At 40.1% G+C, this 144,179-nt stretch overlaps 3 protein-coding genes across 4 annotated transcripts; 1 reads left to right on the forward strand and 2 right to left on the reverse strand.

Moving 5' to 3' along the window:
• Nucleotides 1-6,958: 6,958 nt before the first annotated feature.
• VTA1 (vesicle trafficking 1) lies at nucleotides 6,959-55,062 on the reverse strand. Of its 2 annotated transcripts, none has more exons than XM_075413923.1 (8): nucleotides 54,851-55,062; nucleotides 39,532-39,626; nucleotides 36,182-36,309; nucleotides 35,434-35,509; nucleotides 30,126-30,237; nucleotides 21,066-21,239; nucleotides 19,171-19,251; nucleotides 6,959-10,619 (listed from the first exon to the last, which is right to left on the reverse strand). In XM_075413923.1, exons 1-8 carry the CDS (start codon nucleotides 54,957-54,959, stop codon nucleotides 10,474-10,476), a joined length of 921 nt encoding a protein of 306 aa, XP_075270038.1. In that variant the 5' UTR covers nucleotides 54,960-55,062; the 3' UTR covers nucleotides 6,959-10,473. The 2 variants fall into 2 exon arrangements, with proteins under 2 accessions (XP_075270038.1, XP_075270037.1); XM_075413922.1 differs by having other exon boundaries at nucleotides 21,066-21,242.
• Nucleotides 55,063-58,356: 3,294 nt separating this feature from the next.
• On the reverse strand, nucleotides 58,357-61,117 carry GJE1 (gap junction protein epsilon 1). The gene is made up of 3 exons (XM_075446504.1): nucleotides 61,079-61,117; nucleotides 60,307-60,489; nucleotides 58,357-59,917 (listed from the first exon to the last, which is right to left on the reverse strand). The coding sequence occupies exons 1-3, from the start codon at nucleotides 61,115-61,117 to the stop codon at nucleotides 59,522-59,524; spliced, it is 618 nt and encodes a 205-aa protein (XP_075302619.1). The 3' UTR covers nucleotides 58,357-59,521.
• Nucleotides 61,118-68,345: 7,228 nt separating this feature from the next.
• On the forward strand, nucleotides 68,346-86,891 carry NMBR (neuromedin B receptor). Its single transcript, XM_009942980.2, has 3 exons — nucleotides 68,346-68,970; nucleotides 80,117-80,465; nucleotides 82,830-86,891. Exons 1-3 carry the CDS (start codon nucleotides 68,555-68,557, stop codon nucleotides 83,229-83,231), a joined length of 1,167 nt encoding a protein of 388 aa, XP_009941282.2. The 5' UTR covers nucleotides 68,346-68,554; the 3' UTR covers nucleotides 83,232-86,891.
• The last annotated feature ends 57,288 nt before the right edge of the window (nucleotides 86,892-144,179 follow it).

Here is a 144,179-nt window from a genome sequence, read left to right on the forward strand (position 1 = left end):
CATAAACAAGGCCACTCGGTTTTTGTTTGTTCACTCCTTTTAAAGGCTGCAGTAGACATGATGGCTACTGCGTTTGGTCACATGAACAAAACAAGCCTCTTCGCAGTCTTTTGTACTTTTTGTCATAGTTCCTACGTATTTGAGTATCATGTCAACTATTTTGAACTTACTGACCCAGTGAGTGCCAGTCAGCAAGACCTTTGTTTTGGAGTGATGAGGGAGGTAGCTACCAAGATGTAGACTGATTCAACACATTACCCTCGCAAAGCTACTTCTGCCAGTTGCTTACCAAAATCTCAAGAAACTACTTTAAATCAAAGTCTTAATAGAAAAACAGTTTCAGAGAAATGGCTTGATAATTTCAGGTCTTCTCTAGAGTGCCCCACAAAGGGAAAGTCTCTTCAGTCTCTAAAAACATGATGTCTGCAAATTCAATGTTCCCAGCCTGTGTTTTGTATTTCCCTTTTCCAAAGGCTTGAATACGAAAGAGCTTTTAAATTGGGAGGCATAAACAGATGTTTTCTCCTGGGAGCTCTTGAGTCCTTACATTTTGCACAGCTGAGGACTAAAAAGACAAGGAAGTTGACTGAAGATCAAGAAATCTATAGACAGGAGACTAACAGAACACTAGTTAATGAGAGCAAATGCTTGTAGAAAGTAATCTTATTTTTAATCTAACACTGGACCTGTGTGAACCACGGGGCAAAAAAAGTGGGCTGTTCTGAGGCTTGTCTTGAGGATTTGCGGAGTGCACAGATGCCTGTAGCAGCATTTGTGTCTACAGTGATGGGAAAGTCCGATCTAAGAAGTCAAAAGAGGCAAGATGATCTCTGGGAAGATGAACTGTGACAGAGGAATTAGGACTTAGATTTCAGTAGAGTGTCATCTTCCATGACCTCCATGACCGCCTGCAGCATACATGGCAGAGCCTGCACTGTGGGGCTTGTACACATTCCTGCAGGTGTTGCAGAGAATAAAAATTTCTTAGCTAATAGGAGCAGCTGTGTTTAGATATATCTGTACCATAAGACATAGTTACAGAGCCTTCAAAGGTGTACTGTCCTTTTCTGCAAGTCTAGTGCAGTGAGGTTCAATAAGATTTATCATTATCATTTTATATAAAGTACAAATAAAACCTCAGCATTTCCCAAGAGAAAACATAAATGGAAAAACAGTCAAGACTTCTGTCTTAAAATCTGTCAGTATATAGATTATGAGATTAGAACCCCCACACTGGAGAACTAGCAGCACACCACACTTGGATCCATTAAAGCCATTGCCATTGTTCTAGCTATATTTTACTGAACAACAAGCAAAGCTTTATACCCGAACACAGCAAACACTTATGTACATGAGTGCTCTTATTGCCTCAGTAGGACCATTCACATGGGTGAAGTTACTCAGGCAAGTTAAGTGTAGGATAAAAGCCACATGTGTGTAAAGCTTCTATTATCATCAAAGCGCTGCTGAGCTGAAGTGCAGCAGCCATGAGTACCTGCATGCTTGTTTTACAAACACAGATTTAACATTTACGCTGAATAAAGTATTTTTCCCAAGACCATGCTGATACACTTGACTACCTTTTGCAAAAAAAAAAAAAGAAAAAAAAAATTGCTGTTTTTTATAACAGCTTATAGGGATTTCAGTATGGGCTAGTTCCTGCAAAGCTGTATTCACACCAACAGATATGGCCTCTATTTTGAGCAGTGCCATATCTTTACAATATGCTGTACATCTGAATGTTTGATAAGCTTTTCATACTGCAAGTTTAAAAGGTGGCTGCATTCAGAAACATGCGGACTGTGGATATGCTTCCAGTCACAAGCAAACATACACTAGGTATTGAAATCACACAACGCATAAAAATATCTTCATTCTGCCCCACGCTCACTATTCTTCACAAAATGCTTACAATGCATCATAACAAACATTAGAACTCATGAAGGCAAAATGATGCATGACTGGAAGACACTGGGAGAAACAGTCATGTCTCAGGTCCCGCGATATCCTTTTTTACAGTAATATTTCCAGGTATTTTGGGAGATGGACCATTACCCAATGTTGATCAGAAGCTCGAAAAAACTTCCCAAAAGCTCAGTGACTGACAAACTGAAATTTTAACTCTAGAACTACTTCAGTCTTGCAATCCAATCCATAAATTTATCAAGATCTTAAAATAAATGCTTTTTCCTTAATGCCTTAAGAAAGCCATTCCACAACCAATCTATCCACTCAGGCCACTTGGGAAGAATACAGGAATGTGGTCAGAGCATGCAGGGATGCTACGAGGAAGGCCAAAGCCCACCTGGAATTGAAGCTGGCAAGGGATATCAAAAACAACAAGAAGGGCTTCTTCAACTACATCAGCAGCAAAAGGAAGGTTAGGGACAATGTGGGGCCGCTGCTGAAAGAGGCGGGTGTCCTGGTGACGGAGGATGCGGAGAAGGCAGAGCTACTGAATGCCTTCTTTGCTTCAGTCTTCAGTGCCAAGGCAGGCCCTCAGGAATCCCAGGTCCTGGAGGTAAGAGAGGAGGCCCACAGAGAGGATGACTTTCCCTTGGTCGAGGAGGACTGTGTGAGGGATCGCTTAAACGATCTGGACGTCCACAAATCCATGGGCCCCGATGGAATGCACCCACGAGTGCTGAGGGAGCTGGCGGATGTCATTGCTGAGCCACTCTCCATCATCTTTGAGAGGTCCTGGAGGACAGGAGAGGTGCCCGAGGACTGGAGAAAGGCCAGTGTCACTCCAATCTTCAAAAAGGGCAAGAAAGAGGACCCAGGGAACTACAGGCTGGTCAGCCTCACCTCCATCCCGGGAAAGGTGATGGAGCAGCTTATCCTGGAGGTCATGAACAAGCAAGTGGGGGAAAAGAAGGTTATCAGGAGTAGTCAGCATGGATTCACCAAGGGGAAATCATGCCTGACCAATCTGATAGCTTTCTAAGATGACATGACTGGCTGGGTAGATGACGGGAGAGCCGTGGATGTTGTCTACCTAGACTTCAGCAAGGCTTTCGACACGGTCTCCCATAATATCCTCCTAGGGTAGCTCAGGAAGTGTGGGCTGGATGAGTGGTCGGTGAAGTGGATAGAGAACTGGCTGAAAGGCAGAACTCAGAGGGTTGTCATCAGCGGCGCTGAGTCTAGTTGGAGGCCGGTAACTAGTGGTGTCCCCCAGGGGTCAGTACTGAGCCCAGTCTTGTTCAACTTCTTCATCAGCGACCTTGATTAAGAGTTAGAGTGTACCCTCAGCAAGTTTGCTGATGACACAAAACTGGGAGGAGTGGTGGATACACCAGAAGGCTTTGCTGCCATTCAGTGTGACCTGGACAGGCTGGAAAGTTGGGCAGAGAGGAACCTGATGAGGTTCAACAAGGGCAAGTGCAGGGTCCTGCACCTGGGGAGGAACAACCCCATGCATCAGTACAGGCTTGGGGCAGACCTGCTACAGAGCAGCTCTGTGGAGAGGGACCTGGGTGTCCTGGTGGACGACAAGTTGACCATGAGCCAGCAGTGTGCCCTGGCTGCCAAGAAGGCCAATGGGATCCTGGGGTGCATTAAGAGGAGTGTGGCCAGCAGGTCGAGGGAGGTTCTCCTTCCCCTCTACACTGCCCTAGTGAGGCCCCATCTGGAGTACTGTGTCCAGTTCTGGGCTCCCCAGTTCAAGAAAGATGAGGAGCTACTGGAGAGAGTCCAGCGGAGGGCTACGAGGATGATGAAGGGACTGGAGCATCTGTCCTAAGAGGAGAGGCTGAGGGAGCTGGGCTTGTTCAGCCTGGAGAAGGTGCGAGGGGACCTAATAAATGTTTATAAATATCTCCAGGGTGGGTGTCAGGAGGATGGGGCCAGACTCTTTTCAGTGGTGCCCAGTGACAGGACAAGGGGCAATGGGCACAAACTGAAGCATAGAAGTTCCATCTGAACATGAGCAAGAACTTCTTCCCTCTGAGGGTGATGGAGCACTGGAACAGGCTGCCCAGGGAGGTTGTGGAGTCTCCTTCTCTGGAGATATTCAAGACCCGCCTGGACAAGGTCCTGTGCAGCCTGCTGTAGGTGACCCTGCTTCGGCAGGAGGGTTGGACTAGATGACCCCCAGAGGTCCCTTCCAACCCCTACCATTCTGCGAAATTCTGTGAAATTCTATTTTCAACAGATAAGACTTTCATCGTCTCCGTAGCCCATCATTGTATCTCTTCCTAGTAAATAATTTTCATCAACAATGATCAAATCAAAGCCAGTACTGAATCAAACCCCGTACTGTGACAGTTTACTTACTCTCTGTATTGAAACAATCTCATCCAATGCATCCTAAATTTGCACTAGCCTGCTGAACTAGGTGAGGCTGATCAGAATTACTTCAGCTTCCAGGATCCTAATTTTCATTTTAAAATATTCTTGTTAGAGGTCAAGTGAGTGACCTTGTATTTTGTGATCTCAGTTTCACTCCATTCTAGTCCTTCAAAGTCACAGACTTTTTCCCAGTTCTTTGCAGTACTGGCAATACCTCCCAAATTCAGCTCATCCACAAATTACATGTGACTTAGATGGTGACCTCAAACTAAGTCACTGATACATGAAACAGGATGTGTCAAGCATTACTTCATTTTAAATAAATTAAATTCATTGCATTAATTTCCCCAAAATCTAGTGTCCCTAACCACCTGGGGCAGGGGCCAGAATGAAAGGGCTAGGAGAAAACATACTATGTGCCATCATACCCATGTTTGAACTTCAGGTCTTTTGTTCACAATCTGAACTTAAGCTTTTTCTTCATCTTGTGGTTAAACCAACAGGTGTGAAGCTGATATTTTTTTTTTTACTACAATTGCTTTATTTGCTGTTCTTCTGCTGCAAAATACTAAACTCTGAACTTACAGAGCCATTAAAAGTTGTCATTACTGGATTTATACAGCATAGTAGAATGGACGTTAAGTTAGCCCTCTGATAAATCCAACATATTAAGATTTGCATTAGATACTACTACTCTATCTGAATTAATGCCCGTGACTTACAGCTACACTGCCTCTGTATCTCAGATCTCCTCATTCCTGCCCACTGTCCCTTAAATTATCCTACGAAGTTTCTTTCCATTTCTTCCATTCTTATTATACATGTTCTCATTACATATTAATACCCTCTCTGCTTCTCCGAAAAACATTATTTATTTTGGGAACTTGTTAGCATAATTAACCCTTGTCTTGTCATTACTTGTCAGGACTACAAAAATCCTGACCATATTAAGAAGCGTTAAATCTAAAGTGGTCCATTTTACAGATATATTAATTGAGACAAGGAAAAGTAGACAATTTCACCAACCGCTTAGCTTTACGTCTCCGAACTCTTAGGGATTAATTTGTTGGGCTCTGATTGGGAATATGGCTCTGAGTAGAGTACATTTCCACATATCCTTCTTTAAGTATTGTAGTAATACTACTGCCAAGGAGTTTCTGAAGTTTGTGAGGGAAGCACAATTTCTACATTTTTTTCCATAGCACACACCAGGTAAAACCCAGACCTGTTAATCTTCCCTAACTACCTGAGAATGTCTAAACATGTGGGCTATCACTCATACTTATCATTGTATTCAAGCACAGCAACCTCCCCTCTAGCTACAGGAACACCACAGAATAAATAGAGAGAGTGAAAAAGGGGAGGCAAATCAAAACAAGAAGGAAATGAGAAAATCAGGAGATAGCACTTTAAGGAGAAACATGGATCTCTGTAGTCCTCTGCAGATACCATGCAGTTCTTTATGCAGTCTCTTTAAATTTTCCAAAAGGTCCACATGAAATAAATTTTAATTACTTAATAAAACAAAAATAGGTTTTTTTGTCATTCTAGTGCTCCTCCCCACCTCTCCTATCTTCCTGTGATCTTTTGCCTTCTCATCTCTTTCAAGGTTCTAAATAAATCACCAGCAACTCTAACCTCATTCCAGTCATTGCCATGCTCCCCTCCCATGTGTAATTCTTAGTATTTCTTCAATTTTCTTCTGAAATTGCTTTTGTGCTCCCTCCCACTCTGTGGAGAGCGTGATTTCTTTTTCTCCCCTAGCATGTCTCCACTCTCTTTCAAGTTTGTTTTCAATGTTCTTCTACACAAAATTCCTATTCTGAGATCATTTAGGGCACTACATTCAGAACCATCTCTATGATCAGACTGTTCCAATAGTTTTATAAGGCAAAAATTGCTCTGCTGGCAACATAATATTCTTTTTTTGCTGAAGTGAAATATCTAATGCAAATTCATGTTCTCTCCAATTCTCCTGTTACTACAGCTGCGCACTGAAAGGTGTCGATGCAATAAAAAACACTGCTCCCTTTCCCACCAAACTTGGTTAGAATTCCAATATTTAAAAATATGAACTCAGAGGTGACTGTGAAGAACAACTGTTGTGAGTATCGGGATGCACTGGGGCTTTAGAAACTTAGCATCAAACTTTAGATTTTTCTCATCCAGGCTCAGGCTCCAATTCCATAAACTGCACAACAAACGACATTATAAAAGGAAGCAAGACTTGTACTTTATGAGCAAGGATACTTTCCAATCTCGTTCAGAACATTACCACAAAGACTTTAGAACAAACAGAAACGATCTTTGACCTTTAGCAAATCTAACTTCCTCTAAATTTGTGTTCTCATTCTTCTTGTACCAGGCTCCTATTTCACTGTTGACATGAAAAAGGAGAAAATCAAAGATTGCTCATTTGGAATACTGCGCAATTAAAAGTTAACTTTTGGCACTATACTAGTACTTATAAAGTTTAGCATTAAGAACAACATTTGTCAGCAGTGTCTATATATTTGCATCTGACATGTTTGCAATACCTGTAAACAAGGTACTAATTATGTTTTTTGGAAGGCATTCTTATAGCCCACCACTGAATTTACGTGCATTGTGTTACAAATCCACAGACACGTGTCCGCCCTCATCCCCCCCACCACCCCGCTCCCCAATCCTACTTCAGACAGTAAGTTCCTCTGTTGTTAATTTCTTGTAGGTATTACATAGCATCAAATACTACAACTACAATCACATCCTGGAATATGATCATACTTTAGTCTGTGCTTCTGAAACTTCACTTACAAAGGACGTCATTAAAAATTCCACCTGAAATGACTGCAACAGTTGGAAAAGAACACCTCCAGTTTTAGTAAATCCAGTTGGTGCACATATGGAAAAAACATTTCATAAACAATGACTTGCTTCACAAGACCCTTTTCAAAGACTTTTGTAGGAATCCTGAAGTATAATATGGGAACTTTCCCTGCAGAGAGGTGAAAGTATAAAGAACTGCAAAAACATTAAGTAACACCAAAAGCTTTTTAAGTAACAAACGCTGAACAGATTTACTAAAATTCTAGCTTACATTAAGTAGCAAAGCTGAACATGGAACATCTGACAGAAAATGCTTCTTTCTCCTTTCTTAAGCAAGACTGAGAAGACTAGGAACCCACGATCTTAAGGAGAAAGGCCGACAAGCATGTAGGTGGCAAGCATAGTGAAGAAGAGAGAGCTGTCGGCTGTAGCCTGCAACAGGAACAGCTCTCTCCTTTATTTAACACTGTACTCGTATGTATTGGGAATCGGTTTAAGAGAAGCTATGGGTTGATACTTGATCATTCAGCGTGGCTGTAAAATGCATCAGTCAACACTTAACGCTCACACAATATTTAACAATGGGGCCATAAATTCCAGTGCCTACCAGAAATTCCATTTTGGAATAATTACAGGCTATCTACCTACATTCTCCTGACATTTTCAAATATGTACACTTTTTGAAGTGTTCTGCAAGATTGGTTTGTACTTTTGGGCTATCTGCCACATTTAAAGCTGTCCCAGAGGCAATACTTAATGGAATGGAAACATTTTGCTGTAATTTACTTTAGGCATCAGTTTGGATAATAAATACTCAAGAGTCTATTGCATCAAATGTTAGCAGCTTAAAGATGTGGCTTCAAACATGGTTTGATGGGCTGTTATAAAACTTCTAAATTAAAAAATAAATGATCAAAGCAAAATAATTTTATGCAAAATAAAACAGTATACTAAGTAAGGTATTGTGGTCTGAAGGTTGGTATTAGGGTATGTTTAATTTTACAGAATACATGATAATTTTATACAGTAAATCTTCTAAACATTTATTTATTTTCAGAAAGAATGTCCTGATAGTTTCTCTAATAAATTATTAAACTTTTGTATTAGCATTTTCATCTCCATTCCCCTCAGAGACACTTCTTTGAATATCTTTCTAAGCAGAAGACGGTAAAACATTTGTAAATGATCACTTAAAAATGGCTTATGGCTTTTTCATTGCTTATTGCTTTTTCATGGATGATTTCCTGGTTTCCTAGAGGAAACTAGAAGTTCAACATAAACATGGCCAACAGACAATCTTTCATACACTTTAAAAAATACTTAAATTTTTTTCCAACCTTCTTACTTATGTATTTCCACATCATATAATTCACTCACAAAAAAAATTAATAGTATCAATTTTAATTGAAAAGCCTTAAATTAATACAATATTATATCATAGCTTGATTATTTTTCCATGTAATACAAAAGCCATGAAGTTCTTCTAATTCTTTTGTAAAAAGAAACAGGAAAACTGACTTTCCTCCTTCAAGTACTGGGACTGAAGCTGGTATTAGTAAATACTGGTATGATGGTCAAACGAAAGCAATTTCTGATTCTTTCTTAGCAACACAGTACATATATTTCTACTTGGATCAAAGTTCTGCATCCTTCTTTCAACTGAAAAGTAGCTTTTCCAATCACAGTGTAACACCACAATAATATACATGGAATAATTTACAGTAACTCAGTTTGATACTGAAATAAGGGATCTATCTTGCATGAAGCACTGTACAAAACACAGGCTTATTGCCCAGGTCCATACAGCATTAGTATCAAAAGTTTTGGAATGATTTATTCTAAATTTCCCAAAACAATTAGAAGCTAATCCAAATCACTGTCCAGATTAACATGCCATCCCATCTCAGAAAGTAACACAAACAATATCAAACATTTTACCTACTATATCTCAGTCAACTAAAACGCTTAAGCATACATTTCCAAGTTTCATACTACCCTTTTCAAACCTGCTGTCAAAGACTCTACATTCTTAGAAGGATACGACGAGCTAAACTTGAATGCATGCTTATGTTTCATTTTCTTTTCCTAACCTTTTTGCTTTGAATATCAGACTTATTTTAGTGACTGCAAAATAGTGCAGCTATAAAGAACAGGTGGGTTTGATCGCCCGCTTAGAAAGACAGACAGATCAGATAATATGTCTCTAAAATTATTACATAAATCAGACATGCTTTACAATGTACTCAATTGTTATGTCTCGCCAGTTAAAAGACTACTTATCCTTTCCTTTAAACAGCATGGATAGATTTTTAACAATCAAGAGCTCTACAATCGCAAAGGCAGACCTCATAAAGACTCAAAATTCAGTTTCCAAGATATTTTAATTAAATCCGAAGTCCAAAAAGTCTCCACAACAAACCAGACAGGAAGAATATTAGCTGGAAATACAAAGCTCTATGACACTAATACCAGAGATGAACCTATACTGCTTTAATGGCTGAAGAACAGGCCTTTTTCTTCAGCCTCTTAAAAAGATGGAACAGTTATGAAGGAAATCTCCCTAAAAGTTCATGTTGTTTAGAATCTCTGCCTCCAGTTTCAGGATCATTTCTGATAAATATTAGTACTTTCTCTTAATTACCCATACATATACAAAATTGTAAGTGTTCACACAAAAGGAGCAAGAACCAATAATCAAGAAAAAAGTATCAGTTCGTACAGTTGTGGGGTATTGGGTTGGAACACCATCAAAATTACTCTTTCTGAAGTATCAGGAGATGTTTTTTTCCAGCATGTTTTAAAACAAAACATAAATGTCTTCAAGTCTCCCTCAACTTTGACTTATGTCTCGGACAATAGCCAAATAATTTATGTATAGAAAAAAAAGTCCTTTTCATTGTGGATCTGTCCGCCTTCTCAAACGCTCTCATTTCAGGAGGAAGGCGCAAATCTTAGTTACCATTTTAAAGCTATTATACTTCTTAAATGGTTGTCTGAAATAATAAAATCAGAGTAAGAATTTTAACGGAACATTCTCATGCTCAAGTATTTTACAGATTCAGCACTTCCCCATTCCAATAATCTAAATATTGCAAGATGAATTCTAACTCGAGCAGTGCTGACAGTATTTTCTTCAGTATTTTGCTTACATCAAGCCACTGCATTCATATGTTTCTAGCTCCACTGTTTGTGTGTAAAATGAAAACAGAGATTCCTACAGTACCATTAATTGCTAGTCTGACACTGAAACAGCAATTTCATTGTCATGGGTGATGGGATTGAGAAATTCTGTATAACTCCACTCCCTTAACAGGTACAGTAATAAGCTGTCAGTTCATTAGGCAAAGGACACGAATCTGTTGGATAAAGGCTTCATTCTCTGCCTGTAATCAGTAACTTGAGGGCCTTCTGTAGATTCTGCACAGCAGTGCTCACATCTTCATATTGCAAAGCACTGCCAGCATATTTGCAGTATTTTTGAGCTCTGGCAAAGTCCTCTGGAGTCAAACGGACTTCCCCTGCAAAAACATAAGTATTACAACATTACTAAAAAAGAAATCTGACTGAGGCTTCCTTTCACATGATTTCTGTGTTTTAGTTATATTTGCAGTAATATTATGAAAACCAGGCTAATCTTTGTGGTAATATTACAAAGACCAAGCTACAGTGTTTCGTCTGTTCATTTTTATTTCCATTCATATAATGCTTAATTTCTTTGCTGCTGGCATTTGAAAAATATAAGAGGATCTTTCTAAACACTGTTATTTGTATGACCCAGTGCCTTTCAAAAGTAGAGTCAATACCTTTGAGAAAGATCTGCTCTTCATCTAAGGCAGCAAAAGAGAGCTTTTTAATGACAGCAAGCTAGCTGTAATCACATTACAGCCTGCAAGAAACAAGTACAGGGGGTTTTGTGTTTACGGTATAATTACTTGCTCTCTTCCTCAGGAATAATACATCGTTAGAAACTGTTCATAGAATCACAGAATGGTAGGGGTTGGAAGGGACCTCTGGGGGTCATCTAGTCCAACCCTCCTGCCGAAGCAGGGTCACCCAGAGCAGGCTGCACAGGACCTTGTCCAGGCGGGTCTTGAGTATCTCCAGAGAAGGAGACTCCACCACCTCCCTGGGCAGCCTGTTCCAGTGCTCCATCACCCTCAGAGGGAAGAAGTTCTTGCTCATGTTCAGATGGAACTTCCTGTGCTTCAGTTTGTGCCCATTGCCCCTTGTCCTGTCACTGGGCACCACTGAAAAGAGTCTGGCCCCATCCTCTTGACACCCACCCTGGAGATATTAGTAAGCATTTATTAGGTCCCCTCGCAGCCTTCTCTTCTTCAGGCTGAACAAGCCCAGCTCCCTCAGCCTCTCCTCATAGGACAGATGCTCCAGTCCCCTCACCATCCTCGTAGCCCTCCGCTGGACTCTCTCCAGTAGCTCCTCATCTTTCTTGAACTGGGGAGCCCAGAACTGGACACAGTACTCCAGATGGGGCCTCACTAGGGCAGTGTAGAGGGGAAGGAGAACCTCCCTCGACCTGCTGGCCACACTCCTCTTAATGTACCCCAGGATCCCATTGGCCTTCTTGGCAGCCAGGGCACACTGCTGGCTCATGGTCAACTTGTCGTCCACCAGGACACCCAGGTCCCTCTCCACAGAGCTGCTCTGTAGCAGGTCTGCCCCAAGCCTGTACTGATGCATGGGGTTGTTCCTCCCCAGGTGCAGGACCCTGCACTTGCCCTTGTTGAACCTCATCAGGTTCCTCTCTGCCCAACTTTCCAGCCTGTCCAGGTCACACTGAATGGCAGCAAAGCCTTCTGGTGTATCCACCACTCCTCCCAGTTTTGTGTCATCAGCAAACTTGCTGAGGGTACACTCTAACTCTTAATCAAGGTCGCTGATGAAGAAGTTGAACAAGACTGGGCTCAGTACTGACCCCTGGGGGACACCACTAGTTACCGGCCTCCAACTAGACTCAGCGCCGCTGATGACAACCCTCTGAGTTCTGCCTTTCAGCCAGTTCTCAATCCATCTCACTGACCACTCATCCAGCCCACACTTCCTGGGCTTCCCTAGGAGGATGTTAAGGGAAACCGTGTCGAAAGCCTTGCTGAAGTCTAGGTAGACAACATCCACGGCTCTCCCGTCATCTACCCAGCCAGTCATGTCATCGTAGAAAGCTACCAGATTGGTCAGGCATGATTTCCCCTTGGTGAATCCATGCTGACTACTCTTGATAACCTTTTCCTCCACTTGCTTGATGATGAACTCTAGAATAAGACGCTCCATCACCTTTCCCGGGATGGAGGTGAGGCTGACCAGCCTGTAGTTCCCTGGGTCCTCTTTCTTGCCCTTTTTGAAGATTGGAGTGACACTGGCCTTTCTCCAGTCCTCGGGCACCTCTCCTGTCCTCCAGGACCTCTCAAAGATGATGGAGAGTGGCTCAGCAATGACATCCGCCAGCTCCCTCAGCACTCGTGGGTGCATTCCATCGGCCCCATGTTCCTTCTCAACTGGAATAGCTTTTCAAAACGTAATTTTTCTCTGGCGTGTCACTGGAGAACACCAGCAAAAAATATTCTCATAATATAGTATAAAACAATTAACTTCTTAATCAGAATATTTTCTTGACATAACTTAAAACATTGGGAATTCTGTAATGCTCACATTACATGCCTTCAGTCTTCCAGAAAGCATAGCAGGGACTTCTGCCCTAGCTGGCTGAGGATATATGAAGATATAATATGGCAATAGCATCACTGCTGTGTGCATAAAATAAAGCACAGTTATGTTACTGTCCCTCCTTCCACCCACAAATTCACTGGGAGCTTTAAAGGTTATCCCATGCCACTCCAATAATCTATGGATATATTATAAAACCTTTGCTCATGTTCTTTCAGAACATCTTAACTTGTAAAAGACTGATTTTTATGGACACAGATAAATAGTTATATATAATACTACAGAATTATGTTTCTATTTAATAGGTTTCCCACACAGCATTTTACAAGCAATGAACAAATTTCACAGATTAAGAAAAAAATAATTTTAAAAAGCACCATACATTTTATACAAAAATTGGTTACACAAAGATTTTGCTCCCTAAGTACAGCTTTCTAATTTTAAGTAGAGACAAGAATATATTTAAATCCATTTTTTATGGTACACTTTTGGTTAGCTGGATCCCTTTCTTTCAAAAGAAAACTGTTGTTAGCAATACTGTGAGAACGTTTACTAAGGAATCTCAGTTCTTATCAGAAAATGTCTATTATATTTGCTTTTCCTTTCCCCAATCTTATTATTTGAGAACAGCTTTTGAACAAATAAAACGGAAAACCTGGGAATATTAAAAAATAGATTGGTCTCCTCCTTTTCAAAACAACCCTACCCCAATAAAAAGCACAAGAGTAAGTGCTCTTAAGATTCATTTTACCAATTTTTAAAATATACTCTCGAAGTCTACTAATTTTCCTTTCGATAAGTAAATATAACCACAAATTAAGTGTTGAATATTGAGGCCCATGACAACTTGGTGGGCTCACTATCATTGCAATGTATATTAGTTCACTGCTGAATAAGTGAAGGCACATTAAATTTCTTAAAATACACACATCTGAGTAAATATGCATGAGGAGTGCATAAACACAGACACACACTTAGGTTATTTTGTAACCTAAATAAGTCATAGACTAAAAGCAGCTGGGGTCAATCTGCGACCACATTACCGAACATCTTTAAGAAATTAAAAAGACCAAGTTCCCCTCAAAGTGGCTTTATGCTATGATGCCAAAAGAAACTACAAAATCATTCTTTAGAAACTGGCCAAGGCATCAGTCCAGTATTCATCTAATTTATTGGAAAGAAGCCTAAATTCACCAGTCTAATCTTATTTTTACAGTATGAGCTCTATTAATGTTTTGCTGGCATAAAGCCTTATTTATTATGAAATATACTTCAGATGCTATTATGACATAACTTGAGGGAAAAAAGTTAACAATTTTACATTCATAAACCAAAGTTTACACAGTAAGGGTGTTGATCTTTTGATGTGCTCAGTGGCCTCAGCTCCTATTGAGGTCAGCACCTCACAACGGACAGGCAGAATAGAAATAAAACAGCTCTGTGTTTTTAAGTTTTCAAAATAACGTGAAAATCAACTATAATGTCTGTACTTACAGCAAAGGTAGAACCACAAAGGTTAGTAACTGACTTCAACTTACATATGCTAAGGGTTAAGCAGCTTTGCAGAAAAGGACCTGGGGGTCCTGGTGGACATCAAATGAGCCAACAATCTGCCCTCGTGGCAAAGAGGGCTAATGGCATCTGGGGCTGCATTAGGAGAGGTGCTGCCAAGCAGGTGGAGGCAGGTGATCCTTCTCCTTTATTCAGCACCACTGAGGCCACACCTGGAGTGGAGGCCAGTGTCTGGGCTCCTCAGCACAAGAGAGAGACTGACATCCTGGACAGAGTCCAGTGAAGGACCACAAAGGTGATTAAGGAACCGGAGCACCTCTCCTATGAGCTGGGACTGTTCAGCCTGGAGCAGAGAAGGCCCAGGGGGAATCTCATCAATGTATATAAATACCCGAAGGGAGGGTGCATAGAGGATGGACCCAGGCTCTTTTCAGTGGTGCCCAATGACAGGACCAGAGGTGGTGGATGCAAACTGAAACATGGGAGGGTCCTGTCTGAACATCGGGAAACACTCTTTACTGTGAGGGTGACCAAGCACTGGCTTAGGTTGCCCAGAGAGGTTGTGGACTCTCCATCCTTGGAAAGATTCAAAAGCTGTCTTTTGAATTAACAGTGACATTTCTTCTAAAACTTCTTCCTTCAGTGCTGCAAATTAAACCACAGGGACAGTGCAGGGGCAGGGGAGACACAAAGGACATGGTCCCAAGCAACTCGTCATGCAGGACCCTTGCTTGTGCAGAGGGGTTGGACCAGATGACCCTCAGAGGTCCCTTCCAATCTCAACCATCCTGTAATTTTAAGCTCGAAAAGAGCCCAACAACATTGAGATGGGACAAGTATGCTCTATTTATCCTGAACCAAACCTGCTTCTGTGTTAATCTGAAATTATTAGCACAGTAGTTATATTTATTACTGAAACATGACAGACATGGAATCCATGACTAATGTCAACAAGCACAATTCTTTTAGTTTAACAGGAAGACAAAGTGAAAACCAAAAGGTGATTTGACTGGAGATGCTGAAAATCATGTTAGGAAAAAAAGCAGTTTTAGAATTAAAATAATGTGTATTTTACATGACGCATCTGCTTCTCCCTGGTATTCTTTCCTATGAGTCTGATCTTTTTCCTTTTTTTGAAGTTGCCCAAATGCAAGGTAGCTGATTGAAGAATATAATTCAACTCGGTGTATAAAAACAGTGATGGCAAACATAACTGAAATTATTTTTGAAACAAGATACTCTTTTTTTCACATTAAAGCACTTTAGATACTCGAAATACAAATCCTCAAAGATTTCTTCTCATGAAAACATGTAAAATGTCAAATTATTACTTCTACTTTGTATGTAGAAAATTAAACATTGTTATACAGGCAACTAGAATGGACAAATGGTTACTCAATACTATGCCACCTGTGGAAGGAAGCGTATGGTAATGTAAGAAGATTTTATAAAACTCTGTAGCACAACCATGAATGCATTTAGTGTTAGCAAAATCTAGGGGTAATAAATTTTTTGAGCAAGCTAGACCAGAGAAGTGCATTATATAAAGTTGCTATGTAGCTCTACGTTCTGTTGTCAGAGACATTAACCAATGCATAATTGCATAAGTTTTGACATTTTCAAAAGTCAATGTTAAACTCTGAAACCTGTTCCCACACAATAGAACAATTATTGAAGGATACACACTAACTAAATTCAAAGGAATACTGTAACTTTAACTTAATTTTCTTCTGATAAAATATTCCACTCTTCTCCACCAAAAGCTTCTCTCCCATCATAGCATGTTATGGGAAGGAAAGTAAATACATAATTTATTTTAAAAATACACATTTCATCTTACTACCAGAAAGAGTCTTGAAGAAAGATGTGGAATATCCTGTTTGGCTATGCCTATACTAGTACATTCAACAGTGCCAGGGAATGCGTCTCAGCACTCAGACTTGACTGTCTACACTGTCAAACTTCTGGAACAGACTCCAGTATGGTTTTGGCCCATGCAAACCAGCACTTTCCCAAACAATTCCTCAGCATGACTTGTGGTTAGAACAGGCTAGAGACCATTCAATACTGGCAGCCTTCACAAACTACCTTGTTTAGAAGGTTTAAAAGTTTAATAGTATGGATGTGAGTGGTTCTGTACCAGCTGTTCTCCATGTCAAATATTTACAGGCATGTTTAATTTATTAGTATAGACACAGACATCATGTCTAAGTCATGGAGTGAGTGTACTTTGCACTGTGCTAGCTCTATGGATCTGCTGGAGGGCAACACTGACCCCTCCTTCTCATCCACAGGAAACTTCAGTTCCATAGGAATGGTGCATACCAAAGTCCATACACAGCCAGGATCTAGCCTGAATACATATACTGCAGCTCAGGAACTGGGAAGGGCTTCTGGGTCCCACAGTTTAGTATGTCCATTATGAGATGCAGGCATTTCTAAATCTACTTACGAGTCAGGGAACACGGCTACTGTGGAACAGAGTACTGTTGGCATAAAAAGGACACCTCAGTAGCAGAAGGAGCAGAATGGTATCTGCCATTACTCTTACACGTATAGCTGAAGGGAGGATGCTTTGGGTAATGACCAGGCATGCATGACAGGATGGTGACAGGCAAAGACAAACACTATCCATTGCTGTCAAGCTTCTTAACTCTACGCATGCAAACAAAACTTACTGTATCTCTGCTGCCTGACATAGCCCTTACACCCTTACTCTCAAACTCCTGCATAACTGCTGCGTGTTTTCCAAGCTTTCAGAACTGACGATCTGTGTGAGCTGCATCACTTGTTAGGATGCACTTTAGCAAAACTCCCTCATAAGAACATAACACTTTAAGCCGTTACAAGAGCCAAACTTGTAGTGACACAACAGATGTGCAGAGGAGGAATGCAGGAATGCAAATACTCTGGTTAGATCAAGTTAGAGATTGATCACTGTGCTTAAGCAAGGGTCTTAATCTCTTAATCACAGGACAGTAGTATTTATGAATTCTCACAAACACAGGGTATCTGAATTCATTCAATTCCTTTTTATTTATATTTATGTACTTATTTAATCAGGTTATCACAGGTAAGTGACTAGAGGGAGCAATGCATTGATACTATCCAGATACTAAATAACAAAACTTCTCATACTTCCTGAAGAATTAAAGTTTAAATCAAAATTATGACATTTCTGACAACTAAAATTAAAACATTTAAACAAAGAAACAGTGATAAATAAAATTTTCAGAGTAATTAACCAAAAACCTGCTAGAATGACTGTCTAGAGCAATCATGATAAGCTGGTTAAATATTAAAGCTTTGCTGCCAAACAACACAAGATTTGCTTTCCAACTAGCAGTTACTACAGTAAAGCTTTCAGCTGTTTAGCTTAAGGAGCTACCGAGACCCCCACAACAGCCCCCAAAACTCAAAAGCTATCACCACGTTTAAATGGTTCAGCTACAGGTCTGAGGTATTGTTTTCAATAAAATGAATTAACTGTCACATGAGACATGACAGTAACATGCCAGACAAATAATGGGATGTGCCTTTTGTTCTTCAAGAGAATTCTAAAGGTTAATGTGTCTCTAACAAAGGTAAATTTTGTTATTTTTATCTTTTTAAGATATCTTCTAAAAAAATGGCTTCCTATTATATTAAAGATGGACACAGCCTCAAGCATTCTTATCACAGCAGACTAAAGTCAAGCTAAACACTCAATTCCTATTATAGCATTCAATTGAATCAAAAATGCTTTTTCAGTAAAGCTGCTATCTCAACAGAGAAACCGTCTTCAACAACATAATGAACTATCTAACTAAATATTTTTAAGTTAAAATGTACAATAATATACCTATCTAAACTGGGTAGTCATAGCAGGCAACATTTGACTGTATCTAGTACTGGAACTTAACAACTTCAATTACATATACTATCAGCTTTCCCTGATGAGGACAAACGGTAGGGTAGAATGTGGACAGATTTCATAACCAGGACTTCTAGGCTTCCTCCTCACTCAATATCCACGTAACATTGCCAACAAAAATCTGATTATTACAAACCGGTGTAACTTATCTTTTTATTATCTCCATTCCACTGACAGAAAATCTCCTAGAAAACAGTTAATAATTTGTCCAAATGCACATCAGTGTTCGAACTGGAATCTAGGATGATTCCAGCTTTACTGTCAGTCACTACTCTTTCACATGCTATGGTTTCCCTAAGGTTCGCATTTATGTGTGCACTTCAAAGCATGATATATGCAAGCAGACACAAAATACACGTAATATAGGTTATCAGTGATTTTAACATCAAAGATGGCATTTTAAAAGATGAAAGCCTTGATTAAATGCTACATCAAAACAGTATCATTAGCAGTACTTTATAAATTGTTTCTTTTAATACAGGTACTACTTCTAATCAACAAGCACACACAACCATTATGCTGCAACAGAAAACACCGCTGGAATGTCGTGATTATGTAATGAAGTGAATAAATAACTTACACACTGACCATGTAGAAGAAATTATAAGTAAACGGAATGTGTATTAATTACCAAAAGTGTAAGTTAGCAAGGCTGTCAGGAATATAGGCTTTGCTAAGTATATCAGAACATCTCAGAAGCAACAACCTATATAATAAAAAGCCTAACACAATGCTAGCTCATTGGTTTGAAAAACTCAGATAGACAACACTACTCATACACTGTAGCAAAGCTTTCAGAAACTCTTAGCAACGCAATGTTTAGATGATGTCCATTCTTTTCAAAATTTCTAAATTAGTAGCATTCATATAATGACATTATTTCTCAAACTTTTTCCTTCAGTGCAGGGGAGACACAGAGAGGACAGCACGTCTGTGTACAGACAGTACAAATGCCACCACCTTACCTGCAGACTGAGCACTGTAGAGGGAAGGATCAACTAGAGGAATATTTTGAGGAGCAGGCTGAATGGTGTTACTTGTCACTGCTGCAAATCAACACAAAAAATTGGACTTGGGTTATTTTTATTTATAGACTTTAAAAGTAAGCAGACAAAATAAGAAAATAGAACAGGAAAGCCTAATGACTCAGTGATTTTTAAATGAAGCAGCTGATAGCTTCCCAATTCTGAAAGTTTGCAATAAGCAATTTTAAAACCTTCACTTCAGACTATGAATGTTTTATAAAATAATATGGAAGAATTTACAGGCTGTCATTTATTTTATCAGTACAGTACTTCACAGAAATTTAATTTCAAGCATTAAAAAACCCAAGAAAATACAGTCCAAAAGACACTGGTTATGCTACAGTATTGAGGAAAACCTGCTAAAGAAGAGTAGGAGTAAACTTTTACATATGAAGTCTAAATTCTGGCTTTTAATATCAGAGAGTCTCCATTACTGTATTTTTAAAGCCCCATGCCTGCCATCTCACAATTGCAAACTATCTTCTTCCTAATTCCTTCGAAAACAATTGGTAAGAATAAAAAAGCTAGCTAGATTTAAAAGGACAATGGTGATACTAGAAGCAGCAGCAGCACTTTATGCTGTGAAGCATTCTTGTATGTGTGTTCACACTTCAGACACTCTTATTTGCATTAAGCCAAAACTATATTTTTGCAGTTTGTCCAGAACATACCAGATTAACATAAAGTTATGTCTACATCATCTGTTTTGTAGGAAGATGGTATAATTACTTATCTAAATGATCTGTTATTTCATGGAATGATTTATGGTGATAAAACTATGTAATGCAAAGAATTCATGTATTCCATCAAGGTACATATTCCACAATTTTTGGATCTGGTAAAACCAGAGAGCTAAACACTTATTCAGGCTGAATGTAAAAACACTCTCCCCCTCCCAGAGCCAAAAAACCCCACCTATCTGTAGGATTTCCCTTTGACAAAGCTGGAAAAAAGAGCACCCTGAACTTTTCATAGAGTGATGCTTTTTTAAAATAAGAAAGTAAAAGGAGGAGCTGTGTGACAAAAACATCTGAACAATCAAATGATCATCAGAATTCAAGAGCTTTTAATTTTTTAGTCTTATTAAACATCATTATAAAAAGGCAACATCAGGTGAAAAAGTTGTATTTACAAATCATGTAATACAACTTCTTTTTTTTTTTTTTTTTAAATATAGCAACTGTTGGAAGAACTCTGGGTTTTTAAGAACTTGGTTTTGGTCCAAAAATGACAAAGCATAAGAAGAAGGCTGTCGGACCCAATATGTTTAGCAGTAGGGACAAGATTTCCATTAATAATACTGTTTGAGGTCAATCACATGAAAGTACTTGCATGAGAAAAGGATCATAAACAAAATAGAAGAAAAGTATGAATGGCACATCAGGCATGACTGTTATAGTGCTGCTGTAACAGTTTCAACACTATGATGGATATGTTCCCACATAAAGAACAGAGGTCAATCTGCACAGGGAAAGCTAAATATGAAATGAAATAATAAAATTTCACCTATCAAGAGAAGGATTCAAATGTTGCTATAGAGTATAGATGTTGCAATGCATGATTCTAGAGAAGAAAAAAAAACATTCTGTCTGTAGGAATAGTTACGCTTTCAGTCCATATATCTCTTCTGGAAAAGTGATCCAAAATATGAACTACATATTTTTTATGTTTTTATAGTTTTAAAAATATTTCTGATAGCATTTTAATGATGTTAATTTATGAAGTTGCTTCTGCCACAGAATACCTACATTATTTTACTTTACATGTAATGGAAAGAAGGCTAGAATTTGCCTCTCAATAAAGGCATGAGTTTTTCAGGTGTGATTCAGACATACCTGTGTTATGCGGTACTTCAGCTGGAGTGTTGGCTGGTGCATGGGCACCTGGTGGTATATGTATGCCAGTATAATTACTAGTTGGTATGTTGTTAGCTTCATACGTAGATGATGATGTTGGTTGAGTTGTTCCACTATGGAGAGAAGATGACCCTGCTTCTTCCCTTTCAGCATCTGCTAAGATGACACAGAACAGGAATTACTGCAACTCTTCTCTACAAACGCTTGAGAATTTAGGCTTTCTTTTAAAATCTCCTTTCAAATGTGTGTTAGTAGAAAAATTGCCACTAAAGTGGCAATAAAACATTTGTCAACTCAAACCACCTACGGCTGATCTGACAAAGTGAAAAGCAACGTAACATAGGACAAAGATCTAGAAACTCACATACTTTCAAAGATCTCTTCTATTTAAATTGAAGGACCATCTCTTTACCGGTCTGACTATAAGCAATTTGTCTCATTAGTACAATCCTTTCTAGTTTCATGTACTTCATCCACAGTAGTTGAACAAGATACCACAAATATGCAGTAATCTGTATTTTAATAAATACATGAACCAGAATATAGAAAACTGTATTTGCCTTACAAATTCTGTAAAAGAAAAGCAGTGCCAATCCTTCCACCCAATATAAATTAAAAAAACCTACAAATAAATTAAAAAAAAAGGGGAACTTTGGGAAGTAATACCAAACAAGAAAATGAAGTGTAGCTTAGCTAAGCCATAACTGTATCTAGAACAGTTAGAGTACATAATGCACTATAAGAATAATGATGTTCAATATATTTCATAGCATGTACAAAGAACATATACGTTATTTTTCAATCTAGTCAACGTTCTTAAGGTTCTGGTCTAGTTTATTCAATGTTGCTTTGAAGGCTAATGGTCCAATTTTATTATGCTAATGACACAGTTAATTTATAATATAGTTGCCTTCTGCTCCTTAATTTGAATTCAGTTCATTTTAAAAAAGCTGATTTTCTTTTACTGTGTATGTGCTCGTCTGTATTAATAATGTCAGGCGGAACAAGCACAGTTTTGGGAAAGGCTTTGATAAAAAACAGTTCTTGAAAGGGACCAAAACAAATATGGGAGCACAAAACTTGTATGTGTCCAGAGTTGGCAAAAGACACGTTTTATCTTTATGAAATCCATACTGATCTTCAACTATACAGGATTATGTGTTATGCAAACATCTCTACTGTTTGATAATTAAACAGTCTACTATTACAAATACCAGATTTTTTTTCCCATGTAAGGTCCTCTTCCTCTCAGAAAAAGTTCAGGTATTACCTTTACTAAAAATAACTAAACACCTTCTAATTCACAATACTATTTACTACAATAAAAGGCTCTAATGCGGAGTAAAATCAGTAGTATTGTCATTAGGACATTTTTACTGGATTTTAATAAATACTCAGAGAATATATTTTTGTCTTATATTGCAAAGTTGCAGTAGTTTAATTTCATTCAGAACATCCAAATACTAATAAACAAAATCACAAATCCCTCAAATTCACAGTCTAATAATAAGAATCTTTATTTAAAGTCATTAAAAAGCAAAGAAACCTAGAAGCAAAGTTCTGTCAGGAGCGTCAAGCATTGCTAGCAAAATGTAATATAAAAAGACAGAACATGCTAAAATTTTTGTACGTTACTCTTGAGAAAATTACTTTCACTTGCTGCAACCAGTAATTCAGGCTGTGGTTTTATGAAGCTATTTGTGACAAATGCAAACAAACAGTTGTTTCCAAGATCTCTGCAAGGCAAAGGATATCTCATGGTACCAGTTTTTCCTTTGCTGTATTTCTTGCTAGGAACTCATATTGCAATATCACGTGGCTAACATGCATGGAAATAAAATTAAATGTGTTAAAACTGGCAAAAAAAGGAGGTGAGATTCAAAAGTAAGCAACGAATATGCTACCTTTTAAATAATAATGTAATGACAGGAATAAGCCACTGGTTGAATGCTGTATTTATCAGTGTTTTTGGTGTTAACTAAAAAAATTATTTTAAAACTGTTGCAGAAAATAAAATTTAACAAAATCCCAGAGACTGTACATAAGAGTAATGAAATAGTTACGCACAACACTCATCACGCTGCCTGAAAATAAGGCTGCTCAAGTTTACTTGTAACCCTGTTATCAATGTTTTATAGCTTGGTCAAATTGTAGCCATAAAGTTGGATTTTCTATGTTGGGTGTCTGCCTGAAGCTAGTAATTTGGGAAAGCTGTTGTAAAAATTACTAAGCCACTTTTGAGAACGAGGGTGTGGGAGAAAACTTGCTTTCACTGTACTTAGTATTTCATTTAAGAGAAACTACCTGTAAGTTCTTGCCCAAACTTAAACCATTAATACATTTATTCATTTTTTCTGTCCACTCCCCCTTTCTGTTGCTCTTACCTGGCTATTCAGTTCCTTTCTGATTTCTCTTTCTCTGCACCAGGACTTCACATCCCATATCTACAACCCCATGCCCCATAATTGTGTCTGTCCTGCACCACCTCCCAATCCTCTCTCCAAGACATTCTCTGTTTCAGCTTCAAACTTCCTTGCAGTTCATGGTCTCTACTCACTCCTATAAAAGTACAATGTTGTAGGCGACACTGCCCATGAGAGATATGAACCCAAATGGCTAAAGTCTGGCAATGTTATTAACAAAAAAAGCAACAAAAACAAGCATGCTAAAAGTGCTGACCACCCTTAATAACAGTGCCTATACGAGGCAAATTCACAAAAGGGTGATATATTTTTTAATCAGGCATATGTATCAAGAGATCAAGCTCAACTGTTTGATTTACTCATTATGTGATTGGCAAATGTTAAACTGTATTAAACATAAAAGTAGCTTTGTTTAAATTCTCTTCGGTGTTTAAAGTGCCCACATGTCATCAAAGCATTGCAGCTACTCTTTCTGCAAAGTAAACATTTAAAATACTCTTTATCAAAGACTAAAATGGTTCTAATACTTTGAGATACGCGCTTGCAAGTATTCGTGAACAGTTTTAAATATTTAGTATTAAATACAAAGATTTCAGGCTGCTGGAAAAGAACATTTTGGTCAACAAACTGTTTTTAAGTTCTGTGGTTAGAACATCAACAACATTATTGAAAAACAAATCTTTTCCAGGGAACGGGAATGAACACTAGGAAAATCAGAAAATTAATTTCTCAGAAAACAGCAATAACCCCCCCCAACATCAAGAAATGGACTAAAAAATCCATGAACTCTTCACACACTGTTCTTTCGACTAGCTGGGACTATACAGGTTTCTTGGAATTCTGCAATATATATGTAAACTACATATTATATACTGCAATGAAAGTGGTGACATTTAATGTATTTGACTACAGCCATACTGTGACCATTTAGGAACTTTTTCCTATTTGAAATCACATTTTTAGTTTTTTTCCACTAGTATAAAATCTTGTTGGATGACCTAGGACTACTGCTAAGTGACCTTTAAGTGTACTCTAGGACTCATATTCCAATTGCATTAATAAACCAAGCATGTAATTTTAAGGTTTCCATGGTGGCATCCTGACAAAAGCATCCATAAATCCAACAGCAGAACTGCATAAAGCATGCCTATGTTACTGTAAAAACATCTCCAAGAGTTACAGTATGGTTTTCAAGAATCACAAAGAAAATAACACTTCGGAAAAAAATGGTAATTTGTCAAGCTACAGAGACCTAGTTTCACTCTGTTTAAACAGACTTTTTCCACTTGCAAGGGGAGGAAGAAAATGAGCAAGCAGAAAGGAATGGGGAAGGTCCAGTCATACATTCAAACAATGCTGCTTTTCTTCTTATGATGCACAAAGCAAGAATTGAGACTTTTTTTTACCAATTCTTCTAATAAAAATTAATTTGCATAAAATTTTTGTCTTGATTGTGTAAAGCATTATAGACACCTACACTATTGGAGGTAATTTCCAAAAATAAATGTCAAAAAGTATTTTTCATTTCATTGCTCAGAAAATAAATGGGTGTGAGAAATTCTCTTACTACATGAAATACAATTCAATAAATAATTACAATTACACATATTGCAAGCTCCCTATGAATAAGAATGTTAAAATTCTGGCTCACTCAGCGTTAGTATCCCTTTTAACTTGCATGTAGACACAACTCGTTAACAAAAGCAAGTCTCCACCTATTCACACTACCGCTTGTAATGACCTGCAATGAATAGTAAGGATTTGAGTAAATTTTGTATGCTACTTTCCCTCCTACAACAGATTCTTTTGCAGCCTTGAACAAGTCAGTTACCTTTGCCTCCACATTAATAAAATGAAGAAAGAGTCTATTTGTTGCTGCTGAGGAACAATTATTGTTTCTACACAAGCCGCATACACAGACTCTTAGCAAAAGGTCTGTAATCTTTGCTTAGTAATTCTGGTTTTACAATTGTTCAGAATTCATAATTAATTTCACATAATCAGGTGAGCTTTGTAAACATTACCACACTATGATTCAGACCACTAAAGAGCACTCATTTAAAGCTAGAAATATTTAATTGGGCTATTCATTACACTCACTGTAACAAAAGCTTTTTCCCACGTTGCCTTCTCCACTAAATTATCAAACTGGTGCAATTTGACTTACGAAGACGTGGAAATGTTTGCAGCTGGAGTTGCATCATAAGTCTCTCTTGCTACAGCTGCACCAGGAGTTAAGAAAACTGCCTTGAAAAAGATTGTATGTTGAAAAAGAAATTAAGTTTGCTAATGCTTCGCTTTAAATATAGCTGTACCTAGATTGGAGCATATTTCAGTGGGTAAGACAGTTACTCCAGTGTTTAGTTTTGTAGGGCGTCTTTAGGTAAGGAAAGCATAATAACAAGAATAAACAGGTAGCTCTGAAATCAAATTGTATCATACTCATTATTTATTCACAAATATTTGAATTTACTTATGTTGTAGTGTTTCTAGAGTATTAATAACCAAACAATATTTTATCACGAAACTGCAAAGAAACTATAATTAGCACTCAGGCTTTTAGATACTTTTGTTTACTTTTAACAAAATAAAGGCTAACAATAAAAAGGGGTAGATGTTTGGCACACATTCTCATTAAAAAAAATAGTGATGATTTATTTTATAATTTTTCTTTTTTTTTTTTTTTTTTCAACTGTAATGGTGCCCACAAGATACAATTTATAAGAGAATTCACTGTGGAGAGCCACTTTTCACACTTTTTTGCCTAAAATTGAACCTCAGCAGCACTCTTACCTGGCCCTCTCCCCTTTCCACCCGTTGATTCTCTTTCCCATATACAATCAAATGATTTTTTTTAAGAATCATAAAAAGGCTGAAGGATCCCTTGCATGTTACCTGATCCAGTTCCTCATTCATAGCAGCACCAACAGAGATCATGCTGCTCTGGGCACAGAATGGCTGAGGTTGGAAGGGACCTCTTGAGATTATCTAGTCCAATTATCTGTTCAAGCAGGTTCAGCTACAGCCAATTGCCCAGGACTGCGTCCAGCTGGGTTTTGAATATTTCCAAGGATGGAGATTCCATAACCTCTCTTGGACTCTCTTTTCAATTTCTGACCACATTCATGGTGAGTATCTTTTTCCTAATAATTAATCCACATTTTCCGTGTTGCAACCTGTGTCCATTGCCTTTGTCCTATCACTATGCATTTCCAAGCAGATTCTGGCTTAGATCTTCTCTGCACTCTCCCATTAGGTACAGTTTAAAACAGCAGTAAGAACTCTCTTTAGGCCTACTTAACTTCACCTTGTATGCCATATGCTCCAGTTCCCATTTGGAATACAACAGAAAACTCTCATACTTTAAGCAATATACTACTTTCTAACAAACATGGGCTTGGAAGGAGCGAGTAAGACTGCCTGTCTTCTACTTCCTTATACTCTGCCCAATGTCTGACAAAGGTGGCATGCTAGACAGCTTTTATTCATGCTACTTTGTCATTTTCTATCTTCTGCTGTACATTTGTTTTCTGCTAAAGAATCAGCTAGCGGCTGCCAAGTGGAATAGGATGGTATACCTTACTGTAAGGGCCATCAGTTTAATCTTTCTATAAACAGTAGGTCATGCCCATGTTCCTCTTTCTTCACAGATGAACAGGAAGAAAGCTTCAAAATATGAGACTGCATGATGAAAAGATTGAGAACCAGAAGAGAAGCCAGTTTTCTGATGTTTTGATATGCTTAAAATAAAAACAACGTGCAGAAAATTACAAGCCTATTCATAACATATTTGAAATTACAGGTTCAGACTTCAAAATTTCCACTGAACAGACCCCAAACATAAATGAATGGAAACAAACAAATAATTACGTGTGTGTGTGTATGTGTGTGTGCACACATGTGCAAATATATGGATCATATGTATTAACACATAAGATCACAAAACTTTATGTAGCAAGGACGGCTTTATGTAGCCAGTCCCGTCCAAGGACGGGATGCCATCCAGAGGGACCTGGACAGGTTGGAGAGGTGGGCCTGTGTGAACCTCATGAGGTTCAACAAGGCCAAGCGCAAGGTCCTACACCTGGGTCGGGGTAGTCCCCGGTATCAATACAGGCTGGGGCATGAAAGGATCGAGAGCAGCCCTGCTGAGAGGGACTTGGGGGTACTGATAGACGAAAGGCTGGACATGAGCCAGCCATGTGCGCTGGCAGCCCAGAGGGCCAACCGTGTCCTGGACTGCATCAAGAGAAGCATGGCCAGCAGGCTGAGGGAGGTGATTCTGCCCCTCTACTCTGCTCTGGTGAGACCTCACCTGGAGTACTGCGTTCAGCTCTGGAGCCCTCAGCACAAGAAGGACATGGAACTGTTGGAGCAGGTCCAAAGGGGGGCTACAAAAATGATCCGAGGGCTGGAGCACCTCTCCTATGAGGACAGGCTGAGAGAGTTGGGCTTGTTCAGCCTGGAGAAGAGAAGGCTGCGGGGAGACCTGATTGCAGCCTTTCAGTACTTAAAGGGAGCCTATAGGAAAGATGGGGACAATCTTTTTAGTAGAGACAGCAGTGACAGGACGAGGGGTAATGGTTTTAAACTAAAACAGGGTAGGTTTAGGTTAGATATAAGGAAGAAATTCTTTACAATGAGGGTTGTGAAACACTGGAACGGGTTGCCCAGAGAGGTAGTGGAGGCCCCATCCCTGGAAACATTCAAGACCAGGTTGGACAGGGCTCTGAGCAACCTGATCTAGTTAGTGGTGTCCCTGCTCGCTGTGGGGGGGTTGGACTAGATGACCTCTAGGGGTCCCTTCTGACCCAAAACTTTCTATGATTCTATGATTCTAGCTCTACAACTAAACTACCAAGTTAGATTTATCTCTTTTGTATTGTAGATTTGTTTATTGATTCTTCTTGGAAAAATTTGTTTCATTAAATTCAAGCTTAAGTTAAGAGATACACGAGCATCAGCTGAAGTGACATTTATTCAAGCCACAAAGTCTCATATACTAGCTCAGAGGAAAGTTTCAAATCATTTAATGATCTTAGTTGTTTCATTACGTGTGAAGGATTATCCATAGTGGTTACTGTCATTGTGCAGAATTAGTCTGATTTAATTTGCATAATGAAAATACCCGTTCCAAAGACATTCTATTTCCATAAGAGATTCACAATTAAAACTTGTATTTCAAGCTTTTGTACTGACTGGAGAGGAAAACGAAGAGACCCCTTATTAATGAAATCGATTGCTATCAAAAGCAACCGGTGATATACAAAAAGAATTAAACATTCATAAAGCATTAAGCATAGCAACCCAGTGAACAATGGAAAAGTAAACAGGTGAAAATATTTTGAAAGTTAATTTCACAATTACATGCCGTTTTGATTTTGATATATTTCACAAATGCATAATTTTTTGCATGTATTTCACTTTTATCAATAACTATAAAAGCGTGGTCAGTTTATACAAAGAACAGTAATACTACTATCTGCTTCAGCAGTTTAACATAAAAAGTTCTGTAAGTGATTTTATTCTTGTGTGTTATCTGTGAAGCCTCTGGAACTATACTTTAGAAATAGGTTGACATTATAAAGTTTAGAAATATGTCAGCTCTGTTGGGACTGTTTAGTTATTTTTAGTAAAAATACACACAATGTCATAAGAGAATGGAGCTGTCTTTCTCAGAATAGGTTAGGATGCGATCAGTGTGCTCTTGTAAGAGTCTGTTTAGCACATGTTCTGTTACTTCATGGAGAGGCTAGCTTGCATGCTCACAGTGGTGCTGTCTCTCTTAAAAAAACCTCTAAATTACAAGGTTTGGATACCCCTAACATTTATTACTAAAGAGCTCAGACTTATAAATAAGCAGCAGAATTTAGACAGGTCTGAATGCATTAAATAGAAGAAAGTAAAAGTTACAGTTTAGGAGGTTTTAAACAATTTGTTCTGATAAACATTCATTCTGGTAAGTGGGTGTCCTTGGAAATCAGCACTTTTTATCTGTTAAGGAGGCAACTTCAAGGAATCCTGTACTGGAAAGTCAGGTAGCCAGAAGAACACTGGGGGGTAACTAAAAACATGAGGAAAAGAGGGATGAGTGAGAAAGCAGCAGGAAAGCCAATCTAAAAAGAGTAGACCATAAACCTGTTTTTAAAAACCACATTATTATATGGTGAGGAAGGGGCTGTCTCACAATCAGGTGTTTGCTTTAAAGTTGAATTCACCTATGACCAATCCATTTTCAACTCCTATTTAACTTCCGAGAGAGGATGAACTAAGAAAGGGATCATAACTTTACAGAACAGATATAAAAGAAGGACTGTGGGTAGCCTTAAAGAGATGCATGGTTCTGGCCCAAAAGGTGACAATGCCTTCTTAGAGAGTAGCTGTATTCAAACTAATAATCTTCAGCACAGAGGAAAAAAAAAAATCATTAAATAAGTCAATCCAATAGTAAGGTCCAATAAAAATGACAGTAGGAGAAGCAGAGAAGAAAAAGCAGAAGGCGGCCTATCGTGAACGGAAACAGGGAAGCAGTGCCTCCTGTGGGGTACTGTGCGTACCACCATTTTGGTCTTGGCCCAGCCCTCTGCTCTTTTAAAAAGAAAAGGGAAACACATACCAAAGCTCTCTCCTTCCATTCCAATAGGCCCAGGCTGAGGAATCTCTCCGTTCTTCAAGCAGTTATGGATGTACGCTGCCTTCCACCTGGCATACTTCCTGTGCTGGGCGTTCTGGGGAAGGGAAATGGGCAGCCATTTTAACCAGTCACTTCTGTCAATTAATGCATTCAAAACAGAAATATAAGCAGGTTTTCCACCGTGAGAAGAGATTATAAAACGAAAGTGCGTTCTCTGCTATGATTTGACACTACTTTAAAGATAAACAACACGCGAAATTAATTGGTGAATTTAAAAAATATTAAAAAGAACAGCTCTAATAGGATCTCAGCATGGAAGGAAAATGTGGAGATCTTCAATTAGTGCAGCATGTCAGGAAAAGGAAACAAAGTATACCAGGACCATCTAGGTCCTAGAAAGCACTGTGTAGTAATTACTGATGTGAAATAACAGAGAAAACTTTCTATCTCCAGAAACGTAGATGATTATTTACTTTCGATTTAAATATCTGAAATTTAAAATACTACTCCTGGTGATCAATAATATAACATCTTTTCTAATTATATTATTTTACATCTCAAAAATATGTTTAAAATCATGACTACAGCAAGACTGCTGTAGCTGCAGATTAATGCACTGTGTGTGGGATCCATATATTTTGATTTAGTATCTTCATAACATAGCTAAAAATCAGATGAAGGATTTTAGTAATAACAATTGTAAACTACCTGCAAAGCAAGGTGATATGATAATAACAACTTTAAATAAACTGTTAACGACAGCTTTAATAGTTCAATTATTAATAAAAATAATCATACTTCTCAAAAAAATTACTATGTTGACAGTCAATACAATTATTTGCCAACTCTCATCTTCGGAAATGGTGTCAATACGAAGCAATAACAGTGGGAAGTGAATCTGCTGCTTGCCTTTCTGATTACATTTCCATTTCTACAGTGACAGTTTGAAACTGAAAAAATGTGGTAGTAACTTCAGTATTAAAAAAAAACACAACGTAATTTTTCACTATTTTCAGGTTCTGGAAAAAAGGAATTGGGAATTGAGGAAATGCATTTCACTTGGGTTTTCACAGATTCTTCTTTTCACAAAACATCAGTGTTGAAATAAATCACTCTATTTTGAGATTTTCCATGTAATTTTTTAAAGTTGTACCTACGAACAGTAAAGTATATTTCAGTACGTCAAAACATGAAATCAAGATTGACCACTTTATATGTCCTGGGACTTCTACAGTAGTGTTTTTTCAATCCAGGAAGAGTTCTCAATTGTTACAAGAAATCCTAAACTGATTAGGTAAATCAACTACTTTGTCAAAAGTTTTAAGAGAAACTGTCCTGAAAAGTCCTGAAAGTTATGAGGTAATATTTCAAGGAACAAGGCTGAATATAAACAGAGATGAGAAATGTGGAAGTATGAATGCAATAATTTGGCCAAGTGAACAATGCAGGTTGATAGTGTGTTTCACTTCAACATCATTACCTGCAAGGAACTGGTGAACGCAAATTTCCACAGGTAACGCAGTTCAGAAACTGAGGTAGAGAGAATAATCTCTCAAAGTCCTGACTGAAATTACATCCAGTTTTTGAGAATTAATAAAATGAAATTCAAAATTGTACTTCACAAAGTCTATTGCACCGTCATCTAGAACAGGGTAGAGTGACAGTATAATGGGTATCTCCAGCAGGCTCCCTTACTGATATTTAATACATTGTTATCCACCAGGACGCTCAGTGCAGCCCAGGAGAAAGAGATGGTCCTCCTTTTCGCAAATAAAATGTTCTCCAGAAAAAAGCCTATCCTGATTGCAGATTTATAAAAATGCATTCACTGTATCTCAGAAAGGAAAAGTACAATTGGAAAACTGGGCTTTCTATTAAATACTTTCTTTTAATCATCTTTCCTGGCCAGGTAGTGTTAAAGATGAATTCTTTTATCACTCATAGATACACCAGAAGCCACAAAATGCAGAAATACACATCCAGAGTATGGTACCTTTACAAAACAATATTATGCTAGATTTAACAGCCCTTACATCTCCCTCTGTTCTAATACTGCAGTTATTTCTTTGATAAAGCGTGAAGATGCTGTTGTGTCGGGTGTCCGTGTCCAGTGCTGGCAACGGTGGGTGGCCAGGGCAGCGGGGCCTGTGCGGAGAGGCCCCAGGGCTGCCCTCTGCCAGACATGGGCAGCTCCAGCGGACCCGCTGCAGGACATGGCTGAGCCCCACAGCCAGGCTGCTGGCGCCTCTGGGAAAGCATATTTAAGAATGGCCCAAAAAAACCCCCACCAAAACGCTGGACCGAGGGAGGAAAAGGGAACAGAGTGTATGATGTGTGTCATTACGCATCCCTGCAGCAAAGCTTATCATTCCAGAACTGAGAATCTAAATTTTGTTGCTTTCAGATTGTTTGTAGTATGCACTGCTGTCCCTTTTAGGAAGGGTGCCCTACTGTATGAACGTTACTACCAAAGTAAATGAAAGTAACACTACTATCACACAGCTTCTTACTGATCTGACATAGGCTATGTCTTGAAAAATACATCTTCCAGCAAATCCTTTTGCCTAGTTCTAATATTGAGATATGGAACATCCACTGTTTCCTGTGACACAATCCATTCACACTACCCAATGATCAATGACTCTCCAATTAAAAATACACTTATTGTTTACAATACCCATTTTCTAACCATCCAGTATCTTCCTTCTGCTGTTCAGTTAAAAGCCTTTTAATAGTTGATATTCCATACCTATGAAGGCAATTACATACTGAAGACACATGAATGGTCTGAATAATGGGAATGGATAGAAAATTCAGATGTCTTACTATATAACCAGGTGTCAAACTGAGCTTCCTTCAGGCTAACAAAAGCTTCTGCAAAAGTCTAAGACAGTCACATGTCATACTTGTCCCATCATTCTTCCATGTGACCCTGGATAAGCAAACTGTTGAAATGTAATGATGCTAGCCAGAAGTGCAAACTTGTTACTGTATTTCTTGTACACTCTCTTTTAACATCTTCTCCGATTAAACAGTCAAAATTATATAATTCTGCTTCTTTCCAATTACAAAGCACTTCTATCCTTTCAGCATCAACAAAAAAACCCCCACCTTCAGTAGTAAACACCACTGCTAGCATTCCACATTGACACGTATGTTGGGGTTGATGTAGCTTGAGAATTAGCACGACTAGGCTGCTTAAGCAAAACAGCATGATTTAACAGGCTTGCTAGAAAAGACAGCTAAGAATAGCCATTGATAGCAAAAACAAGATGTGTTCAAGGACGTGGAGGCGGTCTGTTGCTATTGGCGTTAGTGCATAGTTATCAATCATAAGGGAATGTAGAGCATGTGAACAGTGTGTGATTTATGTCTGTAGCCTATCCGATGTAAGCGTAATCGTGTGTACAGATATGGCAAATGTATATAACCGCAGAAGCGGGGGAATAAAAGTATCCGACTGTGCATCTTACCAATGCGTGTGAGGATCGTTCCCGTCCCTTCAAGGATGTTGAGACCTGGCACACGTATAACAATTTTTTCCAACCACAAGAAGGATTGCTTCCAGATCTCTGAGGAGTCACTGCATCAGTGCACTGTGTTGTGCACCGAATTCTTACTAAGGTGATTGTCTTTTCAGTCCAGTCCAATACGCATTCACTCTCTGGCTCTAGAACCATTCTTATTTGATATTGTAAAGGATGTCAGGGGGCATAGCAGCCAGTTTTAAGAGAACGCATGAGAAAGCAACCTTATTTGTGCCTCTTGATAGATGAAAACTGTAGATTGGTATAGTCCGAGTCTATGGAAGGTGTAGAATCTTGCAAGAACACTTGCCAAGTGAGTGTTCTTCTTGGACAAGACCTATCTTCAATAGCTACACTTACATTCCTCTGTGTCGTAGTATACAAGAAGCGCACCACTATCAAAATAATTCTTTTACCTTCCTTCCAATATTTACAAATGAAAGCAGACAGAGCAAATGCATTTTAAACTGAACAAATATGCCTGCATGTTAGGCACGCTTATCAGATCGACAATTTACATACAGGATGTCAAGTCTGTGAATTCCAAGCAGAGCATGGAATAGTTTGAGACCAATACAACAACAGGCTTGTTACAGGCCTGCAAAGCAGCAGAACTTTTCGTTTCTAAGGCATATTTACTAGCATAAGCGTGGAAGCCTGTAACACTCAAGCATGCGAGAAAAAAAAAATGTTTGTAGACCACCTGTGTGGATTTAGGAGTCCTGAGACATATTCAGCACTTCCATGATCAGCACTTGCTGATTTTGTCTCAGATTGTTTAGCATCGTTGTTGTTTCTTATTTATTTGTTAATCTTTGAAACTTGTCTTCATGAGTCAGTAGCAGCTTTCTCTAATGTTTTTTTCTTTTCTGGAAGTTATCAACTATACCACGACATTTTCAAAATGAGCTTGTCATTCAGGTAATTTAGGAAATCTCATTTCTAATTTTCAGAGCCAGGAACACTTTTTATTAAGAGTATCTTCTCCTCTATATCTGAGATTAATTCTTCTGAGAGGCACGAATAACAGACAGCAGCTGACTATGCATCTAATAGGAAAGTTTGCTTTAAAACAGACCAAGAGATTATTCTGGTGCGCCTTAATAAAAGTAATCATGGTCTTTGTTCAGCTTGTTTGATTTAAAAATTACCTGCCATAAACAGCAGTGTGTTAGTTACTTTCGCAGATAACTTCTTGAATTAAAACATTCATGTCCTATTGGCCAGACAGCATGCCATTTTTTATTAAGTAAATTCAAATTCTTCCAACTTAACATATCACCTTTTAAAAGCGGGGTTTATTGCAAACCCAAAAATACCTGTTCTAACTAAAACTGTGCACAATTCCACCTCAGTTACTTCCACGGAAGGTCTTGCTTGCAAGGTGAAAAAAGTGAAGATGGAAAAAGCCAGGAACTTCGCATCATTTTTCCCTATAATCATTCCTGCTTGCTCAATGTAATGCTATGTGTCTCACAGTAACAATCAGACTTTGCATTTCTAACTGATACTCAAGTCATGAGGCATCTTCTAAGAGGCTACAGTTATCTAGTATTTCATATACAATCTATTTGAAATTTTACCACAATTACTTATGACTTACTTATGATTTACTAACATGTATTTGACTACACAATTAGAACCTATGTTCTTTGAAGTTCATATTCACAATTTATAAAAACAACTTTACACAACTAAAACAGTAATTTGCACCTGTGCTAGGAATAGCAATCAGATAATAGACTGATATCCCTAACACTTACCTCTTCAGAGAGCTCCCCAAACACTGTTAGAACGTCTATCAGGAGACTTGCAGTATAAAAGGACTTTATCATGTTTCTGTAAAAAATAAAACATTTTACTAACTCGGTAATGTTAGTCTCTCAGGATCACATTTTTGAAGTTGGCATTTTTGATGATGCTGACTTATTTCCAGCTAATCAGAACTCACTCACTTTTTTCCTTTTCATCTGTTATTACAGAACTTACTTCACAATGATTAAATTTAGCAACAAATTAGCTAGTCTCCTGACTACTATGCAGAAAGTTTTGAGTATTTTTTTAAAGCTGGTCATCTGTTCTGCACTTAGTTTCTAGTTTGGAATGTTCAAGATGGACATAGGACATGCTATATTATCTTAGAAAAAGCCCAGCAAAGTCATTAACACGCTGTAGTAATTGCTGTAAATCAAACCACATAATGTGTAATCAAAACTATTTTAATGTTATTGGACAGTAAAAACTATAACAAGCTTGATGCCAAGCTCAATATTAGCCTGGGGTTTTATAAGGCTTGCCAGTAGGTGAGTAACCTCCTAAAGAACAGAAGCAGCATACCAGTTAATGTGTGAAGTTAAGAGACTTAGAAGTAGTAACAAATCACTTTTTCTGAAAAAGAAATGAATGCGTTAAAGCATAATTCTTTCTTCCAGTCAAATTAAAGAGTTTAGATATTCAACTATTTTGACCAATATCATAATTCAGGTAACAAACCCAAAGACTTTCACCTACTTATGAAACTGCCCAGCTCTGTCTTCATTGTCTGCATACAAAAACATTTTCAAGGCATAATTCTCCACATGAGCAGAACCAACAATTTCCTGAGTAATTGCTTCATTTTCACCAAATTGCTTTTTCATCTGAAAAAAGTTGAAAAAAACACATCCATTACCTTATTAGACCCTAGCAATTCTGCAATCTAATTCAAACACAAGAAGCTGCTGATATAGACAAAGCCAAGTACAATTTAAAAGAAAAAAGCAAAACACACCAAACATGCACTTTAATTATTTTACAAATTTCCAGATTCTAACATAACAAACGCTAAAAGTAGCACGCTGAAGAGAAAGCACGTTCTTTTGGAGGGACAAATAATATGAATAAGTAGTTCTGAATACCATCTTCAATCACAAAATACTTTAAAAAGCCCAAACCAAACAAAAAAAAAACCACGTTAAAAATAAACACAACTACAGTATTGTGAAGGAATAGCTACAGATATTTTTCATCTTAGTATCCGGAAAACCAAGCACTCTGAAGCCTGTGTCAGGATTCATCACAGCTGAACTGATAAAGTAATGCACGCTTTATAAAGGTACTATAGGTCAGAGTGATCGCATATCTTCTCTCTCGTAAGGTTATTTCACTGCAGTTCATTACATCTTTCAAAGCCTCTGTGCCCTACTTTGGTCTAGTGATCTATGGATTTACTGGAATTTTCAGTGTAAGCAGTGTACTGCTATTCAAAGACCTCTTTTCGAAGACGCTAGAGTACAAGAATCCTCAGGTTTCCTAATAAAAATCAGTAAAGCAAATAACCCTCTAACAGTTACAACAGGTGGATTTACAACTTCTGAATAGGCTTACTGTTTTCACATAAGGAAATCTCAGGTTATCCTTAGAGAACAAAAACAGGAACACTGCACGATACTAACCTGCAGCCCTTATTTTGCCAAAAGATTTAAAAACAATCTCTGAATGGCAGTTATTTTTCACTGTGCGTGTGAAGAAAACTTAATCATGCAGACTGCATTTCCATATTTTTTAGCTTGCTGCCAACCTTCTACTACATAGAGTGTTGCCAGAAAAGTTCCTTGATTTAAGTAGTGAAATATGAACTTTCCAAACAGAACTTCAAATTCGAAGACTTTCGTCAAACACATACTCTACATAGTTTTCAAAAAGTATTTGTTTTACAAAGTGTAAATGTTTTTCTTGTGAGTATACCACAATTTGTAAGTTGCAAGATACGTTAACTGAGATAAAACACTGAAGTTAATTGAGGAAGAAAATTATGCTTTATATATATATTTAACCAGTCTATATATATACGTCTTACACTCAGAAAGTAACTTATTATTCTAGTTGATCTGATGTTAAATGGAGAGGATTTCAAACGCACAAATGACACTAAGTTAGATACACTTCCGAAAATACTGAGGTTAGCCAACTTGTTTACTTTCGAAATTACCGTTCACACAAACTGTGATTCAGCACAGCAGTACTGATGTTTTAAATGATGACTCATAATTTGAACCTAAATTTAAGCAAATTTGGTTTAATTTCACTAAAAACATTTAAATGAAACAGTTACCTACTGGAAAAGCAAAACAACACAATCTTATGTAAAAGTGTTTCTGACAGAAATACTTGTTTTGAATCCAAAATCACTGTATTTAATTAATTCATATATTTGGAGTATTATGAAGTTTCTCACAAAGAACATATCTGGTAATTTCCAGATATATCTACAATGTTTTGTTCTTTGCTACTACAAAGTTCAGGATTGTTTGTAAGCTTCTGTCTTAACCTCTAAAATAATCAATTGTGTCAACACACAGAAAGCTGTGAGAAACATTTAGCACACAGCTGCAGTACCCCTTTGTGCCCTCCACTGGTTAAGGGCAGACTGAAAAGGGCTGCTACTGAATTACTGCAGAGGTCCAATTTCCCAATACACCCATACTTGCTAGCCCCAAAAATTCTGTATTAGATCTGCTTAGAAGTGCTCTCTCCATCCTTCCACCACTTGGCTACGTAGAAGGAACTTCAATACCTGAGCATCATTTGTCACTTAGACAATCTTACCAGCAACCGAAAGATGAAACCATGGGGTTTTGCTCCATCTTTCCAAATTTGAAACAAAAGGAGTAACTGAACACTGCAGACAGATTAGTTGCTGCAGTACCACAAGGGATACAACAAATTTTAACAATCCTTGGGAAATGAAGAGCAAAATCTTTTGGAGTTTTAATCTCATCTCTCCTGCCACCTCTCTTCTCTTTTGAACACGGACTCATTAAAGATGTCAAAATTTGAGGAAAAAACACACCAAGAAGTCTCTGTACACTGGATTTGCCGTTGCTAAAAATTAGAGATAAAACACAGACAGAAGAACAAGGTATGAAAAAGAGAAAAATGGTTCACGTTTCATTTTTTTCCTGAAGGCTACTGCACCAGTTTCACACAAACTCTTAAGGCATCGCTATGGCTAGATTTTGGATGGAATCAATACCGAACACAAGGACAACTGCTGCTTCATTTTTCAGTACTACTTTCTGCTTCCAAATGAGCACTTAAACCTTAAAATCCACACACTACTTCCATTGAGGCTATTGAAAATTACAGCATATGAACATAAACAGCCCTTGGAACTTAATCTGACCATCTGTACAATGACTTTACCTTTCTTTGTTTAATTCTGGTCTATTTCAAGTTCTTTGCTTTTTAATACTATCAGGTCCACTCAAAAGAGTGTGGCATAGCTATCTCATACCCACACAGATAAGACTGCTTACAAAAATTCATACTGTAAGATCCTCAATCTCTAACAGAGGGTACAATCAATAGTATCTTTCTCTTGTAGAGAATGTTTTAAAAAACTCCCTGGGTACAACAGTTTAGGGCAGAAAATTCAAAAGCACCCAAGGATAAGGCTAGCGAGTCCTGCAACAGTGAAAATAACCCTCACAGACTTCACGGAATCAAAGACAAATCAATTTTATAAGTCTTTTAGAACTCCTGAATTTATTTTGTAATGAATTATGACTTCTCATGAGAATATGTATCGTAATTTATGTTGTCTAAACAAAATCTTATGGCAAATATCTGCTGTATAAAATTTCAGTTATGCTTGTGCATGTATACACACACATAAAAATACATACACACATATAGCTTTACCTCCATTCAATCCTTCTGCCAATTTATTACATAGAACTCAAATTCCTACAGTATGTCTACATACAGAACAGTTGCATCAATGACTGATGACAGAGAAAAGATAGTATTCGCAGAAGCTTAAGTAAAATTTAAAGTAGCACCATGAATCATTTTAGAGGAGAGCAATAAATTCTACTTACAGCTTCCAACTGATCCATAAGTTTGGACAAAAATTTACGGCATTCTGGGCTTTTACTATCAATCTTCATCCCTGTTTGCATCGCATACAAACGACCTTTAAAGAACACAAAACACAACAAAACCACAGAAGTGATTATCTAAAGCAAAACCCATAAGCAAACAAAGCAATGTCTCCTCCCACCACCTGAAAGACAAACTCATCTTGTGCTTTAACAATGTTCTACTGCAGTACTAGTGAGCAATGACAGTGAAATCTAGATATGTTCAGTCCTACAAAAATACTAGGAGATATCTTTCTAAGATTTATGCTTTATTTTTCTCAGTTAGTATTGCTGCTGATTTCAGATCGATGCTTGTATCACTATTATGCAATATTAAGTGCTTTTATTTACAAAATCACTAGCCTTGTTTCTAACTCTCTCAAATAGGAACTTCAAGTCAATTTTTATCTCTAATTATACATCAATCATTTTCATATGACTTATACATATAGAGTGTATATGTATCTGTCTCAAAAATGGCACTTCATGTAGCAGGAACCACTTAGCTTTAAAACTCCACTTTAACAAACGGAATCAAACATCTATTATCTCCATGTATATGCACACATAGCATCAAAAGACACAAGACACAAACCTGATCTTTAGATCAGACAAGACAGACTTTATTAAATGTTCCCTGCAAGTAAAATTACCAGTTTTTCATATGATCTTGAAAATGAATGATTAACATCTTCTGATTAAAAACTTTTTACTACCAAAACTCTATGAATTTTAGATATGCACATGGCAGAACTTTATATGCTTCAGGAAACTGTGGGTAAAATCAAACAACTATTATTTACTAGGATTAACACATACACAGAGAGAAGGAAAAATGCATAGAAACATCCAGGAACCAAATGCAGAACATTTTTCACAAAAAAGCCATTCCATCAACTCTCACTCCTGACTCTCAAGGGAGTCCTACAAAACACTTTCAAATGCAGGGCTTAAGAATGGAAAGATGCAACTCTACCAAATTTTATCACGAGTTAGTTATTACGGCATACCCCAATGTCCTCCTTCATACAGGACAGAGGTCTGAAAGTAATCCTTACTTGCTTCACAGCTTTACCATCTCTCTCCTCCCAAGCATCTCTTCATATACTAGAGATAGCCTGTTTCCTTCAAATTATCTCAGCAAACACAAATATAACACAGTTGTTTTCAAACTGTACTTATCCTGATGTTTGCTGTAGAAGAAAGCATTATATGCTCAGAAGTTTATCTGCCTTTTCTATCTATAACCAGTTTGTCTAATAAAACTAGATCTCTCTCTACAAAACTTACCTAGGTTCTTCTGTTAAGCATCATAATTTAACTCATTTTTCTGGATTTTAAAAGTAGTATTTCATGTTTCATATACAATTGATTATTCAAACCAGACAAAGTGTATATTCCTCATCTGGGATGGCAAAGCTGATGAATTTTTGAATGTTAAAGCTGTTGGGCTGTCCAGTCATTCTGAGACCCCAAAAAATAATCAATAAAGTGCTTGTGCCCTCCAATGCTTCTCTACTTCTACACTTACAATTTATAAAACAACTTAGCAGCTTTGCATTCAAGTTTTCGGTAAATATCCACCAAGTAAAAGTTTACTCTGAGCAAAACTTCAGGAGTGAATAAACGCTATGAACAATTACAACAACTGACCATGACAAATAAAAGACAGCAATTTTAACAAGAATTGCTACGTAGGTTCTATGCTATGTAGGTTTCACCAAGTGACTACACTAATATTAAGCTAGTTACTGATATGTACTCTTAAGCCCACCTTACTTATCTCCAGGATGCTAACTTGTTAGTATCACAAATTATGAAACCAGCACATGTAAAGTTCAAATTACATTTCAAAGAAATCCACACACAGAAAGATAGAGATTTGTATTGAAGGCACTCAAATTAATTTGTCTACTGCCAATTAAAATACCATAATCACATGATGAGGCATTAATGATTACAGTCTTCAGTTAAACTGATTTTTACGTATATACTTGATTGTAAACTTCCCTGAACACATTTCATGGTATGATTTAATAATGTAAAACTTAGGAATTTACATAATGGATGCTAGACCTACAGGCCATCTAGATCAGTTATTTCTCTTTGACAGATGCAAATATCATTTATTTCCAGAGGAAAGTAAATTAGTTTTAGACTGATATGAGTTAGGGTGACAAATTCAGAATACGCTTGGTCATTACTGGATATAGATCTATGTTACTTGCTGAAGTATGCATCTTTGAATCTCTTCCATAATTCATTTATATAAAAAGAACTCTATTTCCATATAAATGGAAATCTTGCAAATGTCTTCAGTCTTGAAGATCAGTTTAATCATTGAAAGATCTGCTTATTTGTAACTGTTACTATTCTGTTACCTGTATGTGGGTTTTTTTCACATTCATTGCAAATACATCCATTTAAATAGTGAAAGCAAGATAATTTTTTTCCTTAATAATATCCAAAGGGGTGTATTTACAGGACTGTGACATCTATATGCTTTGCAGGCAGCCCTAAAAAGCCAGCCCTTTCCCCTCTTACGATTTTGAAGACTGAGAAAAACTCCAAGACTCCTTCAGGCACTCCCATGAACAAATGCAGAAGAGTGAGTCGTGAACACACAGCAAACACAGGTCAAAGAACAAGAGTTACAGATAAGAAACACGTTTTTCTTGTCTATATATAAATGTACACTGTGGGTGACATCGAGCAATGTTCCATACCAACACCACTTTCCTGCTAAGAAAAGACTCTGGGATCAAGCTGCCTGAGAGTCCTCAGGTCATTCAAGATCGAAGGACTATTGTCCAAAGCGTACATAGATTGTCAAGAAAACATCAAGGTGCTCTAGCAGAGCAGATCTACAGATATTAAGAACATTCTACATACAGACTATTAATGTCACCAGAGCTAAGATCAAATGTATTCCACCTGTCACAGCAATTACATCTTTGTACCACACAATTGACTATAATAGACAGTTACCACATCTATCCATCAAACCCCAATTTGTATCAACATCTATATAAATTGGAAAGATGTCCTTCAAGATCTTATTAACTAGTAAAAGGTCAAAGCACACTTAAGCTACCTTAACAAGAGAGTCTACTGCAATCTTTCAGAACCTTCAAAATTCAGAATTCTTGCATACTCACTTCTTCACATACAGCAGTATGTTCAAATGGAGTACTGCATAACAAAACCTGCCCAGAGACAGGCCTCTGACGAGGCCATCATTGAGGTGAGGGCAAAAGCTATTCCTTCTTTCTCAAATAAGAGGAAATCAAGAAAGAGTACGATATTTCTGAAAACTACATCATAGCATTCGGCACTGAAAGGGAGTCTTCACTCAAATACCGTTGACAAAACCACCTGATTGTAATGAGGTACAAGGTACGCTGCAGGTCAGAAAACACAAACCACACCCTACCAGTCAAAACCTCCTGGAACATCAGTTTCAATTGAAGATACAGAAGGAAGATATACTCTCTTCAGTTTGAAACTCACCAGTGCAAACAAAATGTTGTTGAGGATGTTTAGGCACACTTACTGTCTTACTCAGAGCTGCTCTAGTCAAAAGTGGGGCCTGGGGGTTGAAAACCTCTATCAACAATCATGAAACTCGTCAAGCGGACAGCAAGCGAAACAGCTGAAAAACTGAAAGAACTAGGGATTTCTCTGACAGAAACAGAACAGAAAGAAGAGGAAATAATTTGGTATTTGTCTCTACAGACACCATTGAAATAAAAATAATATTCTTTTAAAGTTTTGAAATTTTGCTTTTGAAATTATCTCTATGAAGAGCAATATGTTAGTGAATCTGAAAGTACTAAGTAATCCCTTGCATTATAACAGACAACATGAAAAAGTGCCTACTAGTTCTACTCTTTGCACTTTCGTGTATTATTATTACATCTTCTTCCTAAGGCAAAGAATTTTATGTCCAAAATGTTTTCCATGTCTGCATCTTTTGTCACCCTTCTCTGCTCTAAATTTGAAATGTCCCAAGTATTCTACATGAAGGCTATCTGTAAGACTATGATGGTTTCTGTTGGTTTTGATACCACTACTGTTGCCAATTAAGTCTCCTACATACCTCTTACTTTTGTGTGCAGTTTATCACACAAATATTACTTATGGTCAGGATACATGATAGTAAGTGAAAGATACGCTTTGATCTAGTGAAGGATATTTATCATGTCCTTTTCCTGCCTAACTTGCAGCAAACAGGCAAATTCACTTTCATTATTGAATTTTCAGCAGCAGTGAGTGAAACATGATTTTCCTGTGTTAATATCATGAGTGAAACTTTAAAGTAGCAATAAATGGTCAAAGAACTGTCCTCCGTGTTTATGCTGACAGGTAATCTCAGGAGCAAAGAACTCATAAGCAAGAGGCCAAAAGTTTACCGTCCCCAACATCTCTGCTGAGAAAGCCAAATGTAACATGAGTTCAGTTTCCCCTCCCCTCAATATATGAAAGAAAACAGAGTAATTATTTACACTCCTTTAAACACAGCTGTTCTGGTTTCTATAATATTGCAAAAGCAGTGGAATGTATTATTACTGTGCTTGCTCAGTCACGGACATTTTGCTTTAATGCAAGCGGTTCAATTTCTAATAGCTAGAAGTTAATCTCCTGAATGATATGGACACCACAGAAAGAAATCCTCTTTGTGTTCTGTATTACAATTGTATTATTTCACTTCTAAAAATACCACACTTGAGAGGCCATTTTACATCAAAATTATTTCAGAGTTTTCTCATCAGAACGTCTCCCTACACATTGAAAAAATGTTTAAAGTGCATGTCCCTAATGATCACAGTAATACACTGTAAAACTAAACAATGAGACTTGCAGGAGCCACCTGCTCAGTAACTTTTGATAAAAAATTTCCTCTGTGAAAAGCCAAGCTGCTGAAAATTCTGATATAAGAAGACAACTGAAACCATATATTGTAGCTGCAAAAGTTTTCAAGTTTTTAAAGCCTAAATGAAGTATTTGAAGAACGTAGACAATCTTGGAAATGTGACCTGTAACTCTCATCTCTCTTCACTATTTGTGATGAAGATCTGGAACACCTGGAAACAAATAAACGAATGCAAGTATTGGTTCTTTTTAAGCTTGTTTTATGCATTTGGCTTCAGAACAGATACAACCTATATTTTTTGCTCCATTTATCCAAAACGAGTAACAAAAAATATTTTTGTGTGGCCAACAACAGTAGTATATGCATAGAGTAAAGCACTAAGGAGGTAATGGAGGCTAATATATAAATATTAAATATTATAAGTAAAGTTACTTGTAATCTTTTTGCACACACAGAGAACTGTTTTGCCAATTATTAACTAAAAGAGAGTTTGCTCTCAGTTTGCAGACAGGACATTTATCTTCAAATTCATAAAGACTTGGCAAGTAATCATACCCAGAAAAATGTTTTGCCAAGACAACTACAAAATTTATGTCTTGATTTGTTGCCCTTAATCTTTGTTCAGCAAATACTAAGTATGGGTGTGCTGGATGGAATTATACAGAGAGCTTTACAGAAACTTCTCTGCCTTTATTTATGTCACGTAATACCACATTATTTTTCCTTTGCTAATACACAGCAGAATTTCAGAGCGAGTATTTTGTCTCTAGTATGTGCCAGGCATTCATTCCTAATACGCAGTAAGTTATTCCAGATTTATGTTTGGATAACAACTGAAACTCCCCTCACTCCCATTTTAAACTAACTCTGTGCCAAGTAAAAATACTGGAGAACAAAAGCTCCAGCCAGCAAGCATGCACAATAGATTGATTCTATCTTCTAAATTCTGTCCTACTATCCATCTTTCTTCTTCCTGGCCTAGCAGGATCGAAAGATTACAGTTGTTCTTCCCCACACATTTAATTCTCTAGTACAGAACAAAATTATTAGGAACTGGAATATCTTTCACATTTGATAGTAACGAATTTATATTAAATAGTGACAAAAAACATTGCCACACACTTTAGTCATATTTTGATTCTGATTAACAGTTGAAAGCTTTTTCAGGGCATAATTTATTACTCATTCTACACCTTCCCCTTCCCTTTCTCAAACCACTGACAGAAAAATGTTAACTGCTTGGTACAGGAAGACAACAGCTGGAATACAAATGTGGGAAGCAAGGGACACGAAAACATTAAATGGACTGTACTCAAACTACTTCAAATGTATTTTCATAAGGAATACATCTGCAAAGAAAAATAAAAATTAATTATTCTGGCTTCCATGAACATTAACATATCATACTTCATTCATGTAATTTCTGCATGCAGATCATAAATATAGGATATTTCCACATGGCTAAGTCCAAGGTGTCTGAATTCAAGACTTTTAAAAATAGATTTAATAGCACTGACAAACTTCAAAGGGCCTTAAACCTCCTCTTTATTACATGACGCTGAAGGAAACTGGCAAAAGACAAGGTAAGTACTAGGCTGGCAGCACCAATTCAAAATCTGAAACACTCCAGAGAAAACAAATTACTTTTTAATATTTATTTTCAAGTAAAATAAGTTTAAGGAGATATGCAAGGAAAAAAAAATCTCATGCAAAAGTGGGGGGAAGGAAGACTATACACAAATTAAATTAAGAAACTCAAAACAAGAAAAGGGTAGTATCATGACCCCCTCTTGCCCTCAGATTCTTTTACAGTATTCTAAATCCGACAGAGGAAAATAGATCGATAACAGTATATTTCAAGGTTATCTTACATGCTAGGCAAAGTTTGTCAAGTCAAAACTATGTCAAGTAAAATGTCTCTTACTTAGAATTACTGAAACTTGTAGAAAATTACATTAGCATTCACTGTTATTTGAAGAATAGCAACTTGTAAACAAACTAGATGGGTGAAACAAAATTTGCAATTACAAACAAGAGTGGTAATTATTAAGGATAGATGACTAGTAATTTAATAACATCTATGAATCCTAGGAAGTGACTCCATATTCTACACTGCCATTCTTCAGTGTGGTTTAAGGACCAATTTCGGTGTTGTAAAATTTGAGTAAGAGATCTGTATGTGGAATTCACAGGTTTCTACACTTTTGCACAATATTTAAACTACTAGTATTTTTCAAAGCTTGTCTCTATAATCTAATAAATAAAAGTAAATATTAAAATATTTTCTTATATTAAAATGTTAAATATTTAAATATTAAAACAGAATAACTACACTAACTGTAGGATTTCTAGTAATTGAGATTTCAAGAAGGCAAAAGAAGGTGACCATAACTAATTTAGAGTAGCTGTCAAATCATACGGCTAAAACAGCTTGTAGTGATTGGAGCACAGTTCTGAGGCATTCCTGTGGAACACCCTCCAGTTTAGTTTAAACTGGAAACCTGTTTCATGCTTTCGAATTACTCTGTGAGGTGAACCAAAGCACCCTAGATGGGCATGACCATGAGATAAGTTTCTGAAGTGCACTCCTGGCCTTAATCTCTAACAGCATTCAGGGCTGCATTAGAAGAAGCATTGCCAGCAGCTTAAGGGAGGTGATCTTTTCCTTCTACCTGGCACTGGTGTGATGCACCAGGAGTACTGAGTCCAGTTCTGGGCGTTCAGTATGAGAGACATGGGAAGGGCCACAAAGCTGATGATGGGATAGGAATGTCTGTCATACTGAGAGAGGCAGAGAGCTGTGATTGTTTAGTCTTGGAAAGAGAGGGCTCAGAGAGTCTTACCGAAGTGCATAAATACCTCACAGCATCATAGACTGGAAAAGACCTCTAAGATCATCGAGTCCAACCACCCACCCAACGCCACCATGCCTACCAAACCATATCCTGAAGTGCCACATCCACACGTTTTTTGAACGCCTCCAGGGATGGTGACTCAACCACTTCCCCTAGGCAGCCTGTTCCAATGCCTGACCACTCTTTCAGTACAGAAATTTTTCCCAATATCTAATCAAAACCTCCCCTGATGCAACTTGAGGCCATTGCCTCTCGCCCTATCGCTAGTTACTTGGGAGAAGAGACCAACACCTGCTTCACTACAACCTCCTTTCAGGTAGTTGTAGAGAGCAATAAGGTCTCCCCTCAGCCTCCTCTTCTCCAAACTAAACAACCCCAGTTCCCTCAGCTGCTCCTCATAAGACTTGTTCTCTAGACCCCTCACCAGCCTCGCTGCCCTTCTCTGGACATGCTCCAGCACCTCAATATCCTTCTTGTAGTGAGGGGCCCAAAACTGAACATAGTGCTCCAGGTGGGGCCTCACCAGTGCCGAGTACAGGGGCACGATCACCTCCCTACTCCTACTGGCCACACCATTCCTGATACAAGCCAGGATGTCGTTGGCCTTCTTGGCCACCTGGGCACACTGCTGGCTCATGTTCAGCCGGCTGCTGATCAGGACCCCAAGATCTTTTTCCACCGGGCAGCTTTCCAGCCACTCCTCCCCAAGCCTGTAGCGTTGCGTGGGGTTGTTGTGACGTAAGTGCAGCACCCGGACTTTGGCCTTGTTGAAACTCATACAGCTGGCCCATCGATTCAGTCTGTCCAGATCCTTCTGCAGAGCCTTCCTACCCTCAAGCAGATCGACACTCCCACCCAACTTGGTGTCATCTGCAGACTTACTGAGAGAGCACTCAATCCCCTCATCCAGATCATTGATAAAGAGGTTAAACAAGACCAGATCCAAAACTGAGCCCTGGGGAACCACTTGTGACCAGCCACCAGTTGGATTTAACTCCATTCACCACCACTCTCTGTGCTCGGCCATTCACCCAGTTCTTTATCCAGCAGAGAGTACACTCATTCAAAGCATGGGCTGCTAGTTTCTCCAGGAGGATGCTGTGGGGAACAGTGTCAAAGGCCTTACTAAAGTCGAGGTAGAGAACATCCAGGCAGACAACATCCACAGCCAGGCACACAACATCCACATCCTCATGTGGGGAAGGAGGCAGGGGGGAGTGAAGACAAAGCCAGACCATTCTCAGTGGCGCCCAGTGACAGGACAAGAGGCAACAGGCGTCACATGAAATACAGGAAATTCCATTTAGACATAAGAAAAATCTTCTACTGTGAGGATAACTGCACACTGGAAGAGGTTGCTCCCAGCAGCTGTGGAGTCTCCATCCTTGGTGATAGTGAAAACCTGTCTGGACACAGTCCTGACCAGCCTGCACTAGTAATCATGCTTCGAGCCGCGGACTGGACTAGGTGATGTACAAAGTTCCCTTCAACCTCAACAATTCTGTGATTCTGCAAATCTGAATGCTGATGCTGATGCATCCCTTCTTCAGAAGCAGCAGCAAACCTCAGGCAGGAAAAGGCAGTTCTTAATTCTACTTCCAGAGGTTCAAACTGAACAAAGATCCACTAAAAAAATGTTAATTATATGGTGGAAAAATGTGTGTAAGTATATTTACACTATACAACAATTGAACTTTAGGAGTTTTACAATAATATGCATACCTCAAATAAAGTTTCAGTCTCTGAAGTACACTTTTCCTATTTTTGTTCTCATTTGTATCTCTGTCAGAACAGATTATTTTTAAATATTATCTATGTAATCAAAGCACGTATCAAAAATACTACACAATAGTTAAAATCATCTTTAATTTTCGCTTCTACCCACAGTTTGCTTTGAGGACTGTGGGAGTTATGTATTTATCCTTGTTATTCCAATCACTTCTCACTGTCTTCCTGTCTCCAGAGACAAACTGGAGTTTTAGGAGCACTGTTTTCCCACTTACAAATCTTTGAAACAAATCAGAGCAAACAAGCTAAGATTGAAGAAAAAAAAAATAGAAAGCACAGGGAAAAAAAAGAAATTCAGAAATATTTTTACTATATACTCCTAGCACAATCAAAACCAGTCTCGCAGTACACTATGAAATGGATATCCACTTCTTAAATATTTGCCATTTCAACTAATTTATCCCAAGTAAAGAACAGATTAAATCTATTGTTCAGGATGTAATGTCTAATACTAAGCTTTATATAATTTGTAGTATTAGTAACACACAACACAGTTTTCTGCCACCAGCAATATCACAGTATGGAAAATGTACTTTTATAAACAGATTATATAAACTAGTACAAAAAATGAATATTCAAACTGGAAAGCCCAGGAATTTGATCTTATTAGATAAGGAATGTTATAAGAACATTATTTTATGCATTTCAATCCTGCAAAGTTAAAGTCAGTATGTACAGAACCTCTGCAGTGAAATAGAGCAAATGTTACTTTTCTTTCCATTAATACTTCTGAATTACATGCACCTTCTAAATTAGTCATTCAAATTGCATCAACCTACAATAAAAGGTTGAATAAATTCAAAGCTCAATTAAAATACTTGTCTGTTATTAGCCCTCTGCTTTGAGAAAGGATCAGTAAAAAAAAAAAAAAAAAACCAACAGTTTTTTAGTTGTAATATTACACAGTAACCCTATTTCCCAAGTTCTGAGTCAGGTCACGAACTTTATTTTTTGTCTCTTTTTTTGATTAAAAAAAAAAAAAGTCTTCTAATCAGTATGTAGTGAGAACCTTGTCTCTCGGATGTCCGACTAAACTTGAAAGTAAAAAGCCAGTCACATTTGACAGATGGGTATTTCTGTTAAAATCTGCATGACTTTTGATTCAGGAGGTTGTGAGCTACTTGTGGAAAACAAATTGTGTCTTTTGCTTTTCTCTCCTGTTTGATCCCACAAAACCAGAAATGTCAACACAATAGTAAGGGCCTTCAGAAGGAATTCTCTAGTGCTTTTTGATCTCAAGAATTTAAGAACTGTGTAAGATTTTCTTCATACATTTTTAAACAGATCAAGTCTACTGATCTCACATGAACGTTTATGATGTTTAGCAGATTGTAAAGCAAACACCATCATAGACCTGCTTTTCAGAAGTTACTAAAATCATAATTTTTCGTGTTGCATTCACTGGATAACCAAACACTGTTGTGTGTTAGGATGTTATATATCATGAAACTTCAACACTTTTCTGGCAACTCACTGGCATTCTCTCAGAGCTTTTGAATTAGAACATCAGTGGCCAGTAAGTACAGAAGTATAAAATAAACTACCAATCATCTTTGAAAAGAGCTTAACAACAGTACTGAAAGGCTGAAACAACAGCTATTAAGGAATATTTTGCTTTAAACACCAAAACAGAAGTTTTTGGAAGACAGGACTACCTCTCAAACCTTGCAATTTTTCACATAATAACTTCTGAGTTAAACTGCCTATGGCACAGTTAAAGATATAATTTCTTTAGTTATTACACAGGTCAGAGATTTTTTTTATCAAAGCCTGCCTCCTTGTGTTTGCAGAATAACATCTCCAAGTAGTGAAGCTGTCACACTCACATAAGTTTTTACAATAGTAAAGTTATTTTATTGACCACCAATCACTTATTTTCCCTTTGCTAAGCAATCAATGTAGCATCCTTTACTGGTATTCCCTTATACCTATTGAATCAGCTGACCTTTTACTGAACCTGAAATAGCTACATACCTAATGACAATGATTAACAAAAAAATATAAAATGTGAGGAAAACTATATGGGGAGGTACACATTTTAAAAGAAGGTGGTAGATTACTGCAGTGCTGAACACTTACATTAACCACAAAGTGTCTGATGGCTTTAAAAGGAGAAATATTTTGTGAGATCTTGTCCTGTAAAACTTAAAAAAATAAACTTGGTTTTTTTATTTTTCTACAGTCTATGTTCTAAGTAGAACAAATTTTACAACCATTTACAGTACATACTGTCAGGAATCAAATATGTTTTTATTGCTTCAATCATTTATGTCCATCTACTAACAATGGCTAGGGCTAAATAAAGTAACAGTTTACAAACATGTAAAGCTACTGATCATATGCTGCTTTGAATTTGAATACCTAAAAATGGAGTTAAGCATGAATGCTTTGCAAGGAATACACAGGACTACTAGAAATAAAACCAATTTTTAATTGTTGCAGTGTTTCTACAAAGTACCACAACAAAAAGCATCTGTGATGTGTTATGGTGCACAAGAGCACAAATGGTGTTCTTCAGTGCTTTATTTTTCATGTGGAAAATTCTGTGGGATTTGAAAAATAGAAATCATCCCTGGTGTAGGTACTCATACTGTGTATAAGAAAGACTAATGTTCATCAAATTACAGTGTCTTTAAATCAACATATGCCAGCAATATCAAAAAGCCAGGAGTCCTGTCTTTGCTCCAAGCCACTGTGTCTAGTTCCTTGTTTTTGCCCGTGTGGGAGCACAGCTGTTTAAGAGGTAGTGAATTGGCCTGGCTGAAAAATAGCTTATTGTTGGTTTTCATCACACAATTACATCAATGTTTACTTCTGAAGCCCATTAGGGTTAGGAATGAGACGACAGAGGAGGACTACCATTCTGTGATTCCGTGACTGCAGTATCTTCTTTAGGAGGCAGTTCTTGTTTATGCTGGTTTAAAGCTTCAAATGAACCACACCCAAAAACATAACAGAAAAAAAAAAATTAAATGCAGTATGCAAATAAAATATGTGACTGCTATTCAAATTCCCAGCTTTGAGAGCACATCTCTCGCACCACTGGATGCTGATGAGAGACAAAAATACTAACGTTAGCAGTAAGTAGTTCCTTCTGACAATTTTATTGCTAAGCTATAGAAAGTGATATTTTTGGTTGCAAGCACATCTTACCATAGTTCACTTCCTTCTGGTATTCAAATTGCTTCGTGTTGCAGCTCTTATTATCAGAAATATACAAGGAATTGAACTCAAATGCACATAAATCAAAACCTAGCAAACATATGCCCATACTGAAAACTACTGTGCCATGGAAACATTAATATTAGGACCAAAGCTTTTTTCTGAGGACGAACCACTTCTGGCAACATTCCAAAGCTATAGACAACTTACTCTTTTCTTTGGACTGATAGCTACATCCATCACACGACCGAAATTCACATGTTCCCCCTCGCGCAGTGGCTGCGCAAGCAGCGCTGTGACGGAACATGCAGCACTGTCCCAGCACAGGACCTTTCACTGCAGGTCCCCTCGGCTGGCTGCTGCACCAGACCACTCTCCCGGGCCCACTGCCCGCGCCGTGCCAGGCACTCGCCCGCAGACGAGTGCAGAGGACACCACACGCTCCAGCAAATGCAAAGCTTCCCTCACGCTGTTCCTTCCACACAGTACATTATAGCAAATGTATAGGGCTCCTCTGAAACACATTCCAAAGAGTTCAGGGTTTTTTTTTCAGTGAAGTATCTAACGAGAAACACTGCTTTAACTCCACACAAAATCTGTGCTGCTTTCAAAATGTTACCTGAAAAGTATCCTGAAAACTTTTTGTATACCCAGACTTACACTTTAAAAACCCAACTTTTTAGGAAAGCTTTTATTATTCATAGTATGCTAGAATTATATACAGTACATTTTTTTGACAATAGCAGTATTAATAATTAATACTTTGGGATTTCACAATTGTTCCAAACCCACAGTGTTCAAAATTAACGGTTCATAAACATTTTTCCTTCAAAGCCAGAATAACAAAAAAATTTCCTATGAAACAAGAAATCTGCATTTTAGACAGTCCTGACAAACTCATCCACCATGGGAGGAAATAAGTATCATCAGTGGAACACTGCTGAAAATTAATTCTTCTCCTTCGTGTATTTAAAGGAATAAATGATCCAAGCAAGACTTGTCTTGAAAAAGAGGTGCCACTGCTTTTTACTACACGTAATAATGTAATGAGAAAGATATCTCTATAATATAGTCTTCACTATACTCAGTAATGAATCAGATGTGCTGAAGTACTCAAACAAAAAAAATGTGCAAATTTTCAAGCTACTTAGGACAGACAATGCATAGGACTTTCCAGAAAATGCTACACAGTTACTTTTTTTTCCTGTACACTAACATTAAGCTTCAGCATGGAAAGGACATTAAGAAAAATAGAGATCAGCCACCAAAACATTTGCATTTTAAAATAAAAATAATTTGTATTTTGTTATCTACGCTAAATGCTAGTGTAGTGTTTTATTGTATAGCCAACAGGGTGCTACATCTGATAAAAAACCCCACAGAAATAAAGAAAACCAAAAAAACGAGTGCAACTTGACCTAGCTGGTGCTGCCTGCCACACAAAGTATGATTTGTCCTATGTTTTTCCAGTCAAAAAGAACAGGGACTATCGAGAACATCCAGTGTTCTAATATGTGGCTATCTTGCTTCTCTGGTGATACTTTTCCACATTAGCAAGAGTATTCCTGCACAACTCTTAAAAATTAAAATTACTCTTCTGACACTAAGCTACCAATTTTTCAGAGCTTTCTGAAGCCTGAATTTCATGCATTCATCCTTCTAAAGATTGCCTTACAAATGAAAGTACCAGTTCTATCTCTATTTTTTCACTCTTTTCAAAGACAAGTTATTGCCAAGTAAGCTCCCCAAATGATCTCCTTACATCTCAAAAAAAGAAAAAAAACAATCAACATAAACACAAATTTCTGATGACCTGCTGGTCTTAGAAATTTTCCAGGTGTGGTGATTAACTGTGACAAGAATTTATGACTACTAACCACAGGCTAGCATTTCTTAATTTAACTCTGGAAAGCCTTTCAGAAAGGCTCACAGACCACCCTGACGACCATTAGTTTAGAAGCCACAAGTTAGCTTGAAAAATTTACAGATTAATTTGAAAAACTGACACTAAGATTATTTTTGCGTTCGCTTCAATGAAACAAACAAAAAACAGCCATTCACTCTGCCCCTAGAGAAGTCTGAAGAAGTGACAAAGCCTCACAGAAAATAGAATGAACGCTATTAAAAGAATTAAAGACTCTCAAGCCCAGACTGCTTACTCGGATACAGGACAGAAAGGAGGAGGTCTTTTCAGCAGGTGAGGAACTCCGAAAAGACTCTCCAGTGTTAGTTCTTTTGCGAGACTTGCTAGGACTATCCCAACACAGGCGGAAGACCTGACTGCCTACACGCGCGCACAAGCACGTATTTAGGCTGCGGCTGCATCCCCTAGGACTGCAAAGTGGCTTAACCCTACAAAAACAGAGCACACGGAAGACGGCTTGGGGCCTGCAGCTGAAGCGGCTGACACAAGGACGCCCGTGAACGCCCCGTCCCGCCCGGCCCCGAGAGGTGGGGCTTCCCCCCGGCCCCCGCTCCTCCGTAAGGGGACGGGACTCCGCGCGGCCCAGCCGGGCAGCGGGAGAGGGGCGGCGGCGGCCCCGGCGAGCGGCGGGGCGGGCCGGGCCCGGCGGGGCGGGGCTGCGGCCGCCTCACTCACAGTAGTACGCCACCACCGGCTCACGCTTGTCCAGCTCCTGCGCGGTCCGCAGATGGTGCTGGATGCTCTTGAACTGCGGCGGCAGCGGGGGAAGCGCCGTGGCCGCCATCGCGCGGGCGGCGGCGCGAAGCGGCAACAGCGGACTGCGGACGGCAGCTCTCGCTACCGAGCCCGGTGCCGGCCACTTCCGCTTCCGGCCATGGGACGCCGGGGCGCGTGCGCCCTGGGCGGGCTGCCGCCCGTTGGCGGTGCGCCCTGGAAGAGCGCCCCCTGTTGAGCGGGAGGGTGGCGGGCGGCGGGGCGACTTCCCCGGCCCTCGGTCCGCTGCAGCCGGGCAAACCGGGCCCCCCCGTCCGTGCGTCCGTCCGTCCGTGTGTCCGTCCGGCCTCACGCGTCTCCTGTGTGCCTCGTTAGCGTCCGAAACGCGTCCCGCAGCCGCCGTGCGGAGTGCCCTGGAGACCCCGGGGCGGCCAGGGCTTCCCCGGGCCCTGCGGGAGGAACGGCGGCCTGGCCCCGGCTCTCCGAGGCCGAGCGGCGACACGACACCCTCCGCAGCCCTTCTCTCTCCCTTCTCAGCCCCAAGAGCCGTGCAGAGCTTCCCCCCGGAGGTAGAGCTGCGAGGAAAATCTCTGCTGAGGTTGAAGAACCTTCCTGTTGGCTGCCCCGAGGCTAAGCAGCGGCCCCGGAGGGCCTCGGGCACTGAACCGCACCCCTGCTCCCGGGCCTCTGCCCTTCGTCCCGCCGCCGCTGGCGCCACCGGTGGCCCGGCTCACGGCGCTTCGCCAGACCGGGCTGTTGGCAGGGCCGCCAGCCCTGGAAAGCGCATCTCACAGAATCGCCGCTTCCCAGACAACCCTTTCTCAGAGTAACTTCCAGGGGTTTCTCTTTTTGCTGAGGGGGGATCAGAACAGCGAAATAAATGGGAACTGTTGAAGCAAAGTGGCCTCACAGACTGCTGTATAAATTTTTTTAGTGTCTGCCGTCTTCTCATTCTGACAGAATAGTTAAATATTTTTTGAATTTCTCTTAAATGGCCCCCTTGCCAGACTTCCCCGTGGTCTCAAAATGGCTGTCTGCAAGGCAAGAAAATGTCAATGCTCCAGGGCATAAAGAAAGATGCGTGTTGGAGGGAGGCACGGGGTAGGAGAGGTGGCTGCATTGTGTCATTGCTGTCATGGGAGAGTGCTGAAAAGACAACAGAAGGCTGAACAGAAGAAAGGAAACCAAACGAGGAACAACAGAACAAGGAGTGGTTATAGGACTGGGATGTTGTGGCAGTGTACTAGAAGTTGGCTGGCCCAGAGCAACTATACCTTTGATGTAAAGGCAATTGCGTCACTGGGTGTATTTCGCTTGTTTCATTGAAGACAATGGAGGGAGCAATTACGGCTCTTTGTTAAGTGAGAACTGAAATGGGCATGATGTCTGGCTAGAGACAAAACTGACTGCAAATGCATGAGCTGGGGATTGCTTTGAGTGCTGTCTGTGAAAATGAGGCGGCTAGAGTATGGTGGAAAACAATGAAAAAGTCAAAGAAGCACTTTTAATATGACCCTGATGTAAGCAACAAAAATACTTTCTGCTGTGTTCTGGGAGACAGGACTTCATGTTCGCTGTGTAAAGAAATAGAACTGAATCAAAGAATCACCAAGTGTATTCTACAATTCCTTTCATAATGGCAACAAAAGCCTTCAGGATCATCTCAAATATGTGCTAAGCATTTGAGCTAAAATCAGTGCAATACTGAGAAATGCATGCAGGCATGTTATAAATCTCAGAGTGGAAGGAAGCTGATAGAAAGCAATGTAAATGAAGATAAAAGTGGTGGGAGTTTAGAAGACTAGGAGAATGAGAAGTTTAGAGACACATGAGAGTACAATGAGTGCCAAGAAAACAAATGGCAAATGTAGGAAAGAGAAGTGTTGACAACCATGGGGAAATGGTTTCTTTACGTGGACATAATATCTCTATCAACGTGTTCCAGAAACTAATGATGGAATCAGTCACAGGAAAACATTTGCACTAAAAGGCAACAATGCACATTTTGTTTTTAAATGAAAAACTGAAACGGGGGAATTTGACAATTTTAATTTCTCAGAGAATGCAGGGAAAAAATCTATGTTGTATCTGATTTGGAAGAAGAACGCGTTTTAATATGTTCCAGATTTTGACCACCAAGAGAAAGGGCATGGTGGTGGCTAATCCAGCTCCTAGAGCCTCCCCAGGGATCCTCAGGCAGTCCTGTGCCAATCCTGGCTCTGCAAGGCTCTTGACGGTAACAGGGACATCCCCTGAGGGGCTGGGGGTTTTGGCACTCCTCTGACCTTTCTGAAGTGCTTTGAAATCTACAGAAGAAGAACAACAAACAACGGAAATATTAAGCACCAGGGATAATGCTGACAAGGTTGTGATGAAGTTATTTTATTATTATACAAACATCTGATTGTGTGATTTGAGTACAGTTGGTCACGACTGTACCTAGCACATGGACGTAAACTCTTCTTTTTAGTAGTAATATAGATATATTGTATTTTATTTATGAATAAAAAGATTTTTTTACCTGAGATCATAAGTTTAAATTGCAGAGAGTAATTGCAGATGCATACCTATGTATACAACAAAAAAATTAGGCATGTATCGACCAAGGCACATGGCATATTATACAAATGAGAAGTTAGCACAATGATTCTTACTCCACTTGTCATGCTTGCAAATATCAGATAACTAGTTTAATATTGTACAAATCTGATAGTGGTGACTGGACATATATTTAAGACAACATATAGCTTATTTCTATAGGGAAAAAAATAACACGACATTAACACATTAATACAGTGAATGTATTGAAATTTAGCATCTTGTTCTTGATCAGAATATTAAAAAATCACACCTCTAGTTGTGACCCATTTTGATTTAAATGGCCCAGAATCAGTCAAATCCAAGACACCTAAATCATGCAACTCCATTTATGTAATGAGGACTACTTTTGTGGATGAGCACCACAAGGCTCTTACAACGCAACCTTGTTTGGGACTGCTTAAGTAACAGTTGGTCCTAAAAGATTTTGCAGTAATTTTTCCAGAATTTTCCCAATATTCCTGAAAGGACCCAAATGCTGTCACTGGGACCCTAACTTTTTATGCTTTTATGCTGAATGGTTTTTCACGTAAGTTAAACTTAATTCAAGACACAAAGATGTTCTTCCCTTCAGTGTTACAGGCCTTAAATTGTGTCCAAAGATGCTGAGGGATTCCTTTTGACTTTGCTGGTTCCTGGATCACTGTTCAGTAGTGATGAGTCCGAGTCTCTTATTTCACTGAGATTCAGAACAGAAACTGTTCAATTTAGTAGCTGTAGAAAATGATGAAAGAGGAAGAGGAATAAACCTGTTTTTTGTTTTGTTTTGTTTTGTTTTCCCAGAAATTGAGGATATTTGAAAAACAAATGGAAAATACCTAATAGTTATGATTGCTATTGGTACATATTTTATACAGGAAACTACCTCCTCCTTTCTTTCCAGTTCTGAAATCTGTTGGGTTTTTTTTTCCATTAACTCACTTCAACATAATGAATGAATTCACTTCCAAGTTTAATCATTCATTTCCAAGTTTAAGATGCCTGTTAATTCTTAAGAAGAAACTATTGCACACGAAAACATCTGATACCTATATAAAGTTCAAGACCTAACCTATCCAAGTACACTTACTACATGGAATAATTTTATTATGCAGACTTCTTTTTAACTGTTATTCTAGCAACTGTAGTCAGAGCAATAAGAAATTAGATGTGACACATGTAGCAAAAAATTCTGTGGGCCCAATTCTGCAGTCACACACAAGCAAAACTCCCACTGAAATCAAGTTATAGCTGGACCCAGAAAAGGCTTGTCTCTGAGATTTTATTTTGACACTTTTAAGCCTCTGATGCAAAACTAAATCATAAAGCCCCCTTACTCCTTCTAAATGTGATCAGATGAAATTGGTAAGAATCTTCTATATTGTAAGCCAGAACATAATGAGGGTAAGGCATTCCGGTCAGCACAAAGAATATCATGCTAGCCTTTCACTTTTAAAAGGAGGTTCACAGCTAGCAGATGACCCTAGCTGGGCTGCTGCAAAGTAAGCTGGTGTCGATGGATATGTTGTCACCACAGCCTAGCCAGGAGCTTCTGCCCCCGGGCTCCGAGATGCAGGTTGCAACAGTGGCCCTGCTTTTTGGTACCCAGAGATTATCCACTGTTACTGCTTCACTCTCAAGCCATAAGAACATGTAGGAAATTTGGAACAGTTTTTCCTGGAAAGTCAGTAACCTTACTGGCTCTGATTGCACATGTTCAGAAAAGCTGTGAATTGAAATACATTTATAAATAATGTCCTCCTCACACACAGCCACTCCTCTGGAGGCAAAACTATTGTATGTGGCAGGCCATGAAAATGTCACTCTTGTAAATCTTACTGCCTTTGGTCTCAACATCGACACAAAGATTATCCACATAATGCGGTGGTGTTTAGATGAGGAGTAAGTGTCAGATGCCTACTCTGCAGCAGTAATCAGGAGTGTGGTTCTCTTCTGCAGCACTGCACAGAGGAAAGGAAAAGTTTTTTGTCAGCTTGAAATCATTGTTGTAAAACTGCAGGTGGACAGGGTGGTAAATGACTAGGAGTGACGACATCACTGAGTTTTTATGAAACCTAGCCTTCTACATGAGATCTCAAAAATTTCAGCAATGCACAAGACCACTGTAATCACAGTAAACGTGTACATTGCAATAAGAAAAATTGTCTTTTCCAAGTGCTCTGGCACCAGGCACCGGGTAATGTTAAACTTTTTTTCAAGTGCTCCCACATCACACATGTAGATTGGGTTCACTTTGAAACCAAAGAGCTGAATCTGAAGCCAAAAAGCCACAGCTTCAAGGATAATCCTTATGAAAACAGAGAAGATATAAAAACCAGTGTAGAATGACTTTTGGAGGATATCTTCCTGTTTGATGCTCTTACACGCAGCAAAAAGGTGAAAAAAGGCTCCGGGTACCAGTACAATCACCAGCTGCAGTGCCCAGAATACCTAAAATGTAGCAGAAACGTCGCTGTCAGATCATTTACAACTGCATCGGGACAGCTACAATGTGCGCATACTGGAACATTTTGCAAGTGCTGTTTTTAATACATATCCAATGTATAAACACTTAGATGACAATAAAGTTGTTATGTTTTAATATGAAACATTCAGTTGGTTTCTGAAATGCGAGGGTTGTTGTGAAGGATAGAAAGCACAACTCCATATTTAGTCACAGGTGAAAGGTTATTAAAAGGAAAATATTTATGGAAAAGCGAAGTGATAATTAGCTGAATAGTTACTACTTCTTATACGGAACAATTATGTTTAAGTTCTGCGGTTTATTTTCTTAACATTGGATTTCCACAATTTAAAAAAAAAAAAAAAAAGACAATTACCTGAGGAGTTACAGGCCTGAACTGGTTGTAACAGAAAAGATTAACCTCTCTCTTGTCTGGGTCACAGCTGAAATGCAAGGCTTCATTTCCATAGACAGCAAAGCCCAAAACACCGAGGAAAAACATGCGGACTGAGCCAAAGAAAAGAGTGTGGAATTGGCCAATTACCGTTGGTGGCCTCAGCTGCAAATCACAGGGTTATTCAACACGAAAACAAAAATGAACAGCGTTATTGTCGGAGGCCTACTTGCTCTTTTTCATTATCCGAAATACTTATTTTATTCTACTTGTCTGAAAGGAGAGGGTTTGCCTCTGAAGGCTGCAGTAGCTTTCCAACAAAATAACGGCTTAGCACACTTTCTTGTTACTACTAATTTAATATAAACATTCATTTGTCTAGCCCTTAGTTATTTTGCTTCACTGCCCTTATCTGCTGTTGCAGAACGGACCAGACGGAGCAGAACGCCTTGGGGGGAAAGCCCCTCCGTTTTGCTGCTGGTTTGGGTGGTGCCGGGCGATGGCAAAGCACGGACCGCCGCGCCATCATCGACCCTGACGACTGTAATTCCCGCAAATTCCACTTCCCCGTCCCCAGAGGGGCATTCCCAGCGCCCGGGCGGCCGTCGGGTCCCGATGGGGAGCCCAGCTGCCGAGAGGGCCGCTGGAGGAACGCGCCCGGCACCGCCGCTCCGTACCCGGCGAGGGGGGGGGGGCGGTGCGAGCCGTTCGGGGCCGGACCCCTCGCTCCCGGCTCCCGGCCCCGCGTACTCACGCAGCCCTCCGAGAAGCTCCGCATGTAGTTGGGGGACATGTCTGCAGAACGCCCCGGCCCCGGCTCGCTCCGCCCTGTGCCCCCGGGCGGGCCCCGGCGGCCGGGCCGGGAGCGGGCGCAGAGGAGCGGGCCCCCCGGCGCCGGGCGCTAATCCCCGGCCGGCACCGTCAGCAGCCCCGGCCGCCACCGCCACGCCACTGCCCCGCCGCCGTACGCCGGCCTGGCACCCCCGCCTCGGGGTCCCCGCAAGCACCGACCGCCGCCCCAGACCGGCCCCTGCGGCGGGGGTCCCCTGCCCCGGCTCTTCCCCGCCCCGGTCCCGGTTCCAGCACCCTCGGGGTGGCCGCCGGCGAGAGCGGCCGGGACACCGTGAACTGGAGCACAGCGACAGCCTCCAGGGCTGCAGGCGGGTTCAGTGTACACCATCTGAAGCTTAATAACTTATTTTTAAGTCCAATAACAAGTAAGGATGCAACAGAGCTTAGAAGCTGCAGGTACAAAATTCTGAATTCAAACAAATAACAGCACTTGAATTAAAACAAGTAATATTAACCACTCCAGGATTGCTACAAGTAACGTAACGGCGATGGTTGCTATTCATAATTTGTCAGCCTACTCCATACACACAGCTGGAAGAACTCCAGAGGAGCTATGCCCGTGCCAGACACTGCTGGGTGTGGACAGCCGCGCAGCGAGGCGCAAGGACGCGCCTCAACACCTTGGTTTGAACCCAGCGGGAGTCTTGTGAGAGGGCGGAGAGAGGAAGGATGGAGATGGGAAACAGACGAGAGGAAGAGGTGAAGCTCATTCTTCAGTTGCTGGTGCACGGCAGCTTATTCGGCGTTCTGAAGAGGGTGCACAGGAAGGTGAAATCCAGCCACCAAATCCAAAGGGGAGCATTTACTCTTTTATCTCTAAAATCATGAGAAAGCCTCCTTCGTAGCTGGTGTGACTTCAGGACGATGTAACAAAGAGTGTTGCTCCCTCTGTGATGTATGCTCGTAGGTGCAGAAACATAGGTAGGAGGAGGGAAGGGCTGGGAGTCGGGGTTCATTTTATGTGTGGATTTGGCTGCTGTGGCTCCAAAGGTACCACAGCGACTGCATTTATGGCACGGTGGGAGTAACTGTTGTAAGATATCAGAACACCCTTTGTAAGGGGAACTTGCCCTGCATCTGCTGAAGTAGCTGGATTAAGCAGAAGGTGAAATGCGCGTCAATAAGTGTGTGTTGTTTACTACAGCTCCTTTTTCAGGCAGTTAATTATATGTCTACTTATCTCCTGGAGGAGTGTATAAGGTGCTGTATTAGTAGCACTGGGACTGGGTTTCTAAACTTTTTTTCGATGCAATCTGCTGCTCCACTGTGTAGAGAGAGTGCTGAGGTTTGTATATATTGAATGAACTGAAAGCAGTAATATCTCACAGTGGTATGTGGTCTGCCACAAAATGCTGTGGTTCTCAGAATGTGTGACTAACCTTCACAAAAAATGCAATAATTACACTGAATTGTTTTTCTTCGGCTCATAATACATATGGATCGTAATTATAATCCAAAACCAATTCTTCATGTTCCCACAATACTATAAAATTACTAAATTAGCTCAGCATGCTGGACAGACGTTTAATATCAGTAATATTTTAATCATTTAATTATTTTAAAATGTCAGTTGCTATTGAAAACGTACTGTTGAATGTACTTCAAAGAATACTTGTATCGGTGTTTCTTATGATCCCTTTAGGCAGAAATGTTTAAAAAGGCTTAAAGCTTTAAAAAAAACTTTAAAAAATTTAAAGTTTTAAAAAATGGGAAAACTGAAAATCTCCTACTTTCTAACCTGAAGTAGATCTTTCAATGCTTTTTATTATGCTTGCTATAGTGGCAACTGTTTTCACATTAATTGATGAACATGAACCCGCAATAATCATTAAGTTTTGTCAGAAAGCATTTGATTCTGCTGTAGGCAGAAACAATATTTAAGAACACAGTTTAGGTAAAAAGCTGCACTATACAAATGCTACTTCATATCCTTTTATTGGTAGGTGGCGATAGCCTGACTGGATCATCTAATCTGAGACAATCAAAGTGTTCTCTGTATGATCTCAGTAACGTTATGGAAATTTGAATTTCTGTCCTGTGATAGAGATGCTAAAAGAAGAGTTAGCTGGCAATGCTCTGCTTTAGTGCTGGGAAGACAGAAGGAATACAGCTACGTTGAAACACAAAACGAATTCTGGAGATGCTGTCAAATAAACCCAATACAAACCCCATGGGTGCCTGCGCTTGAACCGCACTGAATGTGAGGAATGGGCCCACAGTAAAACTGGCGGTGGCTCAAATATGTGTCATGTGAGCTGCAGCGCAGGAAGCCCGGTATCTTCGCCCTAGGAGGAACAGTGTTTTTCTCTTGTCACGTGTATTCAATAATGTGCTTCGTAACACCACATGAAGAGGGTAACTTGAGATGGGAGTAGGGTAAGCTGGCGTTGTGCTGCCCCTTTGGATGCAGTCTGCTAAGGCAACTGAAACCCTTCCTTGGGACTTTCTTGACAGAAAATCATTTGTCTTCAGCCTGCAGGAGCAGCTCTCTGTTGGTTGTCTGTCATGTACAAATGGGATGGAAGATGTTGATATCACACTTGTTTCCAAGTGAGTCCTAGGCCCGGCTTTCAGCTCAAGGTTGCAGCTCAGCAGTATGCTCTGTAACCTTTTAATGAGTTGCAGTGCTGCTGAATAATCACAGTTTAACAAATGGAAACTAAATGCATGCATAAAAGTGCACTTGTACTGAGGGAGATGAACTGTGTGTTTAATATTAAGCACCCAGTTCATTGCTTTATTAGTGTATTTAAATGTAAGGACCTCTATTATCCTTCTGCCATGAAAAAATGGCACCAAGAAAATGGCACAAAATGTAACGACACAAAAAAATGAACTAGTATCAATAAGATAAGTTTGTGTCTGCCAAAAGAGAGCTTGCATGCCTAAATCTTGGAGAACAGCCTCTCCTGCCAGCGTTCCAGCACTTCCTAGTGCTGGAAACACCTGGGTTTCCATTTTAACTTGCAGAGTTCCCCACAGTGAAGCTTAGGACCACTGGAGGCCTCTGCTAGCTGCAAACTGGTGCCTGCACTGCAATTCGGACCTGAGATGGAGGTTGTCTCACCTGTATCTGGGGCAGGAGGCTTAGGGGGCAGCTGGCTTCCTCTGACCCTGCTGACTGCCTGCTGGTTTATGTTTGACATGGAGAGCAGTGGGCAGGATGCAAAGTCTGGGAGCTGAGAAGGATGGACTAAATAGAGTCTGGGTTTACTGCACGGTCCTGCTGGCACACACAGCTCAGCTCTGACCATGGGGTGTAGCTACTTCTTCTGTTTTCTGGAATCTCGAAGGGGAAAGGGCTACATGGTGCACATCTGGCACCTTTTCTGCTAGTTAGCTGCTTCTTGGAACTTATCCCTGAGCAGCTGTAGTCAAACTCAGCATTTGTCTTTTGAACATAGCTCATATGCTAGCTTATGTCATTTGTGACATTCTCTACACCAATCCACAGCAATTGTTTTTTTTAGAGTTATTCTTCTCATATCCGTTTCTCCCAGGGAGTGCATTGGCATTGCCTATGAGATGATTAACTTTCAGTGCTATGTTCGTAGTAAAAGAGTTGTAGAGGCTTGGTGTTGAGATGTCTAACCTTAAGAGTTTGAGGTCTGGCCTTAGAGATGTGGCTTTAGAAGCTGATTGTTTGTCTTCCTTGGAGGCTCCACAATACGGAGTGTTTTGTACCAAGACAGAGAGCCCTTGTCTCCATTCCATCCTTTCTCCAACTCTGCCTACTCTTCCCAGCTGCTTCTTGGCCTGACTTCCAGCTACCCACATAGTAGCAGTAGCAAACCCTGTTATCTATTCTGAAACCTGGGGATAGGGGAATTGATCTGTTTCTGTATCCTCTTGTCCTTTAAATAGAGCCCCTGACTTGAGAAGCTGGAAGGTAATGGAAGTCTGTGCCAACAAAAACCACCACCAAATTAAGAAAGCCTGTATTCAAGTAGCAAGAAAGAAGACACGACTTAGTTAAGGTTGTTTTATATCTGACTGTCTGGGAGAAGTCATTCTCTGCTACAATGCATGTCCACTTTTTCCAACTGTATCTGCTGGTCTAATGCGTGATACTATGAAAATTTCTCTAAGGTTTGGTTCCTAATGCTCGGTGTCTAAAATCAAATAGTACTTGTTCCTTGTTTGTTGCCTTGTTTCTTTATAATGAATGACTGATGATCAGGCCTTCAAACATGATCACTCCCAGGGCTGCATTTGACCACAGTTCTCATTTAGTTTGCAAGCATGCATACTGAACTGAAGGCTACTTGCTGCAGGTGGTTTTGGTGGCAGATGTGCTTGACTCTTTGTGGTACTACACAAAGTTTGTTGTGATGTGAAAATCTGGAATTATCCCTGGAATTATCAAGCACCTTGAGCTGCCCGAACACGTGAAAGAAGCCTTTTTCCCTGTTTGAAGCAGATCTCGGCAGAGGGCGTTTGTGAGGTGTGTGTGGAGTTCCTCATTCCTATATGGACTGATTTTGCACCTCTACATTTGGGAATTACTGATGAACCAGAATTTCCTCCCACGTTTCTAAGGTGCTGCAGTCCCTGCCCTGTGGTGTTGCACCTCCAGATACACTCCATCTGCGCTGGCTGGTTTCAACCCGTGCACAGTTTCTTTCCCACTAAGGAGGCTTACCTGTGGGTTCACTCCTTTGCTCTTGTGCTAAGTGCTGTGTCACAGCTGCACGATGACATTGTCTCTAGACTGTAATCTGGAATAACATCCAAAGAGTTGGGTGGATTCTTTTGTTTGAAAAGAGAATGATTAACGAGTATGTAGGGATCTGAATTCCAGCTGTTTTATGTCAGGGTCTATAGATATTTTCCCTCTCCCTTTCGCCTCTGCAGGAAATTATAATTCATGCTGTTTGAGTATATTCCCTTGTCTTTACACAGACCTCCGCTGAATGACACTAAAAGCATAATCCAACTTTCTGTTTCCTTTGAGCTGAAGACACTCAACAGTCTCCAAAGCTTATTTCCTCGCTGTTCAGCGTTCTGAAAATATAGAGAAGATAAAATCAAGTAACGATAAAAAGCAGGAACATAAACCCCTACTGAATATGTTCCTAATTCCTCTACCTTACGAATTCCATCGTTTGGACTAAAGGACAGGTAAAAATTGTTAGGATAGAAGAAATTCTCCTGGAGGGTAGCAGTAGGAGTGGTGGTCATTTGTGACAAAGAGCAAGGGGTCTCACCTCTTTCCACACAAACTGCAAGAAGTTTTGCCAATAGAAGCTTTTGAAGCGTTCTTCTGTTGGTATTCATGCAAAAAGACTCAAATTCTTGATGTGTCAAGTGAATCAATATTGAAGACCTATTGACTTTAAGCTATTCTCCCAATGAGAATCATATTGATTTTTCACATATAAACGAATTTTCAAATAAATTAGTCAAAGGACCATACTCTGAGGTCAACATGTTAAAGAAAAGTGTTAAATCCAACCAAGGGGAACCAAAAAAAACGTGTTTTGGCTGGTTTGCAGAAACCTGCGTAGCGGTGGTCTTAGAAAAGCTTGTGTACGCTTAGCAAGGCAGAGGGTACCAGCAATTGTGACAAATATCCAAGCTGACAGTAAGGCTGCCTTGGAGGGAGTGTAGGTGAATTTAACACCGTCTGGAGGAAACTTGATCAGTAACAAGAATCACTTCAGGGGGGCTCTGTGACGATTCCTATCAGTTGCCTAGTGGTAAAGGTGAAATCTCTAGCCTGATCATTTCTGAGGACGAGCACTGTCTGGGTTTTCTAATAAACCAATTAGCTTTGTATGAATCAGTAATTTACACAACTTTAACACATTTATATATTCAAGGAAGTGAGAAGGGTTGCAAAGATCAATCAATAGATACAGAGGGGTGTAACTTTTAAGAAGCAGTAATACTTTTTTGCTTGGTAATCTTAGTAAAATGTTATTTAAGATAAATAGCTGATGTGTTTTAAATTTATTTCCTCCTTTGAACAGCATGCCATGGACAGGCTGTGTTTTGCTTCTGGTATTTCAGTGGTCAAGCTCTTTCTCCCACGTGAGCAAGTCCTCCGTGCATTCATCTTCTTTCTCCATACACCTGTCATAAATGCGCAGGGTTTCAAGAGATCTGGTTTAATGATCTGAACAAGCAAGTTCACTGCAAGCTCACACATCCTCCCTATTGAGAAGAGGAAGGGAACGAATCAGTCTACAGAAAATGTTACTGACAAATGCCGATATTTGTCTGCCTTAGCTCTTTATCTTGAAAGCTGCAGTCTAGCAGGTCTGCTGCTCTTTCTGCATATTTGCACTGCTGCCTACGTCTGCGGCTCCTGCTGCAAACAGATGGAGCTGTTTGGAAAGCCTCTGCATGTGCAGACACTGGGAAGCAAAAGATACCCCCTCTCTGAAAAGCCAGAAACACCAGGGACAAACGCTACGCTTCGAGGAGGCAAACACCGTTTATTCTCCACCGTGTTACACCCTTCCCGTAGTAAGTCATGGGTAAAAGACATCGCCTGTGCCGTTTCCGTAGTCGAGAGCGATGTGAAACGCAGCTTCGCGAACCGAACCCTAAAACTTTCACGGCAGCTGACGCCTCTGCGCAGGGTCTGTTCAGCACCCACAGCTGGGCGACAGGAATGAAACCCCTTCGGCCCCGCGGCCCTCGCTCCCCGCCACCCTCTGCCTCTCCGACCGCGGCGGTCTCGCACGGGTGAGAAGCTGGAAGACGGATTTCCCCGGGCGCCGATCCCGCCTGCCCGCCCGACGTGGCGGACGGCTCCCCGGTCTGCCGGGCGGCGCCCCTCGGGGGCCGCTTGCCGAGGGCGGCGGCGGGGAGAGCGGCCCCCCCCCAGCCGTCCCCTTGGGACCCCGCGCTCCCCCGCGTCCCCCCTCCGCGCAGGATCCGCCTCAGCGCCCCCGGGCTGAGGCGAGGGCACGAGCGCTGGCGGGCGGGGAGGCGGGGCGGGGCGGCTCCTCCCCGCGCCAGGTATAAACCGGGGCTGCGGGACCGGCAGCGCCCGGCTCCGGCTCCTCCCGCAGCCGCGGCCCGAGCAGCACCGGCGCCGCTGGACAGCGCCGGCGGCCCCGCGGCCTCGGCTCCCGCGGGGTGGGGGGGGCGGCGGCAGCACCAGCAGCAGCAGCAGCAGCGGCCCCGGGGGCCCCGGGGGCGCGGGCGGCTGTCCCGGTGGCGGCTCCCCCCTACCCCGCGGCTCGGGGTCTCGGCCTCCCGCCCCCCGGCACAGGGCTTCCTCTGCGGTTCTCGGGGGAGAAAACCCGGCAGAGACAAAAAGAGGGGTGGGGGAGGAAGGGGAAAAAGTTGGTTGACTTGCAGAGCGGTGAAGCTTCCCAGTGTTTGCCACCGCACTGGTGACCTCCGGTCTGCCCGAAGCCGGAGGATGGAGGCAGAGGTGCACCCCGAGCTGGCGGCGGTGCCCCTCGGGGGGAACGGGAGCGCCCGGCTGGTGCCAGACACAGCCCTGCTGCCCCCGGCGCGGGGCACGGCTGTGTTCGTCATCCGCTGCGTGATCCCGTCACTTTACCTGCTCATCATCACCGTGGGCTTGCTGGGCAACGTCACCCTCATGAAGATCTTCATCTCCAACAGCGCCATGAGGAGCGTGCCCAACATCTTCATCTCCAGCCTCGCTGCCGGCGATCTGCTGCTGCTGGTGACCTGCGTGCCCGTGGACGCCTCCCGGTATTTCTCCGAGGAGTGGCTCTTTGGGGAGGTGGGCTGCAAACTCATCCCTGCCATCCAACTCACTTCTGTTGGCGTCTCCGTCTTCACCCTCACTGCCCTCAGCGCTGACAGGTAGGAACGCTGGGCTGCCCCGTCTCAGCTCGCTGCACCTTGGGCTAAGGCTAGGTGCAGCTGGCGTGAAAGGGGAAGCACCCCTCACATCAGGGATCCCTCGTTTACTGTCCCCTCGTTTCAGTTTGTGAGGTGCCCGTACTTCTCCTTGCCTAACTGACTGGTGGCAAGTCTGGTTGCTACTAACTTAAGTTAAAGGGTTTCTGGAGATAGGTACACCTGGGCCTCCAACTTCCAGGGTGACAACTGGGTTTAGTCCTGTCTTCTGCACCTCTGGGATGGTCCCATAACAGCCCATGTTATTCATCTTATTTATTAGAGGAAGGTTTTAGACTCTAGATAGAATCCGTGACAAACCACAGTGATATGTCAGCAGGCAGTGAGCAGCTTAAACCGAGTCAAGCACAGAGTTATTTTTAATGGATTTGTTTCTTTCTGCTGAGAAAGTGTGTGTATGTGTCCTACTAGAAGAGCAGGTTACCAGAGGTGACTACCAGAACTAGTTCAGCCTCTGGGAATTCGGAGGCACCAAACCGTTCTGTTGTAATTCTCAATCTTAAACTTCTGTTTCAAACTGTTCATTCTGGCCTCTTCTGAACTTATAGAAATAAAAAAAGAGAATACCCCAAAACAAACTAGAAAGTAACACTGCTGTCTCTAGTACTTGTCAAATTAGGCAGAAACAAAGAGCTGGACCCCAAGCTTTTCCTTCCAATTAATATAAATGGATACTTAGGGGATTTACAGCAACTGGGTGGCTGTCGGACTGTGCTTCAGGCTCTGAAAGACAAAATCTTGCTGTGTAATTGGCAACCTTAAATTAAATGAAATTATCTTTCTTCCTGTATCTGCTTTTTTTTTTTTTTTCGGGCAGAAATGCAAAGGTTGAACTCCTCCTACATGGGAAACAACCTGATTTCTTTTGTTGGATGTTAAGCTGAACAAATGCATTACATTGATGCATGATGTAAAAGCTTGAGTTTAGTAATGTATCTTCACACTTCATACTTACAATAACATTTCTTTAAAACTTTTAATCATTTTTCTAAGGAGTATAACTGTAATTTAGTTATTTTTTTAACCAGTTCAGTAAATCATTTGATTCCACCTAAGAGTAGTGACCATCAGTTTCAGTGGTGTTGGAATCAGGACCTAAAATACTTGTGTATAAAGACTTTGTAATAAGTAAAAATGGATTATATTTTTGAAGACTAGATTGAAAAAATCACTTTAAAGTGAACTCCTGTAACTCCGTGATTAAAAGTGAACATCTGTAACTCCCTGATTACCTCACTTAAAAAGGATGTATAAAACTGTCCTCGGAGAGCCAAGCAAACCTTGCAGTTTTCCTTCTGCTCTGTTTCCACTGTTTAAAAGTAAAATTGTGGTGTCTTACTGGAAAAGGGAAGAAGCTGTTTGCAGAGGAGATCATATCTCCAGTGAAATATAATGTGAGGGAATGCTGGTAGTTTAATTTTTAAGGATTAATTCATTCACTTTTTATGTAGCTTTGGAGCATTCACTGTTTGTTTTTTCCATATAATTTTATATCATTTTATATCAGTAAAGATTCAAGAAGTAATAATGCTGAATCTGTCTACACTGAATACATTTAGAATTACACAGCCTAGAAAACAGCTACAGATGGTGTTCTGTGACCGTGTAAGCTTATAAGAAATATGTTCCTCCAGCATTCTGGAGTCTGCAGTATATACAAATATCAGAAATGATTATACTAAGAATTTAACAACTCTTTTTCTTTACCCTCTGTAGTTATATTTTCAGTTACTGAGAACAAAACCCATTTCTTTTTCAGTCAGAAGAGCAGCTATTGACTTCAGAGACCAGTGTCTTATCTCCTAGGGGCCCAAGTCATGTCTGAGTGAAGCTGGCTGTACTCTTGGTGGAGTCTGGGTTGGACTCAGCTCTACTTTTTTAATGACATTTATGTTGAACTAAAGGGGAGGCACTGGTGTGGAGAGGTTTGTCACGCTCATTTGTAGCCAGATGCAAACGTCTGTCATCTTGACTAGATTCGGTTACGGGGAAACTATTATGGGTAATTATGCCAGTGAGGAAGCAGTGATATCCCTAAAAAGGGTCCCTTTATAATCCAGTACATCTTTGGTCTGGTGTACAATGTCTTCTCAGTGACCCCTTCTTTCACATACAATGCTCAAAGTATGTTTTGGTAGATGATCATTAGAGACTTTCCTGCTTTTTACTCCCTGTTACCACAGGACTGTATAGAACTCCAGACACTGATTAAACTAAGGAACAGACTTATAAATATTTAGAGTTCTTTACAGTGTGCCTGCATGAATTAGGATAAGGGAGGTTGTCTTTGTTTCCACAGCGTAATTAGGACTTATTGTTTATGTGGAAATTCTGCATGACAAATTGCATGTATATGGTACATTTAACAACAACTGCTACAGAAACAATAAACTGAACAATTGTTACTTAAAAACTGAAGTTATAAGGAAGAAAAAGTAGTATTCATTGCATATATATATTTTCTAAAGTTGCTTTGTTTCATGTGGCTTCTTGTCACAGAAGTCCCTCTCAGCATTGCTAGTGCTTTCAGTGTGACAAATGTGCACCTGCTGTCTGGAAGCTTCATTATCTAGCACTGAAATTATTTGCGTGTTTTTTTTTTTTTTTTTTTTTTTTTTTTGTGTACACACATGACATGTAATTTATAAGGGTGCTTCCCAGACTTCCCTAGAGCACACCTGCAGATTGAAATTGGCGTCACGCAGCAGATCTGCCTGAGGTTGCCCATCCCCACCCCGGGAAGAGGAGCTGGTCCCATCAAACAGCCCTTCCCACCCTTCAGCACCTGTGGGTCTGGCTGCCAGGGGTGTGTGGTGGTCCCCTGCCGCAGCCCCACGCTTTTCGGGGCAGAGGTGGGTGGCAGGTCAGCGGCAGTGGCGGGGATGGTGGCAGTGGAGATGGTGCCGTGGTGGCACTGGTGGTGCAGTGTTGGCGTGAGAGGAGGGTGCCATCTCCCTCTCCTCTAGGGTGCAGAAGGCAGCACAGGAGCAGCGCTGCTGAGTCAGCCTTCCCCTCACTGCCATGCAGGAGAGATGTGGGGACAGCACCACTGCCCCTCATGGCCACGGTCTCTGCTGATTTTTCTCTATGGCGGAAAAACCAGACTACCTCTAGAAATCTTAATATTTCTCTGGTTTAAAGAAACAAGAAATAAATAGGGTGGATTACAGAAAGAGAAAATCTAATAATTGCGGTGGATGACAAATGAAAAAAGGGAGGGGTCTGAGGGACAAAAACATACAAAACAACAAAAAAAATAGGCAAGTAAGGGGGCCATAGGGCAGAACACCCCCAATAGCACTCAGCACACCCTGAAAGTGCCTGCAGAGCTGGTGTGTGATGGCTAGGGGTGCACTTCCTAGAGGCGTGGCGGGACAAGGAATTAAAAATGGGTCCTCTGTCAAGCTTGCTTCTCCGGGGGCCGTGGACTGCAGTTTTGACCAGGGCTAATGGATGTTGATGAGAAAGTCCCGGGACTTGGTGTAGTTTTGATTAAGAGGGGTAAAAATTAAGAGATGAGAGGAGAAGTGTTGCCAGAGGGACTGCAGCATGGCACACATGAAGAAAAGGCATGCCAGCATCTTCTCACTGCAAAATGGACAGAAGCCAGGGATAAACCTGACTTGAACTGTTCCATGAACTTGTTTACTGCTCCAGGGAATGTTTTTCCAATTTATGTCCATGGTGGGCCGTGCAGTCAGCTCAGAATGCAGACTGGGCCCGTGGGGCTCCTCATCCTCTTCCCAAGGTGAGAGATCTTGCTGTTTTGTGCCTGGGAAAGAATGTGGGGTAAGGAAGTGGAGCACAAGCATGGAAAGGTGTTTCCAAGATGCTTTTCAGAGCTAGAAGTCTGGATGATGCATAAACCTTGGTATGGAGAGGTGGCTGGAAAAGCTCAGGGGGCAGTGGATTAAGAACGAGTGCTACAGTGTGTACCTCTGGCCATCACTGCATTATTGTGAATGCTGATGAAAAGCAATTGTACCCACAAAATGCCACAAGACCTAGGGTTGATAGACTTTGAAGGAATAAATGGCAGCCCCTTAAAAAAGCTTTAGATTTTTCCCACATAGTTGTTCCTTTTCTCTTTGGCTGTCATTTATGCCTCATTTTTATGTGATCTGTAAAAACAGGGTTAAATTTAATACTGCTACTTTTTCTAGACTGAATTTTCTTTCTAATGAAGGGTCTAGATTTGTTAGCGCAAATTCAGTCTTGCTGCACTCTAGTGAGGACAGTGAAGCTGAACAGTGCAGCAACTCGCCCTGCAGCAATTGAAATAGCATTCTCTTTGTATTCTTCCTAAAAAGTATGACAGAAAGACACCTTTGATGAGACAAATACTTGATTAGCCAGGTAACAGAGTTTTCGTTAGTGCCATGACTCCTTTTCTATATCTTAATAACAAAGGAGTTTGATAATTGAAATTCATGCTTAAATAACTAAATACAGTGTCTGACTGAGATGCTTAAAATGTATTTTGTGGATTCGCATAGCTAAACTATTAGATCCTTTTTTATTTGTTTGTTTTACTTATTTGCTTTACATTTGGAAGATTAAAATCTGTATTTTTAAAAGTGTAAAAGACTCAAAAATGTTTTGTACAAGTTTAGTATCTATGTGCTGACTTCTGACTACAACTAATAACAAAACTATTCTGGCTTAGTTTGCATGTCTACTGTCTCCTACTTTTTGGGGGACTCAGGAAATGTTTTGAAGATATTCAGAAGTGTGAAAAGGTTCCCTAGTAAGTACTTCAGGATTTTTCATTAGTAAAATCACCCTTACTAAAAATTTCTTTTTCCTCATCTTCAGAATTTATTTAAAGTTTTTTCTTTTGTTACGTCAGGTGCTGCTTCAGGCTGAAAAATAGTGATGGGAAACCACTAAAATCCTCATTTCTTATTACGTGTAGTGAAGCAGGTGAAGCAGGAAAGTGGGACTGATTTCTTTTTGAGGTCTGATAGCTGATGTTCAGGGACTGAAGAGCCTTTACAAGGAAAGTATTATTAAATGTTCTCTTGAAAATTACTTATAATTAAAGAAAGAATAAAGAAAAAATAATCAAAGGTAAAATGAAAGATTATCTGTAGAACAGAAAAACAATGCCTTGACTGAATATAGTAGATGGGAAAAGAAAATTATATGGAACCAGTAGAACGATGGAATCTGAAAGTATGTATCTTAGATATCCTAACACTTGAGGTAAATGTGTTGAATCAATGACTTCTGGAAGCACATTAAAAGCAATGATGGTCCAGATGTTTCTCTCACCGTAGGCTGTAGCAGTATGGTTGTAATTATGCAATAGCAGGCAAAGCAAAAGAAATTTAAGAGAGGTTGGGCAAGCTTTGTCTCTCACATTTTTTTCAGCTCGCCTGTTAGTTTCTATGTGCAAACTTGACTCACAAAATAAAGCTTGCCAGAATGCCTTTGATGAAACTCTGACATATTTTGTCAAACAGTGAAGCCTGTACTCACTTGTCCCTACCCCAAAATATTCTTGTTCATTTGTATCCATTCCATAAAAAATATGACAGAAAATATTCCAGAAGGAAAAAAAGGGATGGCAAAAACCCCCATACAACAAAGTAGAAGGAATTTTATGTCTCTAGTAGATTAAGGAATTACCTATTTTAAGTTAAATTTGCTAAAGTCAGGCAGTTCAGCTGTTGGAGAAGTTCCTCTTGTGACCATCTTTACAGAGTTGAAAATGATTTCTCAGCAAATAATATTTTGCTCCCAAGTTAGGCAAATTTTTCTCAAGCTTCATAGACAGGCACACCTATTAAGCTCCTGGTTTTCTGTATGTGTTCTGTGTATGCTCTTCAACTCACGTGGAAATGGCTCAGTCCTTAGGATGGCGAAGTGAGACGTGGCTTTGGTGTTTATCACTGGGCAGTGCAATGCCTGTGTTATGCTGGCAGCAGCCAACTTTTCTTTCATTAATGCAAATGCCAGTGTCAGATAGCCTTTTGTTGGCTGCAGCCTAAACCCTGAGAAACTGTTCCAAAACCATTCCTCCTATTTCCTGTTTCTTTGGTCGGTTCAGTAAAAACCAGTGCCTTTGGCAGACAAAATAGCTGCTAAACAGCAGATCCAGCTGAATGCTTACCAAGTAGGCCTGAAGGTAAATCTTCATAATTTTATTTTATTTGTTTGCATCTTCCCATAACATGAATCCAAAATCCAGAATTCCAAATTAGCATTGGAATGAGGTAAATGCTCCAGAAAGGCAGTAAAGCCAAGAGAATACACATGCTAACCTGCATTGTACTTCACAGTGGTAAGTGCTATATCCAGGGATTTGTATGATGCAGCCTGCTAAGAATAAGGTTCCCTCCTCACTGATAAAATGTTAATAGTGAGCCACTGTCTCGCAGACCTGGACAATGACTCCCGGACACCCTGGCTGAATGAATGCTCCATTTTGTTCTTGGAGAAGCAGGTACCAGAGCTGCCTTCGCCACAGCTGTTTTGTGAAGGCTAATGAATTCACTGTGCTCCAGCCGTTATTTAAACACAGCTTTGAGATCAAGATCCTCAGCTTTGCTGTGCTTATTTTCAGAATCCTAATGAAGCTTAGATGCAGACTGAGTAGGTCTGGTCAAGAGAGCTCCTTGTGTGCACAGCAGGGGAAATAGAGCTGCTTGCATGATTTAAAAGTCAAGAAACAAGGGACACAGTTGGCCAGTATAGGCCAGCCATTGCATGAGGCTTCTGGGTGATGTTCTTGGGATGAGGTACCTGCAAGTGTGTGGTTTTTGCTATTCACTTATGTTCATATGCACTTATATATGTGTGTATGTATTTATATATAAATATATATATATGCACAAAACCATATGTAACGGTGCCAAAATATAGAATTGAGCACTGGAAGTGAACCACTCATCAAACTCTTATTACGGCAGTTCATGGTGTGGTTTTGACCTGGGCCAATCAATATTCTCCTGAACAATTTCTAGACATGATTCAGGATTAAACGCCAGCCAAGGGGCCATTACCAGCAGAAGTGTGAACTATCTATTTTGTTTGGATGTGGTGGTCTCATATTGAGACATTAAAGAGTTTAATGGGATGGTCATGGGTGTCCAGCCAATGCCACCTGGCCTCTGGGCCAAAGAATAGGCTCTGGCACTGTTTAGTTTGCTAATATAGGTGTAGTATAAGTTTTTGTCAGAATTGGCTCCTTCATTATTATATTTATTTATTTTTATTGTGATGGCATGTAGGAAACTAGTTGATAAATTAAGGTCCTTGACCTGAAGTGTTTTTAAGTAGAGACAATGGAAGATACAGAAACAAAAGGGCAAGGAAATATTGAAGTGATTCATCTTAGAATGGCAGGCTGTAATCGTAGTCCAGTGGCTGCTGAAGTATTGTCTAGTGGTTTTGTTTTTTCTTTTTAGTTTGTTTTTGAAGGTCATCACAACAAAGTACTCTAGAAAAAGAGGTAGCACTGCGATGGAGAGATAGCTTAGGGCTAATCATGGAGCAGCTTCTGTTGAAGTCAAGTGTGTGGGAGGGGAATAGAATTGTGGACTGAGCAGAGACAGGAGTAGAGTGTTCCATTCTAATTGGGAGCTGAGAAATACCTTTACAAAGGCCTTTGAAAACAAAGATGGGGAGTAGATAAGCTGTACTGGAATGTAGAAGGTAGCAACATGTTATAACTCTGGAGGAAGAGGGTATTCTTTTTTTCATAATTTTTTTGGGTTATGTAGAAGGGAAGAGATTGCTTTATAATGAAAAGATGCTATACAAACAAAATTAATATATGCGGAATGTGCAAGTTTATGCTTGTGTCTGATGGCAGAAACCACAGTTCCAAAGAAAGGAAACTTATTATAAAAGTATTTCCTGAGTTGGGGTGCCTTTGTCAGCAGTGATAATGATAGAGGATGTAGGAAGACAGAATTTACATGAAGGCTTTTAATTAAAACCAAATGCATATTTATAATTATTTCCTGAACCTCATGGCAACCTATAATTTTCTTTTTTCACCAGTGAAGGGAAAGATGTATTTTGCTTACTAATTTGACTAAATAATTTACACCTTTCCTCTGATTTACCCGTGTTTTATTGATAGAAAATATGCACTTTGTAATTTGAATGGTTGGTGGTATATTTAAGCCTTTCACTGGTTTTATACAAAGGAAGAGGCTGGGTGTTCATTTTGGGAACACTTCTAACTTCACTCAGTTTACATGTGATTTTATCTGTAACCTGTCTCTTTCTACTTTGTATCTTTTCAGAGATAAAAACAAGATGACAGATTTTGTAAAGCATTTTGTAAAGCATTTAGTGCCTTTTCCTTCCTTTTGACACCAAGTACTGTGCAGGGCTGAGTCCTAGGAAGAAGCGTGCCATTTTGCAGTCAGCTGAATTAGCAAGTACAATTTTGATAGAATTGAAGTAGAATTTTTTTGGGCTGAACCCCTCTGTTGCTGGGAAAAAGGGCACTCTGCTCCAATGCCTTCCAACTTGGAGTCAGTTGTAGCTCAAGGGACGACATACTAGTTACTGAAACAGCAATATATGCCACATTTTCTTCTAATGTCAAGGCTTCCAAAAAGGTTTCCTGTTTAGATATTAACCAGACCAAATGCTGATAAAACAATTAATTGTGCACTGTCACTGTACTGGGGGACAGGACTGTGGTCAAAATAGTTGCAAAGGGAAAAGGGAGGGAAAAAAACATGATTTTCATCCAATGTCCTTCACCCCCACAAAGTCCTCAAACTACCTCTTCCCCAGCAACGTAAAGTTTTAAAGAAATGTTACGATGTAAGGGCCTGATGTCACCTCAGCTGAATGAAATGAAATCTAAGGTCTGTCTTTATGTAATGAAATCAAGGCAGACAGCAATAGGAAGCAAATTATTGAATAGTAAGGTCAAAGTTTGTGCTGGGGAGCGTTCATGCTTTGTGCAGAAGCTTCTGTCCTTCCCATGGCAGTGTAAAGGATTTCTTTACATCTTGATGTCCAGGGAGTTTCTCACTGTGTGTTAGAAGAAATGGTAAACTTAAATTAACAGACACAGTTTGTGGAGTTAAAATTTCTAGTCTGTAATAAGAGTGAAGACAGAGTAAAAATCCTCTCCCTGAATTCAGAGGGGATATGAACATAAATAGCCATTATTTTTAATTGTTTAGTGATGAAAGAATTGATCACAGTCCTGAGAAAGAGGACTCCAAGGCATATTTTGACTCAAATATTCTCTGAAGAAAACATTTGCTAGGGTATCAAGACAGTGCTCTCCTCCAGACATTTAATGCCATAGCCGTTTCCAGCAAACTCACAACTTGCTGCACGGGGCTATAGCTTTTAATCGCAATTCCTCAAACATCTGCTCAAGGCTTTGAGGGGTTATGGCATACCTGTCAGGACCTGAAAATCAGCTGTAAAGGGTGTTTTGGATCACAGCTTCATTTCTCAGCATTCCCTTCAGCACCTATTTTCTATTTAGTCATCACCTAACCCTGGGTATTTATTTAGACACCTCTTCATACCCATACATATTTATATTTGTATATGCATTTATATGTATCTACATGCAAAAGGTAAGGAGTTTTATCACCAAGCAGAAACATCTAAGTTATAGTTCTTCTCACTCTAAGCCCATTGTGTAGCTAACAGAAAAAGAAGAATCTCAGAGAGTGATTTAATGCACCTAAAACCTGATTCACCCTTTGAAAGTACATCTCCACTGACTAGAAAGACCTTAACAGGAATCGATTTATGTACCTGGACTGTAAATCTCTCCTGACTCCCTCCTAATTGTTAAACTTTTCTTTTAGATGTTAAAGAATAATAATTTTTCCATTTCTCCAAACTTCTGAAATTTAAAAAAAAAACCCTCACCCATCCCAAATCAAAACAAAGCTGGAAGTAAAAAATTGAAGGAAAAGAAAAAGAACACCAGATAAAGGAACCTTCCAAATTACCACAGCTTAGACAGACTGAAATGTTGCGTTCAATGTTCAGCTTTTAATAAAAACATTAAAACATAATTTACATACCTTTTTGAAAATAAATGTTTTAAAAATAAATTAAAAATCTAAGCGAAACATTAAGGTATCCTTGAAACATTTTTCTCAAAGTATATTTGGCCTTCTAAATCTGACCTTTTCTTGTAGTAAGTGTCACTTTGTATCACCTTCTGCAACGATTTTTTTTTAATAAAATAATTCTTGACCAGAGTCTGCTTCCCTTCATTTATTTGGCTTTGCTGTGGTGTGCTATTTCCATTCTCCGCAAGACTTCCTGTTTTCATTATAATGGTTATGAAATTATCAAGTCTTCAAAGGCTTATATGTAATCGTATATGCTGAGACAGTTTCCCAAAATGTGGTATAGAGCCGCAGCCTCCAATTATTTATGTGGGAATGTTTACTTTCTTTAAAAGTTTAATACCTCTGCACAGGCTGTTGGGAGTCATTCCTGCCAGACTTCATGAAGATGCACATATTCCAGGCATTACAACCAGGACAGTATATCTGTGTGCAGAAAGGTGCTGGGGTGGAAAGGCAAGAGCTGCCACAGCAGCCACTGTTGCTGGTCTGGCAGGAGGTGGTTAATGCTGACTATTGCCCTGCGCTCCTGGGGGACCAGTGGAGTGGTGGAGTCGGAGGGTGGGAAGGCAGTGGTGGCAGGCGGGTGGGAGGGAGGGGGTCCTGGGCTGTGGGAGTCAAGGAAGGAAGCAAGCTCTGGTGTGCGTGTGCTGGTAGGAGAGCGAGGTAGAAGTATGGAGGTAGGATGTGCTTTAAGGGATTTGCTGGGGGGATTTGGAGAAAGAAAAAGTAGAGCCATGGCTGCTTCTGTGCTTTCACCAGGCTGGCACGGAACAGGCACCTACAGCTGCAGGCTGTATCCAGGGCTCATGTTGCCACCTCTGATGGGTATATGTACAGATGAAGCTAGAGATTTAGAGACTGAAAACTTAAAAAAGATTACAAACCCCTTGACATTTCAAGAACAAGGTACTACATTACTTTAATCAAAGGTTATGAAGTGACCTTAGACATCACATGTTGAATTTGAAAAGATACCTTTTAATTTACGTCTGCATTTTGGTCAATTTCAGGTACAAAGCAATTGTAAATCCCATGGACATCCAGACCTCCAGCGCAGTGCTGTGGAGCTGTGTTAAAGCCATTGCCATCTGGGTCGTCTCCATGCTCCTAGCCGTTCCTGAAGCAGTGTTCTCCGAACTGGCCCACATCAATGACACGGATAATGCCACTTTCACAGCATGCATACCGTACCCTATGACGGATGACATGCACCCAAAGATCCATTCAGTGCTGATTTTCCTTGTGTATTTCCTTATCCCTCTTGCCATCATTAGTATCTACTACTATCACATTGCAAAGAGTTTAATAAGAAGTGCTCACAACATCCCTGGAGAATACAGTGAGCACTCCAAAAGACAGGTGAGCAATTTGCTTTTTACATCCCGATGAAAGATTTGTGTGCTGTATAGACCTGTAAATAAAAATACAGGAACTACAATATCCAAATTGTTGGATATCTCAGAGGATTAGTTCAATTTCCACATGCATGAACTAAGCTGAGGATTATCTGAAAAATCTCCTTGTTTTCACAATTCCTCATTATTAAGCCCTGTATGTAAATGAATATGAGCAAGGAAAAATATAAATTCAGTACCATCAATACATATTCCTAACAAGAAATGGGATTGGAATATATGTTTCTATGTGTTGTTACTGTAACCGTTACTTGTATTCTTACTGAGGAACAATGTTTTTGTAGGTAATGCTAGTGGCTTCACCTGTCTCTGCAGGCAGCCATTTTGGGAAGAAATCTTACATGAACTTTACGAGAATTCTCCCTGTTTATTTGTGCTTGGAAATGAAAAAACTGACATAGGCAGGGAAAATTTTTCTTAGGGGATGTGAGGTTCTTCTCAGACCAAAGAGTGCTGAAAATGTAAACACAGAGAATGAACTGATTCTTTTTTGGCTTTCCCAGTAGATCTTTCTTGGATACAATCCTGAACTCGCACTTTTCTAATACCTTTCTGTTATAGATGCTACAAAACTTTTGGTATAGGTTCTGTATACCTTTGAGACAAAGCATTTGAAAATGCTGTACAAAGCCATCATCCCTGTAAGACACAGGAAGCAATAAGATAGCTACAGGCTGTTCATTAGCAGGAACACTTATATATACAGACAACAGCTAGTGCAGTGAAAGTACCTCAACAACTTCACAAAAGTGATAGAGAAAAAGACTTCTGCCCCTTAAAACAATTCAGAAGGGTTTTCTCTGCCAATATTTTAGAAAATACCTTTATATTCACTGGAATCTCTTTTCATATATAACATGCACATATTCTTTTAAAAAGAAAGACCGCATTCCCCCGTGTCCTTTTATGCTCAGCATTTCATTTTTACTCTAGTCTATTTCTTGTCAAAAATGCATACATATTAGCACTTCATGTATTATTTTATTTTCATGTGAAATAAAATATAGAGAGCCTTTTGGCTGAACCCTCAGGATGGAAATAATATTTAATTTATATCATATTTCTGAACCCACATGTATTTTCAAAGTAAGAACATATTTTTTCATTCTACTTAGTTTTTTTCTTTTTAGTAATCTATGAGGCTCAGAAGAATGGAAAATTCCAGTGTATTTACATATCTCCCAGCAAGAGGAAGTAAATTCAGACTATGGCTATCAACTCATGTTTCTTTAGGCCATAGCATACAAGTAGAATATTCACCTCTGTACCTTGTAGTCTGCATTTGCAATCTGAGTGCAAATCCTACCAAACTGGAATGGTAGAGTTTCCCCATCTTTTGTGAATTCCCTACTGGTTTTGGTTTAGATGGAGCCAAGAAAATTACTAACAGATTTATTTCACAGATTTTGAAACTGTGTTAGAATAAATTCCCTTGAATTTTTCATGTTAAAATTGACAGAAAATTGAGCAAAGCCAGAAAACTTTCCTGCCTCTGCAAAACTTTGGTACCTGACATGCATAATATATCTTTTGGGAGCAATATGTCAAAAGTTTCTGCCTCCCTTTTGGTGCCTTCTACCTAACCAGTTTCCCTCCCTGTCTGAGTCTGGAACCGCTGTGTACTCATTTCTTGTCAACTTATCAGCCACTCCGAATATCTACATTGTAATCCAATTATACTTTAGCACTGCAATTAAAGTACATTTCTTTTATGTCGTTGTTGAAAATTAACTGAACCTTTCACCTTACCCTGGAATTAAGGTGTTTCAGACTTTGCAATGCAGTTTTGGTGGTCTGCCTAGGAGGGAGGTGCAAGCTGAGGCATTTCAGGCAAAATAACGGGATGTAAGTACCATTGTACAGCTAACATTCTAGCAATGTCTCCACAGTTCAAAACCAATGGTCTCAAAATAGCTTTCTAACTAAAGCTAACTTTCAAGCCAAGCACTGAGATCTCATCAGAAAAGGTTATGTTTCATGGCATCCTTTGGTGCATGCTTTCAGGCTAAAAGCCATTGTTTACTTGGGTCATGAACCACTCTCGCTGCGTATATCATATAGAAAGAGCAACCTTCTGTAACTGCAAACAGGATCTTTTACTGAAAGTAAACTGAAAGTAGGAAAGGAAAGTAAATGAGGTAGATAGATAGATAGAAAAAGTAATTTAGCCCCTGAAGGAAGCATTTTTACTGGCTTTACTGATGATAGTTGTTAAAGCTAATATGAAGCAAAATGCTACATATTTTAATTAAGTCTGTTATGTGGAATAGTTCATTGTTGTTCATTTGGGTTCTCTTCATCTTTTTAGATGGAAACTCGGAAACGTCTGGCAAAAATTGTTCTAGTTTTTGTTGGCTTCTTTGCTATCTGCTGGTTTCCTAACCACTTGCTATACATGTACCGGTCTTTTAATTACAATGAGATTGATCCATCGACAGCACATATGGTGGTTACCTTAGTGGCCCGAGTGCTAAGCTTCTGCAACTCTTGTGTCAACCCATTTGCACTGTATTTTCTCAGTGAGAGTTTTAGAAGACATTTCAACAACCAGCTTCGCTGCAGGAGGAAAGCTCAGCAAGAGAGATCTGCCAGCTACTTGCACAACTCTTCTGCCATTCAAATGACTTCCCTGAAAAGCAATACCAGGAACACAGTGACTAGCATGACCCAACTGAATGGGCACAACTCGAAACAAGAAATGTCATTATGATTTTATAAGGTGTGATTTTTGACTGTGGAACAGATTTGAAATTTTTCTTTGAGGTTTGTAACTAACTTTTGGGTCTCATATGCTTAGACCATCTGAGTCTTCAGAACAGAGGATCTGTTAAAAGTGTGGCGAATCTGAGGTTATTTCACACCTACTCTTACTTTTAGATAGAAGTGAAGAGTACATTTTACTGAGGAAAAAACCTGACTGGCTTAATATTGTACTTTAAAGGAGATGCTAATATATGCTTAACATATAAGAGAGCAAAATAATGATGTGAATATTAGTGTAGCTGATCTGACATTGCTTTATAAAGTATAGATTTTCTGATCTGAAAAATATGCATTTTTAACTGAATGTTGATCCAGGCTTATGTCTTAATCTAATAGATTTTGCATGATTTTAGCTGTGCTGTGCGTACAAGCATTGTTCATTAAGATTGGTAGGCATTTTTTGAACCAATCAAGGAGCCATTGCAATGCATAGTTCCTAGTTTCAGACAAAAAAAATGTTCACGTATTGAGTGCCAGATCTTCACCTTATTTAAATCTGCCTTGTTTTTTCACTTTGGCAGACACACAGATGAGAATTTATTCTTTGGGGATTCTGTTTGCTGTTGAGGTCAGAAGTTTGTCTGCTAAAATTATGTTCTTTTTGTGATTAATATCTCAAAAGAAAAATGTGTGCAACATGCAGGTTTTCTACAACTTCATGTCTGAAAGTTCATTTCTCTAATTTGTTAAGTCGGCAACATCATTGGTTTAGAGTGTCGGCGTGCTTTATATTTGCTAATACTACTGATCTTGCTGATATCAGTACACAGCTAAGAAGGATGCTAAGTGTAATGGGATAACTGAACACTCAAAGAAGTAAAGATCTGAGTGGCTTTTTCTGAGAGGATCTGTGGCAAGGCTTCCTACAGCTCAGGGCAATCTCAGAGTGCAGAACCCAGAATACTACCAGACAAAACCAAACTGAATGATGCCCTGCAGGAACACACCTAGCATACTCTGACCACTAATGATCATCCAGCCCTCCAGCCCATGGAAGCAGACAAGCTCTAGTCTGAAATAACCCCCAAGTGATGAAACATGGGTAGCTGGCATTGGTTGCTCAGTACCAACTGTTTGCTGTGTAGATCTGCTCCACTTGCACACAGTGTTTACCAGTCTAAACAAAGTCTAAGTACTGTTGAAAATTTCAGCTTTAAAAGACACTTTTTCTTTTCCTGAAGTCTCTTGTGCATAACTAGTTAATGCACTTCCGAAAATCCTGCCTGGGCTTCCTAAAAGAAGGATTTTCGGATGTGTTTTGTAAGTCATCCCAGTGCCATGGACAGTGCAAAGGTCTTTGTCAGTATTCCCAGGAAGATATTTTCAAGGCACATGCTCAGTGCAGATCTGGGATTAAAACAGCAGGGAATGGTGGGTGAGGCTGTAGTTAACAATTACCACCCTGTCCAGAATAAATTTGCTAGGAGGGATTGCTGCACTCTCTTTAGATTCACATTCGTCTGCTGGGGATACCTTATGCAAGGCTTGCAAAGCTGCCCTTCAGACCACAGGAAAGCAAGCAGCTCAGCTTTAAAACACATCTTTTCTTTTTGACTCTTTTATTTGCTTTATTTTTTTTTCTTTTTAAAAGTAAGTTTACATGTCAACACAGGTAGTCCAATACACACAATGACTGAAATTGCTGCTGCAAAAATTCATGTAAAGCTACCCGTACAAAAGTTTCTGATCTGTCTCAGGGCTGCACCAGCTCTTGCTGAAGGAGCTGATGGAGTAGAAGCTGATTCCCCCTGCATACAGCCTCATGCTGTCACACTAATAACTGTTCCCTAAGCCAGATGAGAGGTTAGCTAGGGCAGGGTCTGTTCTGGGTCTGAGCTCCAGAGAGGAGATGCTCATAATGTCCTTAGGAAAAGGCGCAGTAGTGGCAGACAATGGCACCTTGTGGAAGTCGTTTTTTATGGCGAGTTAATGAACCAAATGTAATTTTAAATAGATTTTTCTTTCAAATTGGGTGGAACTGCTCCAGCATAGATCTGTCTCTGTCATGATGCTGTAGCCTGTGCTTCTGCAGTGACTTCTCTAAGGTGAACGGTAGAAAGTACACTAGAAATTTAGATTGGATTTCAGATTTAGTTGCTAGTCTTGCAATTTCAAAAGCTGAAGTGCTAATACAGTGTAGCAGCTTATAGTTCCTTTTGTCATTATTAATGCTCTTGCTGTTAATTTAGTTCTGTTTGTAACTGTGCAACCAGCTCAGTTACAGAAGTTCAACATTTCTTTCCCAATTCCTGTACCTTCAGGGCTAGTTATTCTGCCCCAGATTTTAAAGTAACAAGAAGTTACATTGTTGTAATCTGTACATGATTTTATCTAATTAATTACCTGAAAAAATCCCCAGTTGTTAGCACTCAACAGAAAAAGCAACAGATAGGAGATCTGAACGTCAGCCAGCATGGACTACCTGGTGAGACCTATAGTATTTAATGTAGTTACAGCTGTGTGCAGCATTCAAGTGACAACATTTATGAAGTTCAGTGTGGACCAGCTCCATACTGCCTGCCTAGCCAACTGCAATGGCCCTGTGGCTTCAGTGGCTCCTTGGAAGACTTAATACAAAGGAGCAGGTTGGCATGATCTTGTAAATTGATATGTAATAGTTTAGGAAGTTGCCATCCCTAACATTGCCTCATCCTCCTTTTTCTCCATTTCACCTCTTCTTCTCTCTCTCTGTGCCTTAATTCTGTGTGAGCCCACACCTTCTCAGAACTCCTCTTTAAATTTATGCCACTAATTCTTACTGGATGCCAGCCAGAGTTTTGGATTCCTCTGCTCTGATCAGTCTTGAATTATTTTTACTCCTGGGTATTTTACACCCACAAAACAAAAGCTTAAAGTCTTCATTTCTCGATTCTCAATGGTGGTCATTGACTGTGATCAAGTTTCCCTTTTATGTCTGCATTTGTTTTTTCTTGTTCCCTGCTTCTCATTTTGTTTCACAATCTCTCTACACAGCGTAACATTTCATAGGACTTCTAAATCCATTGTGTTTTTTATTTCCCGAAGGCATTTGTCTGATGTGGCCATTACCAGATGATACAGGTACCCTACTGGAAAAATAATAATCTAATTTATAGTAGATTTGATGCTTGTTTTTGATTTATACTCTTCACTCAGTGTCTTAAATGGCTCTGTGTGGTACGGACAGCATCAGTCTGCCTTCTGGCAGAACTGCAAGCTACAGCCTGTTCTTTTTTGTTGTGCAGCGAAGGTGTTCCCACATAGACTATGACTCCTTCTTGTTGGTAAATTGGCACAATTTTGCTTTATTATTTTCTAGGCCTAATACTCAAAGCTTGTATTAGGTAAGTAACCTAAATTGTATATGCCTCCTCTCAAATTCTTGTCGCATGATGTGAGGGAATTAGTTAATCTGTCCAGAGCTTTACAAAGGCCTATTGCTAACCCAATATGCACATTTTGGAAGTGTCTGTTACTATTCTTTAGTACACTTTGTATACTAGTAAAGATGTACGTATGATGCTATTTCCAGACAGCACTGCTTGCTAACAAGTAAAAAAAGGATTGTAGAATGCATTAGATGAAGTATTTTTTTCGAACTCTGTAAAGAAACAAAGGCAATCTGTAAAAGAGATCATGTCAACTTTTCAGAACTACATTGAGATCTGTGTAAAAATGGTTATTAAAATACCATTTGATTCTTTTTTCTTTTGTGAAAAATTTCTTATTTCAGAAACATCTGTTCTCTTTCTCTCCTGAATTTAGAGTTCATTTCTTTCGTTAGTATTTTTGCAGCGATTGAGAGAACTACCATCCCTTCTCACAGTCTCTGAACAATGAGAGAACAGAGGTAATTACTGCTTCCTTTGTGTAAGACTTTTTTTTCCTAGACTAGAACTAGCACAAAATATGTCTGATAGCATCTTGTCACCCCACCCTTCCTGTAATAGAAACACTATGATGCTGAATCCTGAAGTGTCAGTGTGGCTGAATTCTCAGCAGACCTGAGGTATCCATCTCATTTGACCTTACACTGTGAAGCAATAATTGTCTTCCACAAAGCCCCTTTGGTTACAATATAGAACAATGTCTTTGCTTTTCACAACACACCTGCCCCATAGATATTTTTCTTAATTTAGTCAGAACAGGTTCACAGGGGCTTGTTTAGCCTAAAGAAGAGAAGGCTGCGAGGAGACCTTATAAATGCCTACAAATATCTTAAGGCTGGGTGTCAGGAGGATGGGGCCAGACTCTTGTCAGTGGCACCCAGTGACAGGATAAGGGGCAACGGGCACAAACTGAAGCATAGGAAGTTCCATCTGAACATGAAGAAGAACTTCTTCCCTCTGAGGGTGACGGAGCACTGGAACAGGCTGCCCAGGGAGGTTGTGGAGTCTCCTTCTCTGGAGATATTCAAGCCCCGCCTGGACAAGATCCTGTGCAGCCTCCTGTAGGTGACTCTGCTTCAGCAAGGGGGTTGGACTAGATGACCCCCAGAGGTCCCTTCCAACCCCGACCATTCTGTGATTCTGTGAATATAAGCACAGGAAGAATCAATTTGGGAGTCGGAAAGAAAAACCCTTTCTCATAATTTAAGCAGATTCACATTAAGTTGAAGATTTGCAGTGTTGATTTCCAGTAGCATTTCTTTCTTCACTTATTTCTAAAATAAGATTATGTTGCACAATAGTCAGCCTTTAAATGAAATCACAACTGAACCTTGCAAAATCACTGGACGCCTTTGAAAATCCATCTGCATGCTTGTAGTACTTGTAAGAATCACAGAACTCTATATGGATGCTTGGTGTTACCTACTACTGGCTTCTTCCTTCTTTCTGATACCATGATGAGTTTTCTCATTCTCCTGCCTGCATAAGGCTAGAGGGGCCCCATCCTCTGTGCCAGAAGGGGGTGTGGGAGGAGGAAGAATGAGAACAAGAATAGCAAACAGATATGTCTTCAAATGCTCTTTGGTGGCTCAGAGGTTGCTAGCATGACTGTGTTTTGGCAAACACAGCCTGAAAACATAAAAGTTTTAGTAAGGTATGGGTCCCTTGGGAGCTGGATGAGAAAGACATCTGAAAACGTGAGTGCTATAGTTCAAGAGCTGCAGCTTCCCAAGGAAGTTTTATATTTCAAGCTATAGAAATATACAACAGAGGTAGAACCAAGTACAATTCGTAAGTACATTCAGACACTTCTGGGATTGTCCCTGGTCCGGTGGAGGGAAGGGGGTAGTCTTGCTGAAGAACTTGACTCCGCGCTTTACATTACTCCATGTTTTGCAGCCACTAAACTGGCAGGTCGGCACCAAAAGTATGTTGCTTAGCCAGATCTGCTTTTGATTTCTCATTTTAGACAGTTGTCTAATTCAGTTTTGAGAAGTTGCCTTAATTTCTGATTGTTTCTGACTTCTTTCTGACTCCCAATACTACTGCTATCTTACTGAATAGCAACAATGTAAAAGAATTGTTTGCTTCTAACAAAAATCCATTAATAACTTTAATGACCTAAGTCAACAGGAAAATGACAATATACTGGAGATGAACATGTTCATTTTTCTTTTAGAGGGTATAGTTGAGGATTGTCAGTATATAAGGCAAATTAAAGAAGTTTGGATTTTGTATTACAACATGATACAGTTAATGAATTCCTACAGCATTAATTCTCAACAGAAAAGGTATAATACATGGCCATGCTTAACTAATCTGGTGAACTGTTTTTAATCTATCAGGAGAGGGATTTTGTTACTTCATTCTTTAAACAAGGGGAGTGAATCAGAAGCTCTGTGTCGTTACTGGTCCATTGCACTAACCGATTCACCTTGTAGTGCATGTTTGAATCAGAAAAGACACTTCTATCAAGTGAAGACAAGAAGATATTATGGCTGTCTCTCTCACAAGAGGGATGGTACCATACCATAGCTGTTTGCTGCTGCATAAACCTGTCTGTATTACTGTTGCCCAGGGCCTGCAGACTGCGTTTCCCATGCATCTCCAGCAGTCTATCTACAGCAGACCCACTGTATGGAGGTGGGCTGCAGCTTTCTGCCTTAGCTTCCGTAAAGCTGGAGGGTCCCATCTACATGGCATCTGAGATGAGACATTAGCAATTTTGCAAGACATTGCTCTAGAGAAGACAGCCCCTCCAGCATTTGTACCATGTAGTACTTACCTGCCTGTCACAGAAGGTCCTTCTCATTTCAGTCCTCTTGGCACCTGCTCATTTCATGCCCAAGGCATGTAGCAGCCAGCTTATCACAGTAGCTGGGGATTGGAAAGCGACAACTGGAAAAGGATGAGAAAGAGGTGTTTCAGATGTATCCTATATATGCTTACCCCCTCCCTATATGCATAATGGGAAACCAGCTCCACCACAGGTGAACATCTTTGGAAAGCTAGCTGTGCTTGGTGTAGCTGACTATGGTCCATCTGAACTATTAACAAAAATGTCATATGTATTAGTGCCTGAGAGCCCCTTATGACTTCTCTCCATGCATTGCGACTGTCACGCCTCTCACTGCAAACCCTAGACTTCTGTGAAGCCTATAAGCACATCCCAAGATTTATCTCCTGTTGCTGAAACTCTTTGCAGCACCTGGCCTGGACAACTAGCCTTTGCCTGAGTGCCATGACTGTTGTTGCCAGAGAACCCCAGTTCCCAGTGGCACATACTGTCTCTTGGCCTTTTTGCAGCCCTCTGCACAGCTGTGCACAGCCTTTTGCCTTGACTGAGCCAGGGAGTGCATTCCAGCCTGAAGTTAGGTGTAGCCTAGGAGTATGTGTATTTCAAGAGTTGTGAGAATCTGAAGTTATGCTTACAGCTAAAGGTAGATGATCTCATGACAATGAAATAAAATCAACATCATCTAAAAGCACTGCCAGTTCTAAAATGACAAAGTGCCCTTACCTTTGAGCATCCCAACATCTGAAACTAAATGCTGCCGAGGCCCTATCATCTTTGCCGGTCTGAAAGCAGAGTTACTTAATTTATGTAACAGCGCAGCCATTTCAGGAAAGCACAGTGTGTCTTTAGGTGGGCTCGTGAGTCTACAGCAGGCTCTCCATCTGATCCTGTAGCTGCGGAGAATGGTGCTTTCAGCAGCAGGGGAAGTATCCACAGAACAGAATGCCAGCAACTGCAAATATTATAGCTTTTACTGTGCACCAGCCTCAGTTAAATGCTCCTCCCATGTCTGGACACTGTTTGCTTTCCTCTCTAGGCAAAGACAGATGTATTCCCCATGCTTCATCATGACCACTTTCCTACCACTTTCATCAAAGAAAACCCAGGGACTGTAGCAGTGCTCCACTCAGTGAAGGAATGACACTGTTCTAAACCACCTTTCTACCCCCAGGAGCTGAGTGGGCTCTTATGCCTCAGTTCAACATCATAGCCATGGTTGCTCTAATAGCCTGGCTCAGCTTCTGGACCTGAGCACTGACAAAGAAACAAAAGTTAAAATCATTGGTGTGTCTCACTTGTCTTTTGAGTGAGATATCACTGAGGTTGTCGTTACCCCTAGGACCACAAACTCTTCCACTCCCATAGGAGTTGTCTTCATTCACTGCACAGGGCAGGAGCTGAAGATAGCAAGGGTCACTGTAAATCCAGCATTTCCTAATTTTGGAGAGCTTTTGCTTTGCTGCCTAAGTAATGACCTTTTACTGTGATATTCTTGAATGTTCTATGTGATGTTTACAGAGCAAGAGTGTTCTTGTGGGTTTAGCCTTTATTGAAACAAAGTGGCTGGGTCATCCTATCAGCTTGTATCACAAGAAGTCTGGCTGCATTTACCAGAATACCAGCCAATGTTAACAACAGGCTTGAGAACACATTTGAATTAAAAATCAAAGCTTCAAATCAGTTTATGCCTGGATCGGATTTAGCAGCGCCTGACTAGAAAAGAAACTAATAAAACTAATAAAAACTTATTTCTGAATAATATTATTAAAACCTGAGCAGATACAAATTCACGGTTTGGCTCTTTTGCCCACAAATGTAATAGAGAACACGGACTACGTGTGGAGGAGAGGAAATGGTCCATTTACACAGTATGTACAGGAAGGCCAGTGTGCTGATCATCGCACTCTGGGAGACTCCCAAATGGACAGGTACCTGCTCGGAAGTTAACGAACTTCTTGACTACTTTTCAAAGATGTAAAGACGTTTTATGATGATTTTATAATGACAGCAGCAACCTGAACTGGGTTCAAAAAAAGAGCACATTACTACAGGGTTTTCTACCTTTAAACAGTGTGTAATCAAGCATTGAATGCTGCAGATCAATGATCGTTTGCATAGGAGGTCATGGAGTCCTGGCTCCTCTTAGGACCAGGCATTAGCTTTCTGTGGCCTTGCTTGGGTAGTGGATGCAAAAGTGATCTGAGAAGTTACCTGGTGATGTACAGTATCAGCATCCAGCGACATTTAGCTGCTAACAAGCAGAACTGTTGGCAATTCCTGTCTGCAATCAGACTATGTAACTGGAGAAAATAAATACAATAAAGGTATTTTTAAGCCTCTTGCAAGTAAGAAAATGAGATGAAGGAAGAGGATGTTTCTGTTACAAAAAAGAAAAGGTTTTTTAGGTCTTAACAAAACACTTATTCAGTACACCAACTTGGTATCTTACTGCCATTTGGCTAGACTGCAAAACCTGATCATCATGCTGCCCATACAGAAAATGTTTTTTTAAAATACAGGTTATTACGTTACAGAAACCATTTTGGAAATACAAAATGATCTCTGGAGAAAATAGCTTGAGCTTAACAAGCTACCCCAAGTCCACATCAAAATTGTCTTATAGGAAATGGTAATTGTGTAAGCAACCAATTACCATTTAATCATTAGCATTTCATATTAAGACATTAAATGATAAGCAATTGCAGCTACTTCTGGCTTGAAATTTGACCAAAAATTATTCAGAGCACGAGTCAAGAGTGGCCATTTCTGCAGATCAGCTGTTTCTTCACTGTTTTTTACCCTGTTGATTCTCTGTTGTCTTGTACCTGACGTTGTCCGTTATGTAGAGAAAGCACGAAGAGGCTTTCTGCTCTAAGTACTGGTCATGTAATTAACTAGTAATCTCAGATAGAAGCTCTTTAAAAGTGTCAGGAATTCCCTGAGAGAAAAGTGATGCAGGGTAAGAAAATAGTCTGGGAAAATATCTCTAGGGTTTTTTTTGCTAATTTTAAAAAAACTTTTATGTTACAGATTGCCATATAGCTTAGAGATGTTTGCTAGACCTCCTTTTAAGTCTGGAATAACTAGAAATCATGAGTTCAGAAACATTATTTTTGGCTTACATTAGTGTAAGGGGTTCCAAAAAAGGAACCTTCCTCTGTGTTTTCTAGGAAGGGTGTTCTGTACCAAAGAATTCAGGTGATACTGCTGTTTCTAAAACATTCTTTTACTTTCTTCTTTATCTTTCCAACAGAAACTTTAAGGTCCTGAAATTTAACATGAATTTGTGCACGTTTATTGTAGGCAGTGTAAAGCCATAATAAATAAATAGTAAAATAGAGATTCTTGTATGACTTTATTTAAAAAAAATTCTCAGCTATATGCAAAGCAGCCATGCAATTCTTACTGATATTAATAGGAAATGCATATGAATATGGAGAGGACAATAAGGTAGTTCTTCAAAGTTCTTGCGGATTGTAAATCAGACTATATGGTATCAAGTATTCATTGCACTACCTCAGCAGTTACTTCAATTTCAGTATCACAGAATCACAGAATCACAGGATGGTAGGGTTGGAAAGGACCTCTGTGGGTCATCTAGTCCAACCCCCCTGCCGAAGCAGGGTCACCTACAGCAGGCTGCAGAGGACCTTGTCCAGGAGGGTCTTGAATATCTCCAGAGAAGGAGACTCCACAACCTCCCTGGGCAGCCTGTTCCAGTGCTCTGTCACCCTCAGAGTGAAGAGGTTCTTCCTCATGTATTTTTGGGTTCTAATTAAATTTTACTTTTGGAGAAAGGCTGCTGAAAAATTAAATCTTAAGAGCTTTTTTTTTCAAACTGAGAACAGGTTTACAGGGGTTGATTGTAATAAGCCTGTTAAAAACCCTTTTATCAACCTCATTTAGCCTCTATAATTCCCACAGAAGCACAAAACCAGCAAAGAATAACTGCAAATGGAACTCAGGTGTCCTGAGTGATGATTTTTACTGGGATTGTCTGAAAAATGGAAATTCTTTCCAGAAAAGAAATTATACAAAAAACCCCAATTTTTTCTTGAAAAGTCACATTTTATTTGAAAAAAAAAAAAGTAATTTAAAATCTATTAAGAAAAATGACAGTCCTGTTTGAATCTAAGCAAAAAGCAGAGAAAAATCAGATTTTATACTTAACGTGAGAGATTTTCTGGTCTTAAGGAGCAGAAGAACCCAAACTTCCCAATCCAAACTGTCCGGCACTAGTTTTAAAGATAGGGAACTGTTCGACAGTCCCCATGTAGGAGTGATACATGCAAACAGTCAAGTTTTAAAGGATATGTCCTGTGTACAAAGAATTTTTACTAGAGAATTGCCTTTATATTTAACTAAATTACATATGACTTTTATTTCATGTGATAGGTATTTCTATAAATAAGCACAATGTAGTAATTTGACTGAAAGACAGAAAATAAAAATGGTTATTCCATTACTCTGTCAAGCGAAAATAAAGATATTTTCTGACAAAATCTTGTATCAGACACTGCACAAGTGAAGCCATGGCACCTCAGAACCTGGCAGCATGTTCCCAGACCTTGCACAACAGCAGAACCAAGAGAAAGTTTTAATGCAAAAGCAGTTTCTCTTCTTACTGAAGCAAAAATTTACACAGCAGATATAGCCCTTGGGTACATCCTTGAGTCATGTCAAATAGATTAAAACCTTGCCTTTTTTGTGAATTGTCTTTCATGAAATCTGGTTGCATCAATGACTATGCACAATGCTCATAAAGAGCAAGAGAAATTGTTGAGTCTGTGACATTTTAATTCTTCTGTTTTCAAAAATATGGCAAGTAAACAAGAGAGCATAAAATACTTTGGGTTGTGTAAGCAACAGGAGAATGCTGGTTTTGCAGTGTATCTGTTCTGTACTTTCTTTGCTAAGAGGCAAAGAAGTTTGGAAACATACAAAACCTTCACAAGCCATAAATACATAGCAGGGAACCAGAATAATTCACATAGCTGCTAACACTGAGTAGACACTCACTTAGGCCCGCTGAGGGCTTCTGTACCCTTCAGAGAGTGTGTTGCCTTATGGCACTGGTCAGAAGTGGGGACAGTTAACAGCACAAGACTCACAGGGAAAATGGACTTGACAAAACCCCACAAAAACAGACCGGTGTCAGTCTTTAGATAAACCACTGAAGATATTAAATATTAATTTAAGGTTAATGAAGTTAGTGTAAATATGAACAGTGCACTTCATCTGGCTGTAAGTATTCATCCAAATATAGGCCATACACATTTTCCAGAATTGGCACTCATTTTAAATGCAATCCAATCCTCCTAGCATAGATGTGTAACTCACCTTCCTGATTGTGTTGCACTGTGGATGTCTATGCCCTCACCCAGAGTAATGCACAGCTAAATGCCTGGAGGTTTAGACAGTCCTGCAACTAAAAAGAAGGTGTTCACTGGGCAGTCACAAATGAGCACCTGCTGGTTTCTGTACACAGTCGTCCTTTTCAATAGTGACTCAGCATGAACAACAGCTTGGGCATTACACAGGCTTTTTCTTGCCTGGGCGCTACAGTGGCATGCTTACCTGGAAGGAGGAGTTCCTCTGACATGGGATGGGGAAACAACAGGGAAGAAGACGATAGGAAGGCACCAGAGAAGAAGGTCCTATGGTTTCCCAAAACAGGAGACATTACTCTGGAAACCTGACTTGGTTTCATCCTGTGACTTACAGTCCAGGGAGAAGTGGACATGTACTTCAAGGACCTCATTGTATTTCCTCAGGTTATGGAGAAGTAGAACAGGTCAATGCCATACAGATCTTCGTACAGCTTCCTGTTAGGGGAGCCCTTTCTATAGGAAGATGCACGGGTACAGTGTGGCATGAACAAAGAGGAAGAATCTGGCAATACATCCCTCATCAGGCATTTTGGACAAAGATTGAGCTTCTCTTGCTCCCTTTCAGTGGTCACTCTAATTGTGTATTACAATGCCATGCATACACAAGGATTTTCCATTCTGTCAGGTATTCTGATATTTTGGGCCACGAGAAATATCTGGACAATTTCATATGCTGCAGCACATGCTATAGCAGTTAAGAGAGATATTTTTCCTCTTCCTATTTAAGTTCAGTGAGTTTTTCAGCTCCACAAGAGAAAGAAAAAAACCCCAAAGCCAGAAATTGATCTTTCATATAGTAACATCATGATAGAAATGCCTTAAAAGAAAAAAAGAAGGAATATGATATTCTCAGTCTGTTTTCATGCCCCCAGGCTATGGTGATAAATAACATTTTGCTTTTCTTCTCCTTCCCCATTCCTGTGGCAGTGTTAGTGTTGCTCCTTCGGGAAAAATTCCATGGTGCAAATAACAAGATAAAACCACTTTCTCCGAGAGGAGAGTTGAAGATGGAACACTAACTTGAAAAATCAATGGTCCTCATAAGATTATAGTTTCATGGAGTGGGGAAAGGACACATCTGAGACCAGTCTTTAAGTCTTAAGAGGTAATATATGAGACTTCACAGACTATGCAGTACTAACTTTACCTACAGAAAGTTTATAGTGCTTGGGAAGGCAAATTACTTAAGCTGTCTATAGACTACTGTCTATGATGTGGTGGGGAAAGTAGCACGTGCCAGGGTCTTGTGCTGGTATGAAGCTGGGATATAGGTAGGGCATTCACCCAGATCTGAAAGTTGGAAACTGTCCAGTAACACAGGCATATCCTTACAGCACCAGTATGCCTTTCAGGAAGAAAGAACACAGCATCATTGAGGCTGGTCTCTAAAACAATTACCACATATATGGAGTTTTAGTAAAAAGGAAACTTCTCCTTTTTTGAGTATCTTAAAACAGAATGGTAGATCTTTGTGGTAGGACTCTTGCTGTGATTTGGATGAGCACTTTATTAGAAGTACGGCAAAGAGAGAGAAAAGTAGCTGAGAAGGTAGGAATTGGACCGTAAAATACTATTATTTGCTTTTAAAAATAAATCTCAGCATCCTGTATTGACAGAAGAAATCTTATATTTGTTTAAAAAGCCTTACTGAAATAGGACACTGCTACCTCACCCCAAGCAGATAAAGGAAATTTTAAGCGCAGATCACATCTGGAATAATTCTCAAACTATTGCAGAGAGCAAAAGCTATCTCAATATCTTTTTTCCAGTCTTTACAGTCAAAAACTTCCTGGTACTGAGGCCCTACAGAAGTCTGAGAAGCATCAGGCTCCTGGTGCATGAATGCGTCTTTTGTGCTGACCGAACTAGCCTGTCTTGCTCCAAAAACAGCAGCCCTGGGATCATCGGTAACTGCAGTATGTGCCTTATCATGGCCATCAGCTGAGCACTCCAGTGTGAGTTGCAGCTTGTGCTCAGGGCATTCAGAAGGCAGCAATGTGCTGGTTCTCTGAGCCCTCCCAGGGCTCTGTGAGCAGGCTGAGTAGACCTTACACTCCCTACATACATCTTCTATATCTTGTCTTATGCACAGATTGGAAACTGCGGATGGATATGCTCCACCTCCCTTAACTCCCTTATATGGGAGGCTTCCTTTCCTATCTCTGGGTATGGCACAGGAAAGCAGAATCATGGCCCATGACAAGAGTCCAAACACGCCACTAACACACACGCGCACACACAAGTACTGATAAGAATCAATACTAAATGGATTATCCTGGTGAACACTACGATAAGCAGTAAATCTAGTAAGAGATATAAATTTAAAATATTTATGCTTTGACTCTATGTGCTTGCACAACTGCACTCTCCTAGTCATGTATCCAGTCTCAGGCAGGTTTAGGTGCGTTACAGTGCAGGTCACTGCTAAGACGTTCCAGTGGTATGGGATGGTGAACATGAACATGGCAATCACAGTAGTGCAGTCTTTTCCTGCACACAATGTGTTTTAAGACAAATAGTCCTCCATTTCATTTCCTCTTCTTTCACTGGCTTATCTATTTATCCTGTAAATATGTGTATATGCAGTACCTTTGAAGGTGCCAACTCTTTATTGGTGTTTTAAGCATTAGCATAACAAAACCAATGCTAATAAAAATACTGTCATGTTATGTGTTTCTGAAGTCTGGGTGTAATGTTAGACAAGTGTTTTCATTATATCCTACTCAAAATATCTAATTCGTAACTCTTACTCTTCTCTGTAAACGCTGATGTGTAAAATGCTTGATTTTTATATACTTGGTGGCCCTCAGTGGTTTACCATTCAGGACAAAAACACTGTGAGGTTTAAGAGCCTTATTTTTACTGGTCTTATGGTTTATTTCTAAAGGAACATTTTATAAACTCAGACTTACTGTCTGCTGTACTCAGCAGACAAGTAGATGTGTCATTAAACTCTATAGATATTAGTTTACTTTTCTAGTGTGAAATATTTTCCTTTTTTTGTTTTCCCTATCTTGGCATGATAAATACAATCTTACTTAGAATGAGCAATGTTGGTCTGAACTATGCATCTTAGCTGTCATTTGAAAATATTTTTGATAAAACTGACAAAAAGTAATTTGCTTGATTCCTCATTCCCCCTCTCTAAAACTGTTTCATCCAGTTGTTAAAAAAAGGTAAGAACAATATGCACAAAGGTGGTTATTATGTGAAAAAAAAGGGTAAAAATCAGAAGCCTAATCACTAGTCTTAGTCCAATAATTTGCCTCTCCCCTAATGACAATATTCAATACCTATAACATTGTCCTGGGTTCAGCCAGGACAGGGTTAATTTTCACCGGAATCCAGGAAGGGGCACAGCTGGGGGGCTGACCCCACCTGGCCAAACAGAGCTGGGTATTCCATACCATGTGCCGTCATGCTGGGTTCTGGTGGGGGGGAGCTGGGTGGCGGGAACTCACTTGCGGCTCGCGGTGGCGGTTGTGGAGGGTGGCTCTCTGTGTTGTGCAGTTTGTGTTGTGTTTTCTCCTTATCTGTATCGTTGTTGTTATTGTTCCCTTTGTTTGCTGTTCTGTTAAACTGCCCTTATCCCGACCCACCAGTTTTCTGCCTCTTTCTTTCCATTCTCCTCCACACCCCGGCAGGGGGAGGGGCAGCCGTATGGCGCTTTTGTTGCCTGCCGCAGCCAAACCAGAACATTAAATTTGGCACCCAAGCGTGGGGTGGGGATAAAGGCAGGGCTGAGCAGTGGGTGTTAGAACAATTTTCCTAGATTTTGTTAAATTCTGTTATACGCATTTATTGTGTTAGTTAAATAGTCACCGGTAAAAAATGTTTCTGTCTTTGATCAGATGACTGTAGTTTTTGAATCCGTATTTGCTGTACGTGTTCCCTGTGGTGATGTTCATTACCTCGGGGAAAAGGATCAGGATTATGATTTTACTGTACTGTACGATGTCGACTTACGACATGATAATATCACTGTGCATGAGATTAGGCTTGTATTTGCATGCGGCACTGCGGTCATTTCCATACTTCGGATCCTATGTCTTAGAATTTTGTAATAATCAAACCCAGTCTGTGGGGAAAACTGGAGGGGATGTCTTCCTCCACTCTTTCAACCCCCCTCTCTCCCTCAGCCTAGTCCTTACGGCTTTTAAGAATTTTGAGTACCCCTGGGATGCTCAGGCCAGCAGTCTCCTTTTGTTCTGCCTCCTGAATGGGTTGCAGGTTTTGTTTAGGGTTAAGCAAGCAGTTAAGAACATCGTGCAGAGACCTGCCCCGGGGCTGGATAGCTGTTAGTGGCTGCGTGTGTGGGACAGCATGGGCAAGTACCTAGGGCAGTGGGCACCTCTGGTGTTTTTTAAACTCACCCCTGAACAAGTGCAGAATCCCGACAGACTAGTAAAATACCTGCAAAAAGTGTGCTGCCACCCTGGGAACTCCAGAGGGACACAAATCAGCGCAATGTGCTGGGGTCTGGCCCATGCCTACCGAGCTTCCCTGTTCAACACTGTTCAGTGCCTTAAAGGGGAAAGGGGGGAAACGAAGCGGCAGGCACTGCGACTGGCACTGGTCCACCAGCTGGCCCTGCAGCCCCTCCAGCCCAGCAGGCAGTCACAGCCCGCCCAACCGGCACCACCGCTGCCGCTGCCACAGCCGCAGGGGTGGCCCCGGTTTCCCCGGTGGGCACAGCAGCTGCTCCAGCCCCAGCTCCAGCAGCAGGCACAGTGACTGAGCCCAATGACCAACCTGTGCCAGTAGCAGTCGCCCCTGTAAAACTAAAGAAAGATGCAACGAGAGCAGATCGCTCCGGGAGGGATGACGATGAGCCAGGGTCATCGCGAGAGATAGAGACAGAGATCATCACCCGGTCCCTGTCCCTGAGCGAGCTGTGGGACATGCGGAAAGATTTCAGCCGCCACCCAGGCGAGCACATTGTCACCTGGCTGCTGCGGTGCTGGGATAACAGGGCCAGCAGCTTGGAATTAGAGGGCAAGGAAGCCAAGCAGCTGGGATCCCTGGCCAGGGATGGGGGCATTGACAAGGCCATTGGGAAGAAGGAACAAGTCCTCAGCCTCTGGAGGAGACTTCTCTCAGGCGTGAGGGAGAGGTACCCCTTCAATGACGATTTTGTATGCTATCCTGGCAAGTGGACCAATATGGAAAGGGGTATTCAGTACTTGAGGGAATTAGCTGTGTGGGAGCTGGTTTACTATGAACCAGACGATGAACAGTTACCCACAGATCCAGATGAAGTCCAGTGCACAGCATCTATGTGGAGGAAGTTTGTGCGGAGCGCACCATCCTCATATGCCAACTCACTGGCAGTTGTAAACTGGAAAGGTAAGGAGGCACCAACAGTGGATGAGGTGGCTGTCTGACTCCGGCAATATGAGGAAAGTCTCTCTTCCTCCCTTGTTTCAGCTGTGGAGAAACTGGCCCGGGAGGTACGGCAAATCAAAGAGAATATATCCTACTCCCCACCTGTACGGACCAGCATCTCAGCTATTAGGGGCAGGCGTTCCTCTGCTCAGGAGAAAGAATACAGAGGCTACACACCACGGGGCACCCTGTGGTTCTACCTGCGTGACCACGGAGAGGACATGAGGAAGTGGGATGGAAAACCCACCTCAGGTCTAGAAGCACGAATGCGTGAGTTGCGAGGTAAAACAATCACCAAAGAGGATTCTATTAGGAAAAATGTCGCTCCAGTTTCCAGCAGCCAGCTCTCCAGGCCAGGTAGGCAATTTGATCTTGATTCCGATCCTCTGGAAGGGACATCCAAGTCATTTTTACAGCAGGTGAGCAGCAAATTCTCTGACCAGGATTAGAGGGGTCCTGCCTCCAGCCAGGTGGAGGAAAGGGACAACCGCATTTATTGCACGGTGTGGATTCGGTGGCCTGGCACGTCAGATCCACAAGAGTATAAAGCTCTAGTGGACACTGGTGCACAGTGTACTTTAATGCCATCAGATTTCAAAGGGTCAGAGTCCATTTGCATTTCGGGAGTGACAGGGGGGTCCCAAGAACTGAGTGTATTGGAGGCTGAAGTGAGCTTCACTGGGCAGGAGTGGCAGAAGCACCCTGTTGTAACTGGCCCCAAGGCTCCGTGCATCGTTGGTATAGACTATCTCAGGAGAGGGTATTTCAAGGACCCAAAGGGGTATCGGTGGGCTTTTGGCATAGCTGCTTTGGAGACGGAAGAAATTCAACAGCTGTCCATTTTGCGTGGGCTCTCGGAGGGTCCTTCCGTTGTGGGATTGCTGAGGGTTGAAGAACAACAGGTGCCAATCGCGACCACAACGGTGCACCGGCGACAGTATCGTACCAACCGAGACTCCCTCATCCCCATTCATCAGCTGATCCACCAGCTGGAGAGTCAAGGAGTGATCAGCAAAACTCGCTCACCCTTTAATAGTCCCATATGGCCAGTGAGAAAGTCTACTGGAGAGTGGAGACTGACAATAGACTACCGTGGCCTGAATGAAGTCACACCGCCACTGAGTGCTGCCGTGCCAGACATGATAGAACTTCAATATCAGCTGGAGTCAAAGGCAGCCAAGTGGTATGCTACAATTGACATCGCTACTGCATTCTTCTCCATCCCTTTGGCAGCAGAGTGCAGGCCACAGTTTGCTTTCTCCGGGAGGGGCATCCAGTACACCTGGAATCGACTGCCCCAGGGGTGGAAACACAGTCCCACCATTTGCCATGGACTAATCCAGACTGCACTGGAAAAGGGTGAAGCTCCAGAACATCTGCAGTACGTCGATGACATCATTGTATGGGGTGACACAGCGGAGGAAGTTTTTGAGAAAGGGGAGAAAATAGTTCAGATCCTTCTGAAAGCCGGTTTCGCCATTAAGCGAAGTAAAGTCAAGGGACCTGCACAAGAGATCCAATTTTTGGGGATAAAATGGCAGGATGGGAGCCATCAATTCCCAATGGATGTCATCAACAAAATAGCAGCTATGTCTCCACCAACTAGCAAAAAGGAAGCACAGGCCTTCCTGGGTGTTGTGGGTTTTTGGAGGATGCAGATCCCAAATTACAGCCAGATTGTAAGCCCTCTGTACCACGTGACCCGGAAGAAGAATGATTTTGAATGGGGCCCTGAGCAACGACAGGCATTTGAACAGATTAAACGGGAGATAGTTCATGCCGTAGCCCTTGGTCCAGTCCGGTCAGGGCAAGATGTTAAAAACATGCTCTACACCGCAGCCGGGGAGAATGGCCCAACCTGAAGTCTCTGGCAGAAAGCACCAGGGGAATCTTGAGGTCGACCCCTGGGGTTGTGGAGGCGGGGATACAAAGGATCCGAGGCCCGATATACTCTCACTGAAAAAGAGATTCTGGCAGCATATGAAGGCATTCGAGCTGCTTCAGAAGTGGTCGGCACTGAAGCACATCTCCTCCTAGCACCACGATTGCCGGTCCTGGGCTGGATGGTCAAAGAGAGGGTCCCCTCTACGCATCATGCCACCGATGCCACGTGGAGTAAGTGGGTCGTGCTGATCACCCAGCACGCCCGAATGGGAAACCTCAGTCGCCCAGGAATTCTGGAGGTAATCATGGAATGGCCAGAAGGCAAAGATTTTGGAGCATCGCCAGAGGAGGAGGTGACACATGCTGAAGAGGCCCCACTGTATAACAAGCTGCCAGAAGATAAGAAACAGTATGCCCTGTTCACGGATGGGTCCTGTCGCACTGTGGGGAAGCAGCGGAGGTGGAAGGCTGCTGTATGGAGCCCTACATGACAAGTCGCAGAAACTGCCGAGGGAGAAGGTGAGTCAAGCCAGTTTGCAGAGGTGAAAGCCATCCAGCTGGCTTTGGACACTGCCAGTCGAGAGAAGTGGCCAGTGCTCTATCTTTACACCGACTCCTGGATGGTGGCCAATGCCTTGTGGGGATGGCTGCAACAATGGAAGAAGAACAACTGGCTGGGCAGAGGCAAACCTATCTGGGCTGCCCCATTGTGGCAAGATATTGCTGCCCATCTGGAGCAGCTGGTTGTAAAAGTCCATCATGTGGACACCCACATCCCTAAGAGTTGGGCCACTGAGGAACATCAAAACAACCACCAGGTGGATCAGGCTGCTAAGATTGAAGTGGCTCAGGTGGATCTGGACTGGAAACATAAGAGTGAACTACTTATAGCTTGGTGGGCTGATGACACCTCGGGCCACCAAGGAAGAGACGCGACATACGGATGGGCTCGTGACCGAGGGGTGGACTTGACCATGGACACAATCGCACAGGTGATCCATGAATGTGAAACATGCACTGCAATCAATCAAGCCAAGTGGGTAAAGCCTCAGTGGTATGGAGGACAATGGTTAAAATATAAATATGGGGAGACCTGGCAGATTGACTACATCACACTGCCACAAACCCGCCAAGGCAAGCACTATGTGCTCATAATGGTGGAGGCCACCACTGGATGGCTGGAAACCTACCCTGTGCCCCATCCCACCGCCCAGAATACCATCCTGGGCCTTGAAAAACAAGTCCTGTGGTGACATGGCAGCCCTGAAAGAATTGAGTCGACAACGGGACTCACTTTCGCAACAGCCTCATAGACACCTGGGCCAAAGAACACGGTATCGAGTGGGTGTATCACATCCCCTACCATGCACCAGCCTCTGGAAAGATCAAGCGGTACAATGGGCTGCTAAAAAACACTTTGAGGGCAATGGGGTGTTGGGACTTTAAAAATTGTGATACTCATTTAGCAAAGGCCACCTGGTTGGTTAACACCAGAGGGTTCACCAGCCGGGCTGGTGCTGCCCAGTCAAAACCTCAGCGCCCCATAGAAGGGGATAAAGTCCCTGTAGTGCACATGCGGAACATGTTAGGGAAGACAGTTTGGGTTAGTCCTGCCTCGGGCAAAGGCAAGCCCGTCCGCGGGATTGCTTTTGCTCAAGGACCTGGGTGTACCTGGTGGGTAATGCGGAAGGATGGGGAAGTCCGATGTGTACCTCATGGGGATTTGATTTTGGGTGAGAATAGTCCATAAATAAATAAATTGTATAAAGTTAATTGTTCAAATAACCCTGTCACTCTCTGTTATCCCTGTTCTAATTGTTATGTTATACCAGTAGCAGCATAGTAAGAATCGTCCAGATTAAAGAAGGATGGACTTTTTCGATGAAAACCTAGCAGAGCACAGCGATGATGGGACTGGACCTGGTTTTCAACAACTGGCACCCAGCAACCTCATCAAGATCGACGTCTCATGCAGACTGTAGGCACGAGCTGCACCAGGTACATCAGCCGTGAGCTCCGGATGCAGCAAGTGACCACCCATCACCACACATCACCTCTCCTGCCGTGGAAGACCATTACGACAGATGGAGCCCGAAGTCGTGGATTAAATGAACTCAACGGACACATTAGAGTGATGATCCATAGACTAAGGGAATGATATCTGGAGACAGGAGAAGTGGTGGTGATCGACTGGACAATGGGGGACCTGGGCACGACGTATATGGTATGGAATAAGGGGTGGATAATGTGCTGGGTTCGGCCAGGACAGGGTTAATTTCCACCGGAATCCAGGAAGGGGCACAGCTGGGGGGGCTGACCCCACCTGGCCAAACAGAGCCCGGTATTCCATACCATGTGCCATCATGCTGGGTTCTGGTGGGGGGGAGCTGCGCGGTGGGAACTCACTCGTGGCTCGTGGTGGCGGTCGTGGAGGGCGACTCTCTGTGTTGTGCAGTTTGTGTTGTGTTTTCTCCTTATCTGTATCGTTGTTGTTATTGTTCCCTCTGTTTGCTGTTCTGTTAAACTGCCCTTATCCCGACCCACCAGTTTTCTGCCTCTTTCTTTTCATTCTCCTCCACACCCCGGCAAGGGGAGGAGCAGCCATGTTGCACTTTTGTTTCCTGCCGCAACTAAACCAGAACACACATATAATAAATAATTTGTCTCAGGTGGATCTCCTATTTCCAAAAACTTTCAGCAGCCGCCTGGTTCCCAGGCTTAAGGTTCATTCAACTGTTGGCATGTCTGTAATGATGGCCAAGAAGAGGGTTGATTAGTACATACTGTGGTAGCTTTTCTAATTAAAGCTTTTCTCTCCAAGGGTGTGAATTTCACATTTTGGCAGCAAGCTGCAATGGATTAGACTCTTTATTGACACAGCTGAATGGAATGTTAGGTTACTTAATCCCCTAATGACTGGCCTCTCAAACTTTTGCCAGTTCACTTCCCCAGAAGAGTATTTCATAATATGCAACCTCAAACCTAATTTTTCAGAAGTTTTCAACATAATACTTTTAAGCAGTGTTGTTACTTTGTACAAGTTCTTGGCAGATATTCTGGCTCTGCAGAAAGTATAATCCATTTTGATGAGGGTTTTCCAAAGGATTCATCTACTCGGAATTGACCAAATAGTTATCCAAATATATATTTCTCTCTCAAATAATTAATCCTCTAGCTGTTTGCTTAAAACCAACTGTTTTGCTATGCTGATGGTGTTTCGTTAATATAAACACAGAGAAGACTTAAGTTTCTTGGGAGGAAAAAATGAAGCTGAAGAGTCAACCTTGCAAAAAGAGAAAAATTTTCTTTCTTGGGCAAAGGGGTGCTCTTTTGGTGTGTCTACAGTAGCGTGACTGACAGTAAGTGGCAATGGCTCAGTCCAACGCTCGTGAAGTGGCTGCGACTCTGCAAGCCACACACAGAAGGATGGTGTTGCCTGAGAGGAAGTATTCCCTGAGTGCCATGTTTGGGGCTTTAGAAATCAGGAACGCATCGCTATGGATACTAATGAGGTAAGTAGACATGGAGCTGAAACCTATGAGGTAAGGTTCAACATCTAAATCTTATTCACTAGTATACCCTGCTGTCCAGTTAGGTTTCTGATTAACATGCACAGCATATACTCCCATCCTATCTTCCATCTGAGTCCCATTTGGTTTACCTTTTCTAAGGCACATGTTCCACTAAGCCTGCCAGGGAAGCCATTAATCCTTGCAGAGTGTGGACCACCAGCAGTTTCCACGCACCGTACTGAAAATGACTTGTCCACTAGAATAAAGGTGACAATCTGCTCGTGACCATCTTTGCCTTGGAGTAAAAGACGAGCAAAAATGGGAGGGGAAGGAGAGGGAGAAAGTGAATAATTTGCATTTCCTAGAGTGGAGTGGAGTAGGTCTTAGAAGACAGACTAGCTGTGGAGAGTAAGGGGATGCCAGGAAGGTGCCATATGGCAATGGGGGTGTGAGACGACACATCGGAAAAGCTGAGGCAGACAGAGACCGAGCAGTGACTTGGGATCGGTCAGGTTGGAGGTAAGGCACTGCAGGGGGAAGAGGCAGCCAGGAACTGGGAAGCAGGGAGCTGCATTAGGGGAAGCTTAAGCTACTTATTATGTGTGTCAGTAGGCTGCTGTCTTGCATGCCTTTTGGCCATACAGAAACTCATAGCTTCAAGGAAGACAGCGGCACTAAGACATGATAGCTCAGTGATAAAACTGTGCAGCACCTGTGGGACTTCTTCTGGCAGCTGCTGTAATGGCTTGATTTGTTTTCAATTTACTGTGTATTGTTTTCTGTGAAAAAGGTCTAGCTAGGAAGCATGGAGGAAGGTTGCTTATTTCTAGATGATGCTGCCTGGCTCCTGCGGCACTCTCTGGAGGCTTCTTCTCCTGAAGGTGACTGGGTAATGCCAGGAAATAAAATCTTCTGTATGGCCAGATGGGTCAAGCAAGCAGCCTGCAGTCAGAAAGTAACTCTTAGAAGAAGTGACGGGAGCTCTTATGGTAGAAATTCGACACATAACCATCAAAGAGAAAGGAATTCAAGGCACCAGAGGGAAATGATGGAAGTTACTGGAGAAAAGATCTTGTCTTCCTTGTTAAGGAAACAGTGGAAAGGGAGGAAACTTGCAGATTGACCCCAAATCACATGATTCCTTAATTACCTTAAGGTAATTAAGAATGTTGATTCTAGCATTGGGAATATTGACTTCTCTCCGTACATGGCCAATGGAAACTAGCTGGTCAAAATCCTCCAGGATCCATGCTCCAGGGGACTTCCAGGTGTCCATGGTGCAGACAGAGGAAAGTGCACTGAGAATACCCCTTGGAGAGGCAGGTTCATATAGTGAATTGGACAGCAGCCCTGTGTGCCTTTGCTGAAAGCTCCAGATCCTGGCTTACTGGCAGCTGCTCACTATCACTGCAAGTAGCAGAGTCAATAGTTATTCAGACAGAACAAATTTGTTTTCCTTGTACATGTGTCTGCCTTAAAAACACTTGCCATGCAGCTAGCTAATTGCTAGCTAATAATCTCTGGGCAGTGTGTTGCAGGGTCTCTTCTGCATTTCAGCTGATTTTCTGAGGCAGTACAAAATAGCAGAAAGTTGCTTCAAAAGAAAACTAGTTTAAACCTGTTCTAGATAGCATCCCTGTCACTGCCAGTTGCAGTGAAGTATGGGTCCAGCCCAGGAAGGGAGTATAGTTTTGTCCTCCCTGTTCTTACCTGATGTAACCTTAAGGCCAACTGGGATCAACTCAAAGCAACAGGAAGCCGTAAATGATACCTTATAGTTTCTAGTCATCCTTCTCTGAATTCTGAATGAACAATTCTGTACAAGAGCAAAAAATTGTCAGGAAATTACTATTACCAAAATATGTAGCATATACTAGCAACAACCCAACTACAGTTGTTTCTTGTTGCTTAAGCCAAGAGTATGATAAAGATAGAATTATTTTTAAGGGTCAACAAAATTCAGCTGACTAATTAAATACCAGGTTATACAAACGAGGGTATAGATACTGTGATAATGAAAATTTCTAGCTACCAAGTTCCTAAGTGTCAATAGCAGATTGTTTTCTGTGTAACCATTGTGTTGAAATCATTCAGTCCAAAGCTGATGGGTGGTGTCATCTGTGACCATGACAGTCTCATAAAGATGATATGTGGGTACGAAGTGACCTAGTAAGTTACTGTAAGTGCATTGATGCTGATATCTCTGACTTCAGTATTTCAGTTTTGAAATTTTAACACTTCATACAAAGGTTCAAATGAAAAAAAACATAATAAAGTTATCCAACCTTAAAGAACCAATCCGAAGAGAAGATAGGTAGCTGGTTGGCAGAACTAAGTCCACTTATTTACTTGTCCCAGAGTTGCATAAATGATTTTGCAAGGAATTCTTTCTGCCTTTGTGGGAGATGGGCTACATCTTCTAGTAACAGAGAAAATACATTTCCTTGCTCTATTTCACTCTAGCTATTTTATTTATTTACTCTTGCGGACACTTAGTTGTGACCTAAGGCAAAACCTCCAGCTGTTGGTCACTGAAGAGCATGGGGTAGCATAGGTGTAACGTGAGTAGGTCTTATCAGGCTATTAGCTCAGGGTGTATGCTTCCTGTAAGTTTCCTATCATTCTTTACTACAGTATGTTAACTCGTATGACAGCTGCAAGAGTCCTTTTCCTTCACTAGGATTAGTTGCTGTATTTCAGCTGCCACACTGTGAAAATGCCTTTTTCTCCTGGTGAAAACAAGGCCCAAGGAACCAGTAACTCAAACAAAAGAATTTAGGCTTGCTTTTCTCACCGAATTGCTTGCAAATTATGATAGGAAGATGGGCAAACTCATTTTCAATTATAGAAGAAAGAGCTAAATTAATGGATATGCAATTAGAGAAAGGAGGGGATGATTATAAATGAAATATCTTTCATTTAGGTCTGAATATGTAGATCCACTTTGAAGAGTTATCCAAATGTACTGCATTTTCAGCACAACATTGGTTCTTGCTAATATTAAAGGCATTTGATTTCTTTGGCAGGGAAGAAAGCAAATCCTAATCACAGGCACCGTAAATACTGGTCTAATCCCTTTCTCTGTTTTATTTCCCACATATTAGTACAACATCATTTCTGCAAGTCTAGTCATTTATATGCATTGCTAACACAGCGCAATCTTCTAGAAGGTACGTTAAAATGCTAAAAAACAGTTGTTGTAGTCACTTTCTTAATCACCTTATTCATCACATGGACACCATGTGGTTTTCAGAAAAGCATGAGTTACTAACACTACAATTATTGTAGCCAAGATTGAACAGAAAAAGAAGAAAGAAAGTGGAAGAATAGCAGGAAAAGGATAGAGAATAAAATAGAGAATCATCATAGTGAAAGGAAAATAAAATAAATTTTAAAAATCTCTTTTACCTGTTTTATCTATTCATCATAGCTCCTTCACAGCTAAAGGACATATAATTTTATGGAAATTCAGGCATAAGGTTAAATCACAAGGAGGAATGATTTGCTTAAATACATTTAATTAACTTTGCTAACTTCCAGAATGGTTAGTGTTGTCAGGAAATCTCAAATGCAAACCTTTCCCATCCTGAAATAAAACTGTTTATCTGTCAAGGTGAGAGATGTACAGAAGAAGCCTGAAATAACATGAAATAAAAAGAACTTTAAAGGCCTGCTCAGTCAGTTCTCTATAGAAGCAAGTTTAACCACTGATATTTTGTCTCTGATAAAGAGGTACAAAGTCTAGCTTGAAATAAAAGGATAATTCCAGTTATCGTGATTCCATAATCTGCCTTGCCAATGAGTACCATAGACTTCATGTTTGGTACACTGGGGTTATTGAACTTTCCTTCTGGTATTTAACCTGACTATTTCTTCTGTATCTTAAGAGGACAGCAACTTATTTTCTCCTCTGAAGTGACTAGAATAGCTGGCTCCTGTCCTAAGGCTCTGATTTACATGACATTTGTCAGAATTGTCTCCCATTCCTTTTTTCTCTAATAAAGAATTAAGTCAGAGAAGTGCTACTAAAAAAACCCTCTGATTCCTTTGTCACTTCTTAGGAAAATATTGTTAGCCTTCTGAATTATATTAATTAAAATGTTGGCTTAGACTCCTCTTCTATCTTCTTGAATTTCACTAAAAAAAAGAAGGCATTTCAGAGGAAATTAAAGAATATTATCTTATCGTGATATGGTTTGGTTTTTGCACCAGAAGATCCCATAGTGGTTTTCATTTTGATTTTCTGGAAGTCACTCCTATGAGTAGCTGAAGTGCTGCTAGGAGCACAGTCTAAGCCATCAAACATTTTTACGTGCTGTGGAAAGTGTGTCACTCCATGCCACCACCTCATGCAGGTCTCCTGGAGGAGATACACGTTTGCAAAGAAAAAAAAGCTTAAACTGGAAACACCTTACTGCGCTGACAGAGAAGTGCCCTGCTAAATGTACTTCCACTCCCCAGGGCTTCTTTCACTGTACTTGCAGATACAGTTATATCCTGTAAAACCTTATATCCCCTCTGCTGCTGGCTATCTGTACAACGAACACAAGATCATAAAAAGGGGATTTGCAGGAGCTACAAGGTCAGGAGAAAAGATTATTAAGGCACAGGAATTTATCTGAGTTATTATTTTCTGTGTCTCAGACTGTAAAAGGGAAGTCATAATGGATTTACCATACGTTTGTCATCTCACATTAAACCTAAACAACATTTGTGACGATCCAAATGGTAGCTGCACAGGGAAAGGCTGCATCCTGTGGTGTTCATGACTCAGGCCAGCTGGTTTCCAGCTGGTTCTGTGATGGCACACATCTAGTGCTACCTAAATGAGGCGGGAAATGAAGATCTCTGTACTTGTACCTAGATTATATTCAAATAAAATTTATACACTCCTGTCTGTTTACCATAGGAAAGAGGGAAACATATTTGCTGGGTTTTTTTTAAGGGATATGGCTTATCTTCGTGTGTTCTCATATTTCATTATCTTTTAAAAAGCAAGCTTTGCTCATATCACCATGTTAAATATGAAGACAGAACAAATTATCTGGGTGCTCTTTTTGCTCTTCTCTTAAAACCTATGACTTTCTGAGACACTTATGCTATAATATGGCAGGAATACCAAAGAAAATAGCATCACCTGTAATATTCCTTACTCCAATACATTCAGCATTTGTGTTTGTCTCTATAATGAAAACAACTATGGCTTTTATCTCACTAGGAGTCAGTACCTCCAGCAGCAAAATACTTTCTAATCTTTTTTAGATAATATGTTTGTGTGGAGCTCCTTACAAAATAAAACTGCGAATAATACCTAGTGCCAACTCAGACTGCAAGTCTGAATGCTGGATTACACTTAATTATATTAATCAATGCAGTTCTATTACTGTCTCCGCTAATGACAAAATCTTGATTTATCTGCTTGAATAATTGCTGGCTGTGATCAGGCATGTGACTGAGCTTTTGAAGAAGAATGCCCTTTTACATGAAGCTAAAGTGGATGTTTGCTCTTACTGATGCTTGTGTAAAGAACAGATCACAAACGTGCTCTCTGATTTGCTTTCTGAGCAGAGAATTTGTCTTAGGCACAACTAGTCTAGCAATACTTTCTAATACTGTAGGGCTTACAGGTGTTACGAGTCTAAGTCTAGCATTCAAAATTAATTTCAATACCTCACATGGATGATTTCGTTATCAGGTTTTCTCATTTTGATCTGAAGATAGCACCATCTTCTCATGGCTACGCCTGGAATAATAAGCAGCTTCACAAGCTACTAGGCAGATACTATAAAGAATGGTTTTAAACCTTGTGAACATTTTGGAATGCACTAGCATCTCCCACATTATATTTAGATTTGGTTCTTTTCTCCCCACTGTTAAAAAGTACCATTTAGTAAAACAGCTCCTCCATTCTGGAGATTCCTGTGGCAACCTGTCTACTTCCTTCTGCAAGGTAGCCTGTAGGAAATAACTTTTCTCTCCTCTTTTGTCAAAAGTTGCAACTCCACATGCTGGCATTAGGACCTCTCAACACCAGGAACAGTGCTAACATTTTGCCTCACAACTACCCAGTCCTTGCTTCACTTGCGCCAGAGGAGGAAGGGGGAAGGGGGAAGAAAGGGGAGTGCAGTGGAAGTGGGCTCCTGTCACTCCAAAGTCCATGTTTTGTTAAGGTAGGGAGTTTAAACTCTTCCTTTCTGCTTTGAAAAGCAAAAGAGAAGGGTTATCTCATGTTTTCTTCCTCATACTGTTAATCCCACCACTTTTAGGTGCAACTGCAGTGTGTGCTAGTGCATTTGGGGGATTAAAATGTGAATGGAAAAGGTGTGGCTTCACATCGCTTGACATCTGTAGTTGTAAAGATGTGCCTCATTTGTGGGGCAATATTCTGGGCTGATACAGTACTGGAGATCTATGTGTATTCCACATACTAACACAATTTTCCCTACAGTATTGTTTTAAACAAATATAATTTCTTCTCTGAAAGTGACTTACTACAAACTAAACCTAATATTTGCTACAGTGCAGGTGTGTTAATCTGTACAGTCAAAATATGATTGAACACTAAAAACTGAATGCAACTCCTCAGAGCACATCAGTCAATTCTTTTACTTCCATGTTTGAATATCAACACGTCTGTAGCTGCCTCCTATCTTAGATGGCATAAAAAGGATAAGCTGTCCTTTTATTCAACATCTACATGAAAACAACAAATAAGTGAAAAAGAACCCCACAATTATTACTGCAAGTAAATAATGGTGCATCCATTGATTAACAGGAATGAAGCCTTAACAATACGAAGCTCAACCTTGGTGCATCTAAAAGACAGAGGTTTAGTCTCATTTGCATATCTACCATTACTGGAACTATTAGCTTGTCAAGCTGATGTTTGTCATAGCATTGTGTCTGTAAATTGCCTGAAGTTATCCTAGCAACAGCACTCCAATATGTGTGGCTGTATGAACAGAAAACCTAGAGTGTTCTATGGGCTCCAGTTCCAAATTTGGCCACCTCTCTGCCTGCTGAGAGGAGGAACAAGTGGTACATCCTCAGCATATATAGATGCCTTTGCGTCCTCACCTGCATCCTGGCAGTGAGCATCATTTACACTCCTGGAGTGCAGCCTTTTTATTCTAGGCTGACACAGTGCTCTGTAGCAAAATCGTATCTCTGTATTTTCAATAGCACCACAAAACACCATCTCTTTTTGCAGTTGAAATATCTGTTCTGTTCTTTTCTGTAAGTGCAATCAGTTCAGAGCATGTAGACATTTTGCAGGTGTTATTCCCCAACTCATGAATTAAACACTTTAGTTATATCAGATTATACCACTATTAAGTATATCAGACAGTAACACAAAATCTTGGCTTCCAAAATTTGTGTAGAAACAACAGGTTATTCTTGCTTTTTGCTAAATTTGGGGGTGAAAACCTAAAATATTTGAACGTTTTTTTTGCTATCTGGCTGATTTTTTTTTTTCTAATAGTGAAATATGAAAATAAAAGCAATTAAAAACTTTCTGGATTTCATTGCACCTATACCAATACCTTAGTCCATTTCTTCTTGTTTCTATCTGTAAAGAAAAAAATGGAGCAAAGTAAGTTTGAGGTATTCTTCTTAATGCACCTTTATAATAAACTGTTATTAAGTACAGTGTCCTGAATTCTGTTTGATTCTTCTTGTTTTTGTTAACTTGATAAAATAATCTTTGCTAAGTTTCAACACAGCATTTTGATAAAGAATATCATTTGTTTTAAGAATAATATCACTTGTAGTTTTGTTATTGCCATCTCATATAAAGCCGTAATTCTCTGAGATTTTAAGACAATGTGCTCAGCAAGAGACTGAAGTATCACAAAGAATAACCTCCTGGTGAGAAGAAGCAAAAGACAGATTTCTCTCAGCAAAATGCAAATTCTTTTCATGGGTTTTGCTCAGGGTAACAAAGGGAACCATAGCAACATAAGTACATACATTCAAAAGCTGTAATTGATTGATAGGCTTGATACAAAAACAAAGAGCAAAATCACTAGTATTCAAAGTTTGCAAGCAAAGATGAGATACTTCAGGTTTTGTGTTTGGATTCAGAGTTCATACAAGTTCGGGGATAAAGGTCACAGATAAGTAAATCTGAAATATGTGGTTTGCCTTTCTACTGATATAACAAATCCTAGTATCTAGAAGAGTGCCTTGTGAAATGCAAGACTTTGTGCAGTGTGTAGGATGTTTGGTGGTAACTTTTCCAGTTCCTGGAGGTTCAATGAACTAGAAAGATAATCTGCCATGCTGGCTATCATTGCCAGCGTTACACTTATCAACAATCCTTATCATTTTCTGTAGACAACCTGTCATGACACCAGCATCAAATGCTGTTTTACTCCTCCTGCAGACCAGATGTTGTTTTGTTTGGAGATTCACAGTCTGCTTGGGAGTAATAATAGAAAAAATCAGACTGGATTCAATCCATAAAGAAGTAGAGAGAATATTAGTAATGGCAGCCCCTGTAGCTTCCTGTGGGGGAGAAAAACAATAACAAACCATGCCCCTAGAAACTGAAAAAAAAAGTCAACATGGAGCATAGTTGTTTTATGATATATATCATCATTTTAAATTGAGATAATGGATTCGGCTGATAAACAGTGTGTGAAACATAAAGCCTCTTGTAAACAGTTTGATTCATACTTTACCACTTTCAGATTGAAAACTAGAGTTTATGGACATGACAGTGAGATGAGAGCTGACCTGAAGCTCTCAAACCTTGTCATTAATAGGAAATAACAGGTGAATGGAGTTTCTAGCGCTGGAGTTTCCACTGAGGATTTTTAAGAAGCCATTTTCAGGGTAGCTTGACTTAATATTTTCCTCAGTAATCAAGAACTAGACTTAAAAAAAAAATGTACACATTACACAAAGATGGCTCTGAGTGGCAAATAATGAAGGCCAGATAGTTATGCTTACAAGTTTTGTTAAATAATTTCCAGACAAAGGGATGCATAAAAATTACCAGACCCAAATGCAGAAGTTGCTGCTACACATCTGTAATGACAAAATGCATTTTCCAAAAACAGAAGTAGCCAAGACTAAAATTACAATGTTACGTTGTAGCAAAAAGCCTAGTGTTATGCTTCTTTATAAAGGGAGGGAATCAGCAAATAGAAACATGGCTTTACCTCTGCAAATAGATTTTTTCCTACAGAAGGAACATGCTGAATCCCATGGCTATCCACATTTTTAGAAGGATGATGAAAAATTGCACACAGGGATATGCAAAGACTAGAAATGATGAAAGGTCTGTAACACGTGGCTTGCTTTTAAAGAGTAGAAGGGTTCACTTTGTTTAGTATACTGAAAGGAAGAGTGACAAGAGAAGTGATTCAGTTGTAAAAGTATATTCAGGAGGAGAAAAGACTAGGTTTATTAAAAATTTTTTCAGCTCACTAAAAAATAAAAGATGATGAAATCAATGATCTGGAATTAAAGCTGAATAATTTGGATGAGAAATTAAGTGCATTTTTACAAAAACCATAAGTACTCAATTATACAAACTACCAAGATAAGCAATAAATATTAGCAAGAACAGTACTTTTACTATCACAGTTATTATTAACATCTTCAAATGAGGTTTGAATTATTTCTGGAAAAACATGTTGGCCAAATTCAGATAACTGAGGTTAATACAAGAATAATTGAGAGAAATTCAAGATACACTAGAAGTCAAAGAGATTGTTAGTTCTTCCCAGCTTTCGGGTTTTGCATCAGAATTTCTAGGTCTATCTTTTAAACAAATATATTGTGTATATAGTAGCAAAGCATGGAACAGACATAAGGGTTTGTGTGTAGAAAGGAGTAGTGGTGGAAAGGTAAAACCTGCTTCCAAACATCTTCTGCAATACTTTTCTTTTTTCTTTCTGTCTCCAAAACTCTCAGGGTAGTTTCCTAACAGTAAGCTTACACAGAGAAGAATTTGTCTTAGAAGGATAAGAAAGCCCTATAGGGATAATACTCAGCAAAGTGCTTTTAGGTCAGAACTACCAATAGCGCTTGCCAGTTCAACTGATAAATTCATAAAACATGTTGGAGGACACGGGGCAAGGCTGTTTCACATATCCATTCAAAAACAGATGCGATACCTAATATAAACTGGAGAGTGGTAATAAACCCCACTGTTCCTAATTTCTGCTCCAAAATGCAGTAAAATGTATTTTTTAGAACCAAAACCCAAGCAGATGGACAGCCAGAACAACACTGTAGCTGACATCAGGACCTTGCTTATAGCACTGGAATTCTGTGACCGTGGCTTGCTAATCAAAATATTTGCAATGCAGGGTTAGCCTTTATTCCCCCAGATAATGCCTTTAGACCATTTAGACCAGCCTTGGCAATGCTTTTTTTTTTTTTTTTTTTAAGCAAAACTGCAGCATTCTAAGGTGCTGATTTTAAAACAACATTTCAAAATGAACCTTCTCCTATGCTGAAGGATCATTTGACAAAGGGGATGTGAAGTGCAAGCAGAGACAGCACCAGGCTCTGTCATACCCCGTATAAAAGGATACTTCTTGCCAGCAGAGCAGCTCATTTGTGCAGATTACCTGTCATATTTGGGAAGGTGTATTTAGGATGGTATTGAGCAGTCTAAGAAGACAGAAATAATTTTCCTTTGTGACAGGTGACAAGGTAAGAACTCTTTATAAAACTAAAAATCTGCTGGTGGAAATGGCTATGCATCTTATTCCTAACACATCTTTGCACTGAAAATATATCCTGAATTAAATCTGATTTTATCTGATTTTGGTGAATCTGCTAGTGTTAATTTTCCTGTTCCAAAGTCCCACATTTCCCCCATACAGCCTGATTGATTTCTAAAGCAGACGTAATACATTTCTCTTTACTACTGACACCGTTTTGTGAGCCAACATGACTTAGTCATGATGTCTTAACGTGAAACTTTTACAAAGCAGAGCTTCTGATTGCCACATCTGGAAAGGAAGGAATCCCTGCCAGACTAGGTTTACTTTAAAAAAAAAAAAAATTACCGTACCAAAAATGATGGCTACTTATGTCCATTTGCTTTATGTTTTGCTGGAGTATCCAGGTATATCAGCTGTCTTTTTCTTGTGCAAGGGAAAATGGTCAATCAGTCTGCTCTGCAAAACACTGGTCTGCAAAACAGGTCTAGATTAATCCTCTCTGAAAGGCTAAAATTCATTAATTTAGTGGCTTTGGTTGATTGTCAACAAAACCAACCACATGTATCCACATTTTTCTGTGCTTATTATCCTATCAATTAGGACTGATATATTTAGTTTTGCACTTTTTGCACTGGAACTTCCTTATCACTTGCCATTTATCCTGTCTTATGCAGTAGAATACATTTGCTGCTTAGAGTCACAAATGATTTATGAAGTGAGATCTCATTTAATCTGTGTGCATACTTCTTTCCTCTTGCATTCTTATCATTCATCCATCTCATGATAAAAGGGCACAGACACTGCTGAGGGGATGACCGCTGCAACTAGAGATACCTGAAAATAAATAAAACCTTTTTCTTTATCCACACAGGAGAGACTTCCCTCTTTTAAGCACGCATAGGAACTTCTACTGAAAGGATGACTTAGGCCAAGTTAGAGATTATTTAAGTTGTGAACAGAATTAGGATCTAAATGATACATGCAGAAGCACAACAATTTGCCTGAGCAATTAGCTTGAGGCAAATGTGCTTCTCTGACTGGCGATGTGACTGCATGAGCTCTGTGTTTCAAACAATATTATCCATATAATTAATACAGATTGAGGAGACATCCAGAATTATAATGAATATGGTAACTCTTGAGCTAAACAGATAATTGTATCAGGAGGAAAGAATTAGCCAGATTGTGTTGGGTTTTGGCAGACACTGACTTCGGATAACTATATTCAACTTCATCTGTCCACAGCTGATACAGACAATCCAGTCTCCAGAGATGAACAGATGTACGTAGTTCACTCTCTCACCTGGTTCGCCATCTTCTCATGTGTTATGTTCTCTCTACAGCAACTGGTAGAAGTTTGGCGCGGAGACTTGGGACTGAAGCTTATATGCATCTATCTGAACACACAGATATTTAGCATTTTGAATTATTGCAATATTTTTTAAGTTACTTTTTTCCCCTTACTTTATATGTATCTTAATAAAATAAAGGTCTATGAAGCCGAAGCACTAAGGATCCATGGAAGCTCATTATTCTGGATTCAGCTACTATAATTTTAGCCTCTTGGAAACAGTTAAAATTACTGTAAGTGCTCTTAATTTGGAAACCTTTTGATGCCAATATCTGCCTGGTGTCGCTCACTTTGGTGTTGGCAGTTTTTAAAGGCACATCAGTTTAGTCTTTGCTTGTGTCCCCAGTAACTAAACATTTATCACCAGTGATAATTAAATTTATTCTTTAAAACTATGCCAAAAATATTCCTCATGCACACATTACAAAAATATGAAGGTCTCTCCCAACATTATAAAATCCCCAGAAACAGGGATTCTATACAGAGGCAAGTTTTCTCCAAAGAAAAGTCCTTGACTGAAATTTTGTAGATGATCAAACCAAAATGAAAGCCAAGATGTCATATGTTACAAATGTAGTACATATATAAAGGAGTCTGTCTTTCTCTCCATATATTAGATAATAGCATGTTATTTATTTGTGGCTTGTTACATATCATGTAATATAATCAAATTATATATGTATGCATATATAAACGTGCATGTTTGTGTATAGTTTATGTATACACTTTATGTATAAACATAAAATATGTATACTATATACAACTATAAATATAACCATATATAATATTATGAACGAAGCACTAGACCCGGAATACTTTTAAAATTTCCTATATCTACTGTCTGCTTCCTTCTTATTTCTATTGTTTCCTAACTTTATTTAAAAACAACTGTGAAGCTACTTTTTCTACCAAAACTAATGAAAATCTGTTATATTCTCATTACTGCCACTACATGACCTCTCAGATACTTGTGCATTTCAAAAAAAATGTTGAATGTGGGATGAAAATATAAGCTTGGAAAAAATATATGTGTTCTATTTACTTGAGTCTTCTTCTCTTTCTGCTTTTACACCTTCTTTGGTAAATCAAAGGACAACTTTCATGGTGCTATTTTTCCTGTAAGCACTTTTATATTTTCCCTTGTAATGACTCACATCTTTGTTCATGGTGTGAGATGAAGTGTCCTACAAGTTCCTCACTCCAGGGAATTTCTTTTTTTCTGGATTCATGGCACTCATTCCAGTAGTGCCTGACCGAGAAGTATAGAGATACTATGACTGAAAACAAAAACAAAATGAAAATAAATTTGCATTTGGTGTGTGCAAATAGTCATTCACCCTTGGCAGTTCCTAATAGGGCCATGAGCCCACCTTATGGCATCCTCTGTTTTTATCAGATTTCTGTGAGAGTGGTGTATATTTACTTTCTGTAAGGAAAAACAATGTGAACTCTAATTTTTCTTGAAGAGTTTTCATCTTATTAAAATTACGCAAAGAGAAAAAAGAGACCATTTTCTATTTTTTCATACTCAAGGAATATTAAGAGTTATAATTCAGAACAATAAAGACAGTTTTATTGAACTTTTTTCTCCAACGAAAATTACATCATGAAATTATCAAAGCTTTGTGTATTTAATACTGTTCTGACACCTCTCACTTCTATTTTCTGACTGTAACATTATAGGTAAGGGAGAGTCGTAATTTAAACCACTGTGTAGACCCAAGAGGACTCTCTTACAGGAAAGTTCCACAGAGCTCTTATTGAGTGTTAATGCTACTGAACAAATTGTGTCTTAGAGATTTAAATTCTATGCTTTCAGATAATCTATGTGATCCAAGTAACAAGAAATTCAGTTTTGCTTTTGAAACATAAAGCATGTATGTATAAATCAATGCACACAAGTTACAACTCTGTAGTTAGGAATTTTCTGCAAGATGAATGTAAAGAAGACTGTGAAGACATAGATTGGTCATTTAATTTTTATTTTCCATTTTATTACATGAGTAAAATATTATATAACTTTACCCATATAAAACAGATTTATAAGAATAATTTTCTGAATTTGTAAAACAAAATACTTTGATCTATTCCTTACTTGTCATAAAAAGAATCTTTTTTACGTTACAAACTTTAAAGCGAAGTCTTGTAAATTATACTTACCTTTCTCATACAAATAGCCTTTCTAGTGGTGAAAAATGGTGTAACTCCTGCTTACAGTAACCATACAGTCACTATAAAGAATTAGATGTCAAGTCCAGACTGAATATACATTTGTGAAAATTTATAAAGGAGTTGTACATATCTTCAAATTTAACCTGCTTACTTATATGATGTAAGAGGTCTGGTTTTCTTTATACAAAACAATATGTAATAAGTAACAGTTATAATTTTTGATGAACTGTCATCAGGCATAGCACATTCAAGTGCACATCTGAAGTTTCATGTCTGATATTCAGCTAAAAAGTTACAGCACAGAAATGATTAAAAAGAAATTCTTGGATTCACCACATTTCTTTGGCAATTCATGAGCATGGCTTAACTACACAGCTAGAGTTGGTTTGCATCATCAATAGATCATAATGGAGCATGAGTAGATAGAATTTAATCTTTAGTGAGCCTTTGTCTATTAAAAAAGACAAGAATATTTGTCAAAGTGTAGGAGTACTGAGCTCAGACACACTCACCAAGAGACTGTTTTTTGCGGTCTTTACAAATATACTTAGCACGAAATAGAAGGCTTCTAAAAAATAATCATTTGTACAATAGAGATCATGTCTGCACAAGACTGAAAACTAGTTTGATTGTTTCCAAAACATACTTTTTTTCAAAATTAAGAATGGAAGATCTAAAAGTTATGCATTTAAACCTAAAGGCAGGAATGGGATTGAACATTGAGGCTCAGGTTTTCAATCACAGGAAAATATTTGATTTGACCCACCACAGAGATCAGAAGACTTGTAACACTTTTATTTCTGTTAATGTGTTTTATGTCCCTAAACCTGAATATATTTCAATCAAAGAATAGCCCTAGTCTCTTTCAGGAGCTCATGTCATGGGGGGACTCCCCTTTTGACTTCACTTCTGGACGGCACCGACTCTTCCACTGAACAGGGGAGTTGGGGAATGCAAACAATTCCATATATTTGGTGGGTTGATATCCAAATCCATTTAACCTTTCACGTTGTCACTTGGTCTTAAGCCAGGACTCACATGAAAACTTTCTACTGATCTTAATGACCTTTGAATCAAACCCCATTTGATTCAAATTTGATTAACTACCACTGTTTCAGAGCATTTTCAGCAAAAAAAAGCATACCCCCAAACACACAGGAAGATCCCAATAAGGTTCTCCATTAGGAGATGAAATTTAGGTAAATTCTACCAGTTTAACTACTCCATGACTCATGGAATGACAAGCATGATGAGTTTATAAAATTAAACTTGTAGCAAAAAGGCCAGATGGGATGTTTAATTAGTAAGACAAATAATTGTAATTGCTACACATTGTTCTGTTTGTGCAAAGTATTTGTGTCATCTTTCCATTACGTAATTAAGGTAAACAGATTTATTAGCTTAATAAATCCCTGAAGAATCTCATTGACCTCCAATGGCTTTCACCATGGATGATGTTCAAACACCCTCAGAGCTGGTAGTTAAATAAATAATGCAAAAGCCTAGAAAATTTATGCACTTAGATCAGTAAAAACCTTTAGTGGCTATGGTATTCTACAGATAACTGGTAATGCTTGAACTCCTTAGCTTATTAACTTTATGAAGTAAACTCAGGCAGCTGCTGGGACTGAGTGGTGGTCTAGCTTAAAATCCACAGTATCCTTTGGGACAGATTGTTTGGTTCTATTACGAACTTCTAGTAGCAATATACGCATGTTAAGACAGTACTGACAGGGTGAGTTTAGGGCCAACACGTCTTTGGAATATGAAGGCTCAGTGTAATTATAGTGTAATCAGTAAAAGGGATAGATGATATCCCTTATATCCCTTATATCCAAGAGAAAATTGTCATCCGTATGTTCTTTATTTCTATGTTCTTTATTCCTTTGAAACAGAAATTATGTTCAAATTCTTTTTAAACAGAAAATCTACAGTAGAGAAGAATTCAGTATTATGTCAGTCTGTGGTTTGTAATTAAACAGAGAAATATCAGCTCCTCCCCCTTCTGTTCTTGCATAGACATTGCAATCGTATCGCATCCTTCCCTCTTTTTCGTGTGAAAATTTTAGGGGAAATGAAGCAGAAGAACCTCATCATGTCTTGCTCGTCAAGCATGACTAGTAGGAGGCTCTATAGTCTCTACGACTTATGTGCCATTTTGCTCTGTCCAGGATATTAATTTGCAACCGTTTTTAAAATTTGTAGTGTTTGTCAAAATAAGTTAACATTCAAAAGTACCAAAGTACAATGAAATAGAAACCCTGCACTTCCTGTCCTCTTATGCACTAGTTGCAGTTTTATCTCTGATACAGTCCTAGTAAGAAGGAGAAATACTGATTTTAGCTGATACTGAATGCTCAGTTCTTGAATATTAAGCTTGGACCATGTTTTGTCAGTTTTCTAGTGGTGCTAGAGAATCAAAATCTGAAACCTGAACAAATTGTCTGCCTTGAGCCTCTGTCCCACTGACCTGAGTCTCTGTCCATTACACTGTGTTGGCCATTTACTGTGACCTTAAAATTAAAGCAAAGAACTGTAAGATGTATGTTTTTCACGAGCTCTGCAGAGCATGCCTGGAGCTCCCTTTGGCCATCAAGGCAGTCACTGATATCAGACTCATTAGCCTGTGCTTGGGTCAGCTACTCTGAAAGCTGAGAATTTGTACTGCTTGGCAATCTTTAGGCACCAAAATCTCGTCGCTAATTGTGTGACTTTGCCCTGCAGTGGGAGCTGTCCTGGAGCTGCTCACAAGCTGCAGGAGATTAAGGGGCCACAGATCAACTGTCTTGCACCATATCACTCAGTTGTTCTAAATCATATCTACATCTGCTTTACTTGGAGAGTGCTAATGGGAAAAGGGAGTGTTTCATTCCAAACCCTCACTTGATTTACATCAGTGTCACTGATGTGACTAGAGCTGTAGCAGTGTATGCTGGCCTATACTGTGTTCTGCTCTTCAGAGTGTATTTTTCTCTACACTGTTTTAGGGACTCTTTCTTCCCGAAAGTGTTGCTCTGCTCTACATTACTGAAAGCATGTTTTATTCATATGTTAATAGCGTCCTAGATAATTTAATTTAAAGTATCCTTAACTTGCTATTTAGTGCAAATAACATTATCATAAAGATGCACACATCATTTTATGCAAAGAGCATTCTGACTGTCTATTCTTCGTATCCACATGAAAAGCTGTTACTATGGTATATCTTCTGGGATAAATGTTGTTGTATATTTAAGATCCACTTAATTGTATTTAAAAAAATAACAAGGAAATATATTTGCTAAATTTAGCCCAATCACAAAGCTTTTTCTCAAAATGGTTTCTTACAGAAGATACAAAGAATTTATGCTGTTCGGTATTTCAAGAAGAAAGAATGGTCTCAGAAATTTTTTTCTCCCTTTGTTGTTTTCATTTGTAAACCTATTGTGTATCTTGAAAACATTGTTCTGGTTATGCAGGAAATTATTAATTTCCTCTGTCTGTTTCCATTTTTCATGTGCTCGGTCTGTGATTTTCAAGCTCTGTTGCTTCCTTTTAGTTGCTCTACCATTTGCAAGGCACAGGGGAAAAAAATCTGCCTCTTTTTATTATATACTTTTCTTCCATAATCTCTCCCCTTTTACATTTGTGCAACGACTGTCTCACCCATTCCATGCTATTTTCTCTCAGAATTTACTTGAGATGAATTTTAAGAGAGTCTTTTCAATATTTTTTTCTTAAAAAAGATTTATTGCATTGTGATAACTTTTCTAGTGAAGTACCAGATTTAACAAACAGGACCTAATCTTCAGACATATTTTCTAATGAAAGGATTAGACTGAGGGCAGCATCCTCTAGGGAAAGCAGTAACATTGACCTGCACTTGAATGTCACTACCAATACCACTGCAAGAGAATGGGAAGGGGAGGGATAGTTTGGTGTATTTCCACTTACTGAATCCCAGTTTCTGTTACAATGGTGCCTTGGAGCTGATCTTCATAGAAGTGATGGGAAAGGGGAATAAGTTAAGTCAGGTTAATCCTGACTGAAGCTATCAATGTGCAGGGCCCTGGGTGACACCGAGCAGACATGGAAAGGTCTTGTACCAGGCCTCTGGTTGCGTTTTAAATACTGACATGTGGGAAAATGTGTCAAGCCATCAAGGATGAGGTCAGAGTATCTGGTTTCAGTTCAACCATGTCAACAGCATTTGATCATGCTGATAATCCTATGTAACTGTGAGTAGTTTGTGTATTTCTCTGTATTGCAGTTATGCAAACTACAACTCTTTATTTAGCAAGAAACATTTTCAAGAAGCAGAAAGAAATTACCTTTACTGAATTTGACTGATAAGGCAAATGTTTCAATTTTTGTCTGTTAGCAGAGAAAAAATTTGGAGTATGCATGGGAAGTTTTGCTTGCTGGGTGTTGTAAGGCAAGAGGCATATCAGGGACACTGACTCAGATGAGCCATCTTTGAAAGATCCACATCCCAAGGAAAACTGAGAATCAGTCATAGTTTCAGAGAAATTCAAAAGGACATTTAAACAGATAATTAGAGGAAGTGTGTTAACACTGACCTCATATAGAGGAGTAAATAAGGGATAACTAAATAACATTTGCAAATGTTACACTCAAAAATTTTCAGGAAATAAAAAAACTTCAAAGCTTGTTCCAACTCTACTTTCAAAGGTCAGGAATTACAAATGAAAAGTAATTCCTGTAGGTTTTCTTAGAGTGTTGAGTGATATTTCATTCTGGGGCATGGGTAATGTCAGAGGTGTGGCTCTTAATTTGGGTATGTTGAGGTCCACCTCTACAAAGACCTTTATACCGCTTGGTCACATCTTTCTGAATTTTTCCTTCCTGGACCTGCCAGCCCTTAGCCAGCCCACTATATATTTAAAGATAGCGCAGTATTTAGAGTGTTTCTTATCATGTGTGCACTGTCTGGCCAATGAAATTTGTATTCACCAAAGACATCATAAAAATCAGTGGGAATGATGAAAAATTGGTAGCTACAGGAAGTAGTCAATAATGTATCATAGACTATCAGAAGATAACACAAAGGGTCTAAGCTAGCCAAAAAAATAATCATTCAGGAAAAGCTTGTATTTAGTTCACGTAGCCCCTTGTATGAAACATATCTTAGTTTGGAAGTGTGTGCATTTGTATGTTTGTTTAATTTTAATGTTTCCTCTGCTTTACCGTCCTGTGTTTGTAATGGACTTGAGCGAATGTCAGCATGCTACAGATTTGCCCTTTTTTTTTGCTGCAGACATATTGTTCAGGTATGGTGAGATACAAATGTCCTCATATGTAGTGATAACAGCTTATTTTGTAAAGATGTAGGTTCAGGGTCAAGGCTGGTTTGTAATAAAAGACAGTGGAAATTATTGCAGTTACCAAACCATCACAGAAGTGCCTCTTTCCCTTAAAACAATCTCTTGGGAATAAAATGGAGGCTTGGGCAGAAGTTAGATGGCAAAGTGAAAAATAATTCAGCAAGTTTCAGTTTACAACTAATTAAAAAGCAACTTTAATGCTCAATTTTAAGAAGGACAGAGCTATTTCTAAATGTGCTGGTTACTGTATTTGTTAGAGCCAGTAGCAAGCAGTGGTACTCCACATCAATGTCACACACTTACCACAGCACTTTACTACAACAGCAGTCAGTACTCCACCAGGTGTAAATATTTAGTCATTTTGATATTTTCTAATGCGTTTCCAGAACATTCATCAGACTGGTCAAACCCATGCGTAGGATTGCTTTCTTCCAGTGGGTCCCCCATCGGCTCTTGTCACACCTGTACTTGCATGGCACCGGAGAACTGCAAATGTCAGGAGAGAGATACTTCCACCTTCTTGGAGCAAGGACAAAAATTTCTTGCCCTGTCCTGTATATGTGCAGCTGGAAGATGCAGTAACATTACAGATCTCCCTGTCTTCTCAGCAAAATGCACTCTTTTATTGTACAACTTGTACTAAGATTAAGAAGTGTTTAACTATTAGGAACAGCCAAGATTTGTAATATGCATCAGCAGTCATTAAACCCACTATGTTTTCTAAATCTGTTTGTAACTCACACATTTATCTTGGGTTCCTTGTAATTGCTATGAAATAGTTGCAGATTATTATTTACCTGCTGTGTTACAATTAGCATGTTCCTAATAGCTTCAAAATGAAAAACTAAAGCTGAACATCTGAACCTAATTAACAGTTCATGTCGCACATTACAGGAACTGACACGTTGCTTTTAGCAGAGTTAAGAGCCAATAGAATAGCATGCATAATGGAGATATTAGAGTGCTAAGCTTAAAAATGTAATTAGTAAAAAATGAATGTAATTTAATTTCTGGAGTGACTGCTATCTAAGGAAGAGGGGCAAGTTACATTATGTTTTGGAGACTGATGTAAAGGAAAGAAAATAAACTTTTATTCTTTGCAGTGCAAATTCAAAACCAATAGAAACCTGATTCATTTTCATCAGCATTTTTAAATATAAAGATCACACAGAAGGTATATCAAGTGAGCAGGAAAAATGTATCATTTGGATTTATGCAGCCATGATCTCTCATAGTCTTTTATCATTAACATATGGAATGATGGTACAGATGTCCCCTGCATAAAGTACTTTGGCAATGGTAAGTGGCTTCCAGTTAGCATTGTCAGTCAGGCATGAAAATCCTGATTCTTACTGCTCTCAGCACTTCCTTGAAGGGTTAATTAAACAGTATCACTGAAGATCATCTGAATCTCTTGTCTGGGAATTGTCAGTCATGTTCTAATTAAATAGGAGCCTTTGAAGAGCAATTGCCTTGAAATTTATTACAAGGAGTGAGTTCTTCATTCCTTTTCAGAATTAGGTGTTCTTGCCCCTGGCAGAAATACTCCCTTCCTGGATTTCCTGCAGTAAAAGACCTATGGTTCCTCACATAAATCTGCCTGTTCCCGGCATTGATATTAACCTTCAGTCCTGCTCTTTCTTTTCTTCCTCCTGCGTGCATTTTAAAAAATATTTTCTCTTATTTCATACTTCCCATATGGTACCCTTGGGTTCTGGTTCTCTACCTGCTTCACTGACTTTTTTTTGGAGGGGTATATGGGCAGGGGACTAATTAACGTTTTCGTTTTTACCTGACTACTATATTTTTTCTGTCAATCCTATGAGAAATGTTGTTTCAAGGTTCCTATTTAATTAGGTATGGGATGACTATTCCCAGACAGAGATTCAGGTGATCTTCAGTGATGTTTTCTGGTTCCTAAAACCAAACAATGAAAGTGGTAAAGAATGATCAGATGGTTGAAGTTTTGGGAGTATGAAGGAAGTTTTGGTGTTCGACACTAGACTATGTTCACAGTAGGAACTACCCTAGGCAGATGAACACTGTGTTAGTGCTGGAACAAGAGCCTTTTAGATCTGACATGATTATAGGGCAGTTCTACTGAAGCAAGAATTTGGGAACTTATGCTGACACATGAGAAGAGGGAAATCAGATATAAAAGAAATGCATGAAAGTAATAAACAGCAGGAAAACAAACAGGAAAAGGTGCAAATCTTTATAAGAATAATAGAAAAATAAATAATAGAGTTAGCTATATGACTTTTTCCATAGGGATTAAAAAACTCGATAACGATCAATCAAATACAGCTGTAATGCTTCTAAACTTCTTTCATAAAACAAGACACTAAATTAAATTGAAATATTGCTGAAAAGTACTGTAACTGGATATTGTGAGACTTGCAAAACCACCAATCTACATGTCAGTGAAGACAACAGATGGTTTCTATGTATTAGCCAATGAGTTTATGTTGTATAACACCAGAATTGCCAAAGAAGTCGACCTTCATTTTGGTATAGAGGAGCAAAATCTTCAAAGGTTTTAAGATGGAACTTAATCAATTCACCAAAACAGTTATTGCTCTAGCTGCTTGCAACAAGAACTATGTGACACTTGTTTTATTTTTGTTGTAGTTTCCCACAAGGGCACACCAAGTCTACAGTCACAAACGCACACCAAGTCCACAGTCATTAAAATTAGTAATTGGAAATGCACCAGATTTTTCAGTTATGTGCCCAGGAAACTCCAGGTTGATCACTTAGCACATATTTGATCTTGGTCTCAAGTCTGGACTCTCCAGTCATTCACACACTTACACATAAGCAGTGATCTGGCACAAACTTCAGCAGAGATTTTTTTCTGTGGATATAAATGAGCTTGACTTACCATAGACCAGCTATCTGGCACTTGCCTTTTCATGAGCACAGTGCAAATATTTTAATCCTGACCTACAGACATGTCATCAGCATGAAAGACAAGATCTTTAGGGAGGAGGTACACTCTTGACCTGACAGCTCTAGACAGCTTCTCTCTCTCCAGAGTTATTTTGACCTTCAGCTGCTGTTCCAGACTCTCTGTCTCCATCTCATACACTTTCCCCTCTGTTCACTCCATATATCCTTCCAGCTTGGCAAATCCATAAACCCACATGGCTTATCTCTGACATACCATGCAGATTACTACACTGAGTTGCCCATTCATTGCACTTACTATTTTAAGGATCCCTAACAGCTCCATCTCCTGAGCCAAAAGCACAATTCTGATGTGTTCATTGGGTGGAATCTCTAATCCTCATAGATCCAAGCGATTCTTGGACCACTGTCATTAGCAGCTTTCAGTATACTATTTGTAGAAAGGTTTCCTTTCTCCTACTTTTTTTCCAAGAAGTCGACTAGTGAAGATTTCTACAAAAAAAAAAAAAAGGAAAGAAAAAACCCTGAAAACAATTTAAACATCCATTGTTACTTAATCTGTAATAAACCTACAAATTGGCAAAATGGATTAAAAGAGCACATTTTTGTTCAAATAGCTTCTAGAGAAAAATGGAGCTATTCCGATCCTCCTGGCTTTCCTGGCACACATGGTGCTTCTTCCTGACAGCTTTCACTAATTTGTTTTTAATTCTCCCACAACTGTTATGCCAAACCTTTATGACTGAATTGCTTCTTCTGGGTTACACTTGCCAAATCTTTTAGCAGAACTGCTTTATAAAAAATAGAGGTTTGATGTCAGTGACAATTTATCTCTATAATGAACAGGTTTTATCCTCCACCAAAGCAACCACGGCCACCTTTTGCAAAATTGCTGCTAACCAGTAACAGCAACTAAAGGAAAGCTAATATGTCAGTAGGTTTACTGTGGATGCCATTAAACAGGTCTGTTTTGATATTGGACATGAAATACATAGAGGCAATGGAGACAGTGGAGAGAATGACTTGTAGTTCAGTTGTAAATGGCACAGAGATGGGTTTTGATCCAGTCATTACAGAGATGTACCAAGTAGCTGACTGCTGAAGGGCTGCACTCCCAACCCTCTCCAGTGGGAGAGCCACGCTGCAGACACCCTGCTCTGCCTTTCTCTTGCTGCATAAATTCAGACTGGCACAGTAAGGTGCCTGCTACCTGCTGTGCCATTTACTGCCTATGCATTTAGTGTGGCCTGTTTGCAAGGCTTACGTGATTCCTCACCTTACATAAATTCCCCCCTCAGTGGCGATTTCTATCAATTTTGCAATTCTTGCGATTCCTCCAAGTCTGCTCCTTCGTTGTAATGCTGTGTTGCACAGAAGTATGCTGCAGTATTCTGAAGCAGGATAAGCAAAAATATGTTGTTTCTGCACTCTTTTTCAGGATTAAAGGGCTCCCATTTTCAGTGTGGTTTTCATAACTGTCCCAAACTGTTTTTAAAACATCCATGACATGACACATTTCCACTGTTTCTGAATCGTGCTGTTATAACATCCAGTATTTTCACAGTAAAAGTTATTCTCTGGGTGAAAGAAAGGCAGCATTGCAACACTGTCAGAGAAGAGCCTGGGGTAGAGCCAGAGCATCCCAGTGCTATACCAAAGTGAGTCAGACTCCTAGTCACACCTTTCCAGAGTTAAAGGCACACTTGCACTGTTAATGAGAGGGAAAGATAGGGGAAACGATATCCTTTTATGAAACAGTAAAAAAGCCCTCTATATATCTTATTTTTCCCCAATTTCCTTATCATTACATTGCTGAATCTTCACTCTGAGTTCTTTCTCTGGGGGAACCTTTTCGGTTCCAGAGGCCTTTTACAGCATAATACTGTGCCTGATATAGGAATATACCACTTACTCCTTCTCACCCCAGGATTTAAAGAAAGCTGAGAGACCACTGCAAAACTTGTTATTCTTTGCCTGTAAGTATATAGATTAAATTATCACTGTACCTTTTTCAACAATGAAATCCACTAAGGAGATCTCTTTTACAAGATGACTAGTTATGGCGGCACACCTCTCTGTATCCTGTCACTTTTCTAGTGATAGGAAGTATCACTTTTCTGTTCATCTTTCAAGTTTTTTGGCAATTCAGTATGCCTGAGTTAATTCCATAACTTGCAATAATATACAATGTGACTTCACGGGTAGAACTGCCTTTTAGAAAAATGAAACCTTAAATGATGAACATCAGATTCATCAACTTCGCTAAGATCCACCTTACATGTATGTGAGCTGAGTAAGATATTTCTGCTTGGTCTGGCCTTGTCTCTGGAATGAAGCCAAACTGTACGCTGTCATTCCTAATTCTGAACGACAGTAACATACCGTATAATATAGGTCCCAGTTCTGACTGAATGAATACGATTTTCAGAATGATTACTGTAGATGGCAAAGATCATACCCAATGTATTTTCTGAGGTTACAATTCCTTTTCAAATCTTATAATGCTACTCAAGACTTTAGCTGGAGTACTGAATGAACCAAGAGTCCTGAGGCAAAAAAAATTGAATGAGGTGATATAATTAAAGACTGTACCTTAATACACAAGAGGGATAAATTAAGATTACATAGACATTCTTAAAGTTTTGTAAGATATTGTTAGGTAAGATTAAATTTCTGTGCTAATACTAGCAAAAGATAGTTTGAAAACTGTCCTTGGAATCTGACTTCAGAGAGAGCAGAGCTGTCCAACACCTCTAGAAATCCAGTCATTCAGTCTCTGAATACATACGACTGGATTAGAAAATTTGGACCCATATATCTGTCTAAGCATCAGGATTATTGATTCCTGGTTCACTGCTGAGGCTAGCTTCAATTTAAATAGCTGTATACCTCCTGTCTCTCTCTTGCTTCCAGTACCGTGTATTTTTAGGACAGGAACACATGATGGACCTCCAGGTCATAAAGCAGTCCCACAGCTCATGCTGGAGCAAACGATGAGACGCACAATGCGCAGGGCTTCACAGATCACCTCAGGTATCTGGAAAAACAAATAGGTCTTTCTGGAAGAGAGAAGAACAGTAATTAGGACGATGCCTGTGGCATGAAATGCATCATGGTGAAGATATATTTGTACTGGGTAGAAATCATCTAAGGTAGTAATTTGTCTCTCTTTCCTTCTCGTGTAGTGTGGAACAGCACTATGCAGACTTACTATGCTTCAGGCTAGAGACTATGTACTTGCAGGATAGCATGTACTACCCAAATATATCTACACTGTACCCAGACCACAGTTAGTTTAGGTGTTACCAAAGTGGGTATCTGCACACCAGCATCCTGATTTATTTGGTGTACAGAAGGAGTTAAACTGGTTGTCTGTGTCTCTGTGCTTGTAAGCAGAGCCAAAGTTTTTGTTGTTTTTAATCAGTTATTTAAATCTCTGAAAGAATCACTGTATTTAATAATCCATGAATGCTACAAATCTCTTCATTTTCATTTTGATTGTCTTCCACAAAATGGACTTGGGTAAATTTTGGGCAATTAGAAAGATTTCATTGCACATCTGTCATCATGATTACACAATCTTTCTCTAATCTTTTAATTAGCATAGATACAATTCCTGATAGTACATTTATTTTCATTTTATTGAGAATGCTGCACGTGATTTCCTGAGTGACCCAGACAATTTAATGGAACAACTAACTTCTGTAGTTTTAAACTAATTGGATTGTTCTGCAGCTAGCTAGCTGGGTTTATTTTAAATTGATTTTAAGAAAATTTTATCTTAATATAACAATTTACTTCAAGTAACAATTGCAAATAAATACTTGGTCCAACATCTCATTCCCAACGGATTTTCTGCTTGGCCAATATCTGATTAAGAAGTTCCATTTCTGCTTAAAAATTGTTAACTACCTCTGATGAGTGTCTGCCTCATATACTAGGAATATAGTCCTTGGCCCTAGTACAGAAAGTGACATCTACTTAGGTTTTGATTAACACAAGCATAGCCAGAATGTGTGTTGATGTCAAGGAGGGGACTTTAAAACATTACCCGGCACAATAATGCCAATCTGGTGGCACTTTTCCATGTTAGCTTGCAACTCTCTGATCTTCACAGGGATCTGTGCAGTTTTATCTAAACTGTGGGCAGCAAATCAGAGCGAAAATGACCTTTCATTGTACTAAGTCAAGCTTTGAAGAAATTTTTGCAGATTGCAAAGGTTGCATAAACTGTTGTTCCAATAAAGCTAGGACACAGCATGATATTATAAACAATGTGCCACTAGGCATTACTAAGGACACTTCCCATTAGCTTTTAGCTGACTGTACTTCTACGTATGGTATTCTAATAATTTTCTTATTTTCTTTTGAATAAAAGGATTGCTCATGTACTGAATAAATAATTAATTACCTAGCTATAATAGACCTAAAATTGCTTATGCTTTACCCTTGCTTTATACTAATTCAACTTTAAAGGCTGTTAATTTTAAAAAGTAATGATAACATTATATTTCTTACTCCATGAATTTAGCTATATGTATCATTATAAGCTGAGTGGTAAAGTAATAAAGCCTTTTGTGGAAAACAATACCAGTATGGATCAGTGCCACAGATCTTTTAGCCGTGAAGCTACTGAAATTAACCAAAGTAGATAATGAAACATTCCAGTGAGCCAGTATATCCTTAGCGTATATATTGCCATAGCCAAACCATTCAAGTTTTACGGTGTATTGATGCACCTTTGCAGTGCACCAAGGTCCCACTGTGCTAAGAAAGAGAGAGGTGGAGACACAGAAACAATCACTGCTCTGCTAGAGTTTCTAGTGTGAACTACAGTTAAATATAGATGTGCTGAACAGGCAGAGAAAGGTAACCATAATAATCAAATGCAAGTATCTGTCAGTATTGTTTAAAAAATCATAAAGCTGTAGATTTATACCCTAGAACACATGAACAAAAGCACCACAAGCTGTATAACATTCCATATTGAAATTCATGGAAAGGGAACCAACATTGCCCAGGTTTCCATAGTAGCCCTGACACACCAGAATACCAAAATGTAAATTCAGCTGTAAAGTCTGTTTATAACATGGATCAGCTAGTACATTCCTCCTGTTTATCTTTCCTCACTTAAAATTTAATTAAATTATTTTAATACCAAAAAGAAGAAGTTGAAAACAAACTGAAATAAAAAAAATATTATAACTTTGTAAAAGAATTAGATGATTTTGAATAGAATGGTTCATATATGTATGAAGAGCAGAAAACCTCTGAGGTAAAAGCAGCTGGGTATATTATTTTAGTAGAAAAAAAAGAGAATTTGTATGATGAAAAGTAGGGATAAATAAATACCTGTTGCAGCTTGAGCAGGTTATTAAAACTTTTGAAGGCCATTTTGAGTGATACTATTTTTTTGTCCTTTGAGTGTCCAAAAGGCCCCCCCTATTTCCACATTTTATATTTCACATTTCCCCCTCCATCTTGGTTTGCAGGATAGGCAAGAAATGTAAACATTGATAAAGATATTTGGCAATTTAAAAAAAAAAGATTGTGCCTTTTTGAATATACATACAGTACAACCTCAAGGTTTCTCTGCTATAGTTTTATATTATGACCATTTAATGGCAGTTTTTCAGTGCAGTGGTGAAAACAAATATGGTTCACAAAATTCCAGTGGAAACACTCAATCTACATATGCAGTTTTACAAAATGTGCACACTGAAATACTAATAGTGCGTACTTGTCATTGAATTTCCAGGATTGCTGAAGGCAAGATCACTCTACTGCTCACTACAGCAAGATGCAGAGATCCCCAGACACCAGCTTCACTACCCCATCAACCCCAAAACTGTAAGTTGTTCAGCTACAGCACTGTGCTGAAACCAGTGAATCCCCCCACTTCAACACTGCAAGTCTATAAGACACAGTACAACAGTGACGCAGCTCTATGGTTTTCTAGATTCATGCTTGTGCCTCCATATCTTCGGTGCTCCTCTTCCGACTGCACTGGGTTGGTTGTGTTGTGTCAGCACACCGGCAGCGTGCACAACATTTAAGTCATTGTGGAGTGGATGTTTCACAGGTGCTATAATCAGCCAGAAATGCTTTGATGGAATGAAGGGAAGTCTGTATCTCCAGACATCTCATCTGGGAAATTTTAGAAAGGTAAAATAAACACCATATTTTGAGTGCTATCTGAAGGACTTGGAAGGCTATTTGGTCTTTGCAGATCTTTTGGTGACCATGAGAAATTATTTCACTGCAGCTCTGTGCAAGAAGGCAAGAAGACTATCCAAGACGAGAAAACCAACACTGCAGGGTGGTGGCAAAATCTGGTGTGTGAATGGTCCTGAGCACCTCCTTCACTCTCCGGTTTTAGAAGGGAGCAGATCCACATGATGACCTGCTCGCACACTTTTGAAGGAGAGCACTCCCAGACCCACAAGCAGCATGCAGAATAAACAGCGGGTGGTATTAAAAACACTAGAACCGAATAAGATGAGCAACCAGTGTTGGTGCTTGTAACTATGGGTTGCTAGCATAATAATGGTCAGGCTAAAGAAGAGAACTAGTAAGAAAAGGAGAAATGCATTTGTAGGTTGTATCAAGCTGCTCACCAGCTTTTAACACACAGTAATGAAACATAACCAGATTGACCTGGGAGGGACAAGTGTTTCAGTGCAGGCATTTTCAAGTACCAGTTCTCCTTTCAATATTCAAATAAATGGAGCAGTGGGTGGAGGCTTCAGCACCAGTCCAGGCATTAAAAACTAAATTAAACAGTACTGAGGGAAAGGCTGCACTATATGCCTTGTGCACTGGGTGGGACCTAAGATGAGATGTACCACAAAGGAAGGATAAAATTCTACACTGAAAGGCAAAAAAGAAACAATGTTGCACAGAATGACCTTAATTAAGATCTTAAGATGCTCATAATTTGTTGCAGAATGGACAAAAGATCATCTGAACTGCTGGTTTTTTTAATGAGGCTGACTCGTTCAGAAAGTTACCCCCATGCTGAGTTCATCCCACTGTATTTAGCTAGAACTTTTCTTCTTAAAGGACAGGTAGTGTTGTCTAAGGATAACAAGAGGCAGAAGTGGCAGTATTACTCCTGGTAACTGATTTTCATAGTTTAATCACTGTCACAAGAAATTATGATTAATTTTTTAGTTTGAATTTGTTTTTTCAGTCATTGGTTTTATTATGCCTCTCTTCACTAGATTAAAGAGCTGTTTAGTGACTGGCAGTTTCTCCCTGTAAAGAAACATATACCTTGTAAACAAATATTTTCATCATTCTTTTTAATTTTAGAGATGTAGGTACTTTCTCCAATTCTTCATGAATTTTTCTGTGCGGTTCTCAGTGTTGTCTCATTTCTACCACCCTTCTAAAATTATGGAAACCAGAAGTAGATGTATTACTCTGCCGTCGTCTCATGAAAGTTCCGATTTTGCAGAAGTACTGCTACATGCTAACAGTATGTTGCTTTCTGGGACACAGAATACTGTTCCTGTCATAGATCTGTTGCTTTGCATCTGCTATACTGAAACACTGCAGTTAAGCAAGTTTCAGTTGCTGAGCAATTCAGAGCAACCTCACTGACTGCACTCTTCTGATCAGTGTTTACCTGTCAGCTCTGTGTCATTTGCAAATACTGGATTGCCTTTTTGTGCTTCTCATCACTGAGGTACTGAGAGCTTTCAGTCTATTATCAAGCTCTGTAAGTGCTAGAAATACATCTATTTTATTATTATTCCCCACATTTGTCATCAGTTAACTGTATAAATTTTAATCCATTAACTCTGTGCTTCAGAGTTGCTGTGTCTGCTTCTCGTTTTTTAATTAGACCGTTGCGCAGCACTCAGATGGATGTCTTGTTCAACCTGTATTGTGTCTCTATTATGTCTTTATCCACTGAAAGTGAAGTGCCCTCCAAAGATGACATGTTTGTTTGACAAGATCTAGCTTCCACAAGACTGTGCTGACTGATATTCATTATAGGCTTTCTCTCTAATTCTTTGTGAGATAATTTGAATTCTTTATACTTTTCAGACTTAATGGCCTGACTGCCCGATGCATGATTATTAACAGATATTGGCTGTTAAAGCTTCAGCTGCTGCAAGAGCTGGATCTGGGTTTTCTCAGTAGAAGGTCCCATAGCAGCAGCTGTCACCCCCCAGACCAAGGCCCCTTCGGATGGCAGCAGCACATCGTGTCGCTGTCGCAGTTTGGCACGTAGTTGTGCAGGGAGTGCTGGCTGCCAGGGAACTGGTCAGATGCTCAGGAGCCTGACGGCTGCTTGGGATCCTGATAGATGCTCGGGAGTCTACGATCTCTTTCCTTTCCTGAAAAAAAGCACTGGCCCTATAGAAGCAACTCATGAGTTAGGCCGGATCAGAAAGGCTGAATAAGCTGGTAGTTCTGGCTGGGAACGTGCCCCATGTTCCAGACTTTACTCAAAGTAAGCATCAGCAGACTAGCTGTCTCCTCAGCCAACACTTTTTCTACTCTGGGTAAACTGTCTGGGCTTCCTTAGCTTATATCGTTTCTCCACCATCCATATAGGTGATTAAAGCCTTCAACATTCATGTATAATATCTCCTTGCTTCTTTCCAAGTACAAATCAGAAATATTTGTTAAACACTTCACACCTTTATAGTTAATGACGTTTTGGCTATTCATTCCCTATTCAGGTACTATGCCTTTTTTTCTCCTTTCAGGTGATAAATCTACAGTGTACTATAGATGTCTAAAAATGAAGTGCTTGCCTGTGTTTTCATGGTATTAGTCTGAGGCAGCTTATCTTTTTTTTTCCTGTGCTTTACACAAAAGGAATCTTCTACTTTGAAGGATTTGCCTACTGTTGTATTTGTTCGATTTTAATTACTACTTTATTTTACAAATCTGTAATAAAAATATAACTAATAGTAACTATCATTTTAATTTTCCTTGGATGTGAACACTTTCATCCTGAAACATTAGGAATATCCGTTTTTAGACAGTTCTTTCCTCAAAACACAACAACCCTGATTTTCATTTGGCTTACATTGCAAAAAAAAGGAAGAATCGGGTATGTTATGCCTGCTCTATGTATTTCTTTTACAGTTTGTATCCAGACATGATAAACTGCATTCCCTGGAAATTTTACACCTTTCTCTTTCAGGTGGGAGGGTAAAAGATGCATTCATGGATACCTTTTGGATCTTATTAGTAAGCTGGATGCTGAAAACAAGTGCAGAGACCAGTGCTGGTGCCAGACTGGTGTCTCTTTTGTGCAAATCTTCCTGTGGCAAGTGCTCTGGCACGTCATCCTTTGCTGTTGGGTCCAGAATGGGCCTGGAGCACACTGTGCAAGAGCAGTGTTTATTTGTGCAGCTGTATCTCGGCTGCTACGAAGACGCTGTTTCTGCACTATGTGTTACTCTTGACTAAGAGGAAAAAACATGATTTTATCTCTTTTTTCATTCCTTGTCATACAAATGTCTGTAACAAATGAGAAAAGTATCCTTGGCAGGGAGCAAAGCATGAACCTTAGCACGTCTCAGGTCGGATCTGTTGGGTCAAAGAAGTTTGACCACAGAGAATGAAATTTTGATAGTTTATGCAGCACTGAGGCCACTGGTACTGCAGAAGGATATTACATTTTGTTTCTTCATTTTAGATGTATTACTGTTGGAGAATATGACCAAAAATTTCAAAACCAATGAAACGGTGGTTTTTTCATAGAAAGCAGGATCTTCCAGCGCACCCTTCCATGTTCTAATCTCTTCAGGAAACTTGTTCTACAACTGTGGCTGTTTTATTTCCAGCACTTTCCATTTCCTGGGCTTTGTAAGCTATATTGCCAAAAGCATTAAAATCTATTCTGAAATAAAATGCAATGAGTGAATGTAAAGAATAAAAAGTGGGAAAGGAACTTAACAAAAATGGCTTTCTTGAGCTTTGATTAAACTGAGGTATTTCAGTCCAGCTCCTTGAAAGCCTGTTCTTCATCACTTTTAGAACTATGCAGAGGAGAATAGTAATAATTTAAAAGTACTTAAAGTTTTACGCAGAATTCTTCGTATCTGGAAAGGAAAAATGTATTACATAAAAATAGCTTAAATATCTGTTTGTATTGCATTGCTTATCTTACGCTGGTCGTACACTTCTGTTATTCTACACTTGGAGCATTTCTATGTCATTTCAGAATGAACAGCGATGCTGAAATGAAATAGCAGGAGATAAATGTTCTTCAAAGATTTTTGTGTAATGAGCATACCAATACAGGAGTTTGAAGAAGTTCAGGGTAAACCAAATCCTTTTTTATTTGTAAAAGCCTGAATACCTGACTGTGAGCCAAGGTGTTCTCAGTGCTTATTTTGAGGAAGTTTGTGAGTGGACCTTGCATATTGTATTCTACTCCTCAATAACCTTCTGAAGTATTAGGGGACTGTAGATTTTGACAAGAGTATGAATAAAAATATTTTAGTCTGTCTCTTGGATGACTTTTCTGGGGGGAGTGTTGAACGTATTTCTCAGTTTTACTCATAGAACATAATAAATGGACATTGGATTATCGGTGCTCCAGAACACCGAGAAGTTGCTGTGTGATTTCAAGTATGTCGAAATGCATGTACTTCAGCTTAACTGAGACTGAGGGTAAGGTGTTTCTGCTGAAGTAAATTTCATAGCACTGTGAAATCAGCAATAATATCAATCTGGTGTTTTATCCTGTGTAAAGATACCATTGATCCAAGTTATCCCCAGCTAATGTTAACCCATCATCAAGGATATTTTTCATCTATGAACCACTAGTGTTCAAGTTGTAACACTGCAACTAAAAAGCTGCCTTGTTTCCATGTTGAATGCAGTAGTAGAAAACTGATTATTAACTAAAGGCTTGCAAATCTCACAATGGCTTGCCTACATGTATGCGTACCCTGAAAAAAATCACTCACTAATACCAGTCCAGAAACAAATGAAAGGAGAGTGCAGGAACTAAAAATTATCGTCATTTGAAAGCTGTGGGAAACAGGAAAAGAAGTTAAAGAATTTGGCACGCAGATCCTACTGAAATTCAATGGGAATTGAATTTCTCACTTAGCTACAAATTTTAAATTTGGGGCCAGATTTTGAAAAGATTTTATTTATTGAATGCAGATGTGTATATTGTCATGTGCTCAGAAGCATGCTGGCTGCCTAGCACAGTGACATCACCACATCAATGAATACTTTGACATCATAATATTAACGATTTTGTATTAGTCACATGCTTCTGTAGCTGGAGCCAAGTAACACCAAAGGTGGGTAAAGTGTTTCAAACTCTCTACTACATCTTTCTTATATATTGTTGACTATCAATGAGTCTTAATTTTCTGGCCATTTAAGAGTCCTCTAGAGTTATATTTATTCTTAGTCAGGAGATAAAATATGTTATGGTATATTGTGATCCTGAGACTACTGTAGTAATCATGACCAATCTTACTTATTCCAATTCTTCTGAAGCACATTTCACAGGAGTTAAAGTGAAAATCTCCCTTCACAACAGTTGCAGAAATTTAATTAAATCTTTCTTTATCAATTGTAATGATAAAAATGTATTTCCAGTCCTTTACTGATGGAGTAAAAGACTGTCTTTCAAAGCTTTTAAGCTGCTTTTTTTTGAAATCTTCACACGAGTAATTTCAGGAACATAGATAACAGATATGTTTGTCAGTTAAAACAGTTCCTACAAAGGCCAAAATAAAAGACTCCATGATTTTTATAGTTCAGTAATGTTAGCTACATTTGAAAGTAAACTTTTTCTAAGTAGTGTTTGAAATAGAACAGCAGGCACACATGTAGGTTGTATGTATACAAACAGTATACGACAGTATAGGTTGTATGAGGAACTTAACAGAAAAAGAAACTACAACGCCACCACAAGAACTTTGAGGAGTAAAGAGATTAATTTACCACCTTCTATTCCCAGCTGCAAGCAGAGAGATAGCGAATTAAAAATCCTGCCGTCAGTTACTAGTCCAAAGGCAGAGTTACATACCTGAAGATCCCACTATTAGTTTTTCCCTTGATATGATCCTAGGTTCTTAACATGTCTTCAAATATAAGGATTAACTTTGGGCTAAAAGAGGTGCATTAAAAACACATGAAGTTCTGTCACAGTCCATAAGGTAATTATTTCCTTTTTGCTTGTTTTTTCTCTTGTAAATTCATAAATATGGGGAGACACCATCCTTCTATGGAGACACCTCGCAAAACCCACAGAATCACAGAATCACAGAATAGTAGGGGTTGGAAGGGACCTCTGTGGGTCATCTAGTCCAACCCCCCTGCCGAAGCAGGGTCACGTACAGCAGGCTGCACAGGATCTTGTCCAGGCGGGGCTTAAATATCTCCAGAGAAGGAGACTCCACAACCTCCCTGGGCAGCCTGTTCCAGTGCTCCATCACCCTCAGAGGGAAGAAGTTCTTCCTCATGTTCAGACGGAAATTCCTGTGCCTCAGTTTGTGCCCATTGCCCCTTGTCCTGTCGCTGGGCACCACTGAAAAGAGCTTGGCCCCATCCTCCTGACACCCACCCTTGAGATATTTATAAGCATTTATAAGGCCTCCTCTCAGCCTTCTCTTCTCCAGGCTGAACAAGCCCAGCTGCCTCAGCCTCTCCTCGTAGGAGAGATGTTCCAGTCCTCTCATCATCCTTGTAGCCCTCCGCTGGACTCTCTCCAGTAGCTCTTCATCTTTCTTGAACTGGGGAGCCCAGAACTGGACACAGTACTCCAGATGGGGCCTCACTAGGGCAGTGTAGAGGGGAAGGAGAACCTCCCTTGTCCTGCTGGCCACACTCTTTTTGATGCACCCCAGGATCCCATTGGCTTTCTTGGCAGCCAGGGCACACTGCTGGCTCATGGTTAACCTGTCGTCCACCAGGACACCCAGGTCCCTCTCCACAGAGCTGCTCTCCAGCAGGTCAACCCCAAGCCTGTACTGGTGCATGAGGTTGTTCCTCCCCAGGTGCAGGACCCTGCACTTGCCCTTGTTGAACCTCATCAGGTTCCTCTCTGCCCAGCTTTCCAGCCTATCCAGGTCACGCTGAATGGCAGCACAGCCTTCCGGTGTGTCTACCACTCCTCCCAGTTTGGTGTCATCAGCAAACTTGCCGAGGGTACACTCTAACTCTTCATCCAGGTCGTTGATGAAGAAGTTAAACAAGACTGGGCCCAATACTGACCCCTGAGGGACACCACTTGTTACCAGCCTCCAACTAGACTCAGCGCCGCTGATGACAACCCTCTGAGTTCTTCCATTCAGCCAGTTCTCTATCCACTTAACCGACCACTCATCCAGCCCACATTTCCTCAGCTTTCCTAGGAGGATATCATGGGAGACTGTGTCAAAAGCCTTGCTGAAGTCCAGGTAGACAACATCCATGGCTCTCCCTTCGTCTACCCAGCCAGTCATGTCATCGTAGAAAGCTATCAGATTGGTCAGGCATGATTTCCCCTTGGTGAATCCATGCTGACTACTCCTGATAACCTTTTCTTCCACTTGCTTGATGATGACCTCCAGGATAAGCTGCTCCATCACCTTTCCCGGGATGGAGGTGAGGCTGACCAGCCTGTAGTTCTCTGGGTCCTCCTTCTTGCCCTTTTTGAAGATTGGAGTGACATTGGCCTTTCTCCAGTCCTCGGGCACCTCTCCTGTCCTCCAGGACCTCTCAAAGATGATGGACAGTGGCTCAGCAATGACATCCGCCAGCTCTCTCAGCACTCGTGGGTGCATTCCATCGGGGCCCATGGATTTGTGGACATCCAGATCGCTTAAGCGATCCCTCACACAGTCCTCCTCGACCAAGGGAAAGTCGTCCTCTTTGTAGGCTTCTTCTCTTACCTCCGGGGCCTGGGATTCCTGAGGGCCAGTCTTAGCACTGAAGACTGAAGCAAAGAAGGCATTCAGTAGCTCTGCCTTCTCCGCATCCTCCATCACCAGGACATCCGCCTCATTCAGCAGCGGCCCCACATTGTCCCTAGCCTTCCTTTTGCTGCTGATGTAGTTGAAGAAGCCCTTCTTGTTGTTTTTGACATCCCTTGCCAGCTTCAATTCCAGGTGGGCCTTGGCCTTCCTCGTCACATCCCTGCATGCTCTCACCACGTTCCTGTACTCTTCCCAAGTGACCTGCCCCTCTTTCCACATTCCATGGACCTTTGTCTTCTGCCTGATCTCCGCTAGAAGCTCCTTGTTTAACCATGCAGCTCTCCTGCCTCCTTTGCTCGATTTCTTTCTCAGGGGGATGCATTGCTCCTGTGCATGGAAGAAGTGTGGTTTAAAGAGCGACCAGCACTCATGGACCCCCCTGCCTTCGAGAGCCCTGGCCCACGGGATTCCTCCCAGTAGCTCCTTGAAGAGGGCAAAGTCAGCCCTCCTGAGGTCCAGGGTTTTGATCCTGCTTATCGCCCTGCTTCCTCCACGCAGGATCCTGAACTTGACCATTTCATGGTCACTGCAGCTGAGTCTACCTCCGACCTTCACATCCTCCACCAGTCCCTCCTTGTTTGTTAACACAAGGTCCAGCAGCGTGCCTTTCCTTGTTGGTTCCTCCACCACTTGCATCAGAAAGTTATCATCGATGCAAAGCAGCCATCTGGCTCCCCACGTCAAAGTGACGCAGGAACACTATTTGTGTCATTACAGTCAGAAAAGGAGCTAGAACCAGGGAAGGATAACAACCCTCTGAGCTTGGAAACACCTGATCCTTGCCATACGGTACAGAGATTCTTCCAATGTGTCGGTGAGGATAGGAAGTTGTTCTTGCTGACTGCTGGGCAGAGGCTACAGTAGAAATCAGGCAGCAGGCATGGAGGGACACTAAGAGGGAAAACGCCGACCAGGGACTGCTTGGGAGAGCAGGCTCAGAGCTGGTCCCTCTCAGGCCCAAGTCACCCTCAGTACCGACCAAGCCAATGTCAGGACTCTACTGAAAGGGAAAGAACCTGATAAAAATGGAAGTGTTGTCTCCTGCTTATAACAAAAGGGAGAAAAAGGTGCCAAAATGCAAAAAACTGTAGTAATCACAGTATGAACACTCCCAGCTAAAACAGTTCCCATAATTCACTTTCCAGACCGAACACTTTTTAAGTAATAATTTTATAATCTCTGTGACTCGTAAATTCATTGAGTTCTTCTCTATATCAATCAAAAAGTTCCTCACTCAGCTCCCAATAGATGCAGTAAAAGACAGTGATCATGGTAAAAATAATTACTTAATAACACTCCTGCCTCTTCCCAGAGACTGTCAAATGGCTCCTTTCCACATGATCCCACTGTGATAGTAGCTGCCTAATTAAAATTCTGTGCAGCTCTTTGAAAGTGGAGCGTGTTTATCTTAAGATGATAAGTACTCTATTCTAATGTGTTGTCTCACTCTGCTATTTACTAAATGTTGTATCTATTTGATACCTACAGTGCTATATATAATTACAAACAGTCTCATGATGCCTAATGAGCATATTCAGTTACTCCAAATCTATACATTTTTCTTGGAAACTGCAAGCAGTATATTTCATTGTGGTAGCTACAGCTATCAAATGTGCTCTAGTATATAACTTCTCATTTAGAGAAAATGGTGTGGAGGCTGCCTTGTCAGATGCAGTTTTGCACAAAGTATTCTGAGCAATTGCTCAGACATGAGGGAACATGTTATGATGCTTCTATCACAGGAGCTTCTTGCTGCAAAGGAAAGAAGACAAGCATAGCAAACAGATCCATGTTCCCCTATGCTAGTATTAATGGAAAAGACATGAAAACCATACATTGGGATTTGCCCATAAGCATGAGCAGGAATCTGTGGGCAGTTGTGCCTCTGTTTAACATATAATGCCTTCCAATGACAGAACTATTAATTGTTATTGCCACTCTGTGCTCAATCTGTGTTGTTATGAATGAAGCATCTGGGAGTGGAACTTCAACAATTTATTGTTCTGAGTCTTATTGCCACAGGATAAGATCACTGGCATCTTTTGTGTGTCATTCAAGAAGTCTAAGACAGGGCTCTTCAATCATCTGAGCTGCATAAACTGTCACATCTCTGAAACTTTAACGCTCCATGCAGCTTTTTCTTACAAAATATATATCTAAAC

Source organism: Opisthocomus hoazin, chromosome 2 (genome assembly GCF_030867145.1).
Source record: "Opisthocomus hoazin isolate bOpiHoa1 chromosome 2, bOpiHoa1.hap1, whole genome shotgun sequence".
Taxonomy (NCBI): Eukaryota; Metazoa; Chordata; class Aves; order Opisthocomiformes; family Opisthocomidae; genus Opisthocomus; species Opisthocomus hoazin.

Bases quoted from the DNA above. Each gene is read 5' to 3' on its own strand.
- VTA1 (XM_075413922.1), bottom strand. From the start codon at position 54,959: ATGGCGGCCACGGCGCTTCCCCCGCTGCCGCCGCAGTTCAAGAGCATC. The intron at 35,510-36,181 runs GTAGGTGAAAGT...TATTTTTTACAG, and splicing joins AGAGCTGGGCAGTTTCATAA to AAACATGATAAAGTCCTTTT. The intron at 10,620-19,170 runs GTAAGGTGGTGG...ATGTTTTTGCAG, and splicing joins CTACAGTGCTCAGTCTGCAG to GGGAAGTCCGTTTGACTCCA.
- GJE1 (XM_075446504.1), bottom strand. From the start codon at position 61,117: ATGTCCCCCAACTACATGCGGAGCTTCTCGGAGGGCTGC. The intron at 60,490-61,078 runs GTGAGTACGCGG...TGTGATTTGCAG, and splicing joins GGAGCTTCTCGGAGGGCTGC to CTGAGGCCACCAACGGTAAT. The intron at 59,918-60,306 runs GTAATTGTCTTT...GCTACATTTTAG, and splicing joins TCAGGCCTGTAACTCCTCAG to GTATTCTGGGCACTGCAGCT.
- NMBR (XM_009942980.2), top strand. From the start codon at position 68,555: ATGGAGGCAGAGGTGCACCCCGAGCTGGCGGCGGTGCCCCTCGGGGGG. The intron at 68,971-80,116 runs GTAGGAACGCTG...GGTCAATTTCAG, and splicing joins ACTGCCCTCAGCGCTGACAG to GTACAAAGCAATTGTAAATC. The intron at 80,466-82,829 runs GTGAGCAATTTG...TCATCTTTTTAG, and splicing joins GTGAGCACTCCAAAAGACAG to ATGGAAACTCGGAAACGTCT.